General features: G+C 37.5%; 1 protein-coding gene across 1 annotated transcript; it reads left to right on the top strand.

The window, feature by feature from the left end:
* Positions 1–8,818: 8,818 nt before the first annotated feature.
* On the top strand, positions 8,819–93,226 carry LOC120636569 (forkhead box protein L2-like). Its single transcript, XM_039908104.1, has 11 exons — positions 8,819–9,075; positions 15,506–15,648; positions 42,551–42,659; positions 66,916–67,063; positions 67,651–67,985; positions 68,780–68,996; positions 78,491–78,641; positions 81,095–81,164; positions 87,620–87,739; positions 91,634–91,750; positions 92,915–93,226. Exons 2-11 carry the CDS (start codon positions 15,574–15,576, stop codon positions 92,983–92,985), a joined length of 1,413 nt encoding a protein of 470 aa, XP_039764038.1. The 5' UTR covers positions 8,819–9,075; positions 15,506–15,573; the 3' UTR covers positions 92,986–93,226.
* The last annotated feature ends 26,393 nt before the right edge of the window (positions 93,227–119,619 follow it).

The raw sequence follows: 119,619 nt of genomic DNA on the forward strand, positions 1-119,619 counted from the left end.
TTAGTCCATTTTAAAAACATCCCCCAAGATCTACGTTCTCTCGCAAACACTCACCTTCGAGATTCCTGGAATGTGGTATGGACTGAATCGGAGACTATTAAAGGCAAATTCTATTCATCAGTTCAACCAGATATACCTCAAAAACCATGGTTCTTTATGTTCCGTAATATGAATCTTTGGGTGTCGTCCACAATAAGTCGGCTGCGTATCGGTCACGCCTGCACTCCAGTACATCTCAGTAAATTGAGAATAAGGGACCACTCCATGTGTGAATGTGGTCTTGACGAAGGATCGCTCGCTCATATTTTGTTTTCCTGCCCGAAACTCCTTCATAAGCTTAACAACGTCCTTCCTCCTAATATTCCCGGTCCATTAAATGTCCAAAGTTTTCTTATGCTTGTAGTTAGTCGCTATGTAGAATTTGTATGTAAATATATTCAATCTAACAAAATTAAGCTCTAAATATATTTCATTATGTTTTATAATAAAAAAATTTAATTTGAATTATAACACTAACCAAAGACAACACTCCATTACGAACGCCTTATTTTAGAATATTAAGTTTTATAAAAAGTTTAGTTTAATGTTTACCTTTTGACAATCACCTTTGTGGATCTTCCAAGTATACCTACGTGACATTGGCGAAATACAACGTGTCGATTTGGCACACCTAAAAGCCAAAAGAGCAAAAAAAGAAGAAGAAGAAGAAGATAAAAATGCACCTAAAAACATGCTGAAAACTAACAAATATTGTAATACGATTGGCTAGGCTGTATCGTCAATGATTTTTGCCTGTTCTGAAACCCGAAGGGAACCAGTCAAAAAACAAAAAATATTGTTTCACATCTCATGTACGGAAAACTAGCGTTCTCTGTCTTAACTGCGGATGGAAAACTCCTCATTACTTTACCGCGGGAAATATCGCGAGAAAGCTTGCATACCTGCGAGTCTTCTACATTGTCTTCAAAGGCTTGTTAAGTCTACCAATTCGCATTTGGCCAGCGTGGTGGACTACGGCCTAAACTCGACTCGACCACAAACATCAAAGTACAAAGCATCTTAATCACCTCAATATACCTACCAACATAAATAAATAAATAAAGTTCAAGTTTTTGATTTAAATATTTGTATTTAGTCAAAATATGTTCTGCGCTATTTCACCATGCTCCTGTGGAGGACGTTTTCCCACATTACATTTAAATATTAGAACAATGATTTTTAGATTCGGTCTAGTTGTTCCGTCCATTTTTAGATTTTATTCGTGAATCCTTATCGTCTGATACCCATCACTATTTACATTTTTCATCATTAAACCCCTAGGGCATACATTATTACGAAAAACCTGTTTGTTTCCGGCAGCCTATCAAAAAAAATTATTGACAAAAAAGAACTTTCTGAGTAGGTACAACGAAAAAGTATACCAAAAAAATAAAAAATAATATTTTCTTCAACATTGTTAAGTCGGTGCCACGTAAAATGTAAAAAGTTACGTTGTATAAGTCATATACTTCGTATCATAACTTTTTATATAGTAGCGAGGGCAGTACCAGTATCCAATTTTCGTTCTGTATAAAGTTCAAATTATATATATTGTGATTACTGATACATTAAATTTTAGTGAGTGGGCGACAGTTGAACTTCATAAAAATAGGCAAAAGCTGTACGAATTGTATGCTGAACGTCAATTTAACACTGGTGATAAGTTTGGGGATTATGTTAAATTGTTTTCCAAGAATTTTAAACGCGCTTGCCACTTAGAAAAGACGCGATACATCAAAAATAAAATTAAAAATAGCAGCAATGCAATCAAAACTACTTGGAACATAATTAATGAGAAGACGGGAAGAGTAACACCACGAAATATTAACTTTAAACTTAATGTAGATAATAAAGCCTTAACAACAGATTTCGAGGTGGCTACTGCTTTTGAAACCTTCTTTACCAACATTCCCGTCTCCACAACAGAATCATTAAACTCTTCACCAGATATGGCTCTCTCTCTATTAAAGGAAAATGTGCCTGAGTGTAACCATTCTTTTAAATTCACGCATGTTAGTGGCTCTGACGTTATTAAAGCCTTTAAATTATTAATTAATAAAAAAACAAATGATCTGTGGGGCATTTCCGTAAACGTTGTCAAATCATTAATTGATATTGTTGCACCCGACTTAGCCTTAATATTTAATAATTGTATAGATTGTGGTGTGTTTCCTGACTTAATGAAACTTAGTAAAATAGTTCCATTGTTTAAATCGGGTAGTACTTCTGACCCCACTAACTTTAGACCAGTATCCGTACTACCCACTTTCAGTAAAATCTTTGAAAAACTCATTTTAAATCAATTACTTTACCATTTTCATAAGTATAATTTACTTCATATTAAGCAATTTGGTTTCACACGGGGTCGCTCAACAATCGACGCAGGTGTTGAGCTAATACAAAACATATTTGAAGCCTGGGAGGAGTCACGTGATGCACTTGGTGTGTTCTGTGACTTATCTAAGGCGTTTGATTGTGTTCAACACGAAACGTTAGTTAGGAAACTACACCACTATGGAATTCAGGGTGTAGCTCTAGACTTAATGAGTAACTATCTACGCGATAGAATTCAGAAAGTCGACGTGAATGGAAAACGGTCTAATGGATCAGTTATGAAAATAGGTGTCCCACAGGGGTCTATATTAGGACCATTTCTGTTCCTTATTTACATTAATGACCTTCCTTACCTTGCCAAGGATAAACACGGGATAGTTCTGTTTGCCGATGATACATCACTGACTTTTAAAATAAATCGACGTGAACTAGCTTTTGACGACGTAAACAACTCTCTCGCTAAAGTGGTACAGTGGTTTGAAGCTAATAATTTGGTTCTTAACGGAAAAAAACCAAGTGTATAAAATTCACTTTACCTAATGTTAAACACGTGAAAACCACTGTACTACTTAATAATGAGGAACTGAAACTGGAGGATACGACAGTTTTTCTAGGAATAACGTTAGATTCTAAACTTCAATGGGGCCCTCATGTAAATAATTTATCGAACAGGCTTAGTTCTGCTGCCTATGCGGTAAAGAAGATACGCCATATGACCGACGTAGAAACTGCTAGACTGGTATATTTTAGTTACTTTCACAGCATTATGTCATATGGAATTTTACTTTGGGGTAATGCTGCTGATATTAGCACTATTTTCGTGCTGCAGAAGAGGGCTGTTCGTTCTATCTACAAAATGGGTCCGAGAGAGTCATTGAGAGATAAATTTAAAGATTTTAAAATAATGACAGTGTATAGTCAGTACATATTTGAAAATTTAATGTACGTCCATAAAAACATTTCTAAATTTAAGAAAAAATGTGACTGCAATAATTTAAACATTAGAAGTAAGAATAAACTTACAGTGCAATATACTAGGTTACATAAAATTCATAATTCGTTTAAAGGAAATTGCATACAATTTTACAATAAACTACCAATTGACATCTTGGAGATGTCTCTTAAAAAGTTCAAAGTTTGTATTAAACGTAAGCTTATAGAAAAGTCCTATTATAGTATAAAGGACTACGTCAACGATAAAAAAGCTTGGGTGTAAATTATTGCTCTAACCAGGTTGCTCTTCTAATAATTTAAAATGACATTGTGAGATGGCGATAACAAAAAAAAAAAAAAAAAACACCCGGCTAAGTTTGTTGTGGGCTTCTTCTTAGACCGGGACGCGTTTGGAACCCTCGTAGCTTTAGTTTTAAGTTTACGAATGTGGTTATCGCCATCATCTCACTACCGTGTAATTCTTATGTACGCATCAAAAGTGCCACCTGTGGGCCTACTTGAATAAAGATATTTTTGACTTTGACTTTGACTTTATATAGAACTAGTTAGTAGACCTGCGACTTCGTCCGTGTACCTAAAATCTGTTAAGCAATTTGGGCTTATACGAAATATATAATATTAGTAGCTTTATTTGTACACCACAAATAGGAAAAAAAACAATGGACACAACAGAAATAAACTTAGCTTTGTAGCCTCTATGCACTTCCGGCTTGCAAAGTATCCGAGGTCCTTCAGGAAGCAAGCTAGCTATCCTGGTGTATCCTAAATTTATGAGAAGGGTTGTAGGTAGTAGAAGATTCTTTTAAATTGTTTTTTTTATTTTTGAAATCGTTTATTGATCAATATCATCGTAGAGAACCGTATATGCATGTATGAGACACACAGTAAAACCTAAAATATCATTAATTAAAGGCTAAAGCGCCTATTAAAATGTACAGCATAATAACTAGAAACAGCTCATAACATCTTAAAATTATAATAAATTAGACCACTCATAAGTTAATTGCGGTATATCTGTGGAAATGGGCATGAATGGCAAGCATACAAAGCAGTGTCGCGCGGCTCGCGTACGGAAACGCTTCTCGTGAGCACACATGCGGCTGCCAGCGAGGACGGCTGTGTGCTCATCTGCTTATATCATAGGTTTGGTCACGCACACAGCTCCCGCGGAAACAATACGTAGTCACGAGGAAAAGATTTATTAAGGACATAGACACGGTTGAGACAAAAATTAAAGAAAAATCTGTTCGTGTTCTTTATGTCTAGATATTTAAGCATCTCCTGAGTAAAACTATCAAAAGATATTAAATGTAGGATTATTATAAGTATTCAACCCCCCGTTTCACTCTCGTAGGGATGGAATTTAAAAATATCCTGTCCGATGTGGATTCCTACTCTTTATAAATCTATCAAAATATAATCTATTATCTCTGGGACCAAAGATGTGCGTTCATGTTTCAGTCATATTTATCTCCTTTGAGGTTAGAATTTCCAAAAAGTGGAATACACACATTTCATTATTTAATTTTAGCGAGCAACGTTCAAAGTACAAAATTTCATGGATATTACTTGAAAAATGACAGACCTTCATACAAAGTTTAAGCCTCTATTTAACCCCTTTGGGGGTGGATTTTAAAAATCTCTTTCATAATGAGCGGTTACCTACAATAAACATACTGTCAAAATTTCATGTCTCCTCTGCTAATCGTACTTAATTGAAAATCGTTTAACTCAAGTTTTGAAAGAAAACAATTAACGTTAATTGTTTGCGTTCTGAAAAACGAACTCACTCGTTTATCTGTCTGTCCATTTATGCGCCCGTTCGTAACTCCGTCCGTGTGTCAGCGCCCTATTTCCGTAGATAGCTTCAGGTGGGAGCTTTGAGCAGACGTTAATGGCTGTATCTCTAAAGCTAAACTAAGTTACTTACTAATTCGTTCTCTGTTTTTTCTTGCCCTTTACGCTACAGAATATTTTTCAGCTAAAGGAAATGCGCAGACTTACGATGCATTTTATAGTTTTTTTACTGTTCTTTGTAAGATTATTTCTATTTAGACGTGCCCTGCCGTTTCGGCGGCGTCAATAATGGGACGCAGCCATAGGCCATAGCCTATACCAGGGCTATACCTATCTCAATAAAACGTAACGTTTTAAAATCGTACTGGAAGTGCCAAAAGTATTTCAACATATTTAAACTAAATTATTAACTATATATCGATAGCGCTGGGTAAGCAAGGTTGGCACAAGTCAGTAATACGGTATTAATTTTGATAAGCCAGTGTCAACTCCTGTCACTAACAAAGACTAGTAATCGTTACAGGAAGAATAGAAATCGCAGATAGTTAATTCGTGGCGAAATTAATTGAGCAACACATTATTTGCAATCCATTTGTTATAGATTATTCAAATATTTTAAATAAGGCAATAGAAATAAGAAGCAGAACGAAAAAATGCAATTTTTGAAATTATTGTCTGTTTGTCTGTATGCCTGTTGGTTTGTGCGCGCATCACATTTTGTTAAATTTATAGCTGATATTCCGGATTAAGTAAAATATACTCTGCATCTTGAAAAACAATAAGATTCGTTCGGGAAAAACGATGTTTGTTTTAGTCGATTTTACTCCATAACTCCGCCATTCCTTAACCGATTTTAATAATTTTTCTCCCGCAGTTTATTATTAGTTTAATTATGCCGACATTTTTTGAAGATCCGGCCAATATAGTTGCCGATACAGAACTTAACGCCTTAAGACGTATACATGACTAGTTGTACTCTGCCACGCTTCGCTGTGGCACATTGTAATTAAATGGTTGAGAAAAAAAGGTAAAAACAGTCCTTGATGCGTATTATATATTATGCTAAAATTTCAGCCCGATCATTGCAGAACTTTTTGAGTTTTTGAAGCGTACACAAACCAACATAACATTTTTATATATATAGATATGTGTTTTAGCTCTAAAGATGTCCCTCCTACTTCCAGAGGCAACCAGTATTATTTGGAAATTATAGATAGTTGCAATCATTGACTGCTCATCTTACATAGACTTTTCCGCACTTGAAGTTTTAGTAGTAGCACCTATTATGTCAATTCATAGGATGCGTTCCTTGCATGGCATTCAAAGTGTCCCTCTGTTTATGTAACAAATTATAGTTTTTCACTAACCATTAGGTGACCACAGCTTGGTCCATCATTTATTACTATAAAAAAACCTTTAGGATGTTATCAACAATTATAATTATATGTATAAATAATTGTAACGCCCCCCCAATCTCCTCTAGGGTACAATTTTTCGAAATCTGATAGTAAGTGTACCTACTAGTAGTTTGCACCTCCGGTTGATTTAACTGGATGCCCGCGACTTTTTCTGGGTAGTACTCCTGATTACGGGCTTGCTTGGGAGGAATCCCTTTGGTGCCTATACCCTCCTACAGAAAGAAAGCTACCAGCAAATTTTTAAAATTTACGGCGTTTATTATGAATGCATCGCGAATTATTATCTACCATAGAATCCGTTTGTCCTGTATGCTATCCTATTTCCTCTATTTCTCCCACTTTATTGGTACCGCATTTGAATCTTCTTATTAGCCTATTTATTAAATGCATTAATAAGTAGTAACGTAAATTAAAATGTAGGTGTCTCTAACTAAATGTAGGTGTCTCTAACTAAATGCCGATTTCAACGTATCGTAGAAGGAACCTATCTTTCTGCCATTTAGCTCAATATAGATACTTTTAGATTTACACGTCACACAAAAAGATACAAAAAGTTAATATTTTGTTATGTTAAAAGCAAATAAATGAATTTGAATTAGAATTTGACTAAGGATTTTAAAGATCTGGTAACTATGGTAGGAGTTATCGCATAGCGGGCACCATCTTAGCCGGAAGGTTTATAATAAGCTTTTTGAAAAGTGTTACAGTTATTTTATTAAATAGTTAATATATAGTTTCCAAGAAACAATTAATATTATATTTGATTAACAGCCAATCATCATGACATTGAGTTGCTGGGTATTTTGATGTAAAAACGACTGCATTATCGATGCACGTCAGTCCTACATGGACTCGAACGATGCAAAGATACCTCCCGGTGTCTTAGTCGTTTATCAAAAGTCGAGTGTGTCTGCTGGTGGTGTCTCTACCACTACCACCGCTATGTGGCTAGTTGTAGAGTGTCCGCGCGCTTCAGGCGGTTGTTGAAATGTGTTGAAATAAGTTGCATCGCTGAAGCTCCTTATTACTCAATATACAAAGCTGAACAGTATGTTTGGATATCTGAACTACCCGGAATTTCAAGAAGGGTAGCCGATTTATTGATTAAAGTTGTGTTCAGTGTAGCAGTAGAATGCTGCGACCTAAACCGCGGGGTAGGGATACATAGTAGATACAACTTGTATATATTTTATTAGTATGTGCGTGTTGGATTATGACTTGAAAAAGAGAATTTATTTCTTATTTCTTGCAATAAATAATAACTCGGTTTACGTTCCATCCTTGCCCGGAATTTTAAATCTCTAACAAAAAGACGTAGCTTTGAATCTGGATTGCTGCCCATTTGCAATCTCGAAGCAAGTATACGTGCCCGTTTGCTTGTCAGTAGCTGAAGGTGAAGCACATCACAGGTGTTAGGTTAGGTGGTGAACACGCGTGCGGTGTACGGAAATGCATTGGGCAACGAACAGTTAGTGAATATAACTTCTCTTTAGCTGCGGTTTCTTAAAATTAGTATGCTCCAACACTTGAACAACTAAGTTTATTAGAAAGCCACGGCGATGCCGCTTGAAAGCGCAGTTCTGACGTTGTGGACTCACGAAAAGTATGTGCATTCCATAGAAAAACATCTCGCGTTGATTGTACACCACGGACCTCGCTATTTAAAAAAGAGAACTCGAGTTTAGAATGTGGCTTTAACTTGCTAAACCTGATTATGGTTCAATGAGAAATGACAGAGGCAATGTTAGATGGTGTAACCAATAAGTTAGTTGTGGGCCACTACCGGGACTGGGGACGGACGGACGGACCAGATCTAACATTTCCCTTCGACTTGAACCAGGGCCAATGGTTAGCTGTAGCGCTTGATGAGCCACTGGTTTTCGTCGGCCATGCTACTAGCGAAATCTGTATTTGTGCCGCCTTCATGGTTGTCACCACCTGAGTGCGACTGCGGTGCCAAGTCCGCGGCGCGGCGTTAAATACTAGAACCAAGGGAGGCAACTTGTGTTGCCAAATTTCGTGGCGATGCACTGCGACTCCACCTTTCGCCGCCATTGGCGTCCGACGCGTTAGCTCAACCAATGACACCTCGCCTTGCCCCACTCGAGCTCAGTACACGATTACGTTTCCCTTGACCAAGAAAACGTCCGGTTTTCTGAGAAAACGATCTTCTACCATACAATTGCCTTGCAGTTAGGACGTCAGCGTAGGTGTGAGTTGCAACGATTTTTTTCCTAAGTCCGTAGTAGTTTGTGGTCCGCCCACGCACGCCCGTCCACCCGGCTCGCTCGGACGGCGCTCGGCGGCTCGGAGGGCTCTGGCGCCGCTCTTCTACGCTAGCGCTCGCCGCGACCGCACGCTCGGCCGCCCGCCCAGCGCCCGCTTACCGTACGCTCGCTACTTCACAAACTTTGAAAGTGCACACCCGGACTTTTTGTGTTATTTAGTGTTCAAAACAACGATTTGTAACGTTTAAACGTGGATTTTCAAAAAGCTCTAGGATTTCCCAGCGATCTGAACTCATTAAAAGTGGGTAAGTAATGCTGAAATATGTGTTTTCTATTAGTTAACACTTTACGGCGCTCGTATGCATTTTTATTGCACCATAAAAATCTCTTAAATCAGTGATTGCTTTGTTATGAATGAGTAGGTGATAAGTTTGATTTATTGTATTAAAGTTAACTTAATTTTTAACGAATCCGGTAATACGATTTTTATACAATGTACTTATTAAATTATTTACGAAGCCTGACTTTGTTGAAGCCCAGGTTGTACTTCTAGATAACTTTAGGTAATTTCTCGGAGCTTAGTTTGAGCCGACCCAAAATTTTTTCTTGCTTTTAAAAGTATTTTTATCTCAATTTTATTTTGCAATATTGCTACTGTACCTATAAAAACTTCATATGCTAGATAATTTCAATAGTTTTCTTAGACTTAAAACTTCCGCGATTATGTTTACGATACAAATAATATTACATGGGAACTAAGGGGTAAGAGATATAAAACAATTTATGAAGAAAAACAAATTGGTTTTAAATTTTTCAAGGCTACTTATCGAATTTATCGGAAACAAACATTTGATCACATCTCCTTTTGATGTATTGACTGTAAATGGAGAAAAGTGAACATATTTCTTATGTGGAAACCGGACAAAAGGACCAAATTTGTCAAATTTGCCATATACTTTACCTTCAATAAACAATAATATAAATGTTATAATTAAAGACAATTAAATGGCAACGCTGCTAGGGTGGCGGAACTTTTAATAATAAAAACAATTGTCATTTAAATAATCGTTATTTTGTCGATTAAATATTTATTGAGTAGGTTCATTTCAAAGCGGCTGATAATTAATCCAATTTACCTAACAGAATTACTGGGTTCTTTCAAGAACTAAAAGCTGAGTGTCGACATAACTAGTCCCCGGAAACAATGCTGGCTGTAGCCCGGTGTCTGCGGCCCGCAAGCTGCCCCACTGTTTAGTTGAAGCAGCAGGTTGTACCTATACGTATTTCTTTTCGCGGCAATTGCGCTCGCGAAAGTAGGTAGCGACCTCAAGGAGGTAGTAAGTACTTACTACCTCCTTGAGGTCGCTACCTACTTCTGCTTCAGCATGCTGCATATTTTTTGAGAATTTATTAATATAACTGTTACGAAAGAGTCATACAAAACCCTTTCGTGATTGAAACGCAACCCGTTGGACTAATAATTATTATTTACATATCGCAGTATCCGATGGTCCTTTAGTATTTTAAGTTAATTATTTACAATATTAAGGTTATTTTATCTTCTTTATCTACTGCAATAATTGCGCAGTCCTAATTATATACTTATGAAATAATATAAAAGGCGTCCATGCAGAATCATATTCCAGTAGATAAGTAATCGATGCGTTTAAAAGCTACCAAAAACATAGTGCGTGCAAAACAGTCTAATATTATAAAGATGAACAGTTCTGACGTTTGCATGTAGGTACGTACTTATGTTCCAATGCGCTAATCTAAGGTTGTATGTTTTTGGTTCGGTTGTATTTCTTGCCTATGTGATTTGAAACGTTATGATAAGTGTGAAATCTGCGCAATTAAGTGAAATCACACTGTGACCCAGAGCGGGAGGCAGGCTTTAATAATCAAATAACTAATAATTAAATAAGTAACTGCCTTTTGAGAGACTACATTATCCATTAGTGCAGCACCAATAGGCTAGAGGCCCGAAGAAAAAGGTGGGGAATGGTGGATAGAAACAGGCGTTACTCTGCGGAATTCCATGATATCGAAGATATATCTAAGATAGGTATCAAATGCATAGATAAAATAAACATTTCCTGAGGATGCTCCGGTTCCGGAGCAAAACGTGCGTATCGAGTACATTGCCGAGGACCTGTTTGGGTGGAGTATTAAAGAAGTTATAAATTACACCATACAGATTCTCCGGCTTCTGTTCTGTTTCAGAGAAGTCTTAGAGATAGTACATAATGTCAGTTGTACGCTGATTGAGTTCTGCAGAAAAGTTGTAGAGCTTGATAATGTCTACAAAAAAACATATTGAGCGTTGACATTATCAACTCAAAGCGACAGCATATGTATAATACTTTTATATTCAGGAAAAAAGAGTAATTTTTAAATATTAAATCTTTAGGTCGTGTTTATTGGTCATAGTAACAAAAATTATTAATTCTTACCTAAATAAGTAAACTTATCCTCTTAATTATTTGAAACGAGGGACTTTCCGTTTTACTGCTCAAAAGTTGGAAGTATGTTTATAGAGATAATACGATATAGATATGGAACCGCGTGATATTAATTCTGTTAAATGGTTTTTTAAAGGGTTAATCTCAGGAACAGGTTCGAATTGGATTTTTTTTGTTTTGGATGGACTAATTACCGGCTTAAAGCTATATTATTTCACACTACGACCATCAGCTACCACGACCACGCTTCTCAATAAGAAATATTGCGAAAACAGCAGAAATTATCCTTTTTGACAGATTCCGGTTAGTGTGATACGTAAACGGTACGTAACGCGAATACGGCTCCTCTCCTTACCGTACCTACTTCTCTTTTCAATTCTAAAGAACAGTTTGCGACATCATATGCCCATCTTTTAAGGGTGACTCATTCGCGGCCAAAGTCGCGAGAGACCTACCTTGAGGGTACATTGCCGAGGATCTGTTTGGTGAGGAGCATGCGGATTGAAGAAATTATAAATTACACGATACAGATTCTCCTGCTGTTCGCGGAGTATAGCAAATTAAGCTTAGTTTTCATAATATACTATGGATTTCCGCAAAGTAACGCCTGCTTCTATCCAATCGCGAGGGACCGCTATTCTATACATCAAATAAAACTGTTACTGTTGAATTCTGTACATTGAACATATTTACAAAACATTATTTGGAGGCTCTCTATAATCAAGATGTATTTTTTTTTCATTTTTGTCTGTCCGTCTGTCTCTCTGTATATATCTGGGCCACGCTTAACGCTGAAACTACTGAATGAATTCAAATGAGACCTTGCACGATTAGAGTTACTGCGAGGATGAACACAGGATACTTTTTATCCCGAAATTCAGCTCAGTTCCTTTGGGAGACCGGATGAAAGTGTTTATCAACTCTGTCAAATGTTAACCGATTTAATTAATTCTATTTGAAATTGATAGGTTGTCTATAAGTTTAGCTAAGCCTACATTTCGTTTAAACTGATGAACATGATTAAAGACAGAACTCCTCAGCGGACAGCAGCACACCCGTCACTTAAGGCTCAACGATAATGAAGACATAAAGTGTTGCCACTTTTATTAGAACTTTAGTACTAAGTAGGACGTAGTAGCTGTAGAATATGCAGTAGCAAGTAGTAGTCACAAACATATATAAATACTTTTCTCTCACTGTATGTTAGTAATCCACAATGGAACTATGTTTATGAAAAACTATCTGCAGAGTATTAGGCATTAGCCACGCACCGGAAGCTTTGATATGACCGGTGGAGTATACACTGATATCCGTTACTGTTTGATATATTGTCACCAATTACACTTTATGTTGCCACTCCGCTGTTCGACTTCATTCGCGTACTTATATCGTTATTCTCAACGTGGATGTTTCTGAAGAAGTCGTTTTATTTTTTATACGTAAGCTTATGCTAAAGGCCTGGAATGGCAAGGTTAGAAAGCTCAGAGGATCACTTAAAATTGCCTATATTTTTATCCACGTTAACAATTGAACCATTGACTTGTGAAGTGGCCTCCGTTGTGCCTACTTACTTAAAACAACTCACCCTCAGCCAATGAACAGCATCCCATTGCCAGGCACTAGTCTTCTCTGTCGTAGGAGAATCAGAGCATTGAACCAACACGCTACTGTGATGCGTAGGTAGTAGCGGGCTGATCTCAGGCGCCCACAACATTTGCAATAATTAATAATAATGAAATAAAGCTCGTTTATAGCATGTGCTAGTTAAGCAAATTTATAGACTAATTTAAATTCATACTTTGTACGCGTCGTCGGCTAAAGCCTTTTTGGAACGTCACATCTTCAGTTTGTGACTCTTGAATGACTCCATTGCCGGTTTGGAAGTAACTCTTTTCCTATATCAGCATTCAATAATCCCTAAACGGCTGGCAACGCGATCAGTCACGTGTCGGCTGCCAGTGCGAGCTCAGCCCATTTCGATGGCGTAGACATTTAAACGCGCTAAAATTAATGTATAAGTAGATAATATTTCAAAAATGCTTCTCACGAAAGAGAGACTCTACTCGCCGAGCCACCCTCTCTGCAGGCGGACATTCGATGCGACGCCAAAACACTATTATAATTGAAATACAACGTTGTTAAAAATTCATCTCAATCCATCGGCTGCTCTTTGTTCCACCGTCAGAACAGCGAGACGCCGTGAGCGGGGCATCCTATTTGATGGACACTCAATCAACTCGTACAAAACGCCTTTATCCACGTTTCCGATCCAAAGCGCTAACGCTAACGTGCGGAATACCGTCCCGGCTATTGTTTGTATAAGCACTTCCAAAGCAAGAGTGAATAACTAATATAATATTATATATTCATCATCATCATCTCATAATTGCTTTCCGTCGGGCATGATTTTAGTCAAGTGCGAGTCTATTTGGTATTAAAAAAAGGTGTCGCGTGCGGGCCGGGCCACGCGCCTTGTTGAGTTCCATAGTTGCGCGTTACAATATGCGTAGGAACTTACTACTTAGGAAGACGTTTTGTTTTCCAATCCGAAAATATTACAATTGATTTCACGGTTTAGCGGCTACTAACGTCTTAAACACGGACGTGCTAGGACTGCTAACTGAAAAAGGAGTTAAATCCGTGTTGACAAGGGTCAACAATGTAATCAATAATTGAACGTGTCTATTCGTGTAGGCACATATTATTTGAATCTGAACGTAAATATTTTTAATAATTAGTTTTATTCAGGAACTATTTTTATTATTACATTATATTAGTAAATTGGGTTCTTGTCTAAAGGTAAAGAACTCTAGGAACGATTATAATGATCTACTGACTATTGCATTGTTACAAAGTTCATGAATAAAAATGTTGTAATAGCTGTAGGTTACCTACACAATATGCTGAACGTAGTCTAATATTGATTACTTCAGCTAATTGCTGTTATAAGTTAAGCAATACCTATGGCTAGGCTGATTTGCAGGTGAAAAGAATGCAATTGTGGTCAAATGCATGTTAAACCTTGCATTTGAACTCTAGGAGCTCATCTTTATCATCAACTTCACACAAAGACCTCCGTCCACTATGCTCATGATTTCACCGTATTTTATTATATACACCACTATCACAGTGTTATATATATATATAGATTCTAAAATCATATTCGTTTGGTTCCGCTCGAATCAGGAACTATATTTTGGTTGGAAAATTCATTCCCCGTCGTACCAATGGATCCGGATGACTTGACTACGCGTTGGATATAACACCATATATTATACTTAATTAATAATTGTAGGTTTAACTTTCTTGTATCTATTACTATAAATTTGCTTGTATTTTTAACCGACTTCAAACAAAGGAGGAATGATACCTCGTCCTGAGAACTTTTTCATTCAAAAATTGTATATTATGTGTGCATTTCTTAGTCAGCGGTGTGTGTAAACAATAATGTGGAAGTATTACAAAAGCAAGAGTAGTCATTCAATGGGTTAACGATATTTAATTTGTTGCCGCGATATCAAACAAATGCTTCTTAAACGTTTCTAGCCCTCAAAAAAGGGCTCTTAAATTATTTGTTTTACTCCACCCGAGAACTCCTAACCTATAAGACGACAAGAAAAAAAGTTTTGCATTATAATAACTAATCTTAAAATTATGACATGTATACACTGACCTAATATGAATATATATGAATATATATATATAATATATAAATAGATAAAACTTTGATATATAAATATATTGACATAGTAGAAACGATGACATTGTTACTAAATTGGGTCCTCCTTTTTCTGATATAACAACATACGCAGCGATTTTTAATGTCGAACATTGAAAGACCCTCTAATGTTCCTTTACTCTCACAATTGATTGATGTTCAGTAACTCTCAGTTATATTCAAAATAATTCGAGTTTACAAAGATAAAAGTTTTGATTTCTTCTGATTAAATTAGGAATTCAAATATTTTTTTCTGCAGCGTGCAAGGACCGCAATTGATCGAATTCATACCACCGCTGTAACGCGCTGCGGCTTCAACTGATGGATACCCAGGACTTTTTAGAGATTTTATCGACTACTTTGAGGTCGTCTTTCGACCTACTAAGTTTACCAACGCTGCGCTTTCTCGTCATCCAGAGCCTCGTGACCCGTACTCGGAGGGGCCAAACACGAGACGCATGAAGCAGCTGCATTGTAAAATAGCCATCACATTGCAACCGCACGAGAGTTAATACCTAATATCGGGATGTAGTAGTAACCGCAGCCTTGTTGCAGTGGGCCGCGCGGATGGAGCCGGCGGCTCGCGCCTGAGTGCCGAGCACAGCGCCCCCTGCGCACGCGCCATGGGCGACCTGCCGCACGCGTACGCGGAGCCGCGCCGCGCGCCGCTCTACGCGCACGCGCAGCTGCCGCCCCCGGTGAGTCCTTACCTGCCTGCCTAGTCATCTTAATAACAAGACACTGTTGTGTCCACGTCACCTTGCCGCCGCGAACGAACACTCGAATTACAACACAACATTTGTAACAGTTAGCTACCATATTGTACCTAATTTGTAAACTACATTGCCTCTACCGCTTTAAAACAATTAGAGAAGAGAAATGTATGAGTCCCAGTGCATGCGATACGCGAATACTGGTACGGCCGCTCAAGTTGTAGAAACCACTTGTACCTGAAGTACTAAACCTGTCTAGTATCTTGGAATGTATTGCATTATCTTTTGCCCGCGTTCTCCGCCAATAACTCCGTTCAACTAAATCTAAACAATGAAGGATAAACAAACAAACACGCTTTCTCATTTATTATATTAGTAATGATAAGGATTGTCAGATGTGTAAGAGGTTTTTATTTAAAACCCCTGCTAAAAACCCGTATACACTTCTGGGTTATCACTGCTACTGAATCCCGGTTCCCGGGCCTCGTCTTTCTGCCTGACGCTCTTCAGACAATAATTTCGCGCGCGCGACTCTTTTCGCCTCCCGTGCACCAGATAACGCGCGCCGTTATAGATTCTTACGGCTATATGCAGTACCTGTAGTAGTAACTGCTCGCCTGGAGAATTACTACCGTCACGCTTATTTCTGCCGAAAAGCAGCATTGCTGTCACTAAGCAGCATTGTTGTGTTCCGGGCTGAAGGGCGCGGTTGCCTGTGTAATTACAGGCGTATGGAGATCAACACCTACGCCCCAGATGGACACAGATCACACTTTGCATGTCATTCAAACGTCTTTTTAACGTCATATTACTTTGTATCCTCGCTACTCTACGCTACGCTGCTCGCAATCGTAAAATCATATCCAGGTCATAAGTATTGTGGGCTGGCTTCTAATGTGTATTTCAGCGGTGCAGGTGTGGCCGACCTTAAGCGGAAATAAGCCGCAGATTAGCTCTCGAAATATCACTTAAATAGTGGAATTTATTTAAAACAATAAAGCACAAAACTAAGCTCGCACCCGAGAACGTGCTAATGTGTCAAGACTATAAAACACCGGGAACAAATATGCATTTAACAATAAATCCGTTTGGTGGCAAAACAATAAACACGTAAAAAAGTAAGTGATTTAAAAGTCGGGCGTTCGGTTACCGCGATTCGACGCGGGGCTCGCCGACCTGAGAAATTCAATCATTTTGATTTTATACATACCCATTTCATTTAAGTAGCACAGGTCCATACACATATTGTACAAAAGATTGCTATTTTTCAAACATCATTTAACATTTTCATTTTAGTGTTATTTTGATTGGTTGCTATGTTAAACTGTAAAATTTTGGATGGAAGCAAAATAAATCAATTTATCTACTGTCTATTTTAACTTACGCAGCGATGATTGTTGGAAAAGAGTTGAAAGCTGGAGTTGAAACTCTGCTCTAGGAAATGCAGCGTCGGTGTAGACTGGACACAGGCACCAGAGCAGGGGGCGTGGGCACGTTTACCAGATACCTATGTCGAGCGTTCATTGTAGTTGATAACTAAATAGTTTTGGCTAGGTCACTTCATTGTAAGTTAACCTAATCAGTTTTCGCATTATCTGAAGTGGGACGGTTTGCAGCACTTCCATTAATAAGTTAATTTAAGAATTTAATATAATTTATTGCTTTACCGTAAACGAAAAAATTAAAATTAATTTATTATTATCTTTTTTTATTTATTTTTTATCTTTATCTATACTAATATTAAAAAGGTGAAAGTTTTTTTGTTTGTTTGTACCCTTATAAATATTTCTTCGCAAAAATAAAGCTAAACTTGCAGGAAATAATATAGCCTATACTTTACATAAAAATAAATTGCAATATTGTAGCCCAACGTAGCCAAAGGTTGCCTATGAAATGACGTGTAAAAAAAATTGCGTGCGCTGAGAAAACTACAATACATAAGAATTACTAACTAGATGATTAAAGAATTTATTATTACCTAGTAAAAGTCAGCGAGGGAATATATCTATCATAGTTATGTCACCAGCTTTTGTGTTCTACAATTTTATTAGATCGCCGATTCGATTACGATCGATTTACGTTTAGATCTGATGAATATGATTGGAGATAGAGCACAGAACTTCTCAGTGGACTGCAACCCCTCAATTAAGGCTAAGTGAAACTGAATATATTTAGTGAGTGTTGCCACATTCACGAGGACTTAATAATAACGGTTTTATATTTTCTTGGTTAATCTTGAGCATATCAGAATCATGCGATTTTGATTCTTCCTTTAACGATTACTATTCTTTGTTAGTGGTAGGAGCTGAGAGTGATTGATATCGGACTATCTTTCATATTTCCAAAGTCCATCACCCATCTTTTTACATTATGCGCAGTCATTTGTTGTAAGGAATTCAAAGTATTCTAAGTAAGCGGAGACGGGAGCGGAGTGTCATCGGGACGGTCATTTTAGATGGGCAATGTTTACGTGATTGAGGTTTTCAAATAGTGGATTATCGCCATCTTTATACGCATTTGTACCGTAGTATCAGTACAAACTCATGGGTACGCGGGCAAAGGTCGCATATCAGAAATTATTAAACTATTTAAACTATTTCGCGGTCTATTTGCGTTTGTATCGCTGCCGAGCCGCGGCGACAAAGTCACCGTGGGTGACGCTGACCGGCCTGTGCCCTGCAGGGAAATTAACTGGGCTTCTGATGATGATGTTTACTATAAACTGGTTTGATACATAACGTCCGCGGCTATAGGCCAGAAGAGGGATGCATTGTTGACCAGGCAGCGCCCTGGAAGAATATTTTCGTCACGGGTGCTTATGTCATAGTGTTAAACACTTGAGCTGTACACTAGGTACTTCTATAAACGTCATATGTGTTTATTTCATGAGACGTACAGAAATATTTTATCTCCGTCGTAAGATTTAAATACAGGATGTGTAAACTTGGAATAGGCATTGTATACAAGCGTGGTCTTAAAATCAATTTTTAATTATTGTACAGTATTAATTATCACAGAGAAAATGTATTTTATCGAGCTTTTGAAATTCGGCTGCTTAAAAAGAGTAAAATTTCGTTTCTTACGAGTAAAAGGTTACAATCCCGCGAAATAAGTTTTTAGACTATGTAGCGTTTTCAGGTAAAAAAAAAAAAAGTAATGTTTTACGTGAATTCAGACGCATGTCCGTAGAAAAATTGATTCGTATTTCGGCAGAGTTTCTGGACAGAAAAACTAATAGGTACCTTTTCTATTTTGAATCCTGGAAATAAACACTCTATACCTAAAGGTCCGTAACTGAACATCGTAACAAGTGGACTAGCGAGGCAAATATGTTATGTTAGGAGAGGTGGTCGTAGCGCTCGATTGTCGGGCCCCCTGTATATTAATTGGTATATAATAATAAGCGCGGTTCACGAGGTGCCATGACGCGCTCGTATCGGGCCGCTATCAGCTCGTCACGATGGCGTTACATCATCGACCTTGTTTGCTTGACTTTTATTCTTGCAGAATACTAAATCGTATCGTAAATCTACTATACTAAGACGTTTCTTTTATTCCATCCAGAGACTGTCAATTATTTCACCTAACCCTCCGGCTTCGCAAGGATGCAGTGTAGGTACTAATGTGGAGCAGTTTCGTGTGATGAGATCAATCATAAAGTTCCGCAGTACATTAATATACACACCGGCATATTTAGCGGAACACAAAAAAAATCCATAATTAAAAAAATATGGTTTTATTTTAAAATCTACTTACTATACTCTTTTATTAGGTATTCAAAGTTTCATTTCATTTACTTAAAATGAGATCACATTAAGAACAGATTTTGCGAGTAATGGCTATTTGTCAAAAATGGTACATCATGGAACTTTTCATGTAACCGGGAAAAGTGAAAATTAATATTAAAATAACAATCAATTAAATTAGAAAAATGGTGATTAATATCGCGTTTTTCCTCCACGTGCTCTTATTATAGTTTATACCCGTCTAAGCGTCTGAGAATAATGTTATCGATGGTCTCCTGGGATAGTCTAAGTCTTTCCTCAACTACGCGGATTCGCAGTTCACCCACGTTGGGAGGAGCTGGAATTCTGTACTTAACTATTCTTTTGAGCAAGTCCCAAACGTGCTCTATTGGGTTCGTATCCGGTGGTCTCGCCGGCCACTCCTTAACAGTGATATTCATATCATTAAGATAAGCTTGAGTTCCCCGAGCGGTATGCGGCCGAGCATTATCCTGCTTAAAACAAAATCGTCACCGATATATGGGGCAAACGGTACGACATTTTTTTCTAAAACTTCTCTAATATTATATAGCGGTCTGCAGTCAAGTAAATTCTACTTACAAGATTTCTTTTGTTATTTAAAGTTTCATTTGTTTTACTTAAAATGAAATCACATTAAATCCGCGTTCAATAGTCGATGTTCCTGGGCAAAAGTTAATCTGTTTCTACGGTGATTTACATCGAGCCTTGGCGGGCACAAATGAACCCAAACCAGCTTCTTCGAACTTTCTTTTTACCGTACGCTCACTTAAGGTTACACCCCGCACTGCTTCTAACTCATGTCGGGCTTGGACGGCCATCAAACGGGGGTACCTACGTACACGAAGTCGAATGAAACGGGATGATCCCAACGTCGACGAAGATCTCTGGATATCACTCTGTAGGTTTGACCATTTCTTCCGATTTCGAGTTCCCTGGCAATCTCCGTTGGGGCTAAGACTGGCATAATTCAGTCCTCAACTGCATAAAGATACGCGATTAAAACAAACTAACAAAAAAAAGAATTTCAATGAAATTTTGAAGAAATACTAAAAGTTCGCCCCAGATAAGGTGTATTTATATAATTAAAACAATTGTATAAAATGTGATGGTCAGTTGTTTTCTTAATTTGATAATATTTATTTTTTAATTAAATGATGTATAAACAAAACAGCAACCTTATATGATACTGATATCAAACCTTTTTTTTGTGTTCCGCTAAATATGCCGGTGTGTGTATAAACAATCTCGTAAGATTTAGCTAGCAAATGCAAAAGAATTGTTCGTTATGACATGGCATTACAAATCTTCCAATTTCTTTGCTTTTCTCCCCTTTTTTTCTAAATATAAACCTTCGTCATGAAACACTGTCCAGTGCACAAAACTGCATTAAAATATGTTGTGTAGTTTGAAAGGCACAGACAGCGAGAGTGACTTTGTTTTGCACCAACTATGTAAAGAGATGTATTGTGTTGAATTGATATGCACTCCCGCAGGGCATTTCCTCTCAATATTATAAATGTGTTTATTTGTTACCTGTGCTCGGCTCAAGCGTTGAACCGATCTCGATGAAAATTGGCACATACGAGTATGTATTGGACCTGGAATTCACTTTAACCCTGAAAAGTTGCTCGTAATAGTTACCCACTGGATAATTAATAATGACGATTGTTATGCATTGCTTGACCCTTTAACTTATCTTGGGGAAATTTTAAGTTGAAATTTGGATACCCATATTGAGGGAGTTTTGGAAAAAATTGTAATCCATCGCCAGGCGGTCATCTTGGACCAATTTTTATCAAACAGTTATTAAAACAAAGGGTTCTTCCGAGATTCATAAAAACCCAAAATAAACGCGGATGAAATCGCAGGCAGCAGGCTAGTCAACAATGAATATATGAAATAAAATTAGCTAAACTTGAAGCACCGACTAAGCTTCTGCTATCAGTAGCTTAGTCAGTTCTTACAATGCATGTACAAGCAGGTACGTGGTCTTTAATGAGGTTTGAAGTGTTGACATTATATTCCATACACAAAGGCACTAAAAAGTATGAAAGTATAAAACAAGAATTCTAAAATGAAATCTATAATTTTTTTATGAATTAATGAATTAATTAATGAATAAACTTTTATTGTACACCAAAGAAAAAAGTAGTTACAGAGATATATATACATAGCAAGAGAGTACAATTTGGTGGCCTTATCGCTACATAGCGATTTCTTCCAGGCAACCAATGGCGTAAAAGAAAAAACAATATGATGTAATATGTGCAATGAAAATAAGATTTAAAAATTATACAAATATATAAATAAAATATATTTATATAGATATATAAATATAACTATAATATGTATATAAGTATATCACATATAAATACAAATAAGATATAAACATACATGAAATTACCTATAATTAATGTAAACTACTAACAATCATATACAACATATATAAATATGTAAATATATAACATATAACATATAAAAATCTTAAATAATCACGGATGAAATACCTTCTGATGTAACCTACTACTGGTTATTTTTTTTTGGGAAATCAATCCGTTTGACGTACATTTAGGAAAGCCGCAGACATGGTTAACTATGAATTAATATTTTAATGGTATGTAAAACATTACTGAAAATTACAGTGTAAATTAATATTTTGCTTTAAGTTCGAAACGATGATCACATTGCATAATAATTAAAGGAAAATTAGTTTATTTTGGTTGATTTTTGAAATCAAAATAAGTTTTAGTTATTAATATATACAAACCGCATAACCGCACAAAGTTTGATGCAATGAATAATGTATAAACTTTGTGGCTATTCTGTTTGATTTTAGCAGGGTCCAATTTTGATATGAATTTGCTGGCTCTAAATTAATCTGTTTGCCGGCCAGATATGGAAAAAAATTGCCATCATCTACAAAATTGCCAAATTCTAAATAATGTAGTCATTGACTTCCAAGCCGCCTACATGCCGACAATTTTTAAATGTCGAATCATGTAAGCAGCAAACCTCACACTTAAGACTCAACAATACTTACTATTACAAGTTATTATGTACTCCCAGCTGATGAGGGAGCGCTACAATCTGATGGTGAGAGCAACATCATCGATTACAAATAGACATATTGACATATGGATTGTTGTGTCATAAATTGTAGACTTTCTGTGAGCTATACTGTCAGGGGTTTCGTATAGGTCGTTGCAAACCCCATTTGAAGCAATAAGCATTTTTACGAAAATAGGTTGAACAACTTAGCAATTCTATGTTTTGAATAAGATTTTCTTCAACTTTTAGTAATTGTAACGATCCAAAAAATCTAATTGCAAATCAAAATGCCACGTAAGTTCCTTTTAAAACAATGTAAAGATGTACGGACAGAGTGAACTTAAAATAATGCCCTTTTTCGGAACTCTAAAAACTAAAACCATATTTGCAATGCCCTATTAATCTCAAGGATCTTCCATCCAAGTCACATTGTAGAACCCGTAATTGAGCAGCGTGGCGGAACCTGACTATCCCCCTCTTCTATAAGCCGAAGTATGTTCCTAGAAGTGGGATATTAATATAAATGATTCAGAGAACCCCCTGAATTCATATATATATATATATTTATAAGCACATCTTGAACGTCCAGTCCATCCGTTTCTTGTGATACTCCCACTGCTTAGAAGAGAGCAGTCTATCGAAAAGCGCCAACCAGATCTCCTGCACCATTCACAGTTTTTCATTCACTTTCTATTAAGAGATAAGAGCATAGCGGCCTGCTGGCAAGTTGTTATGAAATTCATTCATAATTGTGTAATTAAGCTAGATGTAGTAAATAAGTACTATGACGTTGTTTAAAATTGTGCATTGGCAGGTCCAAAATAACCTCACGTTATCTGATTTACAGTATACTAAACAAATTATTTCGGTAACTTGCACAGACGGTTGCGTGTTTTTTAACTGAGTCCATTCGCCGCTTTGAGTAAAAGCAATAGAATCAAAGTGTGGCCTTCCCGCTAGTTCTAAAACAACATGTGACTTACAATTTAAGAAAATCAGAAGCAACACAAGGCGTTGCCGGTGTTATCGCGCGTCCGTGACACCGGTTCATCTCGCTGCGGCAGATTGCCGCTGATACGCGCAGCACAGCGCTGATTAACATTTTTAATGATGAAATATGTTTTCTATCCAGTCAAATATTTTTTGGAATTTAATTTTAGTAGTGTAAATTTATCATAGGGCAAATATTATTTTAATCACTTTTAAATAAAAGTTACCTACGGACGACGGAATCAAAACCAGGCTGGGTACGATTCCAGAGTTAAGCCAAGAATTATTAGGTACTTATCGGGTTTTTTGTTGAATATAATAATTGGCAATTTCTTAACGCCAGGCTGAAAACACCTCTCGAAACGCCTCGACGCCTCTCCCTTCCCTTGAGCGTTGCCCATACGTTGGGCACGTTCGGCAGACAGCTTGGTTATCGCAATATATGGTAGTAGTAGCACAAAGGACGCTGCTGCCAGTCCTCCTTTATATTCCTTTAATGTTTTCAATTTTAGAGGACGGCTGGTGACAACTGAATTTGTCCGTACATATGGGGCCTGTCTCTCCCGTGGAACTAACACCTTACTGCAAAAAACATTATTATAAAGCTATTCCCGAGCGAATAAAGCAAACCTTTGTTCCGACGGATTCGAGCTCGCAGTCAAAGTGATGAATGGCAACGTGCTGCCTATTGGCGAGAAACGAACAAACGCTTACAGTATTTTTTGAACGAACTGAACGCGCGGGAGCTGGGCATCGTATTTCATATTTGTCATTACGCGGTTCGAACTTTGACGTAATTTTCGACTGAATGTATACCCCACATCAAGAAACATCAAAGATATAGGTGGTAGCCTTTGGAAATCCACAACTGGCCCTTCGTCCGTACAAGGAGCACGTAAAGATTTTGATTCCCATCATGATAACAATCGTTGCCTACAAGTTGATGGCCAAGCCCATAGTCGCATGGGCGTAGACGCACTTGTCCCTCCTGCAAGAGCGGAGAGCAGCCATTCGGAGTAATTAAATCACCTCATAATTACGTAAACACAGAATGTGTATTAACGCTTCATAAGTGCATACATAAATAAAGAATATTTGATATTTTGAATTATCACTAGCTTCAAGCGCCTGAAAGTTCTCCAAATGGTGACTTCAATTAAAAAAGTTTTGTTTATTATAATTGACTTGATGATTGTAATGTTAAAATGAGATGACGCGGTGAGAAATAAATATAGGAAACATTCGAAACATTCTTAGTGCGACAAAATATGTGCCCGGTGTGGACGTACTCTCACATTGTTTATAAACACGCTTGTGGAGTGGGTAGTTTAACAAACAAGATATTCGAATTAATTGAATTCTACCAAACAATCATTTATCATTCGATGGATTCGAGCATTTATTTAGTGCTAGTGAGATGGGAATATACCAGCGCCTTCTTGAAACGCTCGTAGCTTTCGTTAAATAATCGTAGCTCGTTGTAATCATTATCTTACAATTAGTGCGAAAACAATAAAGGTATCAAAACTGAAACTTACCTAATTTCTTATAGAAAATTGCTAGTTTTCTTTAAAAAATAAATGTCTCCGTCGACGGGTTTCAGCCTTTAAGCTGTTATTTTTACAGGCTTTCGCTTAGCTCTATATGAATACATGCCTTGAAAGTTATAATGGAGACTAGGAGATGATTCAGTCTTTGTTTTAAATGTGAAATGAGCTTGCATGAATGCCATTATACGAATATAATTTAATGTTATGTTATTTATATATGTATATATGGTATATATTATAATTTTTAACATACTCAAAAAAAAACTTGAAGGTGTAGCCTACCGGTAAAGATGAAATTTTGAACTACCTTCCTACCTACCCTACATATCGAAAGACTTGTAAAAAGTTTGCAATTTGCAAACTGGGCAATTAGTACCGACAGTATGACACAAGAGGGCAAAGCCGCGGGTAGGTAGTCGTTCATACATCAGCTGGCTGGCGCGCGGGCGACTCGGATGACGCCATTGTAATATGAACGGGGCTGTGACAAATGTAGGACCGTTGCGTTTTTTAAGAGTGAGCCGTGCTATGTGCCGGACTGGTGCATGTCGCTCTCGCATTACAGTACTCACAGCATCGACATGCGCTGCTGGACAACGTGTTAACAGAGCATCACTTGCAGGGCAAGCAAGGAACACCTCAACTTGAAGCTTGTTAAGACAAGTGTACCTGTAATTGACCAGCAATGCTTCTTGGCGGCCGAAATAAGCATGAACTCACATTCATTTTCATTCATTTATAAAATTACAAAATAATGAGTTCTACTAGCTGTTGGCCGCGACATTCTTCATGAATGTTTGCAGGGACGGGTTACTCGTAATGTGAATTTTGGCTTGCTTTGGATGGCTTACATTCAAATTAATATTATTTTGTAAAACATGCTTGTTTCAAATATACTTAATAAAAACAAAACATTCATTGTATGACAAACCATAGCCCTTTTCACACTCGGAGGATTTGGATAAAATCTTTTCATAACTGATGTCAGCGATTCAAATAAACATAAGTATTTTCAGATCCCCTCCATATAGGTGTTAATCCTTAATAGGTGACTATGTCGCGAGTGAGGAAACCACACATTTAAGTCTTTTTATTTTCAGTAGGTAGGTTCCTACCTACTGCAAGGGAGGCAATGACTGTACCTAGGAAAGGCGAAGCTGCGCAAATATTGAAACAGAGAGCAGTAATTATTGTAGCTTCGGGCGAGGAGGATGCTGCATATTTATTCTCGATAAATCCGCCATTGAGTCCACCCGTAACCGGAAGACTAGTTGCCTTTTCCTTTTCTAGCATATTCGCCTGGCTGTTCAAAACAACAACTCGGCGATATTCAAAAATCAATTGTGTGCCGCTCTCGGTGCGCTGTTCGCGCCGGTCCCTCAAACAACTGCCGCTGACAACATTTCCCGCACTATTGAACGTTCCCTTGGGCATTCAAAGGAAAAGTAAAAAGTTGACTGACTGTCGAAATCCATTTTACACAAAGACCCTTTGAATTTGGCGAAGTTATTTTCACCTCTCACAGGTGTGTTCGCTTGTAGATTTTGTGAGCGTTATGCTACTATACCTACAGGGTTTGTGATAGTAATAATTGATCGACCAAGCAAACGGCAGACCTAATGGTGAGTCAAAAATCGCACTTGCCTATAAACAGAGCAACATCGCTGGGCACGCATGGCTAATGTGGCTGCAATTAGACCGCTGTTCAGACCGGACGGTAATACATCCCCGGACGAGTTCTGCCACAAAAGCTACTACTGACTACTAATAGTGTGAATTTCTTCTTCCATAATAATATAGCAAATGTGAAAGTGTCCTTATAGTTTTGCCTTCTCTAAGGCAGCGACAGAGCAACACATTAATCAGCTTGTTTGCATACAGACATAGGTACTGGTGGCAGAGGAGTGACATAGCCCGATTATCCCGAAAAATACACGATTCCCCTTTTAGTAATGCCAAAAAAATGTATGTAGAAAGAAATACAATTAAAGTCTGTTTGTGAAATGACAATACATATAGTTTTTAGAGAATTCCGCAGCAACAGTTTCTTTGCCCGCTTCAAGCTAAGTATCCCCGCGGTGTAAGCTATATCTATGCAAAATTTCGTCGAGATAGGTTTCGGTTTCTTAGCTTCGGTTCTTATTCTTATTATGGGGCCAAACTGCTTATATAGGAGGCGCCACTGACGCGCGCACTCCGTACCCTCAATGTGATAGCCGAGAAGACGGATTTATTTTGTTGCACTCTGGGTGAACTCACAAATATAGCGATTCGGATTTTATCATATACACTATAGTTATATATATTATTAAAATGTACATAACATGCTGCATTGTCGTATTAGGATAACTTTTCCTGTAATGACGAAATGTAAGATGGGAATAAATAAATAAAAAATTATAATAATATTGAAACTATTCATATTGCAGAAACGAGCTGTCGCTCAATATATAAACTGAATTGAAAAGAAACACGTGATTCCCTCCGTGAAAATTTAAAGAAATAATTATACTTACAATATGATACCTAAGGTAATTTTGGACCTACTAATGCGTAAGTTTAAATAATATGTTAAAACACATTTATTACAGCGAGTTTGATGAATTTCTTAATGACAAGGTTGCTTGGAAGCATCCAGCTTCGCTTTAATCTCTCACAAAATAGAAAAATGAAAGTTAAAATGAATACTTATGTAAAGTGTTGATGTTGGAAAAGAGCAACTGCTGAGTTTCCTGCCGGCTTCTTCTCGGTAGAGTCTGCCTTCCGAACCGGTGGTAGAGCCACTACACACAGACAGACTTGACATTTCAAAAGTGCTTATATTAGGTCTACTTGAAATAAATGAATTTAGAATTTTGAAAGCGTAACATCTCGCAAATTTTATTCATTATGTTTTATTTCAAAGATATGCGTAAGTCGTCATTCTTAAGGCGAGCCAAAATAAAACTAGGTACCTACTTACTTTATTGGTTTTCATACGGCATGACCGAAAGCTATTTCATAGCCAGTGTCCGCAAACGCTGAGTGCAGGGAAAAAGTGCCGACACCAAATAAAATATATACTATTAGCACATTTATAATAATCTGTACGTTTGACTTGATCGGGGTCATGGATTGCGAAATGTTCAGATATGCAAGCTTGACGTAAAGTGTAATGGTGTTATTAGGTCACTATCCGCCAGGTAGTCAAGGGCAGAACTTGAACAAGGGACCACGACGGCTACGGAGATTGAGAATTTAAAGATTGATTTGAAAAATTTGATTTATTTCATTTGCATTTTTCTGCTTTGACGTATGAAATCCTCGTAACTTTAAAAACATGACATTTTAGATATAGTCATTTGTTTGTTAATCTCAGTTCTACTCGTTTCTACTAGAGAATGTGTTGAAGAACTATGAAGTGCAACGCCATATTAAGATATGTTTTATTACAAACCTTTAGCTTAGCGCAAATAAACGCATTATTACGGCTTTGCTACTTAGCTATATTATTTTGTTTGGTTTCTTTCGTTGAGCCTTCTTTCCTCTTGAATACACAGATTTAAGATTTAAATTCAATCCCGAATTATTGTTTTGAAGTATTCGATGAAGAGTTAACTAGATCCGCAGTGTTAAACCGCACAAGAGATCTCATCAGCTGATATTACTATATGCGGTTAAATACAATCTTGGATGGTTACTAATCTGACTGGGTCGCGCTTTCGTTCAGATACCTGCACCCGTAATACTTCTTATTTGAAGCTCAGTCCCAGTTAGCCAGGCCTGTGCATGCGGCAATCGAGACTTAGTCGCCTTTGCGTAATCAGCGTCGGGCTAAACCACCTGTCAACTGTAAAATTACTGTATTTTATATTACCCATCTTATATCCATACGTAATATGAATTTAAATACGGAACGTAATACGTTTTGCCGAAATGAATTAATTACCAACCAATGATTTTATATGTTAAGTCGTTTACCTACTTATTTTTATATGCTCCTATTTGTAACAAAAATCGTTGAATCTTAGCATGTCTTTTCGCACCCCCAAGCAGCGTGGGAGTGAGGCAGAGGAACAGCTATAACAAAAATGTCAAGAAAACTTACGAAAAACCCAAGTATCTCTAGTATCATTGATTTCGACGTAGGTCTGGTCAGTCTTCCCGGCAGGAATACCTAAACGTGGAAGTAGTGCGGGCCGCCGGAGAGGTGCGCGCGCGCAGGCCGCGGGGCGTCAGGGCGGCAGGCGGGCACGTGGTCGCAGCAGGACGTGGGTGGCCCGCGGACTCATTTTTACACACGCATTCAAGTCCTCCGCTTGCTTAGCACGCGGCTCCGAAACTAGCGTTCCTTTTTAATGTAACGTTTAAGCGCTTGGCAACACACAATATAATAATTTCACCTTTCCTTTTAATAAACGTCAGGTTAGATGTGCAGTGTGTTTCATAAGGCTAAGTTTTCCATTGGATGAGTATGTTGGATCTTTTTCTTTTTGTATTAAGAACCTTTAGGCTGCCAATAAGGCTGACAATGATAATGATAATGACTGAGTAGCTTTCTTCTCACGGGGCATGTTATGATCATAAAGAAAGTTAGCGCAATGCTCGAGAAAACTTGCTCTGGCCGTTGGTGACACGGTCTATGCAGCAAAATACCATTTCCGTTGGATAATTAGGTGTGTCTTTTAACAGTGAGTGGCGGGCTAAGGTGAAACCCGAGGTGGCGCGAGTGTATCCGCGTGCGTTTCCCGCTCATTCGAGAGCCTCATTCCTACACTCGGACCGAAACTCGATCTTATTATAGCTATTTGAAAAGTCAGACGTACAAAAATTCTTACCGAGGTTTCGCAGGGCCTGGCCCGTGTAGGTAACTGCACTCTACAATGAACCTATTTCATGAGCCATTTCACTTTGTTACGATTTTTAATTGCTACTTAAGCTCAAAAGCATATAGAAGTTTGTTTCAATAATGCACCCATTCGATTTTCAAGCTGTACGGCAGATAGACCACAGACAGGGAAGGCTGCATCGCATGTTTATTTGATTCCAAAAAACTATTTATAAATAAGCCAATCAGTCCTTTAGAACAATAAATAGTCCAAAAACCATTCAAAAAAAAATTAAGAACAGTTAAAATAGAATGGCACTGAACGAGTTTGTCAAGCTGTTTATGGAAAACCTTCATGTTGTAAAACTGTTTTATCTCAAGGCAGGCTGGCATTGCATTAAATGTATATTGTAGCCCTCCCATCCGCTTTTGCGCTTGAACACAACAAATGCAAGAAAAATGTTTGAGCATTTCGAGCACGAAATTAAAATATGGATGAGGGGAGCGTATTGCGAATCTACCGGTACCGATACGAACACGAGATTCCTAATTACCAGTATTGAATTCCACACCGGTAGTTAGGGCATATCGAGTTTAAGCATTCGAGTGCAGGGATCCTAGGGATCCGCAGTAAGTCGTCGAAGACACCTAATTTCCTCATTTTAGTCTGCTTGTTATGTCACTACTTTATTCAGAAAGCATAATACCATTAATTACCTATCAAATAAGCGACTGACAGTAAATACTGCACTGGATCACCAGTTTTTAATTTTCAATTATTAAAAAGTTTTGCACGTGTATAATTCCTTCTTTAATTGGGTTGCATGTTCATTGTACTAAAATAATACTATGCTCATGCAGGTCGATAAGTTATATCAGTATTATATTATGTATATCAATACTATATATGAGCCACGGCATCCTTTGGCAAGCTTCGTGAATTGTTCCGCTTAATTTAATCTGCAGAGACTTGGACTATCCTCTGAAATATTCGCGTATTAGGTAGACTTCACCTTAAACTACGAGTACTTCGTGATATGTAAAGAAGCAGCAAAAGTCAGTGGCACAGACCCGAATCTAATGCGGCAACACTTGCGTTGGTTGGTGCCGACATTCGCTAAGAACGGGCAGCGCAAACATGTCAGTTCTAGAGATTTTAATCTGCAAATTCGGCATTAGTTTTAAAGCAAGATAAACCACGCATTTGGAAAGTCCAACTGAAAACTGATCGAAATGGAGGTTGTTATGGGAAACGAATACTTGCACTACTTATCTGTCGTTTTTGCCCGTTAACCATAAAATGTAGGCTTGCCTTTAAAATATTGTTTGCAGTAATTGTTCCGCCCAGACCCGCCCTGCCATTTCGTGTCCTTATTCACTGTATGTTTAAGCTTACAAGACATGAATCAAATCTTTAATGTGTGCACAAGGAGACGGAAATTTAATTTTAAAGTAGGCTAATGATTAAAACCCGTTTTAATTCGTGCGACGAGTTTTATATTCCTATGACTACGGAACCTGTATTGCATTCCTACATTGGCATTGCACTTGGCTAGATAACTTTAGCAATAATATTAAAATTGGAGCACCTGTCAGTGATTTCAAATTGACTGCCGCTTATTAAGCTGATAATTTGAGTATATTTTTTATGAACCATAGGGTAACCCAAACGTGTTTACACCCGACTGAGTTCTTTGTATTAACGAATTCAGAAAATTATCTCCATCTCTGCACTACGGTTCGAAAAGTTTTGATGATTTAAGTAAAACTTGACTTAGTATTTGGCAAGTTTAAAAAAGCGCTTTTTTCTGTTTAAATGAATTAATTCCTAAATTAACATGTTCTAAACTTTAGAATAACGTATCTGATTTTGACTACATTAACTCAGGCAAGTATTTATATTAATAGTTCTCGCATAATCTATTCCTTGTTTTACTCGTCTATGTTTTGCCTATCCCCAGAAAACATTTTCCGCGAATGAGATCACAGGCTTTCTCTCATATTCGAGCGATCTGTGCCCAGCAGTGGGATAGCAATACATGATGATCATGATGTAATCGCGAACATGGGCTGTATATAGAAAATCTTATAATTCCACAGGAAATCCGATATTGTACCGAAAGGTAATCGCGGAAAACTCCAACCAGTCAGATACGGAATCTGTGAACCGTTTACAGAAACAACTGCACCAGACGCGAAGGTGAAGCAGGATGTCGTTACGTGCTTTTTGTTTTCTGAAACTTTTTGATTCGCAATTAAAACGTATCGTTGCTTTGTTTATGTAGTATAGGTGTGTAGGTGTTATGAGTACCACTTCTACATAGTCCTCCTTAAAATCGTGAAACTTATTTCAAGGAGGACTATGTAGGAGTTTGAAATGTGCCTTTACCAAATATTTGTATCTAACTATTTAGGTAAATAATTGAATAAAAGATTGATAAACAGATGTCACGGGTGGAAGAATAATTAAAAATAATTAAAACTATTCAATGCTATTGATATCATGAGCGTCTAAAGATTGTCTATACCAACTCTAGGCCAAGGTGGACTGCTCACAAGCGTGGAGCGAGGAGTCGATAGGCTAAAGGTTTATATGGAATTCGGACGTGTCCATCGGATATCGACTACGTAGGCACCAGTGCGGCCCCGTTCGCGAGGCGGCCGTCAATTAATTAACATATCATCCCGCAGATCCAGTCTCGTGAAAAAATATTCACACAAGTACTTAATTCGATTATCTGGAACTGCAATAAATGTAAAAATTGTTGGGGTTCTCATGTTGCAGTACTTTAAAGTTATTATACGTGATGCTTGTTCAATTTTATTGCATATTGATTACATCACAAAGCTCTTGGATAAATGCTGAAAAGTTGCAAATAAAATTAAGGCAAGCCGATCATATATAATTATGTATTTGATATTATCGGTTAGACAATTAGGATTACTGGAGTTAGGAAATTGACGTTATCTACTCCTGTGCTTCGAAGTGACCAACAATTGCCCGCCAAACAACATCGGAGCAGGGTTGTGGGTGTACTCTTAATGTTAACTTAATTTTGATTGGAAATTAGTGTAAAATTACTGTTTGTTTCCCTTGAAACGCTATTAAAATAAATAAATGAATCCTTTTACCAGTGTTTGGAATTATCACATCTTCTTCTTCTTTGTCGTTACACTCTTGACAGAGTGGTCGTGGTCATCATGAAGCGTCTTTGAGGGCAGATGTCACACGCCCCACGAGCATACGCCACTTCTCTCGGCTGGCCGAAAGCCTGGTGCACTTGTGCAAAGGTCCACCCACAGCAGACTGAATCTGATCGGTCCATCGCGTGGGTGACCTTCCTCACCCTCTAGTGCCCTCCACCTTGCCCTGCACGACAAGACGCTCTATGGAGTCACTCTCACGCCGGGAGATATGCCCGAAGAATTGTAAGATACGACTCTGTACTAACGCCAAAAGACGTTTTTTAATGCCGATTTCTTGGAGTATAGAGATGTCACATATAATTATCACATATGCTTAGGATAATGTTGACTGCACACTAGTAAACTGCACAAAATGTAAAGGTTGGCAATATTGCTGATACATTGGGTAGGCGTCGGGTCGAATCAACGAGACTGCAAATAGGTTGGCATTGAGGGAAGTGTTTTTACGCCATGACTGACTTAGACTAATGATGGTATCGGGCTAGCCTGTAATGGCACGGCAGTTATATTAAAGCCTAGGTGGATAAATAATAATTTAAATACCGAAAAAGCTTACGGGTAGCGTTTGTTTCACTCGACTTAACATGAATTAACGAAACTAACATAGATGTCGGTTGTATCTGCAATATGCCTATCTCCAGGTTAATTTGTAATGGTCATAGTAATACTGTTTATGTCAGTATGGGCTTTGGAATATTTTTCTTCTTTTTGCGGTGCCTCTCCGACTAGCAAAGGTTGGCAGTCAGCTTCGTGGGTTCCTGTCTATTTTCGGTGAGGTGAAATAATTCTACTGCACTTCCCATCATAATAAGTAGCAGGAGCTCACATCTCTCGTGCCGTAGCTCGTGCCCCAGATATGCAACTTTCCTGACCTTGATGGTTTTGGTTGACACGTCGCAGAACTTCCACATTGGATATTTTGTGAGTCCATCTAATGGCCAACATGCGTCTGAATGCCCACATCTCAAACAGTCCAAGCCTCGCATCCGTATAGCAGTTTGATCCAGATGCTACAAAGCAGGAGTCGAGTGCGCAAAGGAAGCTTAACTCTGCGGTTGCAAAGAACTATTTTCATTCTGATAAAGGTATTTCTAACTACATCAATCTGAGTTTTAATTTTCTGTTCACTGCTCCACGTATCATTAAGCCACGTACCTAAAAACTTTTATTTGCGCACTCTCAACTTTTTGGCCTGCTATTGTGATGTGAATATTTGTAGATAAACTAAAAATTTCAAAAAAGTTGTACTAAAAAAGTGCGCACTAGAACCCACGTAGCATTTTAGGACGGATTTTAGTTTGCAAAGTTCTGAAAACGAATTTAGTATCTAATGACACAAGGTTTATTATTTTTGCGGAGCTGAGATGATGACATACTCATATTTTGAGAGAATATGTTATCATGACGCAATCAATGCAATAGTTTACTAGTATTTTATATCGACGAAAATGTGGTCATAAATATATAAAATACGTGTTACACATATTATATTAAATAAGGAGTCTTTACTGCGAGCGATGGATTCAGCGTGAATATTGTAGTTATCATTTTAAAAATTACAAGCTAAATCCTCAGTCAGCCTACAGAATAGGAATGCTTATGTTCCAACCTATCCTGGTTACACTGTTTAGAGTAAATCGCAGCTAAATTGGGTTTAAAGGCGGGCCTAATTCCAAATTTAAAACATTTTTTATTACTGCTTAGTTAATGTATGTAAAATGTAAAAGATAACATAGCTCACCAGCATATCACAGACTGCCAACTTGTAAACATCTTCGTATAGATTTGAAAAGTGTAAAAACTGTTTTTATAATAATCGCATTTCAGAAGTGAATTTCGTTTCCAGATTGTGGGCTCGAAATCGGCCATTAATTACGTAGTTATTTTCGTATAATCCCATGCCACGACTCAGTGTCGCAGTCATCGTGTTCAAGTTACTTACTATATATTTGTCATGCTAATAATACATAAGCGCCTGAGCTTAGCGTATGTGTATGTGTATGTGTATGTGTATGTGTATGTGTATGTGTATGTGTATGTGTATGTGTATGTGTATGTGTATGTGTATGTGTATGTGTATGTGTATGTGTATGTGTATGTGTATTAATCTCTACTATTTCATTATGAGAACATATTTTGCCAAAACGATGTCACGATTTTGTTCATTATCTTCGTCTTCCATGATTATTGTCAATTGCAATAAGAGCCCCAGCAGACCACACTACTGTTGACAGCACACTAAAAATCCTCCGCAATTTTTTTTTATTTCCGTAGGTATAAGTACGTGACTGTAATCTCACCTCCTGGTGAATACCTACGTGACGATAAGTCAAGTCGGTGACGGGCCAACCTGTTATGTTTGTTGGTACCAGACATCTTGTGTTTGTTGGTAGGGCGTGGTAACTAGCCACGGCCTCCCACCAGACCAGAACAGAGGAAAATTAGGAAATAATTAATTTCTAAATTGCCCCGGCTGGGGATCAACCCCGGGACTAACCGAGCACTACGGCTCTCGGCACACGGCTGCGTCAAGCAAATTGTAAGGTAAAACTGCTCGAGGTTTTACGTTGAGGTAAAATCACCTTTTCCTTGGGAATTCATTTGCCTATCGTTCTTTTCGTAGCAGATCATTGATTGCTGACTGACCGTTACTCCGGGTGAATATAGTGGTAATATTGATGATTAATGTGTATAATCATCAGACAAGGTTGAAACCTTACCTTACATAAGTTATTAGCAACAATAAGTGAAATGTGCGTTGTGTTTTGTTACCTCACCGCGCAGCTGTTTGCACGCAATGTATTCTTCTTATCACGTTTTTGACGGGGTTCCCAAATTGTTTGTTGAAACCACTTCTCCCCCATAAAGAAGGCTGAGATTTTCAGTCATATTGTACGCGGGCAACTATGGATAGATATTACTTAATATCAACAGCTAGACATAATGTTTTCAAATTAATTGGATAGATGAACCGCCTGACTAGAACTAGTAATAATATTTAAATTGTTTGATTAAAAATACCTGTAACAAGGAGCTGAGCTGAGCCGAGAAGTCCTTAAAGCAACGATTATAGTTTGAATTATTGGTCAATCGGTGAAAGCTTACCTAATACATCGGCAAACAAAATAATGTAAACAACAATATTGTTGTTTATCCCTGCTAATATTGTTGTTTATTTTAACAATATTGTTGTTGTCCCTTATTTAGGAAATAGGGAATATAAATAATTATAGCACTTTATCTATGATAAACCCGATGATTATATTAAATATATCAACAAATCATAGTTTGTATACTCATTGATAGTGTATTGAAAATAGAATAATGGCCTTTAGTAGACTGTCAAAGAAAAATATAGGATCTATGGCGGGAGACGCGAGTTTGACAAGATCGATTGGCGGGAAAGAAAAGTTAGCACGGATTTTAATTAATGAATTGAGAAAAGGAGATTAAGTAAAGTATTGTGGATAGAACGTTACAAATTGGGAATAGATGATTTATAATGGAAACGATATACTTAAGGAAATATTGTTGTGACGAAACAAGAGTCGTATGTATTGGTGATGGAGTTGAGATAAGTTGTTGGTACTATGTTGGTACCTGATGTTGCATCAGATAAGTATATATCATCTTTTGGTTTATTTAGGTATCATATATGGAGCCCTAGCATAACTTTATACCGACAGTTTATGTAGCAGAGGTTACAAACAATGTGTTCCAAAAGTCCTGATGTTATAAGTGATAATAGTAGTTATGTTCGACCTGTCTTATATGTCTTGTATCAAAGGGCCTAGCGTTATATCATATGATAATGTTGTAATTGTGTTTATAAGTCTTGTTTTAATTGATTGAATAAAAGAGCAACGGTAGAGTTTCTTGCCAGTGGTCTTCTCTGCCGAAGACAGCATTCCGAACTGGTAGTAGAGTCATTTGAAGGTAACAAGTAATATGAATTATAGAGAAGCCTAATATACAGTATTAGAGTCAGTCTAGTTGTTTTATTTCACTCCTTGAAAAGTCAGGTTTATAGAGTACAGACCCACAACACTGCTCTAAAGCAGGTTGGTGGGCTTTAATGATGTCTTTTATAAAATGAATACTTTAATATGAGAAATTAGTTATTTAGCTTCAATAATACTGTTAATTAATGAAAGATCTAAGTGCCATCCTGAACATTGTTGGTATTGAAAGGAATATCTGACTATCATGGCTTTCCATTCTCTATATATATTTTTTTAGCACGCGCGGGAGGGCACGGCCGGCCGGCGCGTATCGCTGCTCACTGGCTCTTACTCTGTTCAGGTTTGTGTCGATAATATTTGATGCTCTGTATTTTCGAAGACTGATGATATTATCAAAAAAATATTATTTTATTTCTCAGTCAACGATGGCTGTGCATATAGAGAAAACACAAAGGTCAAACACCTAGGACTAAAATAATTATTTATAATAAATATTATTGTGTATTTAGAAGATGACGAAACGTACCAAAATATACACAATGTATATCTAGATTGGGATTGCCTTCCGAAATTCCAAAATAAAACTCAGAGACACGTGCTTCCGATATTTTTCTAATGTTAATATTAAATCGAATCTTGAAAATGACCAATAAATACATAAAGATATCTATTTCTGAATACGTGGGATGCTTACTCTCTTGAATGAACAAGTCGACCCTCCTCGTAATATGCTTGTAAAACACCGCCCAAAGCTTAGGCAGCCAGCGGGAAGATATTTTGGAAATAATTAGTTTTGACGATATTCACGCCAATGATGGAAAGGAGATCTAGGTCTTCTACGAAACGGCTTTTGTGCGTGTGGGGTGACTTGCATGGTTTTCAGCTAGGGCTGTTATTGAAATACAGTATATTTTTTTGTATTTCTTACATAATGAAACACATCCGCACATAAATGTAATTTACGATGTTTGTCGCAGGAGAAGGCTTGCCTACCGGGTCCGCTATCTTTAAAATCCGGCCTAGTTTAAAACATTAGCCGCCCGCGTCTCATGGCTCGCACCGCGGGCGTTCGCTTTTTGACAGAGTCAGCTATATCGATCTGATTTGTTCGCAACAGCTGCTCATGCACCTATTAACCGCTGAAACATGTTTGTCAGTCGGCTATTAGCGCGAAAGAGATAAAGTTCCAAAAACATCTATATCCGAGCGAGATCGATTCATTTTCTCCGATTCACGGGCGATATTTATTCGTTGCATCTTGACACTCCAGAAAAATTCCCGTTCCGAAAAATTCGTATTGCTTTATAGCCAGACGTGTTCACTGGCAGGCGATTTTTCTTGCATCTATATAAAGAAAATATTTATTTTGAAGAGAAGCTTCGTTTGGACTTCCAGCACTCAGGATGCAGACACGCAAAGAGCGAACGAGACAAAAAGGTAATCTGATAGCAAAAACTAAATAGCGCGCGTAATTGCGTCGTGGCAAAGTTACAAACAGTACAAATAATCATTTAGTAATATTGGCTCCCTCGTTCAGGTGTGACTTTACAACTCAACGTCTTGATCGATACAAATGGATATTAAAGTAACTGTTTTGACAAAATAAAATTCTCACGCTTCACTTTTCACAGTGATATTATAAACAATGCGGAAGAATGTGTGGAGGTTTATATTATAAACTAGCTGTTGCCCGCGACTTCGTCTGCGTTTAATTTTGTTTTTTGATATGGCATTAAATTTAGTTGTAGTTCTAAAAAAAATTTAAGTATTATGGGACATTGACATGTGGTGTGACGTCATTGCCCTATTCATAGTATTTTTTTTATTGACACATTCCTTTTAAACAAGATCGTATATTTAGTGATTAAACGGACTTATTGGTCGAGTGGTAAGTATGTTGGACTATGGCACACTTGTGTCTGAGTTCGATTGCCGCTTAGCCTTAATTTTAGATATAGGGATTTTCCGTCTAAGTTCAGTATCTACTAGCTCTGAGTTAAGAAATTGACAAGATAATAGTTAAAGTCCATCAGCTCTCGTCGCTAGTAAGCTTGCCCGCTGGGGCGATATGTCCTGTGTGGAATCATTGTTGCGCTAACTATGTTAACATTTACTTTTTCCGCGTACATCTTAATTTGATATTGACGTAGTACACAAAGAGATCTATACAATTATCTAATTATAATCTCTGTGTTATTTTAGTCTGATGGGACGGCCACGGCTTCGGCCGAGGCTAGTTACCACGACAAAGATGCCGCTAAGCGATTTAGGGTTACTGTATGATGTCGCGTAGAAACCGATTGGGGGGTATGGGTCAAATATAACTGCCATACTCCCTAACAGGTTAGCCTTATATTATCTTAGGCATAGGCATAGGCATCATCACTCACCACCAGGTGAGATAGCAGTCAAGGGCTATCTTATAGTGTAATAAAAAATTAAATAAATTATAAGAGGATTACTAGACGTCAATCAACTTTAATGGCAGAAATCCGTCTACGTTTATATCCGTCTAACATTTTGACCCTAAGACGTATAGTTTCACACATACTACGTCGTGTCACCGTGTGAGAAACAAGGATACGGATACATATCTCTAAAGTAGGTACAACTTGATGAGCATGCAACTATTCTTTAATTCAAGTGTGCAGCTTTAAAGACTATTGCGTAAAGTGAGGTACGCCTGTTTGATGTGTCTTGTTCTCTCAAAAGCTATCAATAAGTAGTTAAATAGTTAGTAATCCGAACATAAACAGTTTTGAACATCACTCGATGGATTCGTTAAATGTTCCTCGCTAAGTGGTGGGGGCTCGGAGAGCTGCAATATGATGCTAATTGCCGGCCCGTAAACAACGCCATGGCCCGGGGCGCTCTGTCGCGGGACGCATGGCGAGGGCGCACGATTCGCCGTTTGTCATAATCCTATAGAGCACGTCACTGTTATTTTAAACTTTCGAGTCGGGATCAAAGGAAATTTGCTAAAGAAACTAAATAGGATTATAAGTTCACCGTAGGTTTTATAATTTCTACATAAGATGGAATGGCTGTTCTGCGTACTTATTCTACAAGAAAAGATAGTTTTATTTTGAAACAAGATGAGCCAGAAGATGTTTCATTTCGTGACGAAATGTTTATTTATCTTAGTTTTACTTTTTTACTCACACTCGTGCTACAGCTATAAAAAACTGCCAGGTCTGAAAAAAATGTTTTGTATTGAGCAATCAAAATAATTTCGTGAGACGATTATGCCACTTTGAAAATGTTATAACGTCGCTAAATGTAATGATGACCTGGAAACGACAAACACACAGTCACATAACAACTCACAATAGATATAAAACATATACAATTATAATTTACCTAAATAAGTAGTATTTTTTTCCTTTTGCCATTCTGTACAAAAATCAAAAGGAAAGACCTGACTTCCAATATCCGGCTCTCTTAGTATGGAAGAGAGCTTTCATTAAGAATAGTTTGTACCGAAATGGCTTACATGAAAATAATATTATGGAATTTTTTTGGGAGAATTTTAATTCAATTATAAACTGATTTATAACGTTGCCAGACTTTTTGACTGACAAAGATACCAAAGATACTTATTGATTTGCACTCAGTTATGCAGCTAACTTACAATGAAGGTATCCTATTGAAAGTTTCAATTAGATTCGTGAACATTAATTAGTAGATATGGAGTTTACTTATGTACTCATACTGCACAAAACCTCTTACAGATATTTCGTTCTTCCATAGCCAGTCGTAATTCCTTTTAATTGAAATAAATTAAAACTTTGAAACTCTAGAATCAATTAATATTGAGGGAATAGTTTCCACCTTAGCTACAATCAAAGCAAGAACAGTTAACGTTACAATTGTATCAATAGGTTTGATTGTTTATCATTTATAGTTATCCTTTTGATATCTTCTTCTATAAGGTTGGTGCACAAATAAATATCTATTACTCATAATAAAACTTAAACAGATTCTGTACATTGAAGATATTTAAAAAAAAATTTTTGGCCTATAACCGATACTGAACCCAAAACTGTATTTTTCTCATTCATGTCTGTCTATCTGTCGGTACCATGGCCGCGCATCACACTAAAACTACTAATTGAATTCAAATTAAACTTTGAACGTTTTGAGTTCACATTACGAAGCAGAATATAAATTTAGCTCAGTTCCTTTGGAAGAGGGGATGTAAGTGTTTGAAGATTTTGCACCATAACTCCGTCAAATATTAACCAATTTCAATAACCCTTTTTGCACTGGATAGCTTCCAGTCTACTATCAGTTTAACAGCAGCGAACCCCTTTCTTACCGATACTAAATACATTGTTGCCGCGTTGAGGATGCTGCTGGAGGACTTTAGTGCTAGAACTAAATAAAAAATATTTAACATTTCTTGGTTAGCAGCCTTTACCATGCGAACAATGCGATTGTTTAGGGTAGGCAGTGCATTTGTGCATATATAAAGCGCACGCCACGGGGCAACCTTGCCTTGTTTTCTTAACTGCCTGTGCAGCTGAGCCGAGTTTGCCAACCCTGCCAGTGTATCTATAAGAACACAACACTGATCCTTACAAGTAAATTCTCACACCCAGAATGTGGATTTCTCAATTTTATTCAGATTATTGACAGTAATTCATGTACAAACTCGAAATATTTATGTCATTCAATTATTCTTCCCGTGTAGCGTGGTACCTCGAACGCAAGAATTGTTAAATATAGCTAGCTAGAATAGAATAACTTTGCAAAGCATTTATGCATTGTATAGTTGCGTCCGCTTCTTGTGACGTACCCGGTAAGTGAGACGCTGCTTCCGATCAACGCAGATCACATACATCAATGCACGCCCATTCATTTGAAAACTTTCCTAATGTTTCAAGAAGTCAGTGTGTTAAAATGAATAGAAAAACACAACAAAAAGATAGGTTGTGTAGTAGTAAAAAGATTGCTTACTATATTAGACCGATAAGATAAAATGGACTGTGTAAGACAAAAAGTGTAGTCGTTAGTTTTGACGTCCATCAAAAGGCATCTGTACATACACACGGCCATGTTGCAAATTATCCAAGTCGCATAAACATCGCTTCACTCTGTAACCAGAGCTGCGACTACGCAAATATAAGCTAGGCACTTTACTTTATTTAACTCACTCCTGAGCCTAATTTACTTTTAATCTTGAGGCAGACACAATTACGTGTTTATTTATGACTTAACTTGATAAATTAATAAATCGTTAAAACACTATTGTTTACATAAAATATTATATATTGTTACAGTTTTGTTTATATCAAGAGGCCAATTAAATTAAATTACACAACAAAGCAACAATACATATTATTTAATCTGGTAAGCAGCCTTTAATGTATTCTACGTGCAGAGCGTTAGTGTTGTAAGGGCTTGATACACAAAACAATCATAGATTGGGTTAAACACCGTACTGCAAAAGGGCGAATGAAAAAACTTCTGCTCTTAAGACTCCCAAAAACTCCCACTTTGTAAAACAAAATTCTATAAAAAACAAACAAAGTTAATGATATTATTTGTTTGCAGGAGCTGTCAATACACGCAGTGTCGAACCACGAGCTTCTCAAGCCTAAAGATGAACCAACCTACGGCTTAGCTTCTTCCAGCTTGTGCTCCTTGAACCTGTCTCATGCGGGTAAGTCACTAATCTATGTGTTATGCTCGTAAGTAAAACTAACGGTAAAATACGAAATTAAAATTAGGTCTGTCGGTTTGGGACTCAAACGTGAAATTTCCGGTTGAGTGGTGCTACCGGGAAGCAGCCAGCATGAAACCGTAACAGAAACTTTCCAATATTATCTCATTGATCTTCCATCATTTATCTACAACTATTTTTTTGTATAAATAATAAGATTTTGGTCGAAACTTTTCGCGAGAAGACCATTGACTAAAACCGCTATCGGAAGAATAACGGTCGACTCGACACTCCGCTTGGCGGTAGTCACGAGACTACCCTACGTAAGGTACGGAAGGTAAGGTACTAAGTACTTTGCTCACGAGAGCAAGGTACCTACTTTACCAAGTATTTTGATATTTTTTCCTTTTCAGCTTTCATCAAATTATCGTCATATGGAATAGTACCTAATGTCAACAATTTTTGCACGGCGCAATGATCGATCGCCAAGCACTAAGTATATCAGGTCTATAGTCAGTAATAGTTGATATAAATTATAATAAATAATGATGAGTTAAGAAAATAAGATCATTTTGTTACAGATTCATACGCTTAAATTGATCTTTCTCGATAAAGTAATCATTTACAAATACAATGTTGAAGTGAGGCATTTAATCAGAAGTACTGTTTATATAAATTTAAATTTAAAAAGGCATTTAATAAAACGCAGAGTGGTTACATAGTTAAAAACAATATTATGTACACGGGTACGCAAACATTCGAATACGAATTCTGCCTGCAATACTCACAGGTCGCCGGCAGTTTTGTTTGATTCGCAAATAATGTTCACGGCCACAAATGATCATGGTGCTGCAATCAAAAGAGATATACGCACAATGCACATTAAGCACCATACTCACACTTTGCAAACACCCTCGTATGTACCGTGGTTCGTGAAAAACGGTTAATTAATCTTAAAGTCACCTTAGCGAAATTATTGGTGTTAATGTACATACAACTAATATTTTTTTTGTAGTGATAAACTTTTTTAATGGTAATAATTGAAGGATAAGGCATAATTATGGTTCTCTCGAACTCGATTTAAATTACAATTTGAGTACCTTCAAGGCTAGAGTAATAGGCTTTTTCTAGGCAAGCGTGCTCCAACCTAGACCTCATCATTGCTTTCTAACGGGCGTGATTGTCGTCAAGCGCTGGCTATCGTTAATGAAAAAAAGAAAATCGATGTGTCCGACCAGTAGAGTCGTTCAACGACGTCAAGTCATATTGATTATGACGATAAGACGAGCAAAGACTCGCTGCGTTAAATAGCGCCAGCTTTAATAAAAGCTGTTTTCCCAAGTAGCTGATAGCGAAGGCCGGATGTCCTACTCACCTGCCGTTACTAATTGAGGGAGTATAGAGTTACCACCCCCAAGGCACTTTATTTATTTGTGTCTCCGAATCGTTATTCGCTACTAAATAGATGAGAAATTCTATACTTATCTTTTTTTCCGCAATAGCTTGACACTGCTAAGTAAATGCTGAATGGATAATAATAGAAAATAAGGTTTTGCTGCGCCTCAGTTTTTGCTTCATCAGCGTTACGGTGACTCTTAGCTTCTAACTGGAAGACTTAGGTTTGCTTCCCGGCTCTCATTATAGGTAGAATGTGTTTGGGAATTTAATCATTTATTCCTATCATACACTGAAAATAATATCTTCTAAATCTCTTCGAGCAACAGCGAAAAACGCCTAGTTATCCTATTTCCGATCTATTACTGAGAGTTTCCACACAGAAAACTGACCCGGAAATCGAATCTAATACCTTGTAAACCACTAGACAAACATGCCAGTAAACAAATGAGTATGTGAATAATTACAAATTGTGATTTATACATCCTCTATAGTCTATACAATACCAATTAATTTATTACTGACCCACAGATTTTTACTAAGTAATGGCAACAAAGGGGCGCTTGTATAGAGTAGCTTTAACGGTGGAATTGGAGACCGAAAATTACCTAACGTACGGTGTACCACACAGGAACTTGGACTTTGCGTACATTTCCGCCCCTCCTGCTGTAGTAATAAGACTTAATAGTATCTTGTGAGAATGTCGCTGGGTGTATCGATAATGTGCGATAGCTTGTACAAAGGGTAATTGTTCTCTAGAACAATAATGCTTAATATCGATGGTTTCTAGGTAAGAGTACCATAGGCGTTAGATAACAGGTGGAAAAATGTGACGTCAAGTGAAGTAATTACATTCGATTACGTGAACGCATCCCGCGCGGTAAGAAGAAGTTACCTACTCCATTGTATTATCTTTAAAACTCCTGCAATACATTCAGTAAATGAAAATATGTATTTAGGTCTCTATATAATACTCTATTTTGTTAAATCATCGGTATGTCATCATATCATATGCATGGTAAATCGGGCTTGGATGAAATTACTTATATAAAATGCCGTTGAGAACATTATGGAGAACTCTCACGCCGTTTCCTTCAGAGTTAAAAGCAAGTGATATTTAAATTCCTTAAAAGACTGTGGTGCGTGCCGGGGCTCGATTTGAACTCGGTCTCCACAAAAGGAAACCAATGAATTTGTGAAGACTACCATTCCGCACTTGTCCGCACGGACCTTCTCATTTTAAGAAAAGACGCGTGCTCTATAGTAGCTGGTATTAAACGCATCTTACACGTCTTATTCTTTAAATAATCTCCAAAAACAAAAGTTACTTAAATTGTGTAAAATGTGGTAGATAACAAAAGCAACTGCTGAGTTTTTGAATCTGCGTTCCGAACCGGTGTACTACCTAATGTGTGATTGGGTTGGTCTTGGCGACTGAGGGAGTATAACGTAGGAGGGCAGCAGAGCCCTCTGCGCCACTACCGTCTGCGGTCTGGCCAGCGTGGCGGCTATGGGAGGGTTTGCCTCCCATTGGCAGAGACCTTAAGTTCAGATTGTGTTTGTTTGCTTGCTTTTCTCTCGCTCGACTTCTCCTGTATTCATAATGCACAGTTCACGCGAGCGGTACACGGGGTAGCCCAGGCTATTATAAATAAAACCAGTTATTCTTATTGAATTGTAAAAAACCTTGATGTATTATTTCTTTAATAATAATCCCTACTGATGCATTTCTGCAAGAAATATTGTGAAAGGTTAAACTTAACCTTGTCAGCCTCACTAGAGGATAGAGGATTGAAATTCTATTGGACAGGTAATTTTATTTTTAGTGTTGAACTTCCACGAGCTGTTATGATTTTTTTGATTGATTTGATTCGTGGTGCGCATTGAAAGAGAGAATTTTTCTTTTTTAAAATTCGAAGACCGCAAATGGCAACTTGAGAAATATATTATTTCATCCACAAATACCGATATATTTTCTGCCAGAGACGGAAAAGTACTGAAAGTTTTATGAATTAATTTTAAATTAATATGAGACCATAAGAGCGCGCGCTTCGCACGCCGCGCCGCGCCGCCGGGCAAAGTTTGAAGCTAGCGGGCGCGCACCCGGCGCTGCTGCCACAAGAACTGCTTCATATTGAGCCTCCCTTTATTACGAAGAGAGGAGGAATACCAACAAATAAACATATAAAAAAGGGTCTCTTTGGAATTATAACAAACTTTAATTTAACCTCTTCCTCAGAGGTGCCTCAGTTTCGTAGATAGCTCGATAAAAGCAAAGTACATTAGTTTAAGGTTTTCTAATTAACATGCTGCATTTGTTTGTACACAGACATACGAATGTAGCAGTTAGCCTCATTCACAATTTGTAATTCATGCACTTGCACGTAAGATTTGGCGAGTAGTCATAGGATCCGCTATTAGCTCATTACTTTGGGATTACTCAGGTTCTGATTATGAAGCCAGCTCTTAAAGGTTGTTAAAATAAAGTGGGACTATGTAGACCTGGAGTCCTACTTCGATAGCTTTTAGAATTATGACTTGTTTTTTGGACGTGAGTGTGTCCAAAAACTGCCATTTTAAGTTAATACTGTTTTAGGCCTAAGCCGTGCGTAGATCATAAAAGCTATTTTTATTAAACCTGTTGCTTCTCCCGGGAAAAAGTATCCTATGTTCATGTCCAGGAGTCTTCAATTTTTGACAATATCACCACGTGGATACCATGTGGGCACTATTTCGTTATTGCTTCGAGATTACCGCTCATCTCTCTGCCGTGATATTGATCTCAAACTCGAAGATTGCATAATCTTTATTTATTTCTCAGCTTCAGGCAACTATAGTCTAAACAACTTCGTTTTGCTGTTCCTTCCCAAACAATTAGTAGAAAGAAGAATTCAATCTTGGAATACCTTGAACGTATTCACAGATTGAAGTTTTCAACGCTATAACAGCTCGCGCTTTATAAGAAGTTTGAAGTCTTTTAAATATCAAACACGTAAAATTACTTGAAATAATGTGATATATTACGCTTTATAAAATTTACCAACTGTTGCCCGCGTTTATTACAGGGTTTTAAAAATCTCGTGGAACCGTTCGTTTTTCCGGTACAAATAGTAGCATTTGTTATCTCTCTGACCTTTCAACTAAATCTGTGCTAAAATTGAGTAGTGAAAGTTGATTGGTTGCTATCTAAACAAACTAATGCATCTAAATTTCAGTGGAAGTCTCACACCATACTGTATCCGAAAGTGCAAAGTGTTACACTATGTAGGGACTTGGGGTGCGTTAGGCTTGATGTTGGGAGGTACACCAAAAAAGCGGAGAGACGTGATCAAATGAACCAATGATACGATTCCGAATTGACGCCATAAAATAATCTCTACATAATGTTGTGTTGAAAACTAATTTAAACTGTGTCTTATCCTGAAAATCATAATGGGTACCTAAGTTCATCAAAATTCATTAAGCCATTGTATCATGAAAAAGACGTCTTTACAGAATTGTGCTGTAGATTTGTTCATTATTTGGGTTAAAAATTCATGTTCATAAAATGCAAAACAAATAAAAAAAAAGTTCATTGCTATGTTGCTGCGCGAATACATATTTGCAACAATCGGCAGTGATAAGCCCTCACATAGCTGGTTATAGAGACGTATAGAGACGTATAACAACGTATAGAGACGTATAGAGACGTATAAACACTAAAAAATAAAACCACACTGTCCGCCCCGATCCAGCCTTTTGGGGTAGATCACCAAAAGTGGCTATGTCCAACTAAATAAAACAGAGCTCAAGGGAAGTTTTGCTCATTGCCCTTCTATTGTGTTTGCATTGTGATCCCGAACAAACGAGACATTTACAAATCCGGATCGATATAGTGGTTAAGATTCAAGTGAACCATTTGTACTTGTTTTCACGCATGTTGAGTGCAAGTAACATACAATGATAAAGCAATCGCAAATGAATAATCGATTTGATATCACAAGTAATCGATTTGCTTGTAGGTGACGATACATAGGGTAAAATCAATTAACGCCGATGTCAAATCGATTATGGTGTAAACTGTCGTAAACTTCGCCACACATTAGGTATATACCCATATAAACATTGCGTAGCTACATTGAATGATGTTAAAAAAATATTACGATGTCAGTATAAAATATTTAGTGTAAAAAATGTATTTGACAAAAAAACCGTCGTTGTTAAACAACTAAAAAGCAAAAATTATATATTTTCTACAAGTCGGTGCCAAGTAAAATCCACAAGTACTAAGTATTTATATGCTTTGGAAACGGTATAGTTTCCTATTGTATAGTGCCTAACAAGAAAAGTTCTATATTTTACTCGGCACTGTCTTAAAAATGTTGTAGAAATATTTATTTCTTGCTGTATAGTTGTTTAACATAGTCGGTTTTTCTGTTAAAATATTTTCTCCTGCTACTCCTATTATCATCGAAATATTTATTTTAAACATCATTAGTATTCCACGCTGGTCAGTGGGTAGTTATGCAATGGTCTATTATATGAAAGCAGTTATAATTATAATATTGCGAGCTAACTTAAGATGAACAGTGCGTTATTAGAGTTGTGTCACAAAGTGATTTTCTGTAATTTTCGGTACGAGATGGCAGATTTCTCAAATTACGTGAGTTAGTAGCATCGATGGAAATGGCGAGATGTAATATTTGACCAGTGCTAAACTTTATATTTCAAGTTTGCAGCGGTTAAGTACGCGGCGCGCGGCGCGCGGTGTTTGGGTACTTACGTAACGTACGTTTTAATTTAATTGGCTAACTACTGTAACACCTATGTGAGGTGGTGGAGAGCTATTTTCGCGAGTGCTCTCTGCAATCAAATATCAGCTTGTAGAGATTACAAACTTGGTCTTTAAATTAATAGAATAGTACTTAATGGATTAGTTTTATATATTCCTATTTTGATTGACCGAATAGTTGAAAAACTATTTCAACTGTTTCGTCAATTTAATTTCATGTGCGTTGGGCAGAGTTCTAATATCTGAAATTCCAATTTTCTAACAAACATTGATATATCTGGATATCTGGATCTGAAATTGCCCGTGTTGTAGAAAATGCGTGTGCGTATGTGTGCGAGTGTGCGCGCCTTTGAGTGTGTGTGTGTGTGTGTGTCTGACATGTAATGATCGTTGGGATTTTTATTGGGATCGCGGGAATCCGCATCGTCCCACGAGGAGCGTGGGACGATGCGGAGCGGTACCCTTCCGGAAAACTCCGACCCGAACGAAAATGTGTGTTCGCTCTACAGTGTCTAATGTGTACGTGACGACTGCTATTATACTCATTTCAGGTCGCGATTATCATATTTTCGTTCGATTGCTACACCGTCTGTACGGTGGTCAATCCATCTGACCAGTAGTACATTAAACGCACGGCGACTATACACTAACACATACACTGACACAGACATAGTTCTTCCGGTGTCAAATTTCTTACAAATATACCTAAATAATTTTTTTATAAATGGTGTAGCCATTCTCGATATTCAAAGTTTCCAAACGCACGTACTCTTCTTGCACTCACAATGCCAAATGGTAAAGCCTAAAAAACTGCAATGCGGTATGGTGGGTTTAGCAAGGTAAATTAAATAAACTACGATCGGGCTACTTAACTACGGGATCGCAATATAATAGGTAAAGCTAGATCTTCTTATTAGGCCACGGAAGTCAATTACTTTAACAAATCATGGCATCAACGGATAATCGTGACAAATACAAACGATGCATTAAGGGTCAGCTGCAAATTAAATGTGCCTAAAGGGCTAGTTAAGGGTTGTATTCATCATTTTACATTTTGTCAGTCAGTCAGTAAAGTTCTTGAAACATAATGGTTAATAAACTTAATTACAAATGCCCTAGCTCTATGTATCTTATTAATTTTAAATGATACTGGAAATACTAGTTGTGGACTATTTCTTAGATCATTGTGCAACGTACTCAGATGTGGAAATTAGTTGATTTCATACTGTGATATTACTGTATAGCCTGTAACTTTCTTCAATAACACAAAATTATGAGCGCTTTTAAAAATATACAAAAGCTCTTTTTCTTTATTATTTCTTTTGGATATCACTTATTGGATACTTGGCGTCAGTGTATGACTTGTCATGCCAATGAGAAGGGGGAAGTCTAGCGGGCTGGCCCAGTGTGAATTGCAAAGTATAAGTGAATTTGTAAGTGAAACATTTGCACGCAAGTGAGTACGCGGCGTCGCGCGGTGATATTAACGCGTGCAGTCCACCGGACGCGGCCCTTTGCGCCCAGCAGAGCCTGCAGCCGTGCAATGTACCGCTAAAGCAAACAGTCGCGTATATTGATTAAAGCTTCGCGGTAGCCGTCCCGATGATTGTGCCACAGATTTATTATTCTAGATGACATTCAAAGAACGTACGTACTTATATGATTCCTCGTAGAAACTCACGGAGCGCTTTGTGTTCTTGTCTTAATGAATACGCGCCGTTTATGTCGCGAATGCCCTTTCGCCTGCCGTTTGTTCGTTTTCGATCTATCAAATGAATAGTCGATAAATATCTTCTATGATCTGCTATCTGTCACGTCACATTCTGCTGGGTGTATAGATACTTATTGTGATTAGAATTTGAAAAATCAGGTAGTGGGCCTGTTATAACATAATATAGGATAACATTTTTATATTATTATTACATCATCATATCGACTCATTACCGGCATTATTACACCCATGCCCGGTGGGAGGAGCCAACAATGAGAAGCGGTTAAGGCAGTAGTCCACCACCCTCGACCTCGATTCGTGGACTCCACATACCTACGTTTAAGAACATTATGTAGAACTCTCAGGCATGCAGGTTTCCTTACGATGTTTTCCCTCACCGTCGAAGCAAGTGAAATTTTTAATTACACAAAACGCAAATAACTTAGAAAAGTTAGAAGTGCGTCGAACGCGGCCCCCCGAAAGTGAAGTCGATATCCTACCCACTGCGCTATCACCGCTTCAAAGATATCTACATATTATATGAAAATTAGTTATTGCAAAATTAAAACAGTGGCCAATGGATTGAGTTTTTATTTTTATACAACGTTACATTTTTTAAAGTGTTACGTTATTTTAGTGTTAGTATTTTTATACATACTAGCTGACCCGCGCCACTTCGTCTGCACCGAATCGGTTGTTAGAGGTTTTAATATCTCAAAAAAAAACCTAGATATGAATTGCAGCGCTACCTACCAGGTCCAGTTTTATTTCCAAACTATGTTATTCGCGGCCGGGCGGCCCGCTGCATTTTTCTTGCTTTTTGCGTTTCTATACTCAAAATTAATATTTATAAAACTATTTACGAGTATATGGATAAGGATTAATATCTTGATAAGAATTATAACATCTTACCAATACACCCGTATTCTTAAAGAGAAGTTATTAAATTAGTCACTAGACTAGATTCCTCGCAGATTCTTTTGTACGTAGATAATCACGATTACTTTAAACACGTAGTAAATTATTTATATGCATCATCAATAATTTTCGCGGCGTACGGTAAAGTCGGTATGACATCTTTAGAAAACATCGTTATATTTCAGCCAATTTACAGAAAACCATAGTAAAATATACACTAAAACCATCCATCCTCACAAACTTTCGCATTTAAAATATCAGTAGAATGGTAGGTACGCATAACTCATGCATTCGATCGTTGTACCATATGCCTTGCGACTCGCGATTTGTGAAGAGTGTCTTTTATCTCAGACAATATTTATTAGATCTTTATTAAACATGCTTGTTAGTACACTTTCAAATAAAAAAAGAATTATTGAAAACGGTTCAAATTTAACGGAGCTATGAAGTAAAATTAATAAAAAAATTTCATTCGGTTTCCCGGAGGAAACTTATTGTTTATCGAGATAAAAAGTATCCTCTATGTTGACCCGGAATACCAGCTACCACAATACTAAATTTTATTAAATCCGTTTAGTCATTTTCACATGATGCCCGGACAGACCTGTCGGTCTGTCAGACAGACAGACAAAAATTAAATAAAAATATGTTTTAGACTCAGTATATTATATATAAAGCATCCCCTGATCAAAATTTTCAAAATAAATGAAATGTACAGACATCTTCCAGTTACAGTTTTATTATAAGTACAGATAAATGCAAAGCTCTCAATTTACGAAACTCGAATTGAGGCAGACCTAGCTAGCTGTACCTACCTAGCTAGCGTCGTCAGGTAGGACAGCTAATACTTAAAGGATACAAAATAAATAATTAAATAGTTCAAACAAACTAAAAAAACACGCTTGGTATAAAAAACTAAACTAATTTCTTTCTTTTAGTTTATTCATAATAGCGATTTTTTTTAGTTTTTCTTGATCTATTCTTTTTATTAGAGCAAAATTAATCGGTAACCCATCCAAAACTATTATAGTAAATGCCTAAACTATTATAGTATAGCTAAACTATTTTACCTAATACTTTCTGTTAATAGCTGACGAATAGGTTATAGGTATATAGTAATAATTCACTTGAGAATTATTGTTATAGCTGAATCTGTACTAGGTAAATATTAATTTAACCTGCATTTTAATCAAAGCGCTACCTTCTATTGGAACTGCCGTTCATAAAGCGTGCCGGAACAAATCACGGCCCAATAGAAACATACGAGCCGGTAGTAGCGAATATTAAACGCTTAGTTCGTGTGAAGTAATAGCTGAACATGTGGAAGCTTCGTGGAACTTTATTGTTTTATACAATTGAGAACCCCCATAGTACATTGTGGGACAGTTTTACATTTTTATATCTATTTTAAAGAGCAATTGGCAGCCATTTATATCAGGATCACTTTAGGAACAGCTAGTTTTGTATTTACTTACGAATAGTATTCAATGATGTGTTAAAGAAGTTTTATAACCCCCATGGGAAGCTATCAAATTAATTGCAGGGAAACGTAGTGTTTATATTCTAGGAACGTGTTATACTTTTATAGACTCTGGATTCCTTTTCATTGTAACTAGTTAGTTATTTTAAACTTTAATACAAGACTATAACTTACAGTAGCTATTTGGTAACTTGTTACCTCCATAATCAATCATGAATTAAACCAAGAATTTCTTTTTATTTTATTCTATAGTTATAGACGTAGATTATTGTCAAATTGTATAAATGTGAAATATGAGTGGATGTCTGTTATGTTACTTTTTGAATAACTTTACCACCTGGTAAGTATGTAGTGTCAACACGCAGTTTAGATAAAAAATCCGAACGTGAGTTATGAAAAATGAGTTACAACGTTGGGTGTCTATTTAACATTCGGTACATTGTTTAGAAATCATTTTAAGAAACTATTAATAAAATATTAACAAAGCTTATACACCATGCAAATTGTCATCCTTCTTCGTTTGCGTGCAAGTCTAATCTTCTGGATTGAATAGGTAAGCCCTCAAGTCACCAGATGCAACGAACAAAGTTTTATGCCAATATGTTGGATATTCACCATTTTCATACTTGTATATTTTTAGGCGTCATGCGATATTCTTTCTTTGTTTCAGTGATAGCGTAATCATTTTCTGAAGTCAGATAAAAAGTAGCTACATAACACTTACGACTACCTACGGCGAGGTAATGATATCATCGCCCGACGTACATGGATGTGGTAAAGTAAACACGGCGCGGTATGCACGCTTCTTGCTGCTGGCAGTACCTACCACGCTACCGTTGTACCTAGTCTTATCATCAGACTTTTTTTAACGAAGTGCTAGTTGTAAAGGATTGGGTCAGACTAGCAATTTTTACTGGGATTTTCGTTCATGAAATTTTCAGTATCTTTCCGAAGTCGGTAATATACCGTGGTACCAAAAATCTGCTTGCCGGGGAACATTTTAAGCCAATGTTCACGGTTTTTTTTTGTTTTTTATATAGTTACTAAAGACGGACTTAGCAGATGGCCTACCTGATAGCAACGCGCGTGCTGCGACGTGCCGCCCGGTGTCCGTCAACCTGAAGAGTAGGTGTTCAGCCTTATGTGACTGTGCCAGCAACCGCGCACTTCACACCGGAACATAGCAATGCTGGAGCTCAGCAATGCAAGCAAGGGTGCATTTCGGCAGAAATGAGCATGCTGTTAATGCTTTTCCGGATGAGTTCTGTCATAAAAAGTTCTACCACTATTCAAACTATTATTACGACTGGTAGTACTAATTTCAAATACTTACAAAATATCTACTTTGTATGACGTGGGCGTGGACATTAATAGTCGAGTCATGTCCAGAGTGTGAACGCAGGTCGCAGGCCACGCCAGGATGAGCGCCATAGAAATTAAAAAATATTTCAAGTATACGAAAGTAGGAGTAGGTACCTGTAAACAGCTCTTTTAGAGTATTAACTGTTATTTAGATCGGAGCTTCATGCACAAATATAATCAATAATATTGGCACTAACCAGTGGCCTTGCCGCAAACAATAACATCTGTAAGCTGTGCCAATGAGTTTTGGTCAGTAATAATTAATACAACTGCCTCGGTGGTTTTGTGGCTAGCATGTTCCACAGCACGGGTTCGATAGTTAGCACGCCTCCCGAATTCAGTTCAATTATAGTTATATGAACTTTATGAGTTAAGAAAGATTTTCTTATTTAAAAAAATTTTTTCACTTTAATGTAAAAATAATAAAAGCAGCACGGTAGGTCGGCGCTCATACACCTACTGTTTCTTTTGAATCGTTTCTCAAATTGGGTTTTTATTCTAAGTAATAGTGGAATGCAGGGAGCTAATCAAAAACCGTTGCGATTGATTCTGGTGACAATTATTCAGTTGTACACAAATAGTACCTAGTGCCGAATTTCTTTCTGCTTTCTTTGTAGTAAAAGGCAGCACTATTTAAGGACCTATCAAGTTTAGAGAGTCGCGTGCTCAAGGTACTGAAAGCTGTGTGCATTAAATTCAGAAAATGTTTACAAGCAAGTAACAAAAGTGTTTTGATTCTATCTTCAGACTATTTATCAATGCTCCGCACAGGCCGCCGCCTTGGAGCCATGACGCTCAGATCGCCTGCACTGCTCCCCGTGTGGTTGTTCTGTATATTTAACAATCACTGTCACAGTGATGATAAACTGAACTGACTGCTACAGTGCTCTCGATGCACGAAGTATTGCAATCCAATTTACTAACATCGGGCTGGTACTACGAATTTATTACAAGAAAAACTCAATAGCTTACAAATTTAGAACCCAGGACCTTATGGTCCGTAGTTTAACATGCTAACCACTCGACCAACCAGGCAAAGTTGCATGATTGTGATCGCTGCAAGCCTTGAGCCCCATGACGTGCATTCTAAAACCAGCAGCTCTCAAGGATGCAGCCTGAAAATAGCTCCAGTTTTAACTGCACTCTGCACCGGACGGCATTAATGGTGGGGCAATTTACTCAGGGAATCAAACCCACTATTTTCAGTCGTATTAAATCTATCAATGAGTTTCCGGCACCGCTGACACTTTATATCGACAATCAACTTGCTGAATGAACAATGCGCGCTCGTAAATACAAGCGGTTCAAGTTCGTGCCACAGTAGGATGGCTGTGTCGAATAGGGATCCAGGATTGGGCCCGGATCTTAATATTTTTTTCTCGTCCCCTTTTTATTGGTTTTATAAGTGTTAAAGACATTGCACAATTAGTGTTGACCCTAAAGTGGCATTGATTGGCACAAATCAGCGGACAGACGACATCAAGCGCGTTATAGCAGACTGTGGGGTCTTTTGCTCAGCTAGCAGTGCGCCGGTTGAAATGACGGCATCTTGTAGCATTCACGTTTAATTCTAGATACTGTCCTTCTCGTAATTCACTAACTCAATCCACATCGCGATTTAATCTTAAAATATATCATCTAAGAATATTATCAGTGTTTTATTATAAAATAATTAATATAATATGAATTGCATTGCATGCCTTCAATTAATACCAAAACTGCATTAAAATCTTTAAATTTTCCTGAGCGCTAACAAAGACGCACTCTCTCTCTTTAGTCGGTCCCTCATGACTGAGGATCGTGATCACTGCTATGGCGAGTAATCTTGTCATATAAGATCTCTCTCCATCGGGTCCTGTGTTTGGCGATTTGTATTGCCTTATAGAAGGTACGGGCACCAGTTTCTCTTAGTTGATCTGACCACCGGGTTGGAGATCTGCCACGGGGACGTTTGCCTTCTACATTTCCAACCAATATTAACTTTTCAATGCTCTCGTTTCCGCGTCGTGTGATATGTCCAAAATAACTAAGGATGCGCTGAAGGCAGATGGTAGGAAGACGTGTTTTAATTTTAAGTTGTGGAAGAATTGATACATTTGTGCGCTTGGCAGTCCACGGTACCTATGCGTAACATTCGCCTAGAGAAAGAAAGCGAATTGATGCGTTCGAAATGTGGTGCTGGAGGCGAATGCTACACATACCGTGGACAAAAACGCACAAACATACTCAATTATCTTTTTACAACGCGGGTTATTAAAGTAAGGGTCTAAGGTCCTAAGTTCATTCGAATACATGGTGATAATACGTTAAAACCGGGTGAGTTTAACAATATGCTTTTGTGGTTAAATTGGCTTTGGTGCATTATAGCTGAGGTTTAACTTTTAACTGGAGCTTAAACCAACCATAGGAGCATTGCGAATTCTTCTTGATAGTTATGTATTTATATTTATTGTTCTCTTGCATTAGGCTTAATCGTGTTCCTGTTCTATAAATGGCTGCAGCACTTCTGTACAGCATAAAGTACTCACTATTTTTACAATACAATTCTAATTGAAGTACCTATTGCTTTGTATTTATAAATGACAAAGCGGGTTTTTGGGCGTTGCTTTGACCCTTCTTCACGCAGCAACAGAGCAACCGATTGGCATAGAAATAGAGAAATCACTAGAAACTTATATTCACCTCTTCACTTCATGGGGAAACATTAACACCCGCGCACAAAAAGTCCTACTTAATACGTAAGAAGACGGAGGCGTATAAATGGCGAAGTTTGTGCGTTTTGTTCCCTTCAGGCCACAATAACAAAAATGAGCCTGAAATGACAAACAGGCTATATATATTTTTTGGAGGAAAATTTGATTGTTCCCGCAAGAATAATTATAGCCGAATTCAACGAAACCAAGTTGCGGCAAAAAGCTACTACCTGATGATATCGTATTAATAAGCGTTACTCAAAACAAAATAGGCAGGTACCTACTGGTGATATACTTAGTATACCAATTGCAATGTTGCGGAAGGTTACAGAAGGTACTGAATGCTGTGTGTACACACAACTGACAGCTTATGTCCATAATATTCGTGCCTAAAGCTACGTGTATGGTCGGGTGCCCAATAGGTACGTATGTTTGCACACAGCCGGCATGCGAACAGTCCATAATATTTGTCGGTACCTACTGTTTGTAAAGCTGAGCTCGGAGGCCTAATAACTTACGTGATGATATAATCATCCCTAATGTCAGCCGAATACTCCACTGCTATGCGCATCACATGAGAGCATAGAACCACCACTATTGGAAGGCGGGTTGGCGGACTTTAAGGATAATTATTACAATCACATGTTATGTATGAACATTGTTTCACTTGCTATAATAAGCGTATGACGACAGCACATACTATTACCATTATAACACCTACAGCCGGTAGGTATAGCTGCCATATAATATTCTTCCATCAAACAATCACCTACTTTTAAATTGTAGGTATATTTATTACGGTTAGTATGAACTAAACCTACGACATATCTTGTTTCTAAGAAAAAGTGTCTAATTGATGATGCGCGCGTTCAGCTTGGTTCTCATTATACTGTAGGTAAGATCTGTTCTTAGATTTATTGATGGCTTAATTAACTACTTTTATAGAAGTTCTTATTTAATTCATACAATCATAGCTAGACCAATATCTTAAAAATCGGTATCCCGCCCTGGCTTGAATCTAGTTCATCGAAACTGTAAAAGGCACTGAGTACAGAAAAGGCACCCCGATCTCGAGGCATACAGACTTGTTTAATGTTAACCATAATATCATTAGATCCAACGTCTTCTTAAGCCGTGGTCGTAGGTCCATGGGAGGATCTGTTATGTTGCAGCGACTCACAACGACATCCGATAAAGAATGAAATGCGTTCAGTGCGCGTCAGTGGGACTCCGCCTTAAATCTCTACACTATACAAACAAAACCAAGCGCTCTACATTGCTAACGAATGAAAACTGTTTAGATATCAAATGTCAATCTATGTATATCGGCTCGCCGCGTGTTCTCGGTATTGAACCGGCGAGTGCTGATTGTGGCTGCTGTGAGGTACAGTTTCAAGGGTACGGTATGTTAAGCCAGCAACCTCAGTGAGGGTCGCAGGTTTGGTTTGCTCTAATGTTGCATCACTATTTTTCGTGGTCACATTTGACACCTTAAAAAGGAAATTTCACTTGCCGGCAAAGTGATAAACTTTATTTTTTTCACGAAAAGACATAATAAGATCAAAACATTATATTCCCTTTAATTACAAATCAAACAACCGTTATATGCAATGGCTTAATATATAAGTCACCGATTAGTCCAAATACTTATAGATACGGATTCAGTATATACACATGGACGAACAGACTCACAGATAGATTGACGAAGCGGTTCGTTTAATTATGTTACGCCTTCTGAAGTGAATTTAATAATTACAAAATTTAGCGGTTTTTAAATTTGGTAATAAATATTGTGCATAGAATTAAGAACATACAGAACTGATATTGAAGCATCAAAAACATCTCCACTTTAGTAGTGTTTCTCGAACAGGCGGTTAGTCACTTCATACCATTTAGCTGTTGAAAGTAATTATTTTACTTCTAATGTTCTAAACGTTTAACATAAATAAATGGGAAAATGAGGCAAAGTTTGTTAGGTAGCGACATTCCGCGGGTGTAAAGTGAACGGCCGCGGGGCGTTTTCACTGTTTTTGATTAATGGCTGAATGAGGATTCTATGGTATTGTGAATATAACTCAAAAGAAATAACTAATTGGTTCACACAAGTTTTCAATGCAGATTATAGTACCTTATAAAAATTCCTCAAGATCTCTGACTTTTAATTATATTCATTTAAATGGCCTGAGATATCAAATATAGCTAAACAGAACGTAACAATTAGCGCACTCTTTGGGCGAAACGGATACATCTGTGCAGCATCAGTTACTAGCCGCGGGCGGGATGGGTCGCGACCCCTCCACCCCCCGCCACCTGCTGCCCTCGTTATAATAACTGGCAACCCTCCCATTTGTTGAACTGAGACGATCACCTGTACTGTTACTGAGCCTTCTACCCTTGCGTAGGTAGTCGTCGCCGCTACCGTCTCAACCGATCGATGCCCACGACTGCTCTCATGTTAAGATTTCTGCATATCACGGTCGAGAGCTGCTTTCCAGAGACTCATTTTATGTCGGCCCAACTAAAATTTGTCCGCTCATTCCACGCTAGTTCCGAACATCACGCTGCTGAACATGGGTCATTTGTAGGAATTTCCAAATTCCACGGTTTTGTGCCGCTTGGATCCAGCGGCTACATGCGACGCGCTTAATGTCGTCGGTCCACCTCGTTCGGGGTCGACCAACGCTGGGCTTACCAGTGCGGGGCTGACATGCCACCACTATGGGACCCCAACGTCCATCCCTTCTTCGAACTATATACCGTTCACGGTTCCGAGCAATTGCTGTTAATTATATACAGAGATAAGAAAGCTTCCTTAACGGATGATGGACACAGCTAATTACACTTTAACAGAACGGTATGTTTGCATTGGCGAAACAAATTTAATAAATATGGATTAATAAAAACTACTTAGTGATAAAGTCAAAGTCAAAATTATCTTTATTCAAGAAGGTCCATAGATGACACTTATCATGCGTACGTACTTTATGAGAGAAATGTGTACACGGTAGTGAGATGTTGGCGATAACCATATCCGTAAACTTAAAACCAAAGCTACGAGGGTTCCAAACGCGTCCTGGTCTAAGAAGAAGCCCACAACAAACTTAGCCGGGTGTTCTTTTTTGTTTCAAATTATTAGAAAGCAGTACACCCAAGCTTTTTTATCGATGATGTAGTCTTTTATACCATAACTAGCGGACCCACGCGACTTCGTCCGCGAATGACTCGACTTCAAAAAATAGTCGCGGACTGTTTTATAGAACTTTAAAGAAACGATTCCGACAATTCTGATATACTTACTACATACGTCTTTTGGCAAAACGGTAAACCGTTCACGCATCGTACGCATCGGAAATCCGTCAAAAATGATATTTTCTGCAGTTTTTGCAACATTTCTTACATTAATGATAGTAGTCATTGGTCGTAGCGTGATGTTATATAGCCATAATTGTCACTACCAATCCAAAAATTTAAATTTATATCGAAACAGCATTTTCTGAGATTAGCGGGTTCAACAAAATTTAAAAGCTTTTTAATGTTTCAATTAGGCCTATCCAAAAAACCACGTCAATCTAAAACTCCGTTGCGCGGATTTTGAAGACAAGTGCGGAAAAATAGCGATGCTATCCTGTAGAAGCTGTTTGCTTTCCGGGATTAAAAGAAGTCTATGACACTATATTGTAGATATCTCTGCCAAATTGTAGCCAAATCGGTTTATTCGTTGTGGCGTAACAAACATTCATCCATCCATACATCTAGGATAGGATGGTACGCATGCATTCGATAGGTGTCCCATATGCCTTGCGACTGGCTGTTGTCTGAGAAGAATTATGTCCTTGATCTCCGACAATATTCATCAGATCTTCATTAAAATAAGACAACATATGCTTGGTAGTACACACTGTCAAATAAAAAAATAATTAATAAAATCTGATATATGACGTAAAATTTATAAAAGTTTTCATCCCATTTCCCAGAGAAAACTTATTGTTTATTGGGCTAAAATTTATCCTATATGTTGACCCAGGATATCAGCTACCACTGTATTAATTTTTATTTAAATGCGTTCAGTAACTTTTACGTGATGCCCGGACAGACATACAGACAGACAGAAAGACGGGCAGACAAAAATTAAATAAAAATCTGTTTTGGCCTTAGTATCGATTATAAAGCATCGTCCGGTCGAAATTTTTAAAATATATTAAATGCACAGAAATCGTCCAGTTACAGTTTTTTTATAACTATAGATAGGACTTTTATAAAGCTTACGTGTAATACAAACTTTGAACTATTTCAGAGACATCTCCAAAATGTCAATGGGTACTTGAAAAATTACATTACATACATTTCTGCAAAGTTTTATCCCCAAGTTCTCCAAATCAGGCGTATTTTTGAAAACTTTATAAAACATAGGTATCCTCTTCTTATGGAGAGAAAGCTATAATACAAATTTCAAACGATTCACTCGAATGTAGTTAAGTAAGGATTTTTATACAAAATTTCATTTTCCTTCTTCTATGATGGAGGGGATTTTCAAAAACTGGTCCGCAACACTTGTTTCTAATTTTTAGTCAAATCTCAAACTTTAGTACAAACTTTTTTTTTCAATTTAACACCCGTAGAATTTAGAAAGTACCTCGGTTGTTCAAAGTTTATATAAAACGTAAGCTTACAGAAAAATCCTATTATGACGTTAAGGATTACTTAAACGATAAAAAAGCTTGGGTAGGAATTGCTCTAACTTCATAGTACATTTGGAACCTTCGTGGCTTTAGGTTTAAGTTAGCGAACGAAGTTATCACCATCCCCTTACAATTATGTAAACATATTATATGTATGAAAGCTTCATAAGTGCCTGTGATAGGCCTATATGAATAAAGAAATTTTGAATTTGACTTTGAATTTGAATTACGTAAGAAATATTTTCCGCTCCGTAACAAAGAAATCGTTTTTAAACAAGTTACAAGTCGAAGAACATTCTTAATGACTATAAAGCCCGCACTTTTGCCACATAGAAGGTCAAACTTTAAGGCTGAATGAGAATCAAGTTTAGCGTGCACATTCCGTGAACACTTAGAAGAATGGATTGCGTTGCAAACACCTGCGCGATTAGGTAACAAAAGTTTAAGTTTTACGAATATCAGATAAAAATGATTAGGTACTATAGAATGTGACACCGAAACCATATTATATATCCGAGCAATAAATTCAAATTCAAAATTTCTTTATTCACAGGCACTTATGAAGCGTTCATACGTTAATGTTTACATAATTGTAAGGGGATGGTGATAACTTCGTTCGCTAAATTATAAGACTAGGAGAACATTGTTACAATTTTTAATTAGAAAGACTTTTGTATTCGCATCCCGGAGCTGCTTCAGACATATACGAGTAGTTACTTCTAAAGTTGTAAAACCTCGTTAGTGCGAAGTTGAATTTTTACTTTTATGTCCAAATAAATAATACACTTATCGGAGATGTGTTATTATTTTGGTTAACATAGTTTATCGGTTTTATTTTTTATCGCAGAGGAAAAGTCGAGCTATGCTTGAATTAAATTGACTTGCTGCTAAGATGGTGATAACCCAAAGACCATCTGGCTGCTACTAGGCGTGTTGTTTTAGATTTCAATTCGGTTTAAAATTCGGAAAAGTCCACATCCAGTCCTTTACAGCCATTTACGACCTTTGGTCGTTATTTGTTTATTTATTTGGGTTCACAAACAACAACACAGTATCACATTACACAATGGTATACATAGTACAAATAATTATTCACTGCGGCGTCAACTGCGTAAACCACATATTACAAGAAATATTTGTTAATTCTTATTCAAAACCTAATATAAAACATTTCTTCAAAAATACGAACAAAACAAAATGTTGGAGGGAAATCTTATAATTATTTATTAATATATTGTGATCGCAAAACTTTGTCTGTAACAGTAATTGATTATCACCCGGAATACTACGTATATAATTTAATTTTTAGACTATTTTAAACGATCTATGACCAACTTCTTAAAGGTGCCTATTCGCGTAGAAAAAATGTCTATATTATTAAATTTGGAAAAATGTCTTAATTGTGAAATTTATGATATCATAAACAGCTTTCTAATACTCATCAAGCAACTAACAAACAAAGACTGTCGGTAGAATGACATTTGATACACACATCATCCCATTTGTAGGTAGATTTCTATTAAAATAATTTGCAGACAAAACAATAATTCTAAAAGTTGAATATTTTCCACCCATACAAGTGCCCACACACCGTTTTCCCTTGAAAAACATTAAAGACTTTGTTTTGGTGTAGCTTTATAACGTTGAGCAACATTATTGGTAGAAACCATGATATCAGCAGCCTATTAATGTCCCAGTGCTCGGCCTCGGCTTTGATAGGAGATACTGTTTTAACAGCATAGACCAACAACTCAGCATAAAACGGCGGTTTAACTTGCTCTCCGAGGCACGGGGCCTGACACCGCCAATATCCTAACTCTGGGCTTGCACTGACCATTCTTTTAACAGAAAATACTCATACCCAATCATTTTGGGCCAAACCCGGGATTCGAGCCCATGAACCTCAGTCGAACATACTAACCACTAGATCAACAAGCAACAAACTGGGTAGCAGAACTAAAAAGGCTACTATGTGAAGGAGCCGGTAGGTACTCGGTGTAATCGCTACGCACGTAACAATTCCAACAAGGCTGGAAACCTGTCCGCGTTACTCAACGCGGGTAATTCGCACACGGCCCGAACTAACGTTTCACAATTGTTATTTGTTATTAATTTCGCGATCGATACGGGTTTTAATGTTTTATAAATACGCATTGTTGTACGACACAATGCATGCTCGCTGCGAACCCGAGGCGGCGCGGACTTGGCCTCCGCGACTGTCTGACGCATTCCGCGGACAGCGCGCCGCGCACGGCCAATTGACTTTCACTTTGTCGATGGACAGTTGTAATGACACACTTCTCCATGTCAAAACAAACGACTCTACTAGGACACTGATCAAGTTGAGTCAAAGGTTGAGCCAAATTATGTAGCCTCAAAGGACTCGATAGATTAGAGAGAAAGCGATAGATTTCGGTCATTACCAAAGATAATCTTTTAGTACGAGTGGAATAAATGATTTGCTGTTACGTTTTTTTTTGTATTTCTCTGTTACTCTCGTAATATTGATCACAGACTGTTGTCTCAGATTCTAGAGTCTCTGAACTTCTCCAATCTGGAGCATCACTTGACGAACTCCTACCCTAGTCCCTATGGCGGTACGGTTTCGCACATTTTACGCCAACATCGAAGAATTCCAATAAGATTCACCAAATGTGTTCACTCCTGTGCCTCGAAAAGCGCGGACCCGGTAGTTTATATTGTATTCTTCTAGGTAAATTGACAAAATGAAATAGGTACATGGGTGATCACTAACATTTGTGTAATCTTTTAAGATACCTTGGAGAAACATGTTACCTTTAAGTTATCTTATAAGTGGTGGTCTCGGGCTTGTTCCCCGACAGGAGCAATTTAGATTTTTTTTTAATATGCGATTATTCTTTGGTCGGCCCGTTAGGAACACGCAAGAGCAAGTAAACTAGCACCAACCCGCCTAGAAAGATCGTGAGGTTGGCACTGAGAGGTGGGGGTTTAAATAAAATAACTTTATTTAATAACTATAAAAATCTATTGATAGTGGTCTAGTGGTCTAGTGGTCACACGAGGTAGCCTGTATCGTGGAGACCATGAAAGGCTTCTCATTTAGTTTAACATAGGACTATGTGATACAATTAGATATATACATTGAGGTAGGTATAATAAATAAATTTATATTAATATACATATATAGATACACATACACAAACACAAACATATATATGTATATATATATATATATATATATATATACATATATATAAATATATTTGTTAGCATAAAGTAATGTTATGGGTAAGTTAACTATTTATAACATATTTGCCAGAAGTATGTTCCCTGTGTCCTTGTTTTTATGCAGTTTGTGTTTGCCAGTTTAATTGTTAGGTGTTTAAGATTACAACACTTGGCAAGATAGTTGTATATTTTCGCATTAACACAGGTGTGCAGCTTCTAGCAAAAGCTGTTTTCGCAACTGGAAGAATAACTTTAACTACTCTTCCCTTAAAAATCTTGCCAACATTTGGAGATTGGAGTAACTGTTTGTGCCTCAGTATAGCTGCTTTCAGTATAAAGAGCTGTCGAACTGTAAGCACTCCACTTTCTTTGTAAAGTAGTGTAGTTGGGTACCTGAAGGGTTTTTTTAGTAAAGGAGAGGTCCACCTGGACTCCTGGATATATTTAATGACGTTGACCAAGCCGATTTCATCACAGTAGCATTGATGCCTTGAAGAAGCATTTGTACTTGCCATGCCGCAACTATAAATCTTAAGGCTGTAGCCATTTTGTTGCTAGGAGCGGACATAGCAGTTTTGTGAAACAAAAGGTATGTAGTTTTGGCAATGTTCGGGGTCAACAAATTGCTATTACGCCATTCCGATAACACTGCAATCCCTTGCTGGGCATTATGGTATGTTTCATCCCAAGTCAAGCCATAGAATATTAAGACAGTGTCGTCGGCGTAACATACAATGTCAGCATTTTGAAGTGGTAAGTTTTGTTTGGTCTGGTCGGGCTTTGGCCGAGGCTTGTATCCGTCTGAGACGTGTGCCGCGATTAAGCGTTCTGGTACAACTTCACGTAGAAAGAGATAAGGGATTATGACTTTAATATAACTTCTATACCTACCAGGTAAGCACGCTACCATCTTAGATACTTACCATCAAGTGAAATTCTTACTTGTAGTGAAAAAACGACCCGTGGGGCACTTTCGTAGTTATCCCCTTTTGTATTATGTGCTGCATGTTACTGAAATTGCAGCCAGCGCTGAGATAATCCTTCTGTAACAAAATTTGGTTTCATTAAGAGCGGCTATAAGACGTAGGTAGGTTTATAATATGTATTCAACACCTATCATCGGATTTTTACTGGAATATCAGCAGTGTGGTGGTAGAAAAGCGCCTACGCATTGGTTTTAAATCTTAGGTATGTAACATATGTAATACAACGCTTGAGATTTCGCCAATCTCGAGCGTACGTGCCTCCCAATATGGGATTCTCAGAATCCGCTTGGTCCGTCGGCTGGAAGCGTAAACAACGTACGTACGCGCAGGGATCTTTCATAGCCGCAGATAAAATGCAGCTAACGCAATCAAAGATCCCTTAGTGTCGAAGTAGCAAAATTATTGACCGACGTAGTAGGGATTTTTATTCGAACTCTATTTTTAAGAAAACGGTAGTCGGTTTTGCGTTTCTCTTAAAATTACTACTTAGTTTCACCCGCGTTAAATATGGGTCGATCTTATATCATCGTTATCACCAATAGCATTCAACTGCTGGACTAAAGGCAAGCCAACCAACCTCCCAACGGGAGGGTATGCACATAATCACCCCGATGGAAAAACCGGTCGGTGAACTTACAAAATAATCTTATATAGTCCTTAACGTCATCCTCTGCAGATTGTCTATCAAACAATGAAAAAATTAAAAATTCGCAGAATGAAAAGTTTAGGCGGTGGGAAGGCTTGTCCTTGAAAACTTTATGTAAAACTTTTAGACAATGTTTTCTTTCACCCTTAAAGCAAGTGATTTCAATTGCTCACATTAAAAACGCGCATAACTCCGAAAAGTTAGAGATACGCGATAAAGTTAGCGTACTGGGGATCGAAATCGGTCCCTCTGAGTAAATGTTATAACATAGCTAGACCTCGCTCTCTCGATATTTTTTACCTCTATTCTTGAATAGTATCTGTTGTATAATGGTCATTTAGAGGTATGTCACGACATCTCTAATAGTCTCGGACACATCTTTGTAACAGTGACCATTGTTGCCAGGTACGCCATACGATAGCCGGCTGTGCCTCCAGGACAATGGACCCGATACCTCCAATCAGACTGTGAAAGGCGACGAGGAACTATCACGGGTGTATCAGACCCTGACACTGCCGCCACTACCCAGGGATGAAAGCGCTCATATCAACAGGTACTTGTGAAAATGTGTTCATTTGTTTGTTACCCGTGCTTGTCTCAGTCACTCCACGAAACTTAATGAAATTCTACACTCATTTTATTATAGTCTGCAGTCCTGGAAATACGGCACCAAGTTATCGTTCCCGGGGGGTTTTAAAAAAAGTCTTTAAACGGCTACACAGCTTAATCATTGCGATTTACACAGTTGCATTGCGATTTATCAATGACTTCATGTTTTTGAATAGTTATAATAACACATAAGTAACTTAAGCATTCGCTCGTATTTTAAAATAGGCCATTTTCATCCTTACTTTAATCCCGATTCCCTGAAACTCTATTACTGATATTTTAAATTAGTAAATCGAGTCCTTTTAAGTTTTCTAGTCTAAAAAAAGGGTGACTTTTTTATTCAATTAGCGTTATATTATCATCGATGAAGCTACTTTCCAGGTAAGTTGAGTGGTGTGGATGAGGTTGTGTAAAGCAAACTTTTACATAATGACATTAAAATCGTCTTTTGCGATATTAAAATTTTCATGGCGTATTGTGCCTCTGGCCCTCCTTACGCAGTTAAAACAAACTAATATCCTTTGTTTACAGTAACGAAACAAAGATTACACCAAAGTCATCAGCGCCAGCTAGTCCAGGCAGCTCTTCAGAAATGAACCCTCAATCTACCACACCGGCGTCTCCAAACCTGACTAAGCCGCCATACTCTTATGTGGCCCTGATAACCATGGCTATACAGACCAGCCAGGCTAAACGAGCCACCTTAAGTGAGATTTACGCTTATATAACCAAACAGTTCCCATACTATGAAAAGAATACCAAAGGTTGGCAGAACTCCATCAGGCACAATTTAAGCCTGAATGAGTGCTTCATCAAAGTGCCCAGGGAAGGGGGCGGAGACAGGAAGGGCAACTACTGGACCCTTGGTAAGTTTAATAGCTACACGTTATTTATGACACTTTTCAGTTACTTTTCTGCGAAATGGTTTTCGTTATCTGAATAAATATCAACGTTTTAAGAAATCAATTTAAGGCTATCTTCGAGTGTATCTTTTTCGTAAACAAATCTCATTTACAGTTTTATCAGCAACAACGTTCGATTCATTGGATATGACTGTGTACTTGGTACACAGTGTCGTGTCGGGTTCTTTGGATAAGCATATTATGTTCATTGTGATATTCAATCTTCTTCTTGTTTACTCAAAAAGTTGCAATCGAAGTATCTTAAGCAAATCTGCGTGCGATTGGTTGGGCTTATCCAATTGAATTAGCCAAGCGATTGTCTATGCTACCGAAACATTTGCGAATTGCTAGCGACACACGATCCTTTACTTAATATTTTAGTTCTTAATTCAAAACTTTTTTCGGCGCCTTACTCCGAAGAGAGTTTTCAGAAGTGTGAAGTGGTGGTGGTGTGAAGAATAGCTTAGAAATCACTCAAAGAAAGAAATGCAGAAAGTTCTAGCACGAAACTTCGATAACAACGTGATTGTAAATGTTGTAGATCTTGTACTCTTTCTAAAATAGTTTGCGGGTTGCTGAACTGCAAGAATACAAGAAATTGAGGGAGTTACAAAGATTGCTATAATCACAATAAGTACTCTTCCAAGTTTGGTGCATACTTCTTACTCGTATTGTGAACGTCTCTATTGTATTCCGTTGAGGCCTTATTTTAGTGTGAGTTAACTTATATTTTGGTGGTAAGTTTAGACTTATTCTAGATCCGCAATGTGAGGATATGTTCGAGAATGGGAACTATAGGCGGAGGCGACGCATGAAGAGGCACTTCCGAGCCACGCCGTATCCTAAGCCGATCTACGGGGATGGATACCACGTGTCCCACGTTCAACACCCGCACATACAAACGATCCAACTCGGCCCGAGGAACTACTTCGGAGCCAACTCTCCGTACCCACCTTCATACCCGCGATATGAGAAGTAAGTTTATTTTTGGCGCTGAATTTGATCGCGTCGGTTTTAGTCTTTTCCGAAACATTCTTGCTAATCTAGAAACCACAGTTTGTTTTATATTTCGTGTAAGAACCCTAAATTGCAAAATTCTAGCACAACGTAACAGATCTTTTATATGAGTGTAATTATATACTTTTATCTGAACGGAAAAGGGCAATTTAAATCTATTTCTCCAATTACAAATGTCATGGATGGACGAACAGACAGACAGACGTACAACGCAATTGGACGCTATAGTACGCAACGAAACGCATGTGCGGACAGTTCAAATATGTAAATTTTTAGTGTTAGCTTGTATATTGAATTGAGTTAAGACTGTAAAAATAGATTTAAATGGTAATTTATTTATCTATACTATTTAATATTATGAAGAGGAAAGATTTTTTTGTTTGTACTGAATGGGCTCCGAAAGTACTGGACCGATTAAATCCATTTCAAAAGAGAGCTAAAATATCACAAAGTAACATAAAATAATATATTTAATTGATCTTCAAAACAATTGGAGAGCCTTGCGAATATTGCAATAATGTAATCCAAAGTAGCCAAAAAACTATTTGATGAAATATAAAAATTACACTCGTTACCTACAAAAAAGTCCGGGAAGGAATTGAGGTTAAGTCACAAAATAGCAGCTTCGGTGTTCTTATTAGTAAACGGAAGAAAAAGTGGGTTACACTAGTATAGCAGTGTAACCCAGGTTAATTCTCTATCAAATGAATAATTTTATCACAAAGGGTCTTTATACTATAGCAGTAACATAATGTTTAATTCAAAGATACACTTAACTCATGAGTTCTATTTAAACCTAAATTTGTTGTTTTTAAATATACACGAATTAAAAATATCTACCTAAATTGAACTATATACCTAAATTGAATGTTATACCTACATCTTCCAAATAAAAACGTTCTGGTAATAGATAAATATGCCAATAGCCCAGCACGAATAACGTGGTTAAGAGACATTTCTCCCCGGGGAATAGACAGTTTTTAATCTTCTCCCATGCTTTTATCAGCTCTCCGAACACAAGTGACAATAATATACGTGTAATCATAAACGGGGGTAAACTCCCTGTTCCCGTGCTTTGGCAGGTAGACACGCTTATTGTATCCCTGTGAGTTGATATAACTTCTGCGTCCTGGCCGCGCTAGCCGCTTAGGCAGCGAGGGGGCTGTGACGTTCAAAATTAAAATATGCCCTTCACCTTTCTCAGTGTAGTTCCTAGGGTCTTCAATTTGAGCAAGCCTAGTTACCTAGAGGACAAATTTGACTCGTCATGACCTTTCTTGTTGTGATAAACAATATCAACTTTTCCTTAAAAACACTACGATAAAGGTCAACACGCGAATTATGATTGGGAAATTCGATTGATAGGTTAAATAAGTTTTAGGTAGGAGAAATAAGCCCTGTTTGCCTAATTAAAAAAAAAACAATATCAGCATCTCAATTGTTTCTTTGAATAAGCTATTAAGTAGTACTAACCAGACGCGTTATAACCATTATTTTCATTTATGAAATTACATATTTATATTTAATGAAATTTACTTGAATTTGTAAGTCAACAAACCAGTGTTATGCACTTTTTCGAACTCAAACAACCATAAATAATAAAGTCTCAGTTCTACCGCAAATCATAACATGTGTGAAGTTGTTTATATTTGCTCGCTCGTTATCTGCACGAACTTCAACTTGCAATCTTGCATTTACATCCATAATAAAATTTAGATTGTCTCTGCTCAATACATTAACATTTCTATGAGTGAAAGCAGTAAAAAATAGGCCCCGTATAAGCAGATGAGTGTGAGCGAGACAAGGCGATAGAACTTTGTACACGATCGTGTTATTTCGGCGTGGCGCTAAACGTGATGCTATCGCGTACAGCTGGTTGCTACCACAGAGACAATAGTAACATGTAAAATCAATGCCACAGAGTCTACCTGCCAGAGTAATGTATACAATACTCTTTGTCCATACATTATTTAGCATACGTTAAAACATTGTTTTCGTTTCCTCATTGCTATCAAGTATGGATTATTTTATGAATTGGATTTCGAAACAAGTAGTCGAGCAAGAGATCGATCGTCGAGAAAATGGTCGCAGTACAAAAATCAAAAAAAAAATCAAAATTTCTTCATTCATGTAGTAGGCCTATCACAGGCACTTATGAAGCGTTTATACATAAATGTTTACATAATTGTAAGGGGATGGTGATAACTTCGTTCGCCAACTTAAACCTAAAGCTACGAGGGTTCCAAACGCGCCCTAGTCTAAGAAGAGCCCACAACAAACTTAGCTGGGTAAAATTATTTTTTTTGTTATCACCATCACACAAATTATATTAAGCTATGAAGCTAGAGCAATTCACACCCAAGCTTTTTTATCGTTTAAGTAATCCTTGATATTATAATAGGATTTTTCTGTATGTTTACGTTTTATATAAACTTTGAACTTATTGAGAGACATCTCAAAGATTTCATTTGGTAATTTGTTATAAAATAATATACAATTGCCCTTGAATGAATTTGCAATTTTTTGTAGCCTAGTAAACTGCACAACGTTTTTATTTTTGCTATATCGAACTCTTTTATTATACTCGTAGAAGCCTTTTCCTTGCCTGCGCCATATATATTACAGTTATTACATCTGAAAAACAATAATACTGGCGCGCAATGTAAAGTTTCTGAACTCATTGCTATAATTTTGCCGGGTGTAGACACTACAACCGATAGGCAGGTACGTACTTTAAAATACGCGTGAATATTTTTTTTTTGCAGTGACCTTTAAAGTCTCTTAGTTTTTTTAGGTAAATAATCCTTTGAACAGGGTGCATTCGCCGCGAGCCTGAGAACTTCCGAACCGGCCACTGGATGACGCCACTAGTCTAGTAAGTCGCGCTATCGTTGTGTTCACTCAAAAGTATATATACCGCTGCCGTGGACCGGCCGGCCAGTGCTCCATCAGGAAGGCAAATATTTTACGTAACATTTTTTGCAAACGTTCCGTCGTTTCGTTATACGATCGGACGTTTACGTAATATTAATACAAAGAAAGCTGTATGTTATCTCGTCGTTAAGGCTTGATTGGTGTTGTTTGATACCGCTTAATTTCAGTTATTTTGTTTGCCTAGGCCTAGGGTGTAAAAAAAGCTAAGTATAGAATAGAGTTTTTAACATTAAAATTTCAACTCTCTTAGTATGTACTTATTACGGTTCATGAGACACTTGTTAACGGACACCGTCAACTCAGTAAAGGGTTTTTATCTTCAACATTTTAAAAATTTCTTGTCTACCACGACTGAAGGGAAAAACAAGGGTTGTACGAACATTGAAGAGGTTAAGTGAAGACTAGATTATTATATTTGAAAGTCCTACTACTTAGTGTTACAGTAATTTTATAAAGTGGGCAAACAATTAAACTTTTGATAACTATACATTTATATTGACCAGATATTTTATTAAATTGATTTTATGGTTCTTTACAAATATATTTAATAATTATTATTTAATTAATAAATAGTTTCCAAGAAACAATTAAAATTATATTTGATTAACATCCAATGTTCATGACATTGAGTTGGTATTTTGATATAAATACGGGTAAATTTTCGATACACTTTAGTCCTACACGGACTCGGAACGAGGACGACGACGAAAGATACCTCCCGGTGCCTTAGTCGTTATCATTTGTTGCAAATAAATGACCCCAGGCATTTCTTTTTAAAATTAGCTAGATGTCGACTTCCGCCTCCTATAGTTGTCGATCACTATAGGCCGCAGAGTCACTCAGCGGGCGATGGAGAGAGCTATAGCTAGTTTGCGTAACTGTGCGAGAGGAAATCCGTAAAAGAACTAGTCGCATGTGTCAGCGATTCGCGTAGCTGAAGTTATAATTGCTGGCACACATCGGTGTCCCAACTTGTTGGAGTGCTAAAGTAGGGACCCCGGACTAAAAAGTGCTGTGTCGGTAGAACACCGACAGCACGCACGACATAAAAAGAGTAGCAAGCCTGGCGTGTGAAAACCCCTACAAAAGACCTATGTCCAGCAGTCTGTATGTCTGTAGACATCTTGTATTTAAATAATGATGATGGAATGTTTGTATGGGGGATTTTCATATCGTAAGTTGAACGCGGAAGAAGTTGCGGGAATTCTTCTTGCTTATTAATTTCATCAATTATTGTACAAAAAAACATGTTTTTTTTTTTGTGTTCTTGCACAGTCAGTTAGCAGCCTCGGCTCATCTGCGGAGTTAGGTTTGCCGCACTCTTCCTAAATAATCAAAATCGACCATTTATTGTTATCACGTTTGTTTAATAAACATACTAATAACAAACGTAAATATTTTCGTTATTAATTAATTAGTCGTAACATGTCACTGGCGCTTAACGATTTGTATTCAATTATAGTATCACTAAATGTAGAAACGGAACTACCGTTTCTACAAATTCACCTTTAGGCTCTCGATTGTTATTATATTATATTATAGTATCGTTAATGTCGTCCTCATACACTTTTCTAATCATATGATCGTAATCATCATCATGTCAACAAATGGGAGTCTACGGTTGGAAAGGGTCTTTTGGAGGGATTTCCAAATACCACGATGCGGCCATATTGTGCCGCTTGGGTCCAGCTGATCCCTTCATCTCGCCGGGGGTCACTAACCGGGGGTCACTAAGTCCAATACTGAGCAGGTATCTACACGGTGCTGTACCTAAATCATTGCCTACTACCAATACTTACCCATTAGTGCAGAAAAGAAAAAAATCCTGTAGTTTAGTCTAAATAGTAATTAAATTATGCTTCATTTAGTTGATGTGATAGTACTTGTCAATTTCTCCATAACACTTGATCACGGCAATGACTTCATTTCCTTTATATTTATAGGTAAAGGTACGTCTTAGTATTACTTACGTCGTATTAGTCTTGTAATACGTTGTTTCGCATAAAGAAACCAGATGATTCTGCATTTATCAAATACTTAAGGTATGGTTCTGTAATTACATCCCGAGAGAACCTTATTGGGAAAAATGAGGCGTGAGAAGATTCAATTGCACAAGTATTGTTTATAGTTTATCTACACATTTTTAAATGAAGTAGTGGATATAGTACCTACCACAATCATGATTTGTAATCAATGATTCGACCCACTTAATTGGATTTTGGTCATATGGAATACGAAGGGGCGTGGTACATTGTTAAATGGCATGGTCAGAACTGACAACCTTTTCCCCTTTACTAGGGACGCAATACATATAAATAGCACAAAGTGTTATGCCTAATGTCATCGTTGTATTGTCTAGTCTTCTTAGTGGATTGGATTTTTACTTGTATACAATTAGGAGGTATGAAGAATAAAATCTAACGAAGCTAATTCTAGCTCCTGATATTGTTGAAAGAGGTGGCAGTCGTCACTCTCAGTCTAGCAATGCCCCACTAGCTAAGCGAAGGATTTTGTAGCGTATACCACTATCCCACGCAGTGACGCACGTGGGTTTGACAGATTATCATAACTCATGCGGTACGTTAGTTAGAGCGATAACTTGCATCAGTAGTTGCTCTGTTGTTACGTAAACACTACATTATGTAGCTTGTCCGTGTCACTCACAGGTCGTTGGGTTGCGTTTATCTTCAATAACTCACAAATTGCAGTTATCATTACTATCTAAATCTACTTAGCATTATCATTGAGCCTGCCCCAAGAGCATTAAGACATTTATACCAAATACCCTTGTTATATTTAATTCATTTAGTTCATAAGGAGCTGATAACAAAGTTCAGGGTTAATTAAATAAAATTATACTGATTTTATTCCCTTACGGACTACGGTCAGTTTGAACTGTATGATTATTTACATTATAAAACAGGTGTTCGCTAGGTTAATCTCCAAAATGGAGAATGGGATTGCATGACGGTCGGGTTTGGAAATAAGATACGTTTGATTTGGAAATAGAGATCCACTGAGATCGTAGATATCCGTTAAAAATTACTGTACTTTGGGGTGATAGAAAAAGGATCCAAAAGTAGTGAGAGAGTCCTTAGTTTTGAAGGTACTTTTGGTAGGTAACTAATAACCTGCTTTCTAACGCAAATGTTGACTACCTCGGTGTCATTCCCGGCAGTACACTTCTCGATAACATGGGAGGCTAAGCCTTAACTAGCTTGGATCCCTCAGTCCCTGGAGCAAGTCCAGTGGTAAAGAAGTTTGTCGCATAGCATGCGTGGAAGTATTGTCGTGATGTCAACAATTCTGCGAATACTTTGTAGCAAGGAACTGCTTGTCAACAAAGAAATCGTGTTTTAAATGTTATTATCAATCAGGTGTTGCGAGCTACCACTGTATTATTAGCAAAAGGTCAATTCACGCTTGGCAACAGATTATAGAAGACGTGTAAGTGCCCCAGCAGCAGATAACACTGGCACAGCGGTCGAAATGTCGTTAAGATACTTTTTGATTGCACACTATCTTAAATGTAGGTAATAAAAGAAATTATGATGATATTAACATTTAAATCGTACACAGATTACCTATATTGTTCTTACATTAAGTTACACCACGTGCGTCCATTTATACCTGAAACAGTGATGCTGCATTGCATCCTCTTTGCAGTGACATTAAATGTAAGCAAAAGTTATTGTAGGTAATTTAAACGTAAATAGCGTGGAAGCTTTTTTACTTTTGCACAATTAGCCAAATGTCAAATGCTCATAACCTTCTACAGAATATTGTTTTCCCCGAACCTGGGGCGTTAATGGTCGAGCACTCCCGGCACTTCCCCATCAGCTCCTTTATTGTGGCCAGCAACAATTGCTTACCCTGTAGGTACTTCAACTTGGACGGGTTGCGATTCGATTATGGTACCTATATTTCGATTACTTATTATTGTTTATCTTAGCTTTATTGATTTTTGTATTCTGATGACACCATAATCTTTCCAAATGTTTAAATTAATATTTAATGTCATAAAAAAATTATTATGCGTGCTATTCTGTTTCGGTGGTAGAATGAAATATATATGAAGATAATCGCAAGACAGTCCTTTGTCTGGAAATTTCCTACTCTTTCCTACTCTTTTCACAAAATTCCTTTTATATTATATACTAGCTGACCCACGCAACTTCGTCTGCACCAAATCGGTTATTAGGTATAGGGTAGGTACAGGTGTTAATATTTAAAAAAAACCTACAATTTAATTGCAGCGCCCGTCACCAGGTCCAGCTGTATTTCCAAACTATGTTATTCGCGGCCAGGCGGCCCGTGGCATTTTACTTGCTTTTTGCTTTTCTATACCCGTCGCACCATCTAAGCGATAGGTTCAATTTGAATAATTTAAAAAGGACTTAATATAATCAAACTTAATATTTATAAAACTATTTATTTCGATAAGGATTCATATCATGACAGGAATGTCACCATCTTTCGATTGTACCCGTGTTGACAAAATATAAAAAAACAGTTATTGTTACTTAACCATTACAGATAGACACATAGCCTCGCAGATTTTTGTTAAAAATCTGACTTAAGAATCTATATTGTATGTCTCTGCCAAATTTAAGCCAGATTGGTTCATTCGTTGTGGCGTTAAAGCGTAACAAACATCCATCCATACATATAATACGCAGCATTCAATCGTTGTCCCATATGCCTTGCGACTTGCTGTAATCTGTGAAGAGTTATGTCCTTTATCTTAGACAATACATGCTTGATAATATACACTTTGAAATAAAAAACAAATTATTGTCAAATATAGATATAAATATAAATGACATTCCGAATCGCATGAGGCATCGCTCATATTTGTAAAAGCTTGATCAAAAATTAACACGTTTTTAAACTGGTTTATTAGCCTATAAGTAATATATATTAATTGGCAAGCTAATGCTTTTCTTTTGGCGCGAAAAAATCACTCTTACCTGATTTTCGTAAATCAGATAAGAGTGAACTTTTCAACATGTATCTAACTAAAGTTGCGTGCGCAGATGACGTATCATACCATTAAGTTAGTCACAAGCAAGAACTATTTCAAGTTTCTTTTTCATGTAGTATAGCGTTAAACGCAATTCCAATCTACTGAATGCGAGAAAAAATTGTTATCAACGTTAACGAAGTTTAGCTTCGTACGTGCGCACATTAGTATACACAAACGAGTTTTTTTGTTCTAAGACAAGATCTGGTATTGGACAAGAAGCGCTCGCGGCTTGCGTTTGTGATTGGTCGGATCATTTGAAAGGCGGAGTTGCCTTCACATTGCACTAGCGATGCGCTGTTTTTTTATTTTTTTGTCGTCGTCTCCGATCTGTTCCTCGTGATAATTTACTCCACGATTAACCCTGAATCTCAGTGACACTAAAAATGTATCGCACACTAAGTGCGCGTACGCGGTGACAGACCTGCACTTATTGTAATACGCGCACGACGCGCAAGGAGTCGTAGTTGCGCTTTTTGTGACAAAGCTCGTCCGGGGAAGTACTGCCGCCATGTTAGTTTTGCTGTATTCCGATCTGAAGGGCGCGGCTACCGGTGTCATTGCAGACACAAGAGGATGCACGGCACGGTGCAGGAAGCGTTGTATGCCCTGCGAAGTGTTGCTCCCCTTTCCATCGGGTGCCACTACCGGTTTGGTCCGACAATTATCGCTACGAAAATAAAAATAATCTTATCTTATTGTCATCTCCCATCGATGTGGCACATGCTTCCTTTATCATATTTAAAGGCTACAGAGCTTATACCGCCGTGCTTTTCTATTGCGGCTTGGCGTAACGTACTGCAACCTCTCAAGTCTCAACTAAGTATACCTAATAAAAATCAGGCGTGAAAAGGTAAAATTCCTCTCAAAGCTTACACTTGTCAAATTATTTGCTTGGATTAACGATACTTGACCAACTCAATCCATTACTTACTACACGACGTAATCGGATTTGAATTATGTTTTTTTTCATACAGTAGTAAGTAGTAAGTTTTTTAATAAGTGAATATATTTGACTAGTCTCATTATGGTGTTTATGTGTTATAAATGAATGTCATTTCTGAATGCATACCTCGAGCGCCCAGGAAATCCCTTAAGTACTTTTTAACTGTATGCAGTGCGGTTGCGAAGTTGCGTATTTGGAAAATTCAAATGCTGGGTACATTGAGCTGCGGACCGGGCGCGCTGATTTCAAAGTTTAGGTACGAAAGTTTTTTTTACCTTCCTGGCGTAGTCTCGTGAGATCTCTTAGTGACTTATATAACGTGTGAATGAAAGCCGAAATATTACTTCACATGCTTTTGCGTACATTGTTTAATATCTCTCAGACTTATCTGCGAAACCGAAACGCTAATAGTATTTGAGTAAAGCACTGCCATAGTTTAACTGAAATAAATCAGACACAGGCCTGCCATCAAATGCAAAATTAAAATCAAGTGTTAAGTTCTGTTTATAGGCGATGGTTCCCACTTACCAAAAAAAAAATTCCTTCCAGCCCCTGGTTGACTCAGCCCGCCACCGGCTTGACGTACAACAGCGGCTGCGGCAACATGGGCCGCAGCCCGCCCGGCTGCTCGCCCGCCCTGCCGCACCAGCCGGCCCCGGCCGCCACGCACCACTTCGCCACGCACCAACTGCAGGGGCAGGTAAGTGTATTGTTCTGTGGCTGACTGTGGAAATTCACGCGAACCGGTGGCCCCGCACTTCCTTCTGTGTTTCTGGGTATATAGTGAGTTTGATTTATATTCACTGTCAAAGAGAGACCAGCGCTAGGTTATTTCAGTTGACAGCAAAATTACTATCCACTGTGGAAAGCCGCCCACCAATAACCTAAGTTTTCAACTGAGTTCATTTCTACTATGTTTGCGGATCATCATCACCATCACTTCAACCAATTGAGTCCACTGTCCACTGCTGAACATAGGTCTTTTGTAGGGAGTTCCAAATACCTTCCAGCGGCTCCGTTTACTCGTGCGGGATTGCTATTCCAGCACCTAGTAATTACATCTACGTAATGAATAAGAGTTGTTTGAACCATCCGCAGTGGCTGTCTAAATTTGGTGTCAACTGAGATACAGAATAGCTTTAACGGGACGCTAGAGTGAGAAATACGTGAACGGCACTTAGCGTCAGGATTGAATGCAACCAGAGTGAAATCCCCGCAGAGCCGGTCGAAGCAAACGACTGGACCAAACAAACACGAACGTACTCAATGATGTTAGGTGCACTGCGGTGCATTGTTAAGTTTATATTGTCATAGTAGATTGCCATTGAGAGAACAAACAAACGGCATGATGACGACTCGATACAAATGTAGTAGATCAATGTAACGCCTCACTTGCGTTATTGCGTTTTTCAGCGTCAGAGGATCCATTTACCGGGACATATCGATGTGTCGATGGAAACGACAGGTCGCCTCACTCATAGGCTCGTAGTTCTAGAAGCTTAGACCCACCTTGCTGCTCTAATGCGGTATCACGTCTCTTATTTAACGATTATCTTGAGGTGCTACGGAACGTTAAAGGCGAGGCTAAAACCTCCAAGCCCAGTAGTAAAGTTCGATCCAGGATGATTATTACGCGCTTAACACTTGTAGATGATTGTAAAGAACACTTTCTAAATGTGCTCTGCGAGGTACGGGGGTATACGCTCATTTAATAACACGGAGTTATAGGGGAACCATACTACCATAACCCCAGAATTTTTAGACCAAACTGGACATCGAACCCAGAACCTCGTCATCTAGACATTCTAACCACCAGTCCAACGAGGCAGACCCCAGATGCTGTGGGTACAGGCAGTGAATTCTAGCATTTAAAACGATATCAAAACCGTTATATTTTCATGGCAGTACTCAAATTCAGATTAAATTTTTATTAGCGTATCAACAGGCTATAAAAGTTGCAATTTGGAGTAATCGCCGTAGCAGTATTTACTGTAACCTTAGTATGAGATTCGCGCGCATGCAATCGTTCAAACGTATCGACTCCACGATTGCGAGCGACCAAACCTAACCTTTTTAATGTATTGTAGGTACGTCTATAACTACATTTTCTAAATATATTCGAAACACTAGCCGCCAAAGCAGGGAAACCTTTTTTTGACGCTTAAGTTTTTTGAGGACATCGCTTATACGCCTAACCTAAGTGCTCTCCATTACAAGCGCTTTCATGTCACGTCATTCACAAAGTTGAGATCTCTACGTACAATACAACCTCTCAAGACGTAGGGATTGACGCACCCGCAACCTCAACACAGCGTCATCGTCGGCAAACACAGGGTCTTAGGAAAACTTAAGAACCGAAACAACCCAGCTACAGCAATGCATATCTTTTGTTTCATGATAATAGTCACCGCGCACGCAAATTTATGAATTTAATATGCAAAAGTCATTATACTTTGTTTGAATTCTTGTTATTGCAATTTCTTGCGGTTTTCTATTTATTTTGAAAAAAATTAAAGCCTGTGTTACTTTCTGTTAACTTAGCTACAAGCGAAAATGGTACCTACGAGTATATATGGCGGTCCAGTGGTTTAGAGCCTCTTTCGAAATAACAAAAAAATATTCGCCCTTTATATCTAACAAGTATTATTATTTATATATATTTGAATTTGAATTTGAATTTTGAATTTGAATTTGTAAAGTCAGTAAGTAGTCCACGTTGCATTTCTTTAGAATGAGTGTTGAGCTAGTTGTAATTCTGTTGTGTAACGTTACTTTTTAATCGTCTTCCAAAAGGGTGGTTTCCCTTTTTGATTTTTTTTGTCATGCACCTAAACCTTGACACCGACTTGCACTTTTTCATACTTATTCGGAAGGTAATTCTTTAATCCCCATAAAAATAGTGTTACTTATTGTTATACCAATCAAATAGCTCGTAACTACCTTCGATTTATATTATGACTTTTTAAAAAGTTGTTATAGTTGTGGTAATGTAACTGAGCCAAGACGTACCAAGCCGAATTTAATTTTTACATTTTGCAAGGCAATCTCTCTCAAAGATGTTGTCGGTGGTGACGCTGGTGACGCTGGTGTGGTGGTGTGGTAGGGTGGTAATGTGGTGGCGGTACACGTTATATTGTTTCATTATTGTTACAGCTCCAAAGCCAACTGCAGACGATGCAGCCGATGCCGATGAACACTTACAATGCTATTAATGTACCTATAGGTAATTTTTTTATTGTTTTATGATTTATTATCTACGTAAGTTTATTTAAAATATTTATTATTTCATTTTCACTCTTTTTTGTACTCAACACTAACAATGACTCAAGCTTTAACACTTAATTGTGTTGTGCAGCCAACTCAGGAGCCACAATTGAAGTTGATAAAAATAACTATAAATCAACATTGTGAGAGTCGAGAATAAGGACTTTTATTCCTACAGATTTTTTTAAATAATATGAATATAGATTTAATTAGTGTAATTGGCTTCTAGCCGTTCTAATTAATAACGATAAATGCAATAAATAACCCCACCCACTTAGATCTAACTGAAAGAACTTCTGACGCCATTAAAGCAAACGATATGTTTAACGATTGACGGCCGACTGGCGCAGTGGGCAGCGACCCTGCTTTCTCAGTCCAAGTCCGTGGGTTCGATTCCCACTACTGGAAAATGTTTGTGTGATGAGCATGACTGTTTTTCAGTGTCTGGGTGTTTATATGAATATTCTAAGTATTCATGAAAATATTAATCAGTCATCTTAGTACCCATAACACAAGCTACGCTTACTTTGGGACTAGATGACGATCTGTGTATTGTCGTAGTATATTTATTTATTTATTTAAAGATTCAAAATGGTATGCATAATATTTTAGTACTTTTTGTTGCAATTCTCTGTTGATTTTTTATTATTAACGCACATTTTCACATGACGTTTCACACCGATATTACTTACCACAATTATAACAAACAAGTCCCAATGCGTCACATACTAATAATTAATTATTAAAGGTTATTGAGTAATTCTATAAAAACAAATAATCAAATTATCATCAAATGAATCTATTTAATCGTTGAGATTATATTTAAAAAAACGTTGTCGTTTATGTCTTAAGATGCCTGGTGCCAGTCTTAGATTATAAATGCCTAAATTAACTCGTACATCCCAGACCACTTTATTATAAAGTATCTTAAAATATTTAAGAATGCTTTCTCTAAATAAAATCAACGTGTTATCTAGAGAGTACAGTGAGCTAACCATTAGTTTACTTCACCCAGGGCTACTTAAATTGGTTCGATAGCCATTGGTCACGCACAACTTTTTAGCATGTGCATTAAACGAAAACATAAATACACGTGATATTTCACTAAGCGCTTCCCCATCCAAACTTGTGATATTTTATGTTTTGTTTTCAACCCCCGCCCACCTCCCTCAAGACTCTGACGTAATTAAAGTATCCCTTAGTGATCCCTTAGAACTAACCTTAGGGCGTCGTGTGTTGAGATTCACATGTTAGCTTGGTAAATAAATTAGTTCTGTAGGAAACTATAGTTACGTAAGTAACTCATGTGTTTACCAAGTTAACAAGTACACATCAGTGTAGCGTGGGTTAAAGGAAATGCAACGCCACTTATACTTATCGACATAGTTAGGAAATCTAGGAAAATCTTACCTCTAGTTCCAAAGAAATGTCTCCATTCTAATTCTTCCAATAGTGTTCCATGAGCCACGATGAGCACGGCCGCCTGTTTGCTAGACAAAACATTTAGATTTTATCCTTTCACGCTTTTCTTATAAAAAAACCAAAGAGATGATGATAAACCAAACTACGATTTCAATTCTCTTTGTAGTAAGGAGGGGTGCCAGCGCCGCCCTTCAGACAAACTACCGGTAACGCAGTAGGAGTGTTTAAGCACGCCTCTGTGCACAAAGAAAGTGGCGCATCTAGTACATAATAGTACGATGCCTTTGCTAGTTACAGAAAGGGAACTCAAAACAAGACGTAAAAAAAATTATTTGCCTATTAAAACGGGAAGATCAAAATGACCGTAAGTTTACAGAAAGATCGGCCCGTCTCATCCACCACGCTGTTACAATGCGGGTTAGTGGAGTGCTATGATCATTATCACATGTTAGTGACCACCACAAACGGTTTTGAGGGATCTCCAAAGTAGGACGACGAAAAGTTATATTATTTAATCTTAGGTACTTACTTGTCATAAAAACCCAAACCCAGCTGTTTCGTCTTAGTGCAATGCATATCACTGGTTTTACCTCATCACAAACGAAATACATGGCGGACACTTAAAGCATATATATAAATATAAAACTACTTAGGTCAGCCTTAATGGGGAAATAGATTTTGATAACTTTCACCTATAATTTCTGTTGAAGCAACATGGGATACAATCCTACAATCGCCGTTTCAGTGAAAACCTATTTTAGGAATTAACTCGCTTAACGGAATCTAATTTTTATATTTTTATGTCCCTTTGTAAAGTTAAAAATAATTTTCAACAATGTATGTAAAGTACCTACTTCAATATACTGTTACAGTAATTTTATAAAGTGGGTAAATATCCAACTTTTGATAACTATAAATTCATATTTGTCAGATATTTTATTAAATTGATTAGGATTTTACAAATACCCTAAAAACTATCATTTAATTCATAGATAGTTTTCAAGAAACAGTTAAAATGATATGTGTGATAATGAATAATATAAATACGGGTGCATTTTCGTTACACTTCAGTCCTACATGGACTCGAACGATGCAAAGATAATCAATACATTGTAAAAGCTTAGCTGTTGTACTGCATTTTATTAGGGGTGTAATGTTATTTGAAAAGCTAAGGAATATAGCTTATCGGAATAAAATCTGTAGATTCATAGTATAATGAATGATTTACTTGACGGCCGATTGGCGCAGTTTGCACCGACCCTTCATTCTGACCCGATGAGCATGAATGTTTTTCAGTGTCTGGGTGTTTATATGTACATTCTAAGTATTTATGTATATTATTCATAAAAAATATTCATCAGTCATCTTAATATCCATAACACAAGCTACACTTACTTTGGGGCTACATGGCGATGTGTGTAATGACGTTGTATATTTTTTGTTTTATACTTCCAGTAACGTCTAATAGTACTTTCATATTGATACAAGTGTGCTTCTCATTACATTCGGGGCCGTGTTTGAGATAACGCGCAGCAGAGTAACGACGTACGTACGAGTCAACTTTAACATAAACGGTCATATGTAGTCGCGGACGGTTTTTTACAATTTTAGAGAATCGATTCCGTCACATTTACTACATGCTTCCGTCGTAACGTTCACCCTTTACACATCGCACGCGTCCGAATCTCTCATAAAGGATGTTTTTGCTGTTATTGCAACATTACTTACCCATTGAGTAACTATTGGTCCAAGCTGATAAATAGACTGTCTAACCCATTGACCGAGTGATCTAACCTAAATAAAACCAATTCGAACCTGAGATTAGCGCGTTCTCCTCATTGAACTCAAAAGCTGTATAACGACCCGACCCGTGCCCACTTCATTTGGCTAAACAATTTGAACTCGTGATGAAATAATTTATGCATGGTTCAGTTAGTACTGATCTGCTATCATTTATTTCCCAACTAACAAAAGGAGGGTTATATTTTGACTGCGTATTTGTGTATGTATTTGCATGCCAATTTGGCTATTACCAGGTTTCCAATGAGTGAATGAACTGATCATGATTCAATAAATATTTTTTCTCATATTGTTTAAAATTTCTCTATATAGTTATACTATATTCTAATAATAACATTACATCTATGTAATGTTATTATTTGGTACCAAAATATTAAACGGTCCTAAAGGAGTTTTAACCCTATATAAGTATATAAGCAACATAGGTTATTGTGAAATAAATGGACATGTTGAACAAATGAAAAAACCGTCTAATACGAGTAGCTGCAATAAATATCACTACATGGTCGCGGTTCCATATCTATCTCGTGTTATCTCTTTAACCATTCCTCCAAATTATATGCAGTAAAATGTTTTGTTTCAAATACTTAAAACGAGGTAAAACAAACTAAAATTATACATATGTAAGTCGCTAACTTTTTTGTAGACATCATCAAGTTCTATACAACTTTTCTTTAGATACTCAATCATATATCTCTCACCGTTAGGGCACCATTCGTAATTAACACTTTCTTTCGACCGTTTTTTCTCCGACTAACTTTGCAAATCCAAGTACCTAAATATCTTTTCAGTTTCCAGGTTAATGAAAAAACACAAACTTACAAAATTTACCTCTTTATATTATAAGTATGTCAGTTATATAAACGCTTGCTCATGATCCAAATGATGAGTGATCGTTGTCTTGTGAGATGTGGGTATGGGTAGTGTTGCAACTTCTCGCTACACTCAGGATTCTAGATGCAACTCCCTCGCTACGCTCGCAAGTTACCTACTATGAAATCCATCATTTACTTGGGGTTTATCCCGTTGCTCGTAACGTACATTACAACATTGCTGTGCACCAATATATCCATTTTCTTTTGCTTAACGGCATGAAATATTACAAATATTTAACAAGTAATCATTAAAAAATACATACAATAAATATGATTAATTACTTTTTGTCAATATCATAATGTCAAAGTTACTGAGCCATTAAATAATTAGATGTCAGTAGGTAATAGTTCATTTATTTTTCTTGTAAGCCCATACTCTATTTAATTTTCCCTGTACTTGGTTTATTAACAACAATAAAAATACACAAGTTTAAAGTATGTATCTACTACGGTTCATGTGATACAGCCCCTTGACAGACATACGGACGGACGCACGGACAGACGGACAGCGGAGGCTGAGTAATAGCGTCTCGTCACCGCGGGGCGTACCTCGAAAGGAAACGTCTCTTTAGTTATTTGGCAAAACAAATATTTCACCGCTTCGAGAACATCAAGCAGCATATTAACTAAGTTTGTTTGACAAACGTTTCGCTTTTTACACGCTTTATATTAGCTTCACTTGTATGTTTGTTTGTAACCGACTTCTTTGGGCGCGATTTTGACCCACTTTAAACGGTCAGATTTCTTTCAAACTTTGTAGACATATCGAGGACCGATGACAATACACTAATCTGAAAAGATTATTCCAATTTTCACTATAAAAAATAAGATTTTTTACTAATTACTACAGCGCCATCTAGACCCAAATGTAAAAAACCTATGGCGTTCGCGTACCTAACAAATTCCACAGAAAACATTAAGCTACTAGATGGTAGAGGGCATTAGCTATTACTTTTTAATGGCCTTTAATCCGTGAAAAATCTTTAATCCGTGAAAAACTGCATAGATTATTAACAGTTTCCATTTTTTGAACCTCATAACCCACTCGGCACTCCACACTTTAATTTTTGGATCACCTGATGGTTGGTTGAAACCATCGCCTTTAACAAGAGCACCACTAGACAGGGAAGAAGCACAATGCCGCCCGGTGACCATAAACTTGAGGCATCACCTACGCCTTAGGCCTCATGATCCTGTGATCACACGCCCTTCAGAGCGGACCACGACTGCTTAGCGGCAGAAATAAGCATGGCGATAGTACTTCCCCGGACGTGCTCTTTCACAATTCATTTCTACCAATCCGGAAACTGATTATTAAAACAACGTGGAAAACGGTTGTACAGCTAAAGATCATAAATTCAAAGTGCTATTGTTAAACGAAAAGGTTTACTTACCTCGATTGCCATAGAGCACTAGGTCTTATAATATTAACTGCCACGTTGTTCTGAAGTTGGCGGTATAGGGTAATAATATACCTACCTAGTCGGTTGTAGAAGCAATATCAGTCTCAACAATTCAATTCATAGTTCATTATTTAAATCCAATAACAATAAACTGATTTTAATGAAACGTCTTCTTGCATTGAACTGCATATTGCTCGCTATCTTCGTTCACAAACAATGCAGGTAAACTCTGGACGATTAATTAATTTCACATTCATTCTCGGTCTATTAAAGTACACAGACAAATACCACTCGTTCGAGGGAATTCCAGTATTGACCTACCACGATGCTGGGAATTTAAACAATTATCACACCCTGCAATTGATAATAAAACTTATCGTGCTCTTTCTTTTCGGCCACGGCCACGGATAGGGCACGGATCTTCTCACGGAATAAAAAGGGAAAGGCCAAGCGCGGATTTGTAGACATCACCTTAGAGAACATATTGAAGAAATCTTAAGCATGCAGGTTCTTCCCTCACAATGTTTTCCCTCACCATTAAAAGCGGATCATATTTCTAACTCCGAAAAGTGTAACGAAGCCGTAACCACAAGCTTACAACGGTTTTTACATAAAATTATTTTTGTAAGTCTAATGGTTCAGTCTCAAGCTATCGATACACACTTTGTATTGTGAGCCACGTCACTGGCGCGCTGGGGAAGCATTACGAGTGCGAGCACTAAAGATAAACTTCAGTTTCATCAACTACAGCCTACACCAGTGCACTGCCGGACTAAAGGGAAGGGAAGACGGGCCGGTAGTGGTAGCAGAGACAAGAGGAGGGGTGGTGACAATTGTATACCGATCTGCAGTCACGACACGACAAGGATACCGTTTTAAACGCTCCTTTTAAGTAACCCGAACTCTGATTGCAGATGGCTCCTCAAGTCCAGGCTCCGCATATGCTGCACCCGGAGAGTTCTCCCCAAGCCGGCATCACGACATTGTCACGTCGTCTGACACGGCTGTCTCTCGCTTCTCATTCTGGCCTGATGGTAAACAATAAAGTAGTTTTTCCGTCTATTTCTATGTGTTTGTTTGTATGCACCTGTGCTCATCTCTTCCCCTGGACTCCCTTACTACTCATTTCGTTTTTTCTTTATTCTACTATAAGTTACCCGGTTACTGTACCTAATCTTAACTGATGGTACGTGTTTATGCAGTCTAAGATGGTAGCGGGCTATGTGACGATGATAGGGATATGGCAGTAATATTAAAACATACCCGCCCTTATATAAGGGTTACCGTACCTTGGCGGTGCGTCTTTGTCGTTAGGGCGATAACTAACAACAGCCAAAACCGCAAATAAATATAAATCACGCGCAATTTCGAAAACTGCCCCTGCTGGGGATCGAACCGAGGACTTTCTAAATATTAGGCACAGCTCTCACCACTGAGGTCGACATAAAATAAATCGTCGTTACGAAAAATGATGTTCGATCAGAAAGTGCTGAGGTTTGCGGCCTAGTTAGCCTTGCCTTGCCGTCCACAAGTGTTAATGTCGCTTTAAAAGCAGAAAAAAGAACGCTAACTAGACGAAACAGCACGCTCAGTAAGTTAATACTAAAAAATTGAAATTTAGAGATCGTAATGACTCGAGGTTGTTCCAGATTAAAGGATCCTTCATGTAGTTTTGTGGTTGAATAAAAAAACCTTGTAATAAGCAAAGCCACGGGTCAAATATCTTTAAAAGTCAGGTGCTTTAGCAGTTAGGAGTGGCTTAAGAGCGAAGTTGAAGTACATTCTTTACCCTTTTTAATCCAAAATTTTTATTTATATATAACTTAATAAGATCAATAATAGGCTACCAGAATACCATAGATTTCTTATATGTTATGAGATGGTGGTTAGTGTATTAATAATATACATTGATGCGCTGGATTTATGATATTGTCAACATGCAACTTCAACATATTTCAACCACCAGATCATCAGATGATGTGGACGCGAATTATATAGGATCGATTTGAGCTTCAACCGGACTTACGTCATAAATGTTACAGTGTGTTTTTTGTCTTTCCTTTTTTCGCGCCCAACACAAACAAAAACTAATTAACTGACAAAGAGTAACAAAGACTATTGTTATCCCAGGAAGACGAACGATTCCCACCGGATTTGTGAAAATCCATAATAAACGCGGTCGAAGGACGCGGGCAACAGGCATCCATCATTTTAATACTTCAATCACGTAAACATTGGCAATCGCATGATGATGACCCTCCCGGGGACTTGCTCAATTTTTGTCAAATCACAAATTACTGCAAATGAACCAAAGGACAAGGATCAAATTTTATTAGATTGCGATGAGTATGCAACGTTGAGGCGAGTCAGAAATAGCTGGATGGATGCAACTTTGGAGGTGTGAAGGAAGAACCGGCATCCGACGCGTCGATCACAAATGCTATCACTAACAACGAATGGCACCCAATCATCCAACTACGAGTCGAAATCGTACTTTTAGTATGGCGTAGGCTAATTATTTAAATTCAAACAATATTTTTATCAAGAGCTGAACTAAGTAGTCTGCAGCAATTAATGTATAAATTTTTCTTCAAATTAATTTACTATCTTTATTTATTGGCTTAACTGAGAGGTTTGCTGTCACCCGCTTAGAACTTCTGGTGTCTATCTTTAATATCTAATCGTCAGATTTTTAAATAAAAAAATTTAAAATCCTAAAGTAGACCTATTATGTTTTAAAATAAAAAATCGGCTATATATGAACCGATTTGCATTTAAATGAAATGGAATCGAATTTTTTCAATGGTCACCTAAAGTAATGTGACCTGCACCTACTTAACGTTTCTTTGGAGCTACTGCCTCTTTGTATTGCAAGGCTTATTTTAAATCCTCAGGGCAAATAATTACCTAACTCGTATGCCAAATGTGTAAACCAGCTTATCTAGTACATCATGCGACAAGGTTATTTGAAAAATACATGCCCTAGACCCGCTTATTCTGGTTCCAAAGTCAAGCCCCGCAAGTATGTAGTCTTTACATAGGTGCTATGTTCGAGTACTCTGTCGGTTTGAGTAAGTAGTATGTGACCAGATTCGGCAGCAAGTGTCAGCCTTGGTCCACCTTGTGAGTAAGACTGCCAACCAACCATCCTGGTCACTTTTTACACTAGAACACGCTATGAGGCCCGTTTGGATAAGCTTTTTACAAATTTTTAATAATTTAATAAGGCACTTATACAATTTCATTTAAGAAAGATGATGATTCCAACTACAAGATTTAACTGAACTACCTAAAACTGCGTGAGGACCAAACGCGACTTCGTCTAAGAAGAAGCCTACGTAAACTTAGTCCCTTTCATAATCAGTCTCACTCCATTCAGCTGGTCGTCGGCCGCACATTCAAGAGATAAACATAATGGTTGGACCCAGTCGCTGCACAAACGACTTTCGACTGAATTCGCTAGCATCAGTGTGCCTCCAAATTTCAATGCGCATGTGCCAACTTGGTTCTTATAAAACAAGACTTAGCGCCATCTATGTCAACTGTGCAACACATGTGCAGCAATGGTTTAACTTTTGTTCTCGGTGCGACCTCTGTTGTAAGAACCGAATACCATCGCACCAGAAGAAGGGCATGTTACAAAGAGGTTGGTGTGAAACTTAGAACCGCCAAAGCATTCTTAACAAGTTGTGCCGGCTAGATTACAGAGGGCGCTATGGGCTACAGTGACGCCGATTCGGGTTAACGAGTGTCGGCGACAATAATACCTGTAGCCAGTTACGACTTTGATGTTAATTTCATCACCCTTGCTCGTAAAGTGGTTCTCACATCGATATGAGGCTCATAATCCAAGATATTAGACATGCGTGTTTTATTTAAAATTACCGTACTTGTGATTTATGTATTATGACCCTATTAATTTTAGTTTGTACTGCAAATTATGCGGCTAAAAATAATAGGTATTTCATTAAATTTACTAATGTTTTTACCTCATCAATTATAATAAATAAACGTTTAATCTTATCCAATTATTCACAATTCATAACTGGTAATGTTTTAAACATGTTTTAAATACGAAAATATCCCCTTTATTATATTTTTAATTTTGGCTGTATGCAGCGAACGATGCTGGCGGTATATCGGTTTACCTTGGCGCGCGAATAAAAAACCGTCGCGCCATTTTACGTACCGTAGCGTTACCGTTTCGACCAAAATCTAGAGAGCGGCCTACGAAACTTTCCTACAATGGAAAAAACGGCAAAAAAGAGTCGGTTATGTCCTGAGAACGTATTTAAAAGTTTATTCGGTTTTTTTCTTCGCAAATGTGATGTAAATCGTCGTCTAAAACGCGTATAGTACAAAACTTGTTACACTCTCCTCTTTCTGAGCGCGCTCGCTTCTAGCTCACGCGCCTAATACCGCCTCAACTATAAAATGCAATATAACCATACTTGATGCATAATCTTCTTTTATAACTGTTGTTCGCGATCTCGTCTACGTTTATTACAGGTTTTTTTAAAATAATAACCGTTTGTTTTCGTTGAATAGAAATCAAGGTTATTGGTGTTAAGGTGGGGTGTAAAGAAAGGAAACAGACAAAAACACTTTCACATTTATAATATTAATATGCGACTTTGTAGGCACAGTTATCAATGAGGGCCGATTGGCGCAGTGGGCAGCGACCTTGTTTTCTAAGTCTGAGGCCGTGGGTTCGATTACCAAAACTGTATTATGTTTGTGTGATGAACATTATTGTTTGTCAGTGTCTGGGTGTTTATATATAAAATTTTCATCTGCATCGTACGTGACTTTGGGGCGAGAAGGCGAATTGTTCATGTATCCAGAAAAAACTTGCTTGCCGTCCTTCAAGAACCTGTTAGAAATCTTACTTAAAACACATGTTGGAAACCTTATTACACTTTTTCCAGGTGGATCCCCGAGCCCGAATGCAGGATACGTACCCACCAGCAATTTCTCCCCTCCTCGACAGCACGACACAGTCACTTCGTCAGATGCAGCTGGTCGATTTTCATTTTGGCCAGAAGGTAAATTACTATTAGTGAAATACTACAAAAAGTAGGAACAACAAACTATAAATAAAAGGGGCTCAACTTCTCCTATTCCCCGATACAATCGAGGGGTATAATATCTGTCTGCTGCTAATGCTGGCCGTGCTGCTGGACATAGGGTTTTCCACGAGACACAGTCTTGTTAGATTCATAACTTGGACGGCTGATTGACGCAGTGGGCAACGACCCTTCTTTCTGAGTGCGAGGCCGTGGGTTCGACTCCCTGGAAAATCAGTAGTATTTCAATTTTTGGACGTTTATCTGTTTATTATAAGTATTTATGAATATTATTCATAAAAATATTCATCATCTTTGTGGCTAGATGGCGATTTGTGATTGTCGCTGTATATTTATTTATTTATAACTGGTTGAGCTAAGCGAGATAAAAATCATTTAAATAGGTTTAGCCATTTTATATAACACAAACAATATGATTGTTACTTGTATTCGTATAATTTAGACATAGTGGTCGAATTGAGGACCTAATCACTTTTGAAGTATATTGATAATACAAGTTAATCAATGTCATAAGTTTAAAGAATGTATAAAATACACATGTAGTACATCGAGGTTACTATACTTTCGATGAATTTCTTAATGACAAGGTTGCCTGGAAATCTTACACAAGATAGAACAACGATTGTTAAATTTTAAAATTATGTTGGAAAAGAGCAACTGCCGAGTTTTTTGGCCGGCTTCTTCTCGGAAGAATCTGACTTCCGATCTTGTGGTAGATGAACTACAAACACGCAAACTTGACGTTTCAAAAGTGCTTTTATTAGGCCAACTTGAAATAAATGAATTTTGAATTTGAATGTTTTAAAACCGAAAAGCTAAGACCTTAATGATCCTTGGCCCGGATTCTTACAATTGAAGTTGTATCCACTTTTAATAGTAATTATTAAGGCGTTATTAAAAATGTTTAAAATTCAGTGAAGAGGTGTCAAACTTCACTTTTCAAAATACATTACATGCTTCGTTAAGATGAAAATTGAAGAAGCCATAGAGAAACCGGCCCCGAAAGTACTGTACTGTCAGCGGTTTGATGATTGGTTTGATTAAATAGGTATTTGGACTAAGCCGGAACCTAAAACAACTTCGAAGTATATTACTTTTTAATAAAAACCAATTCTTTTTCAGTTGGTGTGAAAGAAGAATCTTCTTCTAGCATCATATCCAACGGCGCCTCGTTCTCTAAATGCTTCATGTGAAGGAAGTGAAGATTCGAGGATAAGACCAGAGCCGATTCAGTTGTGCACAAATCTCTAGATTGACGGATCATAATCCTTGGCCGCGAGGAATTATAGTCACAGAATAATAGCATTTGGCAGTTTAGTTTGGGGATTTGTGTTCAACAGACTTATCACGACTATCCATTCAAAATGCTGAGTGAAATAAATGGATTTCAGGACTTTGAATGGATACCTTGGAGATTACTACTTACACACCTTCGACTCAATTCAACCCATATTTTAAATTCTTGATGTGATCGATGTTTTAGACAAGATGTCATTCTGGGCCCTGGTTATCTATTTGAACAACGTGAGACATTCCTATCCATCGTTTGTGACTTCAAAACTGACAGTCCTCGTAGTGAGAGGTATCAAACTACGTTACGAAAAACAATTCGCCAAAAGGTCACTAAATTCCATAGAAAACCAGGGTTCTGTATAAGTACTCATAACAGCGGCTCACTAACATGTTTGTAAAGTAACATCGCTCTCAGGTCGGTATTATTCGTTCAAAATGCTAAGTGCAAGAAACCTACTCAAAGTTATTCACTTTGGGTAGGCACGTACAGATGAGGTTAAATTGGTTAGTTTTATTTGTATGATCTCCTTTGAAAGGTTTTAATTAGCATTTTCAATGGATAATATTTACACCACCTTGGGGAATAGTAAGTGCCGACATAACTTTTAACTCAACTTATTACATTTTTTAAATTCTTGATGTGATTGATGTTTATAGATAAGATTTCATTCTAGCTGAGTAATAGAGATACTCACCTCTATAGAGTGACTGTTTAGTGGTAGGTGTTACCCGTTTAAAATGCTTAGCAGATTAACCTAGTCGAAGAAAATTTCAGCCAACTCGTACTTAATCAAAAAATAGTGAGTGACATTTCTTCTTTTCAATACTATGACTATTATTTTTTGTTGAAACATTCAAAATTAAAAAAAAACAAAGTTACAAAGAAAAGCAACTCCTAAGCTTTACTGATACGTAGTACAGACCGCTACATAAATACGAAAGGAGGAATACAATATTGTAATAGACAGCACAAACTATTTGTAGTCGTTGAGAAAACTTGAATAGCGTTGAGATATAGTTTGTAGTACCTACGAGAGCAGCACGGGCCCGAGAGGGGAAAGCGAAACGACTGTGGGTGTAGCGCGCTTATCCCGTGCTACTGAACTTGAGAGCGGTCGCGAAGTTTTGTCCAACTTATTACCTTCTAAGCTCTAACTCGGAAGCGCAGTTAAGAGGAATTTTCTAGGGATGTGACAGAGATTCTTACGTTGGCATATTTATCGACGTTTTCTTTTTGGAACTGAGACTATCGTGAGCTCTAGTCCCTTCCCCTAGCTTTCTCTCCTTTATTATTTATCTTCGGTCGCATAGGTACTCTAGTTAAACATTACTAATATCATCCGATTACTAAATCATGGCGGATTATACCAAACAGTATATTGTAGGCCAACATTTAATTAGAACTACATCCCAAGTTCCATATTTCGAATCCCGGCGGTTTTACAGTGTTATTATATGAACCCGTATTTCTCAGTCTTAGTTAGAAACACTTCCACACCACTCTTGTTTGTCCAACTAAACTGTGACAGCAAAATATTGTCACGTAGTGCTTTTAACGGTCATCGATAGAAGCATAACCCGTCTCACCGCTCCAGCACACAAAGCTGACACTGAAGACGCTTATAGTTTTGAAATATTCCATTAAAAAGTTTTAAGTAATAAACATGCTCGACATTGCAGCGAAAGCTTTGCGCTACGCTTCAAGGTCCACCGAGTGCGAAGGTCAAGTGCATCAGTGAATTCAATTTTTTAAATAAATTGCTAAACTAAACCGACAAGTCCTAAAGCAGTTTCATCCTTTTCCACTTGCAACCAATTCCAACTTGGAAGGGATGGCTTCACATTAAGGCTGCCCGCACAATGTTGTCAATATTGTTGACGTGTGTGCGGGCAGCCTTAGAATCGTCGGGTGTTAGACTAAAAGTGAAGTGTAAAAGAGACTGCAATTAATAAGATGAAGTGTGTATATTTACTTTATTTGATTGTATTAATTTATGCCTAAGCATTTTAAACGGATGGTACTTATAAGGGATGTTTTACATTAAACCAGAGATGATAATGGGGCATTTAATTATTCTTGATGTTGTAGCACAGTGCCTATTGGTCATCTTATTTTACCCAACTGCGGCATAGCAAGAGGTTTACTTATTGCGCTATGAGGAGGTTAGGAAATGGGGTTCATCGAACAAGATGGCAGCCTGTCACTGGTTTGCCAATCGCCGGGGATCATCTTTAAAAGAACAAACGCTAAAATTGCATTAAATATTAAGACATGTTAACATCATAATAATAATAAAAGCGAAATGGTTATTTTATATCTTTAAACGAGCAATTCTTGTATATATATAATTGGAATCTCGGAATCGGCTCCAACGATTTTTATAAAATTTAGTATACAGGGGGTTTCGGGGGCGATAACTCGATCTAGCTAGGATTGGGTTTGGTGCAGACGAAGTTGCACGGGTCAGCTAGTTATTATTAATTCCTCATAACTTAAGCCTCATCACGAGCTCGCGACAACTTGTAATTGTTCCAAACAAAAAAAAAAACACCAAATTAGGTATTAAACGAATATTATTATCACATAATAGTGATGTTAACCGAGACCAACGGCTTCGCACTGTTGCTCAGGCTAATTCTTATCAGAGCCCACCAACCCGCATCGGAACAACATGGTGAGTCAATTCTCTAATTCTATTACCTAAAGGTATACTGCTAAATTCTTATTTTTTTTGCATAGTACCCGCCGGGTATCCGATACCATTGAGGATGTCCTGCCGCAGTTGGGTAGTTTGACACGTAGAACGTGAATGAACATACCGCGAAACGCCTGTTACACGTTTCGCGGTATGTTCATTCACGTTCTACGTGTCGAAACCGTACGAACGAAACCGTGGACGCAAAGTCTCGTCCCTCAGAAACATACAACTTTCTAGGGAATTATATTAACCGATGTACAACATGAGCAACAGTTGAGATCATGCTACAGCTAAGCGGAATGGCCTTCTTTCCCTTACTCTCAGGAACGTATATAATTCAGAAAATGAAAACCTCTATTATGTTTGGTTGCAAACAGCCTTTACAAATAATAACCAGATATAAAAGTGCAATAGTATACCACACCAAATGAAATATTTATAATTTATATATTAGCTGCACGTCAGAGGGGCAAAGGTTTAAAATAACTGCCAATCCCGTAACAGGTTAGCCTGCTACTATCTTAGACAATATCATTACATACTACCAAGTGAGAATGCAGTCAAAGGCTGTAGTGGAATAAACAACCCCTTATTCAAGAAAGTATCATATGACTTTAATTCTCCCTTATCCAGGTTTTATTATAATACACCACCGGGAAAACAGGGTCACTCTTTAGAGACGGAAATTTATAATTAAGGTGAATCTCATTCAGCAGAAATTAAACTTAATGTATAGCAATGATGTTATAAGTAAATAGAAGTAAAGAGTTTACTTTATATTTTTACAAACTCGATCGACTCATTGGATCTATCAGCTAACAAAAAACTGGGCATCCTTAAAACGATACAGTACGTCATAAAAAGCTTTCTACCTTATATTACTAAGCGCAATTCGGTCTTGCATCATGTACTGCTGCCCATGGGTCCAACGTACGTTCTACCGAGTACTAGCTTGATGGATTTGTTATTTTATTGGGCTTGTTATTGATATATTTTCAGAATCAGGCCATAATATACCGTGTCTGTCCCGAAATAATACATAAAAAACATACTATTTCGATATGTTACTTCGAAAAGTAGAACATCTTCTATAGACTTGAGACAACGACCTCACTCGTTCGCTATGTTATTTATGGGCAATCCTCTTAATAGACCTATTAAGAAAATTCTAGTTTTTTTAATACAGAAAAACTTCGATGCAAATACTGGCCAATTACCTGTATTAGAATATTTCAGGCCTATGTTTTTTTTAAATATTTTGTACTTATTTATACCTACTCAGTTGAAAGCTGTATAACTTATAAAATCAAAAGAATTTGATATTTAATGATGAAAAAGATAAGTTAATTACGAGCATTTATGTACATAAATTGAAAGTAGGACAACTTGCCCTATTCGATATTGAAAAAGAAACAAGTAGGAATAGTTCAGCTGCAACACCGACATAGGATGCGTCGCGCTTCATACACGCTGGGTTGGGATCATCAGATTAACTAAAGTTACTGTTCTACAAGAATTATCGAATATATGTCCCATAAGAGACCACCTGCACGCTGGCTAGTTTTAACTTCCTAAACTCCTTATTTATCTCATTACTTATAACATTATTGTAGTAGATGTTTTAGTAGTAGCTGAAATCTTTATGTCTATAACCTAGATAATACGGTAAGAGAAAATGTGCCACATTTAGTGCAGAGACTCAGCAATGAGTTTCGTTTAGGATCTACCAAATCAATGTCAGCACATTCCCCGACATTACAAACGAAGATCATGTTTTATAAAATAAAACCACATGTGAATTTACGTACCTACATGATTATTGCATGTTCGCAATCAAAGTATAGTGGACCGTACCGGAGTACAGCAACTCAAAACAAGAGTGTAACTAACACTCTTGTTTAGAGTTACAGTTCTTTACATCAGACTATAATTTTGCGAACGTTCCGCCAACAACGCTGACTATAAAGCCGTACACTGACCTGAGCTTTTTTACGATTTGACTAAGTTACCTGTGACTTGGTAATTTATTATGTGACTTTAAGATTACACATATGACCACCATAGTCTTACGCCAGTGAATTTTGCTGTGATCTCATGATTCGTTGGTATAGAAAGAATGTAGGTACACTTACTAAGCTGAATACCTCGGTACACGTGTGTTTTGACGAATTGATGTGTGTACATATGTCTTTCAGTAAACAGCGGCCTTGCAAGTTGTGAGAGTACCAACAACCATCGGGTGTGACAAATGGGTGTAGGCGCGGTTTACGTAGCTACTTCTGCACGCCTAGTACGAGTTATAAATCTATAAAACTTTGACGGTTTTCGTGACTTATTTTCGCTCTGTCCTACGACAGCTCTGGTGTTAGCAGAATATACCTCAGCTGTCGACTAATTATTAAAACAACCATTTCTTTTGCACGCCTCAAAAGCGAAGCGTTGAGGTTGTGCTCTACTCTCGACATTTCAAAAAAAGCAGTTTTCTCGAAACTGAAATTGATTTTTTGTTATTTATATTGCACTTACAGGTTAATTTGAGTACACTAATATCAAGTCAAATAATTTGTCAGGCACATAAAATACATTTCAATAACAATTTTTTTGTTTAACATAGTAAATAATAACATTAAACATAATCTTTTCTGGACGTCCGTGTATGGACGGGTGTATGTGGCATCAAAATTGGTCGAAAAAATGATCGTATCGGAATAATTTTTTTTTAATTATCTAAAGTAACACACGACATAATTTCTTAGTTAATATGAGCGTTCAATTCACTGTCGTTAAATTTCCATGTAATTATTCTAGCTAATATTAATTGTAACTTTCAATGTGCAATCATTATGACATTCCCGTGTCTTGTTTACAAAAAAAGAATAATAATTAATATGAAAAAAAAAATTTGTAATAAGCATTGAAAGTTTCAGTTAAAAAAATTTCAATTTTATTGTGAAAAAAATGAGATTATGAGGCGTGCACTTTTGGATTTTCCAAATTTTTGGTTTTTGTCATTAAACTTCAGAGTACAAGTTACGTAGATCTACTCGTTATGTAAAATAAGGGAAGTCGTGGATTCTTCTTGAAAAGCGGAAATTTCTTTGACAGATAACGAAATAAACTTTGACTGTAATAAATTTTTAAGCAAGACTTTAAGACTGGTACTCATCATCTAGCCGCCATCTGTAAGTAATGGTCACACTGTTCGTCGCCGCTTGCAGCAGGTTCCTCCGTTGGCGCGCTGCGAGGGTGGTCGAAGCTACTCGTAACATACATTCAGGCGAACCTGCCGGCGAAGCTTGACAGTTTAAAGTTTAAGTGTCTTAAATTAATATCTTTGTTGGAGTAGGTAATTCGATGTTTTATTTCGTTTTGGAAACTATGCAAACCCGTACTAGTGGTGGCGGTGTAGTAATCAACCTGTGTTACAAGTGCAGTGTGTACAGTCCCTGAGTCAATGGAAACATACCCCCTACTCATTACCACAATCGAATAGATTACCTTTGTTTTACCTTTGGACTTTGGAAAAAAACCAAACCTATAAGATTTTTTTTATAAAATGCCTTATGTACTGACTAACCAAGCAACTTTTACGATGATTTACCACGTCTTTGAAATACAATGATGGCTGATTTGGTAGTTCCGGTCACATTTTTCGGTCGCGTTTTTCCATACAAACGGACTTAAATGATCTCTCTGTACTTATTATTCTAGAGACTACATTATTTCACATTGATGCGTCACATTGTTATTTATATACTGCAATGTAGAAGTAAGAATATTTAGAAGGCCAACTAAGAATATTTTTGTTTTGAAAGTTATGAACCTTCATAATAGCAGCTTACTTAGAGCGTTCACAAATCATAAGATTCAGAAAATTTGGAAAATCATAAATATCAAAAAAATAATAATCACTTTTACAAAAACACGAATAAATTGATTTTGTAAAATTTACAGATCCGTTTTACCGTAATCACCTACTGTTATATTTATTTTAATAAAGTATACTATATTTATGTTAATAAAATTAATATAATAATCACAAACTGCGCTTGCGAACGACGCTACCTATGACAGGTTATTATTTGAAAGATACAATTCACAGACTACAAATACTTTTCCTATGCAATGCTGTAAATGTGGCATAGTTTCCTTTGATTTTAAACGTTCTAAGTGTCTATGCAATTATTGGAATCGGTGTTGTATTGTGGCCTTCTTCCACCCAGAGCTTTTAAGGTACTATTGTTAATTTTACAGAAATAAATCCAAAAATTAACTATTTTCCTAAAACTTTTGACCTTTCTGTCATACCCATATATTTTCTATGTATACAATTAACTATACTCTATACCTTTTCTATGTATTAACTTAAACTACATATTTTCTGGCTGTTTAATTCGCTCCCAAACAGGTGAGATGGTTCGGCCGGATTGTTCGAAATGCATGCAAAATCAGTTCTGAAATAGTCTGTAACGTAATTTGTTTGTTACCTACAAAATCCTGAACGTGTGATAGGATCTGTAAAGGATCTCGTGCAACTGAGAGCTTGCCACGTGCACCAGGAGGATTCCAATCTCGTTCAGATTACATAAAACCAAAGATTGTAAATAGCGGCCGGAGCTATCGGTCGAAATTCCTGCCGGAGTTCGCACCTGTTTGGGGGAGGCTTTTGTCTTTCGGACGATCTCTTAATATGACGATCAAGCATTCCTTATTGTTTGCGAATTATCTGTAGTGTTTATGGCTGTAGGAGTTAATGTAAGAACACTGTACGCGGCTTAGGCTTGCCGCGCATTCTTTATTTTAGTATATTTCATTGATAATTAATTATATTTAAGGGCCAGACATTGTAATTAATAGCTTTGGCCACGGGTAACCTACGATGCTAGAGTATTTATATTATATTTCCATCTTATACTGCATTGTAGTCAAACACCAACTTGGGTAATTGGAAAAAACACATGGTCTTATGTCCTTTAAAAATTCAATACGGAGGCACATAGTCCAATACTATTTGAATACTCAATGTATATTCATATTTTTAGAACTAGTTTAAACATAGTTTAATTTTAAAAACACTTCAGAACATCACCGATAAAGAAATGGGTGAAAGTAAATATTTTATTGTTTATTTGAGAAAAAAATCTACAGCGCGCGGCAAGTCTTGCAGTGCGAGTAATTTTTTAAGTTAACATTTTAATATTTTAATGTGTGTAGACGTTTTAATATATACCTAATTAAAATTACTATGTCAAATAAAATATAAAACACAAGTGTATTATTTCATTTTAATCCTAAGAACAAATATTGTGTTATGTAGTTGACTGAACCCCTTCACTTATTGCAACGAACCTCAAAATAGTATTATTGATTTGGTTACCTAAATATAATCGTTTATTAGGTTTATAATAAGATTTAAAAAAAAAATCCATATAAATAACTATGAAAAAAACGTTATACCTTTAAGAACCATTATATTCCAATTGCTAAACCCAGTTCTGATGTAAATTCATATTGTACATCAGTTATACAAGGAACTTTCGAAGCGTACGTACAAAGTTTACTGAGGATGGCGATAACTACATTCGTTAAAATAAAACTAATGCTACGAGGTTCCCAAACGCGCCCTGTTCTAAAATGAAACATGCTGCAAACAACAATAAACTAGTTGGGTGTTATTTCAGTTTTCATTCAAACAATTTAAGGGCAACCTAGATGCACAATCATTTATATGCTGGGTACACGGTGTCTGCTTTCTAGTCAACTCCTTTAACGCATCTGGTTTACAGTTGTTTACCTAGGGAATATTCTAGCTTGTGTTTAGTGTATACTAAGTAATGATAAATAATTTAAATATTAAATGCGTAAAAAATTGTTTTTGTGTGCACACAAACAAGTAAGTAGGAAATGGAGCAGTTTTAATTTGAAGTTCCACCACGGAATAGTATCAAAAATTATACTTTTAAAGTTCTTTTATGTATTGGAAGTTCCACCCTCTTAGCTGATCGAAGCAAAGTATTTATGGGATTACACTTTCAAAAGAATGTCCTATGGAAACAAAGAAATTCAAATTGGTTCATAGTTTTTTCGACCTGGTGACAAAAGCCAAACAACTGTGCTGCCAGGCTCACAGTTTAGACAGGCAAGGCAACGTGATCAGTGACGTCATCGTACTTTTCCGCCGAAGTGTTTGCACTTAACAAATAGTACTCGTAGCGTGTACCTTTTGTTTCCATACGGTATGTGTTTTCTATTGATTCTTTACCCTCCAAGTGTGGGAGTGGGAATATTTCCAACTATAGCGCTCATATTTTTAGGAACTTGACACAGATGAAGAGGGTCGTTCTTGTGAGTTTACTACTATCCCATAAAGCAGTATTATTTTATATTGCTATAGTTCTGATTAAGATCTATATTCACTAGATAAGTTACAGTAATTGATATTTTAAAGTAAAACTACTTTGAGCAGTGCTGGTGAGCCCGCTTTATACGCTTGGATCCCAAATCGTATGAAAACAATAATTTGATTGTACACTACAGAAAATGTAAAGAAACAAAACGACAAACACAACAAAGCGGATACAATTTCTCGTCTTATGTATCGCGAAGTTGGTGGTTTGTAGAGATTCTTCGTTAGTGTTGTTTGGCCTTCGTACGCGACTCGAAGCGTTTCGCTGCCTGGGTTTTTTAACCCTCGACGCAAAATGACGGGGTGCTATATTTTTGAAGTGTCTACGTGTGTGTGTGTTTATGGCATCGTAGCGGCCCAACGGATGAACCGACTTTGATTTTGTTTTTTTTTGAAAGGAGATCTACTCGGGGTGTTCTTAGCTATGTTGTATAAGAAGCTGTCCGAGCTGGCCGCCGCGCCGCCACTAAATGCTCCAATTTTTTAACAACACCAGTCAAGACTTGTCCCGAGATAGCAATGAAGAGAATACCCTCGCAAACATGACAAAAGTTAGTATGGCCTGCTCCGGAAAACTTTGTACAACTCCGCCGGTGGAAAGGCGACATCAAGCAAGACCAACGAGTGAGGAAACTCTTTACCTCTTTTCAAGACCATACTGAACCGAGTACAGGCACATTGGTTCTTGCCCATCAGTGAATATTGAGACAGTGATATATAACGATAAATAAAAATTAAATTTCTCCGTACTCGGGTTTAAGTTTTCGAACTTTTTTTTAATTGTAAAAAACGTATAGGCTGAAGTTATAATTACTTACACAAGTCAAGTCTGCGTAGAATGGTGGAAAGCTAAGGAAAGTGAAGTTGGCAAGAATACCTCATCAGTAATCAGAGCATTTCTTGCCAACGCATGCAGACAAACCTCGCGTACAAGTGCTTAAGTACATATAACGTAGCCCCAATTGATGTTTAAATTATATATTTGTATTTGTTTTTTGAATTCTATTTAATAATATTTTACCTACCTATGTAATACACAATTCATATAAATTAGGGCTGGTGACAGTATTTTATGAGTTTTTATGTCACCTAAAAAATATTTTTTTAAGAAAAAAAATTCAAAATATTAATAAAATGATATATTAGGATTTAGGAGCAACGCCAACCCCCTACAATCTGCGTCTATATAATTTATATATTTGAAAGTGGATAGTATCTACAGTAATAAATGTGAAATAAGTAGTCCGATCAGAAGACATGACGGTTTAAGCAGGTGCAGCCAATGTCCAGGTCCCCACGAGACCATTGTACGCTTCGTTTTCAGAATAAAGTCCTTTTGTGAAGCACTTCTCCACAATATAATATTTTAATAGGATATACTCGGGCTGCCGCTTCGATGCATGCCTCTCTCGAGTAAAGTTTCAACTCGGTTGCTGTAACTCTCCATTGGAGAGCTCTTGTTTGGTGACTGGAACAGGCATTACTGCAGTTTCCTGTAAGCCTTTGTTCCTGAACACTATGTGGGAATTCGGAATTTTAAGAGGACTTTAATATTTTCGTAATAGGATTGAATTGGAACGCGAACCAGACAGGCCCCGAGGCTAGGAGCTACTTTTCGCTTGTTATATTATTACCAAAACAAAGTCACCTTTAAATTTTCATCAAGTTCCATTAGGTATTTGTAATGTTTAAAAATGTTTTTTTGTTCTTTGAACATTTTAATGTTAAATATATTTTTATTTTAAATCTTAATAAATGAAAATAAATAATGTGTGTGCATTTTTCCTTGCACTCATCGAAAACATTCAAAAGTGCACCGCGACGAAGCAACTGGATAGTGTTATCCAGTTGCTTCGTCGCGGTGCACACGTAGACACTTCCGATGGTGTTAAGGACACGGGACACATTAAAAAGTGTCCGGTAACTGCAACTAGAAAAAGTTGTTTTTACCGTTCAATACAAAGGTGGGTGGAATGGTTGTTTCTTTCCAGTTACATGACGAAAGCGATAAAGGCGCCTAAAGTGTGATAACTCATGGCCTTGTTACCTATATCCACCCCGACTTCATATTAATTGTATTTAAATAATCATACCGAAAAAAACGTGTCTTGTGTATTTTGTGGTCTGGTGGGTAGCTTTGGCCGAAGCTTAAAACGTACCGCTAAGCGATTTAACGTTCCGACACGATATCGCAATGAAACCGATTAGAGGTAGAATCGTAGCATTGTTGAGATACTCTGAGAATATTGAATGACTACTCTATACTAATATCATGTGTTTAATAATGTTTAATATTATCTTTCATTCATTTGTCTTATAGTTATCCATAAATTATGCATTTCTATCTAGTTAGTGTAAGTGGCCCTGTCGACTGCCGTACTAAGATGTAAAATAAATAAATAAATGGGTTAAATATAACTGCCATACCCTATCAGGTTCGCCCGTTACCATCTCAGACTGTATCGGCACTAACCAGTAGGTAACATTGCAGTCAGGCTATTTTGTAGTGGAATAGAAATAAAAACATTTTTTTTGCAACAAAACCATTCGTTTTTTATTTTTTGAAGTTCACAATCTCACAGTAGATATCTACTATTTATTGTTAGGTATATTATACAGGTGAAAAAGGTGTCAACGGCTTCCATGTTATCTTTTTTGTTTTCTATCAAATTACTTAGCTAAACTGATTGTAGATAAGAGAAAACCTATCGCCTGCCTAACCTAACACGGCCTGAAACGTGCCGAGGCGTAGGTGTTAAGCCTCATGGAAATACATACAGCGGCAACCACACCCTTCAGACCGGAACACAGCATTGCAACAATACGGCTTAGCGGCAGAAAGAAAAAGGAAAGCAAGACTGGAAGCAGGCCACTCCGCTCTCATCTCTCACAAAACAGAAAAAATCTAAAGATTGTTAAACTATAAAATGATTTTGGAAAAATCTTCTTTCTTGCCGGCTCTTCCGAAACTTTTCAAAAGTGCTCATAAACTAGGTCTACCTGCAACAATTGAATTTAGTTTTTTTTTAATTTTAAAAAGCTTTATTACAACGTGCTATCAATAATTTGGTGAGTGTGCTCCAAAACTTACGACCTTGTTCTACCTTATCCGTATTATCACTACACAGCGAGACGCCATGACCAGTGGCACCCATGTGTGTTTAACATCCAATCAACTCGAACGAAATGTTTTATACCCACGTTGGCATCACCATACCAACCGCAAGGGCGTGGTGCGCCCTTCCGGCATCTTTGTGTCCTGCCACAATAGGTAGCTTCTAAACCGGCAACGTATAAGTCAATGTGCATATTTTAGTTTGCAATCTTGATCTTTTTTATTGAACTGGACAACAATTACGCTAGACTGCTACGTATATCAGCCATGGACAAAAGTTACTTTGTGCGGCAAATGTAAGGTCGGCGTTCCACTATGTCTGTGCGAAAATGAAACCTTTTTACACGCTTTATTTATACCGATCGTAATCTGTAACATAAGTGTACGGCTATTAGCTAATACGCATGCGGCGCAGTTCAGGAGTGCAAGAGGAGATGTTATGCTGACCTTTCTTAAGGCCAAGTAGGAGAAGGTAGCTAAAACTTGATTCTTTATTATACAGTATAATTGACGGGCCAAGTAGATGCTGCAGCAGTCCGCGGGCTCGAACAATAAGCTCTACTACTACTTACTTTATATAAATAAGTTTTTGGGTATTTAGAAAAGATTGATATAATAATAATAATATTAATTTAGTCAACATATCTAAGGTGACAAAAATTAAACTTGGTTTACTTACCTTTGACTTACGCCCCGTAAGTCAGTTTTGACAAACGTAAGACATCATAAATCCGTCAGTGCCTGAAGGCACTGACGGATTTATGATGAAAGAAATCGCGAAGTCTGCTCTAGCTCTCGAAGTTGAATTTAGTGATGTGGATACCTAAACAGATTACTTAGGTATACCAAGTCGTCAATACCTTCTAATGCTGAATCCACAACGGTTACTGGGTTATCTTATAAATGAAAATTCCGCCCCCACAACAACGTATGTGTCCGCAAACTCAAGAAGTAGTACATACATCATAATTTCATTATAATTTTGTTGTTCGTATATGTGTACTTATATATCTATAGTAAATATATATAAACATTTGTTATTGTATGTCTTAATAATTTATTATATTAGTTATTAGTAGTAGGTATGTACTTAAGTGTGTAAATTTATGTATTGTTTATTGTAATTGCGATTTCCCGTCTCTCATGTATTATTGTTTACCATTGTAAGGGTTACCTGGCAGAGATCACTTTTAGTGATAAGGACGCCTTTTACTTTTAATTTTTTTTAAGTATATTTGTAATTTCTCCTTTACTACGCAATTAAGATGTTTAAATAAAATAAATAAATACATTTAGTTTAATATACTACAAAATATATTAATTTGAAAAACTTTCTCAAAGACCGCAGCGCTGCGGGCTAGCTAATTTGGTATATTCCTGCATATCTCTCCGCTCCGCTCAAGCGAGTGGAAACTTACCCTAGGCTGAACTCAATCGAGGACCGCAATCAAATACATTTTGACACTTGAAAAACAAGGGAGAGGTTAGTACAACGCCGGCTTTGTGTCGCGACACTCCACAGGATCGCAGTACACCGCCAGCACCCCGACGAAACTCGTCGCTCAACGTGCCATAGTTATAAGGAGTAAAGTTGGACTTAATTAATTGATACTAGTTTGGTGCAGCGGTTAATTGAATTTTAATCTGTATCTTGAGTGGCTGTTGTACGCCAACGACCGACGAATTGAGTTAAGTAAGTACTTAGCAATTATCTAAAGTTACTTCTTTGCGGAATAGCGACGATGATGATTACTTATGCTTAGGGTTCAGTTAAGTAGGCCCGGTTTGGAATCCATGTTGGATAAGGTTCAACTCGCATTTAATTATTAAATTAATAAATAAAAGTTCTCGCAACAAGCGAGAAGCTGGAAAAAATTATGAAAACAAAGAAATCAGCATATAAATTATATTTTTGCAACATTTTATGTTGCAGAATGTGAGAATGAAACAATTATTGACTGTGCTTGTTAAGCAACGTTTAAAGAAGTCAATAACTGGTATTTATTGTTAGCTACATTCGCTTCTTAAGCCCACCAGCCTGCAATAATGTTGCACGGTGGGTGAAAAATAAATTTATCTGAGACAGAGGTGGTCGAGATATATTGACGACCGATTGGCGCAGTGGGCAGCGACCCTGCTTTCTGAGTCAAAGGCCGTGGGTTCGATTCCCACAACTGGAAGATGTTTGTGTGATGAACAGGAATGTTTTTTCAGTGTCTGGGTGTTTATATGTATTTTATCAGTATTTATGTATATTATCCATTGAATAAATATTCATCAGTCATCTTAGTACCCATAACACAAGCTACGCTTACTTTGGGGCTAGATGGCGGTGTGTGTATTGTCGTAGTATATTTATTTATTATTTTATTATTATTTATTTGTTTAGAAAACAGTTTAGATAAGGAAACGACATAATTTAATGCGCTAAATTAAGAAAAAAAGGTATAAAGGTATAGATGACAAATTGAATTTAAAATTTGGCATAGTATTTTGCTAGTCAAACCATTTCATTTGATACCAATTTTAAGTGAATTGTAAAAAAGTATGTAATCCGCCATTTTGTGAGTGTTCTACTCACGACTCATTCACCTTTCAAATAAAAGAGAGCAATATGAAAATCGGTTCATCCGTTCGAGAGCTACGATGCCACAGACAGACACACGCACAGTCACGTCAAACGGATACCCCGTCGTTTTTACGGTGGGGGTTTAAAAGGACTGAAAGCGAGTTACATAAAAGTCACCATTGCTCCTTAAGTTTTTGTCATATCTGATGCGGGCCATGATGTTTTCCCGAATCCAATGTGAGAACGCCCGAGCAAGTTGGTTATCTCAAGATTTGATTTTTGGGCTCTTCTCAGAATTGTGATTTTGCAAATCTCATGAAATTTCAGGGTTTTTAGAATTTTAATAAAATAAGGCCTACATTTTAATTTCATTTTTTAACAAACAGCTAGACTAACTATAAATAATCTTCCATTCAAATCAATAAGTAATTAGTCTAAGGGAAGTAAATCGCTTTTATCATACATTTTAAAGGAAGGTTTTTTTAAACTCTTGATTTATAAACGGCCTCTGCATTTTAGAGAAAATTCTCAAACTGTAAATAATTTCAGAATCTGTCATTGCAAATCATGCCTTTTCTCGTGACTTTAGATTTTTTTCATCTGCTAACTGCTGGCCCTAACTCGATATTCACGCAGCGCGTTCAACGAGCCTGAAACAGCGTATCTACACCCACGCCTCGCTAAATAGTACTCAGACAAACGTGTTTCTAACCTAACCTGTTTATATACAAATATTCAAATGACATCTCAAAGTGCATCCGAGCGATAGCGTGATCCAGTCATATTTTAATATTCAATAGACTTTGTTGACTCTACATACCCACCAGCATTCAGGTTTCAAATGAGCCTTCATGTGGAAGAAGCTACTTACCTGTTTATTGTAAGCGATTCATTTGAGTAAAGTTTCTTCGTCTTATTAAGTAGGATTGTACATGCACTTCTGAACTAAATGCGAGTATAATAAAAGTTCAGGAGCACTAAGATGTAGAACATGTCAATAACTGCTAATAAATATAAAGGATAAAAAACCTACAAAAGGCCGAATGTATTGAATTTATGTTTTAATATATAAAGAATTTTTAGTACTAGCTCGGAAGTGGGGAAATTGGCCAAGTCAACTCGGAAAACTGTTAAGCTTTAAGCCTTCGGTCCCGGCTATTGTCACTTATTTTTTTTGGTAGTCGTTAAAGTCCACCAACCCTCATTGAAGCAGCGTGGTAGGTCTATGCCCTAAAACCATCTCTTGTTTGAGAGACGAGGCCTGCGTCTAGCAGTGAGACGTTAATGTTGATATATATAATGATTTTCCTCCTGGCCGAATTTGACCACAGCGACTCCCTCTAGTTACTTAAATGAGCGTAACTAATGCTCTCAAGTGCCTGGCATAGCCATTTTTTGTTTTAATTGTGCGACCACATTGACATCACGTCAGTACGCGATCAATAATATTGTTATATATATATAGGAGAGTAGAATAAAAAGTATGGCTTCATCTACCTGCAATATGGGTCGGTGGGTAGGTATCAAAGCGTTCGGGTAACAATTAATACCAGATCAAAAGTTAAAGGTTTAAAGTCCCATTATTGTGGACTTCGAAAGTCAGTCTCCAATTCCGTAATCAAGTTGATTCGACGTTGTTTACCGCACATCGCTAATTGAAGCTGACGCCACTGCGCAACACTGACTGATCTCGATTCAATAAACCTGAAAGGTATTATAAAGTTTGCTTTATAAAGGTGTCCGATTCAGACGAAAAAGATCCATACTATTTTTGTGTGTGTGTTACTCAATCATGCAAAACGGTTGAATACATATAAATGGAGTCTGGATACACAAAACCAGTCGTGCAATACTTTTCCGCAAAAAAAAATTAGTTCCGCAAATGTTTAAATTCCACCCGCACGCAGTTAACTGGAAAGCAATAGTGGTAATAATACAGATTGCTACAAATTGAAATTGAAATTGATTTAGGTTTGAAGGTTATTTTTATTTAATAACCTTGTAATCCCTCACAGAGCGGATCAACTCACTCACTAGAAAAAATAATATTTACAATTTTTATTGGCGACTCGATTATACATGAAATTGATATCGATAGTAATATTATAATATATAAGTGAAAATAGTTATCGAGGCACAGCGGTAAACTACAACTACTTATCTCTGGGCTAGCGCTAAGAACTTCATGACAGAACTTCTATCGCGATTTACTCTCGAACATGCTAACTAATACAACGGCGAGACACTTCTGAACTATGTCGCCGAGCTCTCCGTCTTTCTCAACGGCTGCAGCCGGCTCCGCTTCCATTCATAAGATACAATCATTATTGTTAAATAGTGAAATTGAACGTAGATGTTGGAAATGAGCAACTGCTGATTTTTTTGCCGAAACCTTCTACGTACAATGTGCTTTTGATAAAGTCACTTGAAAAAAAGACTGATTGGGTATACAAAATACAAATTACCTGTTTGATATAAATCAACTTTTAACCATTGAATAGTTATATCCTCTACATCATACAGAGGGTTTCGAATTTCACGGTTCTGTACCACTTGCGTCCAGTGGCTCCAGCGATACGCTCGCTTTGAATTAAATTTCGACCTCTACATATTCGAGGACTGATGTTTACGTCACAAAGCGTGGTTAAGTGTGGAGTCGAGTCCACACCTGCGCGTGAAAACTTGAATTGTATAGACAACGCTAGACATGTTTGCGAGAGGTGAGCGGCGTTTATATCCCGCACGCACTGTCGGACAGACTAGATAACGCTACTCGATATCGGTATGGTACGCTCATAAACGGCACTATGGATAACTGAACTTGAGCCTTGACTTCTGACGACCTCCCCGGCGCAACGGTCAGCGCAGTGAAGTTAAGTAGGAGGTATCGGGTTCGATTCCCGTTAGAAGAAATTTAGGAATTTATAATTTCAGAATTTTCTCTGGTCTGGTCTGGTTGAAGGATTAGGCTTTGGCTAGTTATCACCCTATTAACAAATTCCGGTGCTATGTCACGTAGAAACCGATTAGGGGTATAAGTACCATACTCTTTAACAGGTAAGCCCGCTACCATCTTAGACTGCATCATCACTCACCACCAGGTGAGATTGTAGTCAAGCGCTAACTTGAAGTAAAATAAAAAAAACATGAACTTAAGCCAATTATACGTCGCAAAATTTTTATAATTTATTCAATCCTTACACAACGGTGGCGTGCATAGAGGGTACGCACAGGGTATGCAGATGATATAAAATGAAGAAAATCCCCAGTTAGAGTTATTAATACTTAAGGGTAGGCTTTTTATAACTCTTACAATGCCTATCCTTAAGTTTTTTATAACTCTTACTGCAGATTTTCTTCATTTTATATCATCTGCAATCCCTTTGCATACCCTCTATGCACGCCACTAGTCCACAAAAAACAGTACTTTTCGAAACCGGAGCATCCTCAGGAGTTGTCGACTTTACAATGAATAATTGTTGAAACAAATGTTCATCCATTTATCATGATCACTATTGGATCTGTTGGGTGTGGAGTTCGGTTGAAAAAAATATAAATAACGCCATACAGATACATCCTGCTTTTCGTGGAATATAGCAAATTAAGCTTTATTTTAGATAAAGAAATAAAGAACCTAGCTCACATCACAGTGACACAGCCTGATAATCGAAGCCATTATGCCAAGCTATGTATCAAACGCTTGTAAGGAAGCTGCGATGCAATGCGAGCTAACAGCCCGCCGCGCGCCGCTGCGTGCAATCATCCGGGATCGCGCAAGAATGCTTTGATATTGTCGAGACGTAGTCTAACGTAGAAGCTTCCCGCTCGCTTTGAGTATTAATGTACTAGAGCGCAGTTGAAAGGCGAGTTGTTCCGCGGTGCTTTGTGGTGCCCCTGAAGTGTATTAGCGGCTCTTCGATGCATGCGGGCAGGGGCTTGTCTTTTAATAGTTGTCGTTTTGCCAGGATGTAACGTAATGTAATTTCTCACCTCAATATGGGGGAGAAAGATAGATAATTGTACACCAAAGAAAAAAATGGTTACCGAGATACACACACTACATAGCGATTTTCCTAGGCAACCAACGACGCAAAAGGAAAAAACATAGGTCACGTAGGTGGTGCAATACAATAAATGAGATATAAACATTACATAAATATATATATATATATATATATATATATTATATTCATACATATAAATATGTAAATATTATATAATATAAATATTTATATCAATATATAGACGCCAGAAAAACATCAGCATTAAACTATTTTTATCCACGAAACGGAACAAATAAAAGGCAACAAAATCATGATTATGTTATCATGTATATGTGATGTTATAGCGGCAACAAAATCTGTAAAAGGTTCGTGAGATACAGCCGTGTGACAGACGGACGGACAGTGGAGTCTTAGTAATAGGGTCCCGTTTTACCCTTCGGGTACGGAACATTTTAAAATGTTATTATAGACCAACCGATATCATCATATCTGATGGTCGTATTATAATTTTTTCAAACTTTTGAAAAGATATAAAAATTATAAATAAATATTAAAAAGTATGAATATTTCCCAGCCAAATTCTAACTGAATGTATAATCTTGCTAACCAAATAAGTTGGCGTTAAGACTGTTCATTTAGTAAATTTATAAAATATCAAATTAACCAAATATCTACTTATTTTTTTGAAAACGGTTTTGTTTATGGCTGACATAAACGTGCTGTTAACTAGTCAATTAACTTTACAACGGTTTTTTCTTGCTGACAGAATATGTATTAAATAAGTACAATTTAATAACTTGCTGCAATTTAATGTGAAAGCGTTCGTCGTGTTCCAGTTTCATGACGAATTCCACAATTTCGGATAAAAGGTATATAGGATTTTCAGTTTTTTAAGCTAGTGAAAAACTGATGAATCCCAAAAAGCCTTCCTTTGTACTCCAGTACTCCACAGTCCATCCTGTCTGATATACTAGTACAAAGTAATTGATTGAGCGCGCACCGGCTCGATGCAATTTTTGCCGAGAGCTAGCATAAGCCGGACAGCGGCGTAGTAGCGTTCGCGTTTATTTGAAAAAATGTGACTTAAAAGCCTGATTTGTGCAGAAAAGTGACAGTAAATTGGCACAAAGTGGCAGACTTACATCGCGCCACGCGCTTAAATGCAGCTGGCTTTGGGCGTCGGGCGAGTGGGGGGGGGAGGCTGTGTGGCCCCCCTGGCGGCTATACTGTCGCCGCGCCGGAAATGGATTCTACCTTTAACATCGTTTAAATTTTACTACCTATGTCATTTAACTTTACCCAGTGGAGACATGTTTTGTCTATAGGTACATTTAAATAGTTGTTTAATTATATTTCAATGATGAGCAAGGACCCAATTTGCATATTGAACTATGTGCTCAGCCTAGCGCTACTTGCCTAACAACTCCTTGTGCTATGCTAAGATAGCAAAATGATTGTAAATGTTGATGTTGGAAAAGAGCAACTACTGAGTTTCTTGCCGGCTCTTCTCGGCAGAATCTGCTTTCCGAACCGGTGGTAGAGTCACACAAACATACATACTTGACGTTTCAAAAGTGCTTATAAAGTAGGCCTACTTGAAATACATGAATTCGAATTTGAATTTGAATTTGAATTATGTCTGTATGTAGGCACGAGGAGGCACGGTGGTAATGTCGGACTTGTACCGACTAAAGCCCGACGGACTTTCAACCAGTCGCCTGGTAGTTTGGCCACGGGAACGCTTCCGGACACTAAAAGATCTCCCAGCGATATTAGTAAATCACATATATTGTATATTTGATTCGCAGTGTCTGTATTAAAACAATATATATGATATCAAAATAACATATAACCAAGGCTTCACGTCGGTTAAATACATTCGTTTGAAATATGGAGCTTTGAATGTAGATCGTTAGAAACTCCAGTGTTCGCTTGTACAGGGAACATTCAAAGGTATACAAGGTGTGAAGAGAACGCTGCGATGAATGCGTTCACATGATAACTTCTCTAACTGGGCAGGTCGTACGTGGAAGTTGCGTTTAAATTAACTAACATCTATCGCGTTGTTAACTGTACCGCTTGGTGTTTAATCTTCTTTAACTATACATACATATATATTTCAATTCAATTTTACATAGGTATTTTGTAAGAACTTCTACATCCCCCAACCCTTTGCCACATCGATAAAAATATGTCAAGAAGCTTCCCGAGATCACACATCCGAGCTTTACACATGAGGTTGGTTTTGCTTATGTTCTCTGTTAGGCTCACCTGTTGAGAAACTTCTAGCTTAGCAAAGTTTCTCAACAGGTGGGCATTGTATTCAGGTTTTCCATAGTTTCTTGTTTGTTTACGAACACATCCTTTGTTTTTTAACCGATTTCATTGATCGAAATTCACAATGTTTTTTTTTAATTAATTTTCACATTGTGAAGCTTCTTTCTATTATATATCGCAGTCCGATAATTTACGTGGCCCACCACAGTGTTCGAACAGCGTGTTAAGCAATCGCTCCCGGATAAAAGATTCGTTTTTACTATCACGATTTTACTTATTAACACAAGCCCCATTGGAGCAGCGTAGAGGAGTTTTTTTCCCGACCAGTGACCATTGGATATTTATAAACTGATGATATTTTATCGGCAAATAAAAAGTCATCTCTCACTGCAATTTCCTATTTCGTTTGTTTGTATCTTAGACACTATTTACAACTTTATGCGAATAGTTCGTAGGACAATATTAAATAACAAAAGTTGACAACCGAGCTCGCCAGCCCAGCAAGCGCGGTGAGCGCGGAACCTCTGCGATTGAATAACAAATGAGTCCCCCTAGCATGACACCGGCATAGCAACGACAAGCAATTTTCGAGACTGTAAAATGTAAAATCTTATAAAATAGACTTTTTTTCCATCTCCACACAAAAGTTATCGGCTAATCACTACATCTTATTATTTATTTTTAACCCAGACCAAGGCCCTTATTCCAGCATTACTTTCATCGATAGTAAGTGATTGGTGATTACTTCAAATTAATTCAGATCTATAAATCAAAATTCTTTTTAACCAATTATAGAGGCTCAATTTTATACTTATAGTAACTAATAATTCTTTTTTTTTTTTACTTTTTTTTTGTGTTACAGTGTCCATCTTCATTAAGGGTCGACTTAAATAGTTAAGAAGCATGTTATAGGTACCTATAAAAATCATGTGTGTTTTTCTAATTGGCTATTACCATATGTCAATGTGGTACATCTGATTCTGTTGGTGGTGCTTTGAATATAAATAAACAATAGTGCAATACATTTTAGTATACATTTTAGTACGATGTAGCATATTCTATAATTTCTAACTATTAATAGTGCAATAATGAAGGTGATAACTATAATGTATGTGACCCGGGAAACTTCGGACCATCTTAAACTCGTGCACTCTACAGAAACATAACGTTGCTTGAAAATTAAAATTAATACTACCTATTTACGACTTATAGGTCCTATTTTAGTTTGAAGTTACAGTTTTATGAAACTCGAAAAGAACTAAGGATTCGATTACGATATAGAAAACCTCAGACTAATGGTACACACCAACACGAGAAACCGTTCTACGCGCCTAAAAGCTGTTTAATATTCTCCGCTACAGTTTTGAATAGGAAAAGCTATTAAAATTAAAAATACGTTGAAATAAAGGGCAGTGTATCTGTGCTGCGATTCCGCATGATGCGATTCGCATCGATACGACCTAAGTGGTCGTATCGATGCGAAGGGCGAAATGCATTTTATTTAAATAAAGTTTATATTATTAAATAATAATTATTAATAAATTATCACGTGCCTCTTATAAGAAAGGGTCTAATACAGAGAACGGAAAAAAAATACTGAATACTGCTTATTGAAGAAATCGCAATCGTTGTAATACTACATTGTTTAGTAAGGTGTAAAACGGGACCTTATTGCCAAGACTTCTCTATCCGTCCGTCTGTCACCAGGCTGTATCTCATAAACTGTGATAGTTAGACACTTGACAGATAATGTATTTTTAACGAAGAATACTTTAAAATAGAATTAATATTCAAGGGGATCCCATACAACAGACATTGTCTTAGTTAGTCCTATCGCATTTTGCCGGTTTTTTGTTCTGCTTTTATGATGGTTTTCGGGCGGATCAAGGCGTAGGCGTCTTAGTTAGTCGAAGGCGTCTAGGGGCATAAGTCTCTTCAGGTTCTCGCACTGAGCTAAACATATAAAGCGCCAGTCTTCTCTGTCATAGGATTCTTCACACTGCAATATAAGTTGGCGGGTTTAAAATTTTTAACAACCGGGACGGTTCGCCTTAAGTGCTCTCCAAGACACGGTGCGGACAACTCTTAACTCTGCGCTGGGACTGTAAAATTTTTAATAAAAACCCCAACACCTATTTTATAGTTTCGGACTACTATAGCATTTTACTAGTTAATAATAATAGGTTGGGGAAAAAGTCTTTTCGCATTATAGTATGTATGAACTTGGAATAAAATCTTTTTGGCTATATGACATATTTCTATCTGGCTGGTTTTGTTATCATTAAAAGTTTAAATTTTAAAGAAGATAATTCCAAATTCAAATTAGGAAAATGTGTGATTTTTATTTGTTTTTCGTACTGTGAATATGAGTGAATCTAATGAAGAAATTCCATACATTTTAAATTACTACATAAAAGGTAAAAATGCAACGCAAGCAGCGAAACTTTTTCCCCAACCTAATACATTTCACTAAAAAGAAACCACAACGCAGGTAGTAATTCAAAGCTCAGAACCATTATATAACTACACTTTAAATGTTTAGTGCCAAGAGAATTAATATGCGATTAGTTTAAGAACAGATGCTAGGATAAACAACACCAAGAGACACGATACTCGAGATACTAATTAAGTACATTTGTGATAAGCGGTTACGAATTCCGTGGCTTCGACGACGCTCCCATAACACAGTAATATTGTCATTAATTATTCACACCTGATAGATACAACTAACGACTTAAGATGCAGCTGTGCTGTAACGTTAATTTTAATAAACAAAGTAATTTTACACAAATTTTAAATAAACAGTACTTATCCGTACCTCCTACAATTATTTTTTGTAACGTTGTAATGGTTATATTTTTCCTGTAATAACAGAACGTATAAAAAAACAGTAGTAAATAAAAAATCCAATTCAAATTTCATTTATTTCAGCTATGCTTTCACTATACACACTTCTGAATAATCAACTCTGTCTATTTTTAGTGACTAGAAGACAGATTCTTCCGAGAAGAAACCGTTGATCAACCAGAAACTCAGCAGTCGGTCTACTCCAACATCAACTCTTTACATTTTAACATTCACGTTCTATGTTGTGAAAGTTGTGGGATTCTGCATTTATAAGAGTTTTCGAGATAGTGCGGCTCAGAATAGCAATTTAACCAAGATTCTATAACATTCAGAGAACAATTTATTTTACATTCTGCCATTCTGCCAAATCAGAATTTTTAAAACTGACATGGCAACAGCTCATAGCATCAAAAGCTGAAAAAAAATGTCTTTTTACTGTTCTTTGTGTACGTACTCTGCCACTGCGCTGCCACGTACACACCTGTTACTAGCAAGCCCTTACGTGGCAGTAAGCCCCCCGGCCGCAGACATCCCCCTTCCCAGCCTCAGAGGCCTATCGAAAAATTTGTTCCCGCGCCGGCTCCAGCCACCAACGCCTGGAACAAACCCCTGCCTAAGTCGGCAGCACCCACCACATCCTCTAAGGTTACTCCACCAACAGTGTCTAAAGCCGCTCCCCCCAGCCCACCCGCTCCTAAAGAGCCCACAGGCTCGGGCTCTATTACAGAGAGCAAATCAGTTAAATCCCTCCCTGAAGGTCATAGCCACCTTCGGCAGGGCTGAATTCGCTCTCTGCATGAGCAAGCTCAATGATCCACACTACTGCAGGCTAACTGCTTGCATCGAACACGCCGACCTTATCCTGGCAATTGAAGCTACTACACCATAATGGGTAGTACGTCAATATTAGGTAGATACAAACCCCGATCTCTTAAAATCGCGTTTTTCAATGCAAACGGCCTTATCCAACAGATTAACGAAGTTAGAGAATTTGCCTGTGCACGCCAACTAGACATATTCCTAGTGCAAGAGACCTTCCTTAAACCTTGCAATCGTACGCCTAAAATATCAAATTATAACGTTATTAGAAACGACAGATCCCACTCCGCTTTGGGTGGAACTTTAATATATTTTAAAAGGTCTCTTCACTGTACTCCTCTCGAACCTCCCGACTTAATCAACATAGAAGCATCCCTTTGTCAGGTCAGTATGACCGGCCATACGTCGGTCATCATAGCATCTGTATACCTCTCTCCCTCTAAAGACTTGCTGGAAAGTGATTTCCGCGCACTTCTAGCTCTAGGCGGCTCCGTCATCTTATGCGGAGATCTTAACGCCAAACATACCAGCTGGAATTCCCTTGCCTTAAATACACGAGGACGACAACTATACAGACTGTACAACCTCTGTCCCGACCTAAGCTTTGATATCTTAGCCCCGGACGAACCCACTCGCTACCCGTTTAAAAATAACTCAAACGACAGACCAGACGTACTGAACATAGCTATTCTAAAGAACGTCGCACTCCATGTGCATTCTTTAGAAGTGCTACACGAGCTTAGCTCCGACCATCGTCCCGTCCTACTCCAGCTAGGACCCCCAGCCGATACTCCCGTTTCGACCAAAACCATCGTAGACTGGAAAAGTCTGACAGACAGACTCAAGACGCTCGAATCTGTGCACCTGTCCGAAATCCCTGAATTTATAGACTCAGTAGAAGATGCCAAATGTGCGGTATCTCATTTTGTGAAGCACATTAGTGAGTCACTGAAGGACTGTTCCCGTACAATTCCCAACGACTTCGGTCGTTGAGAATTGCCGGCGGATGTTCGACAGCTGCTGACACGTAAAAATGCCCAAGCTAGAGCCCATGCCCGTTACCCGACTGACGACAACCGGAGGAAACTCTGGAAACTCCAAAGAAAACTCAGGGCTCGCCTTGATATTCTGAGGAGCGACTCATGGGACAGAAAGCTAGGGGAGCTCACGCCATCCCATACTGCGTACTATGGCCTAGCGAGAGCTCTCAAAGCCGACCAAATCTCAGCCACCCCTCCGCTCTTACGCCCAAATCTCCCACCCGCCTTCGAAGATTCGGATAAGGCCGAATGCCTCGCAGACACAATAGAATCCCAATGCACTCCTAGCAATGTGTCTATAGATCCCGACCATGTTAGGCTAGTCAATAGCAAACTTGGTAGCCTTGGTATCCCGTCTCCCGACAGCGACCCTATAGCTCCCACCTCCGTCGACGAGGTCCAAGCGATTGTCAACAAGCTGCACTCAAAGAAAGCACCCGGTCCTGACAACATCACCAATAAAGCATTAAAATGCCTTCCCCCACAACTATTTTACCTACTGGTACTAATATTCAACGCCCTTCTGGCAGGATGCTCTTTCCCCACGGAGTGGAAAGAGGCAATAGTTATAGGTATACGCAAACCTGGCAAACCCGCCAATCTCCCTACCAGCTACCGCCCGATTAGTCTACTCAACTCCTTAGCAAAGGTTTATGAGAGAATTATACTGGCCCGACTCAAAGCCATCGTAGAAGCAAAAAAGCTTCTCAACGACGAGCAATTCGGCTTTCGAGCCAAACACTCTAGCATCCACCAAG

This window comes from Pararge aegeria, chromosome Z (assembly GCF_905163445.1).
Source record: "Pararge aegeria chromosome Z, ilParAegt1.1, whole genome shotgun sequence".
Lineage (NCBI taxonomy): Eukaryota > Metazoa > Arthropoda > Insecta > Lepidoptera > Nymphalidae > Pararge > Pararge aegeria.

Bases quoted from the DNA above. Each gene is read 5' to 3' on its own strand.
- LOC120636569 (XM_039908104.1), top strand. From the start codon at position 15,574: ATGGGCGACCTGCCGCACGCGTACGCGGAGCCGCGCCGCGCGCCGCTC. The intron at 67,986-68,779 runs GTAAGTTTAATA...GACTTATTCTAG, and splicing joins GGGCAACTACTGGACCCTTG to ATCCGCAATGTGAGGATATG. The intron at 81,165-87,619 runs GTAATTTTTTTA...CTCTGATTGCAG, and splicing joins TGCTATTAATGTACCTATAG to ATGGCTCCTCAAGTCCAGGC.